General features: G+C 42.1%; 1 protein-coding gene across 10 annotated transcripts; it reads right to left on the reverse strand.

Moving 5' to 3' along the window:
* Positions 1–20,294: 20,294 nt before the first annotated feature.
* LOC115094350 (zinc finger protein 436-like) lies at positions 20,295–121,162 on the reverse strand. 10 transcript variants are annotated; one of them, XR_003857534.1, is made up of 11 exons: positions 120,970–121,141; positions 120,582–120,711; positions 120,151–120,277; positions 117,292–117,399; positions 116,040–116,147; positions 86,692–86,856; positions 69,502–69,621; positions 39,584–40,306; positions 28,276–28,440; positions 27,961–28,149; positions 20,295–20,742 (listed from the first exon to the last, which is right to left on the reverse strand). XR_003857534.1 is itself a non-coding variant. In XM_029607318.1 (9 exons), the coding sequence occupies exons 2-9, from the start codon at positions 120,603–120,605 to the stop codon at positions 20,739–20,741; spliced, it is 747 nt and encodes a 248-aa protein (XP_029463178.1). In that variant the 5' UTR covers positions 120,606–120,711; positions 120,970–121,141; the 3' UTR covers positions 20,295–20,738. The 10 variants fall into 10 exon arrangements, 3 of the variants coding, with proteins under 3 accessions (XP_029463178.1, XP_029463177.1, XP_029463175.1); XR_003857535.1 differs by lacking the exon at positions 20,295–20,742 and adding an exon at positions 25,034–26,869; XR_003857536.1 differs by lacking the exon at positions 27,961–28,149.
* Between the last annotated feature and the right edge of the window lie 734 nt (positions 121,163–121,896).

The raw sequence follows: 121,896 nt of genomic DNA on the forward strand, positions 1-121,896 counted from the left end.
GGGTCCAGGACAGCAATGAATGGTGCTGTCCTGGCCCACCCACGGAACCGCCCCTTGGAAGAGGCCCTGGCTCTTGTGCACGTAATGGGGGTACCCCGCACATGGCAGGGCCTCTTCTAAAATGCGCATAACCCCCCATTTTTCCCTGTGCGCAGGGGATTAAAAATCAGGCCTATAGTGAGCACAACCAAATTTGCACTAATTCACACTGTACTTTACAGAAAGGATCAATCTAGCAATCAGGAACACAACTATAAATCAATGCCAGAATAATTGACTTTTGTATATAGAAAAACGTAAGAGATGTGCATCGTTTTTGTGTTCGTGTCGTTCTTTGTTTTTTCGGCCGCCATGGAAAATGTCGTTTTTTTTTCGGTTCGGGTCTTTTTTTTTCGCAAAAATCGATTTTTTTTGTTAGTGCAACGCTTAACTCCCCGTTAGCGCGCACTAACAAAAACCGTTAGATTTTGTTACTTTTTGTTAGTTTTTGTTAGTGCGCACTAATCGGAAAAACGAATTTTTGCGAAAAAATGGGAAAAATCCTGATTTTTTCGGGCTCTCCCTGAAACATGCCGAATTGGACCATTTTGTTGCAATTTTCCAATTCGGCAAAAACGAATGCACATCTCTAGAAAACAGTGGCATACGATGGAGACCACATGTATTAAATAGTAAAGAGCATCTGCTGGATTTACACACATAACCTTTTGAAAATCCGCCCATTATATGTACAGATGAACACATTTTTTAAAAAAGATCAGTAGAGATGAAAACTTGTTTTTTTTTAGATAGACATTATCCAGAAACTTATATAGACAGTGGTTTTAAAATATGCATTAGAACATAAAAGAAGAGACTTGCTAACACCGAGGATTAAATCTCAAAGCGACAAATTGTCTGTCCCATAACATTCACTAACATGTCTACTCATATACAAAAATAAAAAAGTCATACAAACTCTACTTGCATTCAAAAACAAAGAAATCATGATTGCCCACAAATGTGACAAAAATTTAAAAGACTTACTTTCAACATCTGCGTTTCTGTTAAAGACAGCAAAATATATTAGACCTGTAGGACATAGACAGTGTGGCAATTATACTATGTGCAATGTTTAATATTAAAACTGATAATATATTTATTACCGAAACTAACAAAAACCTTTTTGCTGAAGAACTTTACAAATTGCAAAAGTGAGGGAGTTATATATGCAGCCATTTGTCCATGTAAGAAGATGTATATTGGGAAAACTATTAGACTCCTTAACAAAAGAATCATCGAACATAAAAGTGCTGTAAATAAAAAGATAGAAAGTAAATTAGTTGAACATTCAATTGCAGCCAATCATAAATTTGAAGAATATAGATTTTGTGTAATACACAAACCTACATTGACTTGGAGAGGTGGCAACTTAGATAATCTATTATTAAGGCTGGAACAAACATATTTACGATTATAATACTAATCACACCGCACAGTATAAATCAAGATATTGATTATTCAGTTTTTTAATGATTTTATATGGAAGCACTTGAGCTTAAGTGAGATTACAGGGTATTTTTTATAAATATCAATGGAAACAAACATATATCTAGATGGTTATTTACATGTTACAGACCTTTTTCTATAAAATGATAGTATTCACTATATATAACTTTTTGAGGCTTATTAATTTAGGTATGTGGTGTGTAATGTTTACTGATAGCCCATGGGTTAGCAAAACAATAATATTATGGTGGCAGTGGCTATATTTTAGAGTAGGCTTGACCTAGAACAGCAATGTTGAACTATTTTTATGAACTATCATTCATATTTGTATGGAATGTAGAAATTGATGGATACTCGTGTTGGTTTTTTTTTTGACTATTTATAAGTAGGAGATATGGTTATATAGCTACATATTGTTATAGTGTAATTTTTCTTGTACATTTACTATTCGGTGTTTTCACACTACTTTCAAGCTGTGTTTTGTTTTTAAAATAATATTTATTAATATTAATTTTTAACAATTAATAAGGCTCACTTCCCTTTTCACATATAATTAATTTTAAAACATTTTATTTTTAAATAATTAAGTTTGCCACACCGGCTGTGGCACAGAGACATTCTTTGAGCCTAAGTAAGTTCTAAGTGTTTCTTAATTGGAGAAATTACTTACCTGATAATTTTGTTTTCCTTAGTGTAGACAGATGGACTCAGGACCAATGTGTATAGTGTACGCCTGATAGCAGATGGAGACGGAGTCAGACTTCAAAGTTGACGTCAGCCTACATATACCTGTGCAGGAAGCTTAGCTCTTCAGTATTCTCCTCGAAAAGCAATTGTGGATATATGTGTTCTCTAATAACTTCATTAACTTGATTAACTAGATTGGTTCACACTGATTTCCAAATTGTCAGACCGCCAGTGCACTCAACAAATAATGCCGACACCACTGCAACTAGGTGTCTGAACTAGGGGTAATACTCAGGCTTAATCCGTGCTTGTCTTGTTCTCGGTGTTTGTTTACCCAAGTTTTCTGATTCCCGGGCAGCCGTGGGGGCAAGATGCTGAGTCCATCTGTCTACACTAAGGAAAACGAAATTACAGGTAAGTAATTTCTCCATTTCCTAGCATGTAGCCAGATGGACTCAGGACCAATGGGATGTACAAAAACTACTCCCGAACAGGGCAGGAGGCTGCCCATGGCCCACTCAGTACTGCCCTTGCAAAGATTGTGTCCTCCCGGGCCTGGACATCCGGCGGTAGAACCTGGAGAAGGTGTTTATTGGAGGACCATGTCGCCACCCAAGACACTGACACTGCCTGGGCCCTTGTTGAATGGGCCTTGACTCGCAGAGATGGAGGCTTCCCTGCCTCTATGTAGGCCAGCCTTGATTACTTCTTTGATCCAGCGGGCTATGGTTGCCCGCGAGGCCGCTTCCCCCCTTTTTCGTCCCGCTATGAAGGACAAATAGGTGTTCCGACTTTCGCACAGATTCCGATCTTTCCAGGTATCGGGCTAGGAGCCGGTCGATGTTAAGATGGCGAAGAAGGCATGAGTCTTCCACGTCCTTATGTTCATTTGGAGATGTAGTGAGATGGTTTGGGTTTAGATGAAATTGAGAAACCAATTTCGGTAGGAAGTGTATGGCTCCCGGTTTGAACCTGAGAAATGGTTCCCGACAGGATCACGCTGTATTGCCACTAGGAATGCAGTCTTCAAGGTCAGGAGCCTTGGTCTGAAGGAAGATCCCACGAGGAAGTCTAGTACAAATTGATATTCCATAGGGATACCAGCCACTTTAGGGTGGTCGGATTTGTTTGACCCCTCTCAGGAAACGGGAAACATCTGGATGGGTTGACTAAAGCAGGCCAGCGCGGCCACCTGAACTTGAGGGAGTTGAGAGGCAATCCCTTCTTCAAGCCATCCTGCAGTTCCAGGATCAAGGGGATTTTGACTGTCCACGGGAGGATCTCGCGGTCCTCACACCAGGCTTGAATACTCCTCCATATTCATATGTAAGCTAGTGATGTGGAGAACTTGCGTGCTCGAAGCAAGGGTGTCAATCACTGCCTTAGAGTATCCGCTTTTCTTCAAGTGAGTCCTCTCAAGGGCCAGACCGTAAGAGAAAATCGAGTCGGGTCTTCGTGGAGGATCGGTCCTTGCCGGAGAAGGTCCCTGTGTGGAGGTAGGCACAGAGGGTTCCCCGCAAGAAGTCTTCGCATGTCCTGCGTACCATGGCCTTCTTAGCCAGTCCGGGGCCACTAGAAGTACTAGTCCCCTGTGGTGTTCTATCTTGCGGATGATCCTACCCAGTAGTGGCCATGGGGGAAAGGCATACAGCAGGTCTTCCTGTGGCCAGATCTGCTCAAGGGCATTGATTCCCCGGGATTGCAGCTCTTGTCTGCGGCTGAAGAAATTGGGAACTTGGGCATTGGACCGGGTTGCCAGGAAATCCATGGCTGGGGTTCCCAGCGGTTTTACTATCAACTGGAAGGCTGTGGACAACAGCGTCCATTCCCCTGGGTCTAGATTCTCTCTGCTGAGGTAGACCGCAGAGACACTGTCATTTCCCGCGATGTGGGAGGCTGAGATCCCTTGCAGGTTTGTTTCTCTACCCATGCCATGAGGGGGTCTATCTCCTGGGCACCTGTTTGGCTTCTGGTTCCTCCCTGGCGATTGATGTAGGCAAACTGTTTGTAGTGTTGTCCGACATGTCTCTGACAGACTCGCCCCAGAGTCTGTGGACAAATTGTAGGCAGACTAATCTGACTGCTCAGGCTTCCAGTCGATTTATGTTCCATCCCGCCTCTTCCTTGTTCCATTGTCCCTGGGCCATCAGTTCCTGACAGTGTGCTCCCCACCCTCGCAGGCTCACATCCGTGGTGAGCAAGATCCAGTCCGGTGGAGATAGTTTTACTCCCTTGCTCAGATGGTCTTCCTGTATCCACCATTGGAGCTGGGTCCGAACCTCTGCTGGTAGCTGGAGTTGAATGGAGTAGTTCTGGGACATCGGTCTCCATCATGACAGTAGGGAACGTTGTAGTGGGCGCATGTGAACCCTTGCCCATGGAACGACTTCCAGAGTTGATGTTATGAGACCGAAGAATTGGAGGTAGTCCCATACTTGGGGCAAGCATAGTTCAACAGTTTTTGCAGCTGACCTATCAGTTTCCTTCTCCTTGGAGGAGGAAGGACAACCTTGTCTTGCTTGGTGTCGAACCAGACTCCCAGGTACTCTAGCGATTGGGAGGGTTGCAGGCAGCTCTTGGCTGTGTTGACGACCCACCCGAGATTCTGCAGCAGATTCTTGACTGGTGGTCGCCTGGTGACTTCCTCTGGAGATTTTGCCCTGATTAGCCAATCGTCCAGGTAAGGAGGTAAGAGGATTCCTTCTTCCTAGGTGTTTGCCGCCACTACCACCAAGATTTTGGTGAAGGTCCGAGGGGCGGTGGCTAGTCTGAATGGTAGCATCCGGAATTGGTAATGGTGGTCCAGTATCGCAAAGCGTAGAAAGCGCTGATGGTCTTGATGGACCAGTATGTGGAGATAGGCTTCGGATAGATCCAGTGAGGTCAGGAATTCTCCTGGCTGTACTGCCCTTATGACTGAGCGCAGGGCTTCCATGTGGAAGTGTAGTAATGATTGACAGACCTGAGATCCAGGATTGGCCGGAACATTCCTTCCTTCTTGGAAACGATAAAATAGATGGAATAATGACCAGTATTTTGTTGGTGCATTGGCACCGGAGTATTGCCTTTGGGCTGAGTAGTTTCATCAGTGTGGTTTCCACTGCCATCCTTTTGGAGAGGGCGTGGCATGTGATCTCACAAATTTGTCTGGAGGGATGCTGTGGAAGTCCAGATAGTATCCCTCTCAAATGATGGTTAGGACCCACTTGTCCGACGTTATCTCGACCCATCTTTGGTAGAAGAGGGTAAGTCTGCCCCCTATGACTTCCTTCCAGTGGATGGGTCTGTTGATTCTCATTGTGGGGTGCAGCCGGGGCCTGACCCTGAGCCTGCTTCCCTCTTGTGTCTGTTCCGAAAGGACTGAGTGTTGTATATCTGCTAAGGAGTTAGCAAACTGTTGTGGATCTGCTCCCCCAGAGGGGTGGAGCTAGCAATCTGATATCGATTAGCTCCTCCCGAGGGGAGGAGTAGCAATCTGTTATGGATCTGCTTCCCCAGAGGGGAGGAGTTAGCAACCTGATGTAGATCTGTTCCTCCAGAGAGGAGGAGTAGCCAGCAGTCCGATGTACTCCATAGATGGAGCTAGTGATCTGCTGTGAGTAGGCTCCCCACAGAGTGGCAGTCTGTTATGATACCGCTCTAGTAGTGTAAGGAATGAACATTTAATATAAATTGGTGAATCCTTGGGCCGGTGTAACTTGCGCGCACCAGCTGGCTGCCGGCGCACCATGTTGCGGTCCAGGGGCTGGTCCGGATGCCGCAGCCACGTCCCTGAAAACGCCCCTGGGCCAGAACCACGCCTGCAGCCCCGCCCCTGGAACACCCCCGATGACACGCCCCCGACATGCACCCCCAGGACTTACGCGGGGCTTAGGCTCGGTGTGTGCAGGGGGTGGAAGGGGCAGTTTTTCGGGGGTTACGCGAGTAACCCTTTGAAAATCCGCCCCTTTGTGAATTAGCGCAAATTTGGTTGTGCTCACTATATGAACACAGGTAATAACACAATTTGCATGGTTTTTTTTTATATATCTGAGTCTTTTTATCTGAATCTTGTCTTTTATGTACCAAATTTTTTTAATGTAAATATTCTTTATATATATGGTTTTATATGTCTTTATATGTGTATTTATGCTTTTATGTACTATTTGATTATTTGTATAATTTTTTGTGTAATTCTTTTACTTTGTCATCCAATTGATAGAATCACAATTATACATTTATTTTTGTAGCCCCCTGAAGAAGCCCAGATTGTGCGTGCGAAACCTGGCCAGAGTCAGATACTGGTGTTCCACATTTTGTATTAATAAAATATTTTACATCACCGATCTGCTTTTGTTTGGTTGCAAATTGCTGTTGATCAGATTCTTTACCCCGCCTAGTTCCTGTAGCAAGGAAACCACCCTGCTGGAAGTGCAAAGACTCTCTTTCACTGTCTTGGCTTGAATCAATCAGTCCGGATAGGGGTGAACTAGAATGCCCTCCTTGTAAAGAGCCACCGCTACCACCATCATCTCCTTGGAAAAGGTCCTGGGCACCATGGTTAGTCTGAAAGGCAAGGCCTGAAACTGGTAATGACAATCCAGGATAGCAAATTGGAGGAACCGCTGATGATCCTGCCAATATGCAGATTCGCCTCCATCAGAACCAGAGACGTGAAGTACTCCCTTGCTTGAGCAGCCATTATACAACCAAAAAATACCACAAATGTAGGTAATATCAAAACTATTCATAAAGAACCCATATCGCTAAAATTATAATATAACAAACGTTGTTTTTTTAATATAGATATGAGTATTCAACCATTATGTGACAAACACCAGGTCCGCCACGTTGAAGGAAGCTGAACGCAACGTTTTGTGAGAGAGCAGAGATTCGAAGAAGCTAAATCCAGGAAGCTTAACATAGTGCTCCGTGAGATAATAGAGACGTTGAGGTTATTTGGTGAGCTGTTACCCCTGATGAAGGATCCAATCCAAAACCTGGCCATATTGGGAAATGGTGCTACCAAGTAATTTTAACAGCGCCCACAGACGAATTTCTCTGCACAGCTAAGTATCATTTTAGAGATTTTATGCATATAACTGCGGGATAACGTTTGGGAAATGGTACTATCCAACAATTCTAACAGCATTCATTGATGACATCTTTGCATGGTCAAGCATTACTTAAGATAATTCACATGCAACATTGCGGGACAATTTCCTTTGAATTTTTCACGGTTTAAATTTAGTGGGGTAGATTTTAAAAGGTGCGCGTGGGCATACATGTGCGTGCGATTTTATAATATGCGTGCGCAAGCGGTGCACAATTGTGCACCTTGTATGCGCCAAGCTGCGCTGTCTTCCCCTGTTCCCTCCCAGGCCGCTCCAAAATCGCGGCCTGTGAGGGGACTTCCATTCCCCCTAACCTAATCTTCCCACCCCTTCCCCTAACCTTCCCCCCCCGCCCTACTCTAACCCCCCCCCCCCCAAATTCTTATTGTACCTTTTGCGCCTGCCTGGAGGCAGGCGCAGGTTGTGCGCGCCAGCAGCCTGCCGGCACACGATCCTCCAACACAGCGGCATATAGCTGCTGTGTCAGAGGCCTATGGCCCTGCCACCTGGACTGCCCCTTTAGTAAAGCCCCGGGACTTATACAGTGTCCCGGGACTTTAGGCCCGGCGCACGTAACCTTTTTAAAATCCGGCCCAGTATGTTTCATATTTTTTTTTACCTGAATTTTGATAACATTTAAAAAAAAAGGGGGGGATGGTGATATGTTTATGATTATAAACAGAATGCGGGTAACCTGGATGGTACCCTTTGCTTCATTTTATGAAACTACCACAGTTCTCATTTTAAAAATGTTTTCAAAAATTTTTGGAACCCGGTGTTTGTCACATAATGGGTGAACAGCCATTATGACAGACGCACCATTTCCATCCTGAAATGTGTGACTCATAGATGTCGACTGACACCCTCGAACAAACCCTTCCTTTCTTGGGCATGACAAAAGAAATGGAATAACGGCCTGTATTTTGTTTTGATTCGAGAACGGGAATCACCGCTTTCAGATTCAACAGCCATTGAAATGTCGCTTCCATGTCTATTTATTTATTTTATTTATTTTTTTTTAGATTTTTATATACCGGTGTTCCTATATGAAATAAAGATCACATCGGTTTACATTGAAACAGAACATGAAAATTGCCAAAAGGCATTACATAGAACAAGGTTATGTCTACCCTTTTCAGAGGGGAGTTATATGGAGAGATCCTGAAGGCAGCCAGAGGAATGCGAAGGAATTCTAGAGCATACCCATCCCATACCCATAGAGAGAGGAATATCAAGTAAGAAAAGGGAAGTGAATTCTAGAGCATTCTAGAGTGAATTCTAGAGCATACCCATCCCATACCCATAGAGAGAGGAATATCAAGTAAGAAAAGGGAAGTGATTATTCCCTTGTACAGGTCCTTGGTGAGGCCTCACCTGGAGTACTGTGTTCAGTTCTGGAGACCGTATCTACAAAAAGACAAAGACAAGATGGAAGCGGTACAGAGAAGGGCGACCAGGAAGGTGGAGGATCTTCATAGGATGACGTACGAAGAGAGATTGAAGAATCTAAATATGTACACCCTGGAGGAGAGGAGGAGCAGAGGTGATATGATACAGACTTTCAGATACTTGAAAGGTTTTAATGATCCAAAAACAACGACAAACCTCTTCCGTAGGAAAATAATCAGCAGAACCAGGGGTCATGATTTGAGGCTCCAGGGAGGAAGATTCAGAACCAATGTCAGGAAGTATTTCTTCACGGAGAGGGTGGTGGATGCCTGGAATGCCCTTCCGGAGGAAGTGGTGAAGACCAGAACTGTGAAAGACTTCAAAGGGGCGTGGGATAAACACTGCGGATCCATAAAGTCAAGAGGCCGCCAATGAAGAGTGGGTGACTCGCCAGAATGATGGCTATTGACACAATACCCTTATTAAATAAACATACACATGCTTACTGTGACTCCTACATCGCTCTAAGCTTCAACAGCAAGAGGTAATGGAAAAAAGGATTTGCACTCACAAAGAGGGGAGTAGCTGGCTTGTTACGGCGGTTACTACCCCAAACCAAATATGCCTGATACTTCACTTTCAATGCATATACAGTATAGCTCTCTGCTTCAATGACAGGGGAGAAGAATAACTGATACTTCACACATCCAGCAGAGCTCTCTGCTACAACAGCAAGGGAGAAGAAAAAGGGTTCGCACTCAAAACGCGGGGAGTAGCTGGCTTGTTACGGCGGTTACTACCCCAAACCAAATGTGCCTGATACTTCACTTTCCATGCATATCCAGCATGGTTCTCTGCTGCATCGGCATGGGAGAAAGACTGATACATCACGCATTTCCAGCATAGCTCTCTGCTTCAACGGCAGGGGAAAAAAAAAATTAACAAACAAACAACCAACAAACAACGGCAGGGGGAAAAAAAAAACAAAAACAAAAAACTGATGCTTCACGCATATCCTGCATAGCTTCAACGACAGGGGTGAAGAAAAAAAGGATTCGCAATCACAAAGCGAGGAGTAGCTGGCTTGTTACGGCGGTTACTACCCCAAACCAAATGTGCCTGATACTTCACTTTCAATGCATATCCAGCATGGCTCTCTGCTTCTACAGCAGGGGAGAAGTAAAAAAAAAACCAACAAGAGCTGTACAACATAGTCTAGGTATAACAAATAAGCATGGGTGTAGCTTGCTTATCGCGGCGGTTACTGCCCCTACTACCCCTAACTAATCAAGCTAGATATTTCACTTGCATGCAGCTCCATCACTGCTCTCTACATTAATGGTGGGGGTGGAAGGGGAATAGAACAAGGAGCTAAGAGTAACAGATAAGAATGAGAGAAAAAATGTGTGAGGCTTGCTGGGCAGACTGGATGGGCCATTCGGTCTTCTTCTGCCGTCATTTCTATGTTTCTATGTTTCTATAAACCACTTTGAGAACCCATTGATCTAAAGTATATGGACCCACCTGTGATAAAAACAGGATAGGCAACCACCTATCTCCTGCACCACCAAGTGAGCTTATAAACCTTCATTGGGAAGACTGAAGGGCTCCACCGCTGGAGTCTGCATTCTTTCGAGGTCCCTCAGGGGTGAAAGGACTGAGGCCTGCGGAAGAGACAGGATCTCTGGGAAGAACCTCTCCTAGAAGCCGAAAATGCCGGTAGTCTTGAGAGTGGCAAATCACCCAAAAAGACTGGGCAACGGGTTTCTTGTCCTTTGGCAATCAAGGGATCTGTGTGTCTCCCCATTTGCTTGAATTTTTGGAATTCACTTCCAAACAAAAGCGAGCCTTTGAAGGGCAGCTTAGTCAGATTGGACTTTGAAATATTATCTGTGGACCAGTTGTGCAGCCACAGCTGCCGCCTGGCCGCAATAACTGAAGCAGCTCCTCTGGTGGCTGTGCGTATCAAGTCACAGCCCACAACAGCCAAGAAGGCAGCCCCCGGTTCTACCATAGGTCCAAGATCGGACGCAGCACCATCAGATTCTTGACAAAGACGCAAGGTAGCCCAAGCTACCAAGGCACAAGAAGCAATTTGCAAGTTAATTTCACTGTCTCAAAGGCTTTCTTTAGGATAGCCTCAATTCTCGTATCCTGAGCAGGGACAGATTGGCCTATCGAGGAATTGGGCGTGCGCCAGTGTGCCAGTTACGTTGGTCATGTGTCATTTCCTCTCAGACTCCTCTGTTTCTTTGTGGCTCAACTGCACTAGCAGTTAGCTCCTTGTCTTTGTGTGCAAATGGGCTGGGCTTCAATTTCAGAGGCAGAAAAGGCAGACTGGTGCTTTTTGCAGATAATCCAGCACCTTGATGACCCCTGCCTGCTGCATATATTACAAAAAAAAATAAGCACTGCTCTGTTTTCCAGCCAGAGTACTGCCTGCCTTTGGCCTGCCTCTTTTTGATGCTCCAGTCAGAGCTGCAGTGTCCTGGCCCCAGCCTGCCTTCCTGTCTCTACCACCTCCTTTTTTTTTTTTTTTTTTTTACTAACTGGATGAGCTATTGCCAGTCCCACAGTAATAGAGCTCTGTTTCCATCCGGTGAAACTGTCTTGTAGCCTCAGAGATGTAAGAAGGGAAATTGGGGCTGTGCAGGCACTGGCAGGCAGCACTGTGTCTGAAAACAGCACTGCCCTGAGACAAGAAACTGAGGTTTATTTTGGCCTCAGTGAATCCAGTAAAGTTTAAAAATAAAGCTGTGAAGGAGAGAGGGACTGGCTGGGACCATCACATTGCAGCTCTCCCAGGACAATAAAGTGCTGCAGAACCCAGCAGCTGAATGTACCGATTGTAGCCTGTGGGTAAGTTAAGGTGACCTGCAAAAAAAAAAAAAAAGGCTGGGTTGGGGGATTAAAGCAGGAGTTTGAAGATTGTGTGAAGGTAAATGTGAAACTGGGAAAGGGACGAGCAGCCCTGGTGTTGGAGATGTTTTGGCTCAAGTCTGACAGTAGAGGCGTAACGTGTTCCAGGTCACATAATGTATCTCTCTAGGGTCAGCTTGGTGTGCTTTTAGGAGTCATTGAATCACATGGGCCTGTTTATAAAAAATCCCCTACGCTGATATTTTCCTACAATTAGCCCGGGATGCTGAGCATCCTTCAGTGCTACACCTCTTTACTGGGATGGTGGTTTATTTCGTGACAGAACAAATCAAGGCATTCACCCTAGGGAAACGCAACTGCTCTCTGGCCTTCACATCCAAAAGGTATAAACCCACCAAGAAGTGTCCCCCTTTAAAAGACGCCTCTGGCGCACTGCATTCCAGATCAATCAACTCCTGGATTGCATCCATGAGGGGATAAAAACAAGAAGGCTTGCACCAGATGACCAAAATAGGATCCTCCTCCTGCATCCCTAAGGAGTCAGGCCCAGCCACTCAAACGGTCTTCAAGGTCCAAGAGATTAAACCCAGCAACTCATATGAACATAAGAAATTGCCATACTGGGTCAGACCAAGGGTCCATCAAGCCCAGCATCCTGTTTCCAAAAGTGGCCAATCCAAGCTACAAGTACCCAAAAACTAAGTATATCCCACGCTACTGATGCTAATAATAGCAATGGCTATTTTCTAAGTCAACTTGAATAATAGCAGGTAATGGACTTCTCCTCCAAGAACTTATCCAATCCTTTTTTAAACACAGCTATACTAACTGCACTAACCACATCTCCTGGCAACAAATTCCAGAGTTTAATTGTGCATTGAGTAAAAACGAACTTTCTCCATTTAGTTTTAAATGTGCCCCATGCTAACTTCATGGAGTGCCCCCTAGTCTTTCTACTATCCGAAATAGTAAATAACCGATTCACATCTATCCGTTCTAGACCTCTCATAATTTTAAACATCTCTATCATATCCCCCCTCAGCCGTCTCTTCTCCAAGCTGAACAGCCCTAACCTCTTTAGCCTTTCCTCATAGGGGAGCTGTTCCATTCCCCTTATTTTGGTTGCCCTTCTCTGTACCTTCTCCATTGCAACTATATCTTTTTTGAGATGCAGCGACCAGAATTGTACACAGTATTCAAGGTGTGATCTCACCATGGAGCAATACAGAGGCATTATGGCATTTTCTGTTTTATTCACCATTCCCTTCCTAATAATTCCTAAAATTCTGTTTGCTTTTTTGACTGCTGCAGCACAATGAGACGACGATTTCAATGTATTATCCACTATGACATCTAGATCTCTTTTCTGGGTGGTAGCTCCTAATGTGGAACCTAAACTTCATGTAACTTCAGCATGGGTTATTTTTCCATATATGCATCACCTTGCACTTGTCCACATTAAATTTTATCTGCCATTAGGATGCCTAATTTTCCAGTCTCACAAGGTCCTTCTGCAATTTATCACAATCTGCTTGAGATATAATTACTCTGAATAATTTTGTATTATCTGCAAATTTGATTACCTCACTCGTCATATTCCTTTATAGATCATTTATAAATATATTGAAAAGCACGGGTCCTAGTACAGATCCTTGAGGCACTCCACTGTTTATCCTTATCCACTGAGAAAATTGTCCATTTAATTCTACTTCTGTTTCCTGTCTTTTAACCAGTTTGTAATCCACGAAAGGACATCACCACCTATCCCATGACTTTTTACTTTTCTTAGAAGCCTCCCATGAGGAACTTTGTTAAATGCCTTCTGAAAATCCAAATACACTACATCTTCCAGTTCACTTTTATTTACATGTCTATTAACCCCTTCAAAAAAAGTGAAGCACATTTGTGAGGCAAGACTTGCCTTGGGTAAAGTCATGCTGACTTTGTTCCATTAAACCATGTCTTTCTATATGTTCTGGGATTTTGATCTTTAGAACACTTTCCACTATTTTTCCTTGCACTGAAGGCAGGCTAACTGGTCTGTAGTTTCCTCGATTGCCCCTGGAGTCCTTTTTAAATAGTGGGGTTATATTAGCCACTCTCCAGTCTTCAGGTACAATGAATGATTTAATGATAGGTTACACATTTTAACTAATAGACCTGAAATTTCATTTTTTAGTTCCTTCAGAACCCTGGGGTGTATACCATCCAGTCCAGGTGATTTACTACTCTTCAGTTTGTCAATCAGGCCTACCACATATTCTAGATTCACCATGATTTGGATCCGTTCAACTGAATCATTACCCATGAAAACCTTCTCTGGAATGGGTATCTCCCCAACAGCCTCTTCAGCAAACACCGAAGCAAAGAAATTGTTTAATTTTTCCATGAGAAAAGAATAAGAAGCAGCATTCTATATGGTCCCAAAGAAGAACATAAGAACATGCCATACTGGGTCAGACCAAGGGTCCATCAAGCCCAGCATCCTGCTTCCAACAGTGGCTAATCCAGGCCACAAGAACCTGGCAAGTACCCAAAAACTAAATCTATTCCATGTTACCATTGCTAATGGCAGTGGCTATTCTCTAGGTGAACTTAATAGCAGGTGAACTTAATAGCAGGTAATGGACTTCTCCTCCATTACCTGCTATAGTCTTTCTACTATCCGAAAGAGTAAATAACCGATTCACATCTACCCGTTCTAGACCTCTCATGATTTTAAACACCTCTATCATATCCCCACTCAGTCATCTCTTCTCCAAGCTGAAAAGTCCTAACCTCTTTAGTCTTTCCTCAAAGGGGAGTTGTTCCATTCCCCTTATCATTTTGGTAGCCCTTCTCTGTACCTTCTCCATCGCAATTATATCTTTTTTGAGATGCGGCGACCAGAATTGTACACAGTATTCAAGGTGCGATCTCACCATGGAGCGATACAGAGGCATTATGACATTTTACGTTTTATTCACCATTCCCTTTCTAATAATTCCCAACATTCTGTTTGCTTTTTTGACTGCCGCAGCACACTGAACCGACGATTTCAATGTGTTATCCACTATGACACCTAGATCTCTTTCTTGGGTTGTAGCACCTAATATGGAACCCAACATTGTGTAATTATAGCATGGGTTATTTTTCCCTATATGCATCACCTTGCACTTATCCACATTAAATTTCATCTGCCATTTGGATGCCCAATTTTCCAGTCTCACAAGGTCTTCCTGCAATTTATCACAATCTGCTTGTGATTTAACTACTCTGAACAATTTTGTGTCATCTGCAAATTTGATTATCTCACTCGTCGTATTTCTTTCCAGATCATTTATAAATATATTGAAAAGTAAGGGTCCCAATACAGATCCCTGAGGCACTCCACTGTAGTGTCCACTCCCTTCCACTGAGAAAATTGTCCATTTAATCATACTCTCTGTTTCTATATGGTCCCAAATATGGGGGAATGTCCCCTTCCTCAACAGGAAAGCCACCCTAATCATCATGATCCACCTGCATTCGAGCTCTGTCAGACTGCACTGCGCCACAGTGCTTGACTGTGAAGACAGCCAGAGGAGCACTTGGAGTGCACGGAATTGCCTTAGTAAGTACTACAGAGTCAAAAGACCAGCCCTGTAGAAATGTCTGCAATCTCTGGAAGAATTCTACCCAGGAAAAGGAGAATGGGTCCATTCCAGACCCCATAGGCCCAAACCTGACATCCTGAGAGCTAATGTCCCCTGAGGACTTGACCCATGGATCAATGAACCGAATGCTGAGGAAATAGACCCTTCTACTTTTCCCTTTTTTTTTTTTTTTAAGTAAAAAACTTTTACTTGCACTCAGCCCTCTCTGGCTGAGAGCAGGAACGTGTCCTGACTACAGGGTGAGAGGGCTAAGGTCTTCACCACCGAGCCTCTTTCAGCCTGCAACTGCTAATTCGACTTTAGGTCCATGCCAGTCAAGGCTATCAGACTGAAGGCACTCTACTGAGGGAGGGACCGCACGGTGCTACATAGACATCTCATCTTTTCGATATCTCCTTTCCAATTTCTTTCGTCTTTTTTTTTTTTTTTTAAGTCACAGGGAAATGCAAGTCCACCATCTGCTGGAGATGGAGAATACTGGCAGGCTGAGTTGAGGCAGGACTATATAGCCAACATATCAACTTTTGCTCTGTCTCCATCTGCTGGCAGAGATGCATAACCCACTCATTGAAATTGACCTGCCTGAATTCTGAAGAACTTATGTTATGTCCTCTAACCCAGAAATCACTTTGTCATAGCCATATTCATCCCTGGTACCATTTTGGGTTACTTATCTTTAAAAAGCATGTTCACCACTATGAAATATTGTGGCATAAGCATAGATCTACTGAATATAAGTGCAAATGGATTACTGCCAATAAGCACTATCAATCTGAATTTTTTTCAGCAAAGAAAAAATACAAGTCTAATCAAATTAGGTCTGCAGATAATCAGCATCATCAACTACATCAACTATTTAAAACTGTTTCTCTTCTTTCTAATTAGCCAGATCTCACACCAGCTAATTCTTCATGTTCAGCAAATGATTTTGCTGCTTATTTTTTGGATAAAATTGATAACAACCACGAGGAATTTGGGCCTTTTAATTCTAACATCTCATCATCATGCCTATCTCTTGGGAGCATTCTCTTTGCTTTTAACCCAACAGCTAGCTGTCAATTTCTGCACTGGATCCTCTACCATCTAAATTTTTAAAGAATCCATCTTTAGGTTTATTTACACCTCTTTCCCTCATTGTAAACTCATCATCTGCTGGGATTCTTCCATAATTTAAAGTTGCAAGAATTCATCCTCTGCTAAAGATACTGAGCTTAGACCTCTCCAACCTCCCTATGCTCTCTAAGATAATTGAAAATGTCATCTGGGACCAATTGTATGACTTTGTGTCTAAAACTGTTTTACATCCCTGCCAGTAAGATTTTTGAACAGGACATAGCAAGGAATCCGCACTGTTAGCCCTAGTTAATGACATTAGAGACCAAGTTGACGGTGGTAAAGATGTGCTCATTGTCCTCTTGGACATGAGCATGGCCTTTGATACAGTTCATCATCTTTCATGCCTTGAAGAGATTGATTTGTTAGATTTAGCACTGGCATGGTTTCGCTCTTATAAGCATTCTGCCCTTAAATCCTTGCTTTCTGGTGTTCCTCTTCTTTTTAGTATTTTTCTCTCTGTCCTTACTACTCTCATCCAAGTTTATGGATTCAGACTATATTTCTATGCAGATGATATTCAAATCACTGCATTTGTTGATACTAGAATTTCTTTTCTCTTATTGCTCTCAATAACTGTCTGGATCAGGCTGTGAATTGGCTTGCCTCCCATAAGCTTAAAGCTAATCCTTCTAAATCAGAAACCTTGTAGGTTTCTCATCGGGGCCATGTTCAATCTGTCTTTCTTAATATGCTTGGTACTCCGACCCCACTCAAGGATGCTGTCACTACATTGAGAGTTCAAATCGCTGCATAGCCTTAGAGGTGCAAGATAGTATTAATTATGCAAAGAGCAATATACATACATTAAAAAAAACTTTAAATTTTAATTAGATGTGTGGGTAACAATTACCTGCTTAAAGCCTACTCACTTACCCACATAAACATGTGCACATTATGTGCATTTGCATGGATAAAAGTAATGAGCCAGTAGCTTCTCTTTCCATCGCAACCATGTCACAGAGGAGAGCAGCACAGATTAGAAAGTCTAACTTACTAACCAGGGTGGTGAAACTTCTGGTCAAAGAAGTCATGAGAGTCCAGAAGATGCAGTCAGAGTGAGGTCCTACCGCAAAGAATAGGTCTGGGAGAAGATCTGTGGCAAGATCAATTTGGTCTTCAAAAATAACTGCAGTGTGGGTGAGTTGAGCCATAAGTTGCGGGACCTGTGCCGCCTCGTGATGAGGAAACAAGCCAGGAGACATGCCGAGGGACTAGACAGCCAGGTTACCTTTACATCTGCAGCATATCTGGTGCTCAGCACCATATAAGATGTGACAGGGGTGGTCAATTTGGACACCTCCCAACCAGGACAACAGCAAGGAAAACACTGTCTATAGAAAACCTTGTCTCAGGGTACGTAGAGATTACTTTATATAGTAGGAATGGGAAGGAGAAAAATTATTTGTTTTTCATTTAATTTCAGCGGTTTTATTTTCCATGAATTTTGTTTTGTCAAATGTTTATTTCATTTGTTTAGTTAAAAAAATGTTTTTTAACCAATCCCCCCCCCCAAAAAACCCCCAAAAACCACAAACCCAGGGCCTCCCAACCCCCCCCCCCCCAAAACAAAATGCTGGGGGCAGGATCTTCTCCATCGCCAGCTATCTAGTCTGGGAGGGATCAGAGGCCTAGGCCCAAGCCAAAGTCCGGGTCTTACGTACAACTTAGGCCAAGATCGCAGAGACCTACTGCAGCCTAGGCTTACACAAGAGCAAGGCTTCAGCCTAGGCCTAAACGTTGAGATGGTCCTGACGCCTAGGCCCAAAGTGAAGCCTCAGCCTTGCATAGGCCTAGGCTGTGGTAGGTTGCCAAATCTTGATCTACACCCTATGCAAGGCCTAGGCATTAAGGCCAGGACCCAGGCCCAATGCTGCAACCTGGTCCAGCTGCTGGGACCTTAGCCCAGATCCAGGCCCTACATCGGGATCTGATCCAGATGCATGACCTTGATGCCTAGGCTTCAGCCTAGGCTGGAGTCTGTGCCCAAGCTCAAAGCTGCGACCCAGTCCAAAGGCTGCTTTGGCCCAGGCTTCAGAGCGCTCCTTTTCTGTCTTCTTTTCTTTGGCTCAAAGCCAATTGACGCCTTCCTCTGGGATTGTGCTGGAATTAACTCCAGCACAATCCCAGCAGATGGTGTCATTTGGCTTCCAAGCGCCGAAGAAAGAAGATGAAGAAGAGGAGCGCCCAGGCCTGACCCTGGGCCGAGGACCCAGCCTCCGGATCAGGTTAAGGCATCGGACCTGGGTCTGGGCCACAACACTGTGTTCCTGGAGTAGGTAAGTTTTTACATTTTTGGGGTCTCTGTCAAAGCCCAGGCGTCATGCTCCGGCCTACGTTACGGTTTGTGCATCAGGTCACGACCTATAACTAGGTGATAGTGTTGTGCTGTGGCCTAGGCAGAGGCCCTTACTTTGGGTCTCAGCCTATTCCATAGGTAAGTCTGCAGTTTTGGGCCTGGGCCCAATGGCTCAAATTTGTTTTCAAAACAAAATGTGAAAACCATGGGATTTTCAATAGTTTCGCTTTGATAACAAAATTAAAGAAAATAAATGTTGTCTAATTTCCTATTTCGTTTTGCCCAAATGCCCGTCCCTATTACATATGTCTTGTACTCTGGGGCTGTTCCAGGCCCTCCTATACACATTGAGAAAACAAAGAACCACCCCTACTCTCCAATGTGCTAGGTTTGATGTGTAGGGCACTTAACTATAAGATCGGTGGAGCGGTTTGCCACATCTATCATGATAGTAGCACCAATGGTACACATGATGCTTTCTTTATAGATGGCTTGGAATACATGTTCTAGTAAGGCACATAAAATTTATATTGTTGCTTCCATATCTATATGCAGACATTATCAACAGCAGCTCACTTTCCTCTCACCTCCTGACCCACCTAAATGGACTTTATAGGGACATTACAAATTCCACCCTCTGACTAGATTCAGAGACCTGAGCTTTCAGGTCGCCACAACTAAAGTCAGTAAGCAACCCATTTAAAAAAAATCAATAGTTTGTCTCCTCTGCAGCTTGCCATGCTGAGCAGCAGCATATGATTCCAAGGAATATATCTATCAAACAGGTACACTTTCAAGACTTTCTGTGAAGTAGCAGGAGGTGCTCAACGAGGGACTGGGGAATTATACAGTTTGGAAACAAGAAGGTCAAGTGATACATATACATCTATTATAGAAACTTAAAACATGTACAACTTTAACTGTTGCAGGGGAGCTGCATGCTGAGCTGCCAAGGCTGAATGGCCAAAGAAGGGCACGATAGCACCTACAACAGTTGGCTGACAGCTCTGAGGAGAAGACAGAGGTTGAGGGACCCACAGGGAAGCAGAATCAGCAGTCTGTCATGGAAGGGGAGGAGGAACACCAGTAGGAAGAGCAGTCAGCTGATCCACTTTAACCTACAGGCGAGATGGCTCATGGGCAGCTGGAGAACAGCTCGGCTGCAGCGGAGCAAGTCCCTTCTGAAGAAGAGCACACACAGGACGGCCAAGTGGAGCGCCTATTAATTGACCTCAACATCAGCGTGTTGGAAGAGGTGTGAGCACTTTGACCTGAGATCCATGGTCTCCAGGTTGTTGTGAGGAAGGAAGGTCAGGCCCTGAGGGTGGAGATACAGGGAGTCCAAGATAAGATATAGAGCCTTCGCCAGGCCATTGATGTCCAGACAGCAGTCTCAAGAGATGCCACCTTGGCAGCTTCAGCCACCGCCAGCTCAATACTCCCATCATCCTTTCCAGCACCAGGTGGATGTCTACTTCCACAGCCTGAAGCGCCTCCTGCACCATTGCCTGGCCATCCTTTGGCTCCACCTCACCTGCCCATCAAGTTACCAAGTCTGATAATGCCACCACCATAGCCACCCATACAGCCTTCTGCATCAGCTCCTGTGCGCTCTGAGGGCACTGTCAGCAGCAAGAGGACTCCGCTTATGTATTGGGCAGACTAAGACTTAAATACTTCCCCCACCCCAGAAAAAAAAAAACCAGAGGCCCAAAAAAAGCATTCTTTCTGTATTGCAATTTATATATAACACATACTGTAAATAAATTAACCTTCACAATCAAAAAGATCTTTGTATCAGTGTTCCTTTTCTGCAAAGTCTGTCTTTGACTCAGGCAATGTATCTCTTTCAATTACTCCTGACACAGCTCTAGTTCCTCCTCCTCTTCCAGTCCCTCTGGAGAAGGCATGCCTCTGGTTTTGGCCAAGTTATGTAACGTGCAGCAGGTTAGAAAGATCTCAAAGATTTTAGGTAAGTTGTAGAGGTGGTATCCCCCAGATTTGTCCAGAATGCAGAAGCATGTTTTGAGAAGGCCAAAGGTTCTCTCAGTGACTGCACTGGTCTGCTGGCATGTCCTGTTGTATTGCACTTTTACAGCACTTTGTAGGGTTGCCATTGGGATCAGAAGCCAGATTATGAGTGGCTAGCCTCTGTTACCTGAGGAGAGAAGCCAGAGAACATTTAGATAGGCTTTCAGGTTGGACAGAACATTAGTTCATTAGGCTAGGTCAGAGCTGTCTTCCTGGGTAGGCAGGCCACCTCGATATGAGGGAGACACAGAAGAGGTTAGTTGGTATGTGGAGTTAGTAATAGATGTATTCCAACCTAGAAGCCAGCCCCTGGTGATGTGGCTTTCCTCATGAATTCCTAAAGGTAACAGAATGTAGGCAACATGAAAATCCAGGACAATATCCAGGATGAAGCCTTAGTATCACAGACCACCTGCAGATTGAAGGAGTGGAAGCCCTTGAGGTTGTGGTAGGTGGCCTCATCTCCCTCTGGTGCCCTTATAAGGTGTGCAATCAATAGTCCCCAAGTCCAAGGGAAAGCATGCAACTTGATTGAAATTGTCATGATTAAGGATATATATTGGCCTGTTCTCCTTAGCAAGGCAGCCAGGTCCCAATCCATGTGCACACAGGTGGCAGACTAGCTGATTCCAGCCATGACTCCAAGAGGAGTTTGAAAGGTGCCATTTACAAAAAAAGGCATGGGTAGTGGTGGGCTTGACATATGCTGACAAAGCATGGCCCCTCGAGCTGGTAGGCCGTAGGTCCTGCTTTAACTGCTGGCATAGATACAATATAGTTTTCTTAGTAAACCTGAACCTGTGCATGACTTGCTCCTCTGACAGATCTAAAAACCATGCCATTGTCCTGTAGACCTTGTGTGTGGGGTACCTCCTCCTGTGCTCGCTCGCGCTCTCTCTCTTCAGCATTATAGACCTGAGTACCCCATATGGTGATTAGGGTCATATTGAAAAGAAAGTCTCACCCACCCCAATATGTTCCAGAAACCCCCCTCCAATCCCCTCCTTTATGTCTCTGTTTCCTCCAGTATGTTCCTGTAACCCTGCAGTTAGGTGCATGAGGTTGACTATAGCAACCAGATTGCCCTTGTCTATCTCTGGTACTCTCACTACATTCCCCCATGTGACCCTGTCTATCCCTGTTCTCACAATGTACCGGCAAGGTTTTCCCACTCTGTTGGTCCCAATCCACACCCCGTGCACTCCCATCCACTGGGCAATTCTTGCTTTTACTTGGCAGAAGGCAGACCCACAGACAGTCACCATTCAAGAGTCTCTATCACAGCAGTGTAACCGAGCTATATTAAATCTACATGGGTATATGGGCACATGCATCACTTTTAAAATATGTCCTTACGCCTGTAGGTATAGACACGCCCCCCCTTTTTTATGCACATTCTGTTGCAAGTACTTTGCCACTTTTAAAATTCAAGTTCTGCACGATTGGCTCATAACTCACATATATGGGCCTTTTTATACTAACAACTTTTTAAAAATCCTTCTTTCTTTTATGATTTCACCTTTTGGTCTCTAAATCCTAGAGATGCAGCTTATGCCAGTCAGGAAGTTGTCTATCATCGACTGGTCCAGCCTCTTTAGGACAAAGTCTTTGAAGGCTATAATGTTTGTCTTTTTGCTTAAGGCCATACTGGATCCAGAAAGTCATACATGTAAGGAAATAAATACAAAAGTCCTTATAAAGATAAAACATAGGTACAGATTTTTATTCAGTGACTTATTCCACTGCATGAAATTTCATATGGTATCTGTCTACACAAGCTGCTGGCATACTGAGAATATTTATTTAAGCAAAATACCATGCCTGAAGATGCATGCTTTGTGTTACTGGGCTTACACATTACTTTAGAGCAATAGCATCATAAATGCCCAAGGTCTTGATTTGTAGAATTTAGCAAACTAGATTAAGAGCATTTTCACAAATTGGCCCGGTCCTGTGAAATAGTATAGGATTCAGTAGTGATGCTTCAGGAGGACTTTTATAAAATATCAAATATTTTTGCATTTATTTGCCTTAATTTTGTGATTGTATTCCTTGGCATTTATTTTATTATTACAGATAGTTATTTGTTTTTATGCTTCTGCTTTTATTTTTTATTATAATTGCACACTTTATTGTACATTTGTTTCTGTATTTGTTTAATGTGATTAGGTTCATTACCTTTTTATCTGTGCTGATCAAATCTATTGGATATAGCAGAATACAAATACACTAAATAAATACCCCAAATATGTCCCAAAGAGACCCTTTTATAACAATTGCTATTCAGGAAAATCCAAATATTTGGCTATATTTGCCAAAGGAAGGCCCAAAATAGTAAGAATGAATTGACTCCAAAGAGTATAGCATCTGCCTAATCAAGCAGGAAACAAGTAGACTTGCCTCTGGAAATTTCAGTAAGTTACACATGGTTAAGTGATGGACAGGAGGAGCATGGAGAGAAAGAACATTCTCACATTGTTTTCAGGCAAAAAGGGATTTACTTTTCATGTTACAGAACAAGGTGAATGATTAATCTTAGTCATGCAATTCTAGCACCACAATCACACAAGTCAGTCATCAGAAGCCTAACATTTCCTTAATATCAGCTTCTTCCACCATGGAACACAGCTGTTAAAAGAAGCACCTCATGGTCACAAGCCCATTTCAACAATTTGGCGAATACATTTTTATTAAAACAAGATTAACATGGATAGATGTATTCAATCCCACTGCTGTCATGGACAGTGAGTGTTTATTTTGCTCTTCTCACAAATGGAGAAATTCTATCCACTAATTTGTCTCACAGCAGGCTGCTCTCCGCCTTCCAGTCAGAGACCTCAAGTCTTGCAATGCAGATACCTTGTATCTCAAGTTTATGAGGGAAATTATTCTCTTTTAAATTTGTTTTAGATTAGGCACCCCACACACACAAATAGGGCTACCCAAAAAGAACTAAAAAAAATCCAAGGAAGGAGGTTTTGCAAGCTCCAGAACAAAATAATTTAACAGGTTAAAGCACCAGGCCAGAAAACATAAAAATAAGAAAACTCTAGTGCACCAACCAGATCTGTATTTTTGAAGCCCAAACTGGGGGACTTTTTGTAACTTCAGTTACAATTTTAATACTAGACAACTGCTAAAGGATTTTAATATCAAACAATTTATATCAACACTAATGATCATAAACAAGATTTATACAGAATTTTCTACAGTAAAACACTACATAAACTAAACTTAATATAATCAAATTATAACCAATTGCTCTGTTTATGGCATAAAACATTGAACTAGCATATTACAAAAAGATCTGGAGGTAAAGCTGCAAGAACCACCACAAAAAATTTGAATTTGAGATTGAACAAATTGTCATTAGTTTGTCTCTACTAAGTCCATTTTTCCCCACAGTCCAGTATGTACAGTTATAGTTCCAATTCTCTTCTGTGTCTCCTACATCTGGATTCCAAGATTGTACTGCCTCAGTTACACCATATGGTTTCTATAATTTTAGCACTACAAGCAGACTACCCTCCTTCCCCAAATATAACCTCTTTCACAGGAATTAAAGTTACAAGAAACAAACAGGAAGACGTTCTGTCGAAGCTAGATGACACAATGAAAACAAGACAGACCTGTCGCCTTAGTGTGAGAATATTTTTATTCACACAAAACGGCAGTAATTAAGAGAGCCTAACTCTGGCCGAGTTTCGCACATTGTAAAGAAATGGAGGACTTCACTTGCTGACTGAAGCTGATGTGTGCTGATGCTGAATCGTTGGTTTTGAATGATTACAAGACAACTTTGTTTATTGACCAGATGCCATTTTCAAACATTTCTAAAAAAAAAAAAAAAAAAGAACCAATAGAAGCTCCTTATTCTTTACAAGCCCAACGCAGCCAATGTGTGAAACTCGGCCAGAGTTGGGCTCTTTTAATTACTGCCATTTTGTGCGAATAAAAATATACTCACACTAAGGTGACAGGTCTGTCTTGGAATTAAAGTTAGGCAGACTTAAAATCAAGTCATCTGTCTAGTAGGGACCAGGCATATCATGAAGGAAATGTCTTTGATCATCTAAAGCAGTGGTTCTCAACCCTGTCCTGGGGACCCCCCCCAGCCAGTTGGGTTTTCAGGAAATCCACAATGAATATGCATGAGAGAAAATTTGCATACACTGCCTCCATAACATGCAAATTTTCTCTCATGCATATTCATTGTGGATATCCTGAAAACCCGACTGGCTGGGGGGGTCCCCAGGACAGGGTTGAGAACCACTGATCTAAAGGAAAATCATTGCTAAGATATGCCATACTGAGTCAGACCAAGGGTCCATCAAGCCCAGTATCCTGTGTCCAACAGTGGCCAACCAAGTCGCAAGTACCTGGCAGGTACCCAAACATTAAATGAAAAGATCCCAAGCTATTAATCCTTATTGATTAATAGCAGTTTATGGAATTCTGTTCTAGGAACTTATCCAAAACGTTTTTAAACCCAGGTACTCTAACTAGTACTGGAGCAACTTCTTACTGGCAGAGGAGCAGCACAAAGGAATTCAATCTCAGAAGGAACTTCCTCTTCCCCTCCCTTCAACAAGTCAGGGAACATGTGGTTAACTGGGAATGGGGGTTTAAAAAGAGAATAAAGGGAATAAAGGCTTCGTGTCATTGAAATGGTTAAAAAGAGCACTTTAATAAGAACAGCACATCTAAAGACTGAAAGCACACCCTGAACCAACTCCAATTCGTCATGGACTCTGAGCCCATTCTGTTTTTTCAGTATTCATTCCTTAGCATTTTTGAGAATGCTCAGAACTTGGGGAAAAAAAAGGAACCAGTTCCAAGTTTCTTTGATGAATAGGAATTAGAGGAGAGAACGTTTCAGAATATAGAAAAGAAATGGTAAAAATGTTTATAGTGCAGGTTCATTTTATCATTGTAATAAGACACTGGATGGTGTGTATTACTGCCCTACAGTTCCACATCTGATAGTTAAAATCACTTGATTTGCAACACAATATACAGTATTAAGTGTATGGCAACATGCCCCATTCATGCTGTGATACAATCTTTTTTTAAAATATACAATTCTCTGCAAACAGGCTCATCTCAACATGCAATATATTTACTGTACATTACAGTAATTATCTTTTCTGTGATCAAATGCACAAGTTTGATTCCAGTCAGCATTCATAAATGCATTATAGATTATATTCTCTTTTAAGCTACCCCTCCATCCAACTAAAGATATGGGACAGAACATCTCAAAATAGATTATTTTAACACAGTTCAACCAGGATTTCCATCTTGATGAATTTCACTAAAATACAGAAATACAAAGCAGACTACCCATTCCTGAAATGTACTGCTTTGGTATGAAACAGAGTATGATAGCAAATAAAGGCTACAAGGATCATCTGGCCTGCCCATTCTTTTTTCTTGTTGCACATCCTGCTTGATCTCCAATGAAGGATTATCTATGATATGTTTATAGTAACTGTAATTTTAACAAACCAGCATCTTCAGTATTCACGTGAGGTGACATCCTTTAAATGCACACTTTCAGTTATCACTAACATGACAAAAATAATCTGTTATATTTTCTGTAGCCTGCAGTGAAGTATTAAAGCTTATTTTATGTAAAAACTTGCTGAAAATCAAGTTGACAGCTTTTTTACACTTATGATGTTTCTTTACAGAATCTTCTTCAGCAAGTCTTTGGTTTGTAGGAGTATTTGTTTCTCTTTGACAAGATTCCTTTCTTCAGCTCATCACAAAGCAACTTATGCAGCCTCAGGTATTTTCCCTTGTATGCTACCATTCTAGTCCTGGTCTAAATTTGCAGGGAACATAGGTTACAAGTCCTTGTCATGGAAAGTCAGGAGTAAGAAGCTATTCAGTTTAGGCAATGCTTGCTGGTTGAGTCTCTCAGGAGGCAGAAAGCGGAACCACAGTTAGAGGTGGGCTCAGCTGACAAACATCTGTGCCAACCAATAGGATCTCAAAGTATTGAAGGATTCCATATGCAGATGATGCAAAATGACTAGTGTAAAAAAAAAAAAAAATTTCCCACTGGATTCTCTTCCTAGCGATCAGGAACAAGCCCTCTAGGGTCAAGAAGGAAATTCACAAGCCCAGGGCTGGAATGTTAATAGCTGCAGCACTTCCAGCAAGAGTGGCAGTAATCAGCGACATCCTTCTTAGTGGTTTGAAGGCATCCAACTGCCAAAGTCATGATGTCCAGAGAGTGCTGCCGCCTGCTGAATGATAGAATTAAAGAAATTATGGAGAGGCTGCTTAGGCTCATCAGTTTGCCTTCTCATGCTGGCAGTGACGAAGCTACCCGATATGAACCTAAGCAGATGTGAACACGGGCACATTTGCTACTTTCGTTGTTCCCCCTAATCAAGAGTAAAGGCCCAAGTGGGAACAGGTAAATCCTGTAAACAGATGGCTATGCAAGCACTGTAACTAGGAGTGCTTTGATTTTCTTGACTATAGAATAGTTTCCAAGACAGGGCTGCTTAATCTTCCTGACAAAGAAAGGAAAGAAGATCTTTGGGAAAGGACTTGCGACCAGGTGTATTAAGCATTTTTTCCTCAACAGACATAAAATGAGAAACATTCTGGCCCTTTAGTAAGGAAATCTCAATAGGAGAAGGTAAGAAACTCAACTGTATGAGCAAGCAAATCTGAATAAAAAAATACTAGAGGCTGAGGAAGACACGGATAATCATAAAAAGGGAAAATGTACAAGATGAAATTAGTTGGGCTCTCTGAAAAGAAATGCAAGAAGTATTGGGAATAATCAGGAAGAATGGAAAGTCCTAGTTCACACTGAAAATTATGACTAACAGCATAATAGACTTGGGACAGTTTGTCTGACTGAAATATTGGTCCAATAGAAGAGATCATTTATGAACACACGAAGAACAGGGATAGAGTGTTGCTTTATAAGTTAAAGACTATGTACTTGCTCCAGGATCCAGAACAATATGAGAATATAACCTGTGAAAAGTGCACTACGCAGATCATCTGGGTTCTATTTATAAAAACAGTTTCTGTACCTCAAGCTGGCATGGCTGTATGTCTCTATCTCACAACAGCAACACCTAATGGCTACACACATGGTGCACATGTTTTGGGTTCCAGAGGGAGTCATAATCTGTGGCCATGACTAGGCTAGACAGAAAGACAGATGGGATGCTACAAAAAAAAAAAAAAGAAAAAAAAGGGGAAATTCATAGAAACTAAGAATATGTTGGCAGATAACAGACCATAATGCCCATTTAGTCTACCCAATTTACTTCCTGTTGCAATACCAGAGGCTCTAGTTGATTTTTGCTCTTACCATTATTTCCTCTGTGGTTATTTTCATGCCTTTGTGAATTATGTTACTGTTTTAACTTCCATCACCTCCATTGGGAGATAGTTCAGTGCATCCATCATAGAACCTCATGTAGTTGCAAATGCATATGGTGCCGTAGACCAATAGAGGCCAGTTCCAAACTAGCTGGAATCCCAAAGGAGCAGGAGAAAACTATGGAGCGAAAAATACTCATAGTTGGAAAAATATCTGAGTGAAGGTAAAAGGAGAAAAGTACAAGGGAAATATCATATGAAGGGACTACCATAGCAATAATCCAAGTCACATCATGATACTTACGAGATTTTCAATTATCTGCACAGAAAACAATTTGGTAAGTCACAATCTCTCAAACAAGTTCTTGAAAGATGTTCGTGACAACGTTTGGCACAGAAATTGGAAATTTAAATCACGCAAAGCTCTTCAAGTCTTGATCCTAATCAATTGGGAGGAATTTTTCAGAACCTAAAAGGTGAAATACAGAAACATAAAATATGACAGCAGATAAGATCCTACCCAGTTTTCTTCTTACTATAGGTAAAAGTGATCACGAGTTAAAAAAAAAAAAGTTAAAATAAATTTCGAGAATTGCTTGGCATAATCTTCTGGAAAGCAAATAGGAGAAGAGTGCAGGAGTGCTTGCTTTTCCTAAAAGACAGCATGAAGAACACCAACCATTACATAAGATATGAAGTATATCAAAATATGAAACAGACTAAATCAGAAATTTTATAAAGATCTGAAACAATCAGAAATCTCACAAAAAATAGAGAATGGGCCAAATTACTAAAAACGTGTATAGAAAAAATAGGAAGGAGGAGAAAATTTTAAACAATTAAGGCACACAATTATATATAGAGAATATATAGAGGGCGAGAAAATATAGTTTTACAATTTTATCTTTTATTACAATTTATTATATCAATTTTTAAACAAACTTTTGCAAAAGACAAAAGAATAAAAAATAGCCAAGGAAAATGCAGATTCACATTTTCATTAAAAACCTCTCTTCCACAAATCACAACATATCCAGCACTCAAACACATTACATATTTAACGCACACCCACATACATACATTCTACATTTTAACAGAGAAAAATAGAAAAATGTGTAGATACCCAGAAAATTCCCAACAGAGGCCCCTGTTTCGCTGTAAGGTAGCTTCTTCAGGGGGATTTCTCAAAATAAATTTAAAAAAATCCCAAGTGCTATTTTCTTAAATTCATTATTCAGATGCAATCCTCAGAAGGAGGAGATATAAACCCTTCAACAAATTTCAGCAAGACCATGTAAAATTTCACCTCATATGAAACCACAATAAAGTTGCCAATTCTAATAGCAAATTTTATAGGTACAAGATTAATGCATGTGCACCAACCTGTTCAATATTCAATCCTGTTGAAACAACTATAAATTCGAAGATTGCACAGCAAGCCCTGCTTGTCTTGCTCTGTCAAAAACAATTCAATATTCAACTGCCGTTAGTAATAAGTTAGAGATTCTAACCTCTGGAAGTGCCAAAGTCTCCTCAAACATAGCCCAATGAAGTTTCACCAGACACAGCCGGTCAGTTTAGTAAAACGTGATCAATATACAATATATCTCAAAAGAACAAAACAATGAGGCTGGTCTCTGTTGATGTTTTTCTGGGTATCTACTCATTTTTCTCTGTTCTACTGTAGAATGCATACATAAGAACATAAGAACATGCCATACTGGGTCAGACCAAGGGTCCATCAAGCCCAGCATCCTGTTTCCAACAGTGGCTAATCCAAGTCACAAGTACCCGGCAAGTACCTAAACATTAAATAGATATCAAGCTACTATTCCTTATTGATTAATAGCAGTTTATGGACTTTTTCCTCAAGGAACTTATCCAAACATTTTAAAACCCAGTTACTCTTAACTGCAGTAACCACAGCCTTTGGCAATGAATTCCAGAGCTTAACTATGCGCTAAGTGAAAAAGAATTTTCTTTGACCCGTCCCAAATGAGCTATTTGCTAACCTCATGGAGCGCTCCCCAGTCCCTCCACTCTCCGAGAACGCAAACAACGGATTCACATTAACCTGTGCAAGCCCTTTCATGATTTTGTAGACCTCTATCATATCCTTCCCTCAGTCATCTCCTCTCCAAACTGAATAGCCCTAACCTCTTTAGCCTTTCCTCATAAGGGAGCCACTACATGCCTCCCCACTTTGGTCAGCCTTCTCTGCACCCTCTACAGTGCAACCACATGCCCCCTGAGATATGAATGTGGGTGTGCATTAAGTAAGCAATTGGGTAGATTTTAAAAGCCCTGCGTGCATAAATCCTGCTGGATTTACGCGCGTGCCGGCACGCCTATTTTGCATAGGCCGCCGGCGCGCGCAAAGCCCTGGGATGCGCGTAAATCCCGGGGCTTCGTAAAATGGGCGGGAGGGGGAATGTCCAGGGTCAGTGGGCAGTCCAAGGGCGTGGCGATGGTTCGGGGGTAGGCCAGGAGGGCGGTCCTGAGTCCCCGGCACTGCGGCCTGTGCCAGAGGATGGCAAGGTGGCGCGCGGGGGATTTAGTTAGGGCTGAGGGGTGGGTTAGATAGGGGAAGGGAGTGGAAGGTGGGAGGACGCGGAGGGAACGGAGGCAGGCTGTGCGGTTCAGCATGCGCAGGCTGCCGATTTTGCGCAGCCTTGCGCGCGCCAACCCGATTTTATAAGATACGCGTGTATCTTATAAAATCCGGCGTACTTTTGCTTGTGCCGGTTGCGTGAACAAACGTACGCGAGGTTTTCAGTGAAAATGTGAATCTGTGTTTCCCTTGGCTATTTTTTGTTCTGTCTTTTGCAAAAAAAAATGTTTATTTAAAAATTGATGTAAAAATTGCAATAAAAGTTAACATTGTAAAACTATATTTTCTCCCTCTCTATATATTCTTTATGTATTCTTAGCTTTATGGGGAATGTATCCATTATACCTTCTTTCTTTTACACAACTATATGTACCTAGTAAGGAACATTATGGGCAACAGAATAAAATGTAATAAATGCTTTAAAAGTAAGAACACAGCCAAGAAAAGTGAAAGGGGTAGGAAGATAATATTGAAATGCAAAGTTGCTTAACTGTAACAGGTGTCCTCAGAAGACAAATGATGTCATCTGATGTAGCACCGTGTTAGAGATTACTTAAAAGCTTCTAGAAACTTTTAACTTGGTCAATGGAGCATATGTATCCTGATCTATGCCAGCTTATCACACGGATCCTCCTCAGTCTGTATGATAGATAAAAGACTCACTACTAGAATCACAGACCTTGAATCACTTATACTTTGGGATGGACCGTTGGTAAATACTGACTCACAATCACAAAGAATACCAATGTGCCCAAAACATTTACTCCATTCACCAAGAACCTATGGAATAAGTGATCTTTTTACTAGGCTTCATTGACCATCATAATAGGCTTCATCGTATAGCATGGTTAAAAGGAGCACAACACATATGGCAGTAAATGGGATACTTTGCATATTGAAAAATACAAAAAAATGTACCTGTATTGACCAATGATTAAATATAAGGCGGAGTGGGAAAGTGAAACCATGCTATACGATGAAGCCTATTATGATGGTCAATGAAGCCTAGTAAAAAGATCACTTATTCCATAGGTTCTTGGTGAATGGAGTAAATGTTTTGGGCACATTGGTATTCTTTGCGATTGTGATAGATAAAAGAAACATGGAGAATCAGCTCCGGAGGTTTCATAAGGACTTGCATCCTGCTGTTCTTGGAGACAGTTGAATTCTGCAACTCAAAAGAGATTCCGCAGGACAGACTTAGCAAAATCTACTGTCATGTCAGGAGTTTCTGTCCAAGTAGTAGTTAGCTGAGAATGTGTGTAGAGAGCTCCATGTTGCAGATCTCCATAGAGGCCAATCTTAAGTAGGCTATCAACACTACCATGACCCTAACACTTTGAGCTTTGACATACCCTACCAGATTTAGCCCTGCATAAGCATAAAAGAAAGAGATGCAATCTGCTAGCCAGTTAGAAAGGGGGTGCTTGGCAACTGTAGTTGCAGGTTTGTTCGGAGTTAAAGGTAACAAAAAGCTGGGTGGACTTTCTAAGGGCTTCAGTCTGCTTCAGAAAGAAGGCCAAGGCTCTCTTGCAATCCAAATTGTGCAATGCTTGTTCTCCCTTGTGGACATGTGTTCTGTGAAAAATAGAGGGAGGACTATTGACTAATTAAGGTAGAAGTCCATTACCTTAGGCAGGAACTTAGGATGTATGTGCAGAACCACCCTGTAGTCAAAAAGCTTAGTATAAGGTGGATAAGTCACTAAGTCTTGGAGCTCACCGATTCTGCCTCAAAGTGGCTGCAGCCAGAAATATGATATTCCAAAGTTACAAACTTCATCTCACAGGAGTCTAGTGGCTCAAAGCAGCTTTCATCAGCTGGGTCAATACCAAACTCTCATGAAATAGCTGAAGGCTTCAACTTAAGCAAGCCCTGCATAAACCAAATAACTAACGATTGTTCAGAGATGGGTTTACCTTCTACATGGTGGTAAGTGCTATTTGCAGTGAGATGAACCCTAACTGGGTGAGGCTTCAGACTAAATTCCAACAGATGTAGAAGATAATCAAGCAGTTTTGTGTAGAGCAGGAGACAAGGTCTATGGCCTTTCCCTTACATTAAAAAGCAAACCTCCACTTCAAACCATAGGATTTCCTCATAAATCCTTCCTTGAGACAGAACAATTGGGCCGATGCAATACAGTGCGCTCAGCCGAGCGTCCTGTATAACCAGCAGTCGGATGCGGGTTAAATAGGCACTAATCCACTCCCTAATGCAATAGGGGGATTAGCACCTATTTAATGTGCGTTCAACGTGGAGTGAATGAGATAGTGCTCATCACATGCAAATGCATGTGAATGAGGCTATTACTCATTCACTCCATATGCAAAAAAATAAATGTGTGTCCTTAACGCCTCCTTGCTAGCGCGACCCCCTAATTTGCCTATTGCATGGCGCCCACCTTGCAGGCATGTTGTGTTCGTTAAGAAAGCGGGCTTGAAAAGTCAGCGCCTGCTTTCTGCGAAAATTATTACATCAGCCCCAATATGAGACATCTTCAGAGAGAATCAGGGGTTGAGTAGCTACCCTCAACATCTAGGCTGATAGAGCTTGGGAGACAATATTGGAATGATGCAATGATGAAAATTCCCCAATCTGATTGGATTCCTGACTGACAACTCCTGTAAGAGGAAAACAAATCTTTTTTGGCTAATAGGGGCTATGAGGATCATAGCTCCATGATTTCTTCTGAATTTCATTAAAGTCTTTGTCACCAGAGGAATTGGAGGCCAAGCACACAGAAGACCCTATCTACAATCTAGGGAGAATGCATTAGAGGCTAGTTAGCCTTGTGTCCCTCTTCTGGAGCAGAAGTTCAGGACCTTTCTGTTCAGAGAAGATGCAAACAGATCTACCACAGGTATCACCCACTCGCAAAATATCGTTTGCTACTCCCCTATCCAGGGACCATTTGTGAGGTTCCAGGACCTGACTCATCTGTCTGCCAGGACAGTCTCCTCACTCACTAGAAGGGAGGCCCTGAGGACATTCTTTGAGAAATGACCCAGTCACACATCCAGACAGCTTCCTGACACAGGAGGTACATCCATTTCTTCCCCACTCCCCTGCTTGTTGATGCATATCACTACCCAAATGTCTGTTTTTAATGAGGTCAATTTTATTGGAGAATCAATCCCTTAAAGCTCTTAGAGCATATTTTATCACCCTTATCTCTAGGAAATGTATCCAATGACATTTCTCATTATAGATCCTAGTTGTGGAATGACTCTAGATGAGCTCTTAATCTCAGATTAAATGCATCTGTGGTTAGGACAATTTGCAATGTAGGAATCTAGAATATGCCTTTTGCCAGACTGGAACAAGTCAGCTACTAGGACATGGAGTCTCTGAGAAGCTGGTTGACATGGATGCTGTGCCAGACAGCCTGAGTGGCCCAAGTCCAATGTGATGATAAATTCACTAAGGCTCTTTTCATAAGATGACATGTTAAAACATGTACTGTTATTGGCATGAGGCCCAACAATCTCATCATGTCCTATGCTGTCGTCCCCTGACTCATTATCCCTTTCACTGTGGACTTCAGTATGATGATCCTTTTCTGTGGGAGGAAGGTTTTAAGCTGAGTCATGGCTAGCAGAACTCCTATAAATTTCAACTGAGATGACAGGTTCAAATTGGATTTGAGATAGTCGACTAAATCTAGCAATTCCAACATCCAAATAGCTTTGCTCATTGATTCTGCAGGACCTCCTTGTTATGTGTTTGACCAGCCAATTGTCCAGGTAGGGGAATACATACAGCCACAATCTGAATAGATGCACAGCCACCAATGCATGCCACTTTGTAAACACCCATGATCCTGACATGAAGCTGAAAAGCAACATACTATATTGGAGATGGTGTTTCCCTACTACAAATTCCTACTGAGATACTTCCTGTGATCTGGAAAAAAAAATCTGTGTGGGTGAAAGCATCGTTTAGATCCAGTGAGCAGTCAGTCCCCTTTTTCTAGACACACGTCTCCTTGAAGAACTCAAAATCTTTCCCAGGTTTTAGCTGGGATGCTGGCTGTGGCTTTTATGCCCTTTGTTGTCTGGATGTCCCTCCTGTTAATGGGGACAAGGTGGGGTGGGGGGTAGTGGAAGATAACATCTCTTTGGTGTATAGAAAGACCTACTCAGCACCCCTCTGGTACATTAAGGGTGTGGATTGGGACTGGATCTGGTTAGCAGACAAGGTCTCAGAGACGGCAGCAATTGGTTATTGGGATCTAGACCCCAATAAACTTCTGCACCTCAGTGAAGTTTTCTCCTCCAATGTGCTGTAAGTTACGTCAATGCACCTACAGGAATCAGCTTCTGTTGCCCTCTGCCAGATACTTCATTAGCCTCCAGCAAAGGTTAGATGTCTGTCTGCACGAACACCAATGCTTGTCATCTTATGATCCAAAATCTCTTGGATCCTTCTATCCTGCTCCTCCTTGAAAACCACTGATGCCAATATGGCCTGGGATGCAGGAGGAGAGATTACATCTTCCAGGGACACCAGAGGTGGATCAATAACTAACATCTGAATCCCTGGCAGCTGTTTGTGATACCCAAGATTGTTGTGAAGATGAGCTCTCCTCCCTATGGGAATGCTTCAAGAGATTCAAGGCAGCTGCCAAAATGTCCCCCCTCCCAGCACTGTACATTGATGGAGACCAATGTTGATACTTCTTGGCCTGCACCTGATGCAGGTCATTAGAGCTCTGTGATGCCAGCACAAAAAAAAACAAAAAGAAAAAAAAAAAACAGAACCCTGCACTTTCTTCAGTTGTGAGGAATTAGACAATAGCATATCTCCCAGATCCTTCCTGGTACTTGATGTTGAGAAGGATTGATGTCTTCCTTATGTCAATGCACTGCCAGCATTCAGTGTAGTTTTTGAGTTCCATGAGATTGATGCTTCTGATGCCAATGTGCCAGACTTAATTCTCACGAAGAGCTTTTTCATTAGCTCCAGCTGGGAACATAATCTTCTAGGGGTCATTCCCAGGCAAAGCACACATCTATCATGGGAATCATGACAGACATGATACATTTGCACCATGGGGCACTTATTGAAGCTGCTGGTCTTCTTTTTCTGGGGCATCAGACAAAAAATTAACAAGATAAAATCAAATGGCTAGATGTTAAAGGGAAAACTGCAACTGATGCCACTTGATGCACTTATATCGATGCACAATGTGGCTGGCAAAAAAATTAAGGAAACTTTGAAAACAGCCGAAAAACCTACCTCAAGAGGCTGGAAGGGTGAGAAAACAATCAGCCACAAGGCTCTGCAAAAAAATAGCTCCTGACTTCAGGACAGCTTTCCAGGAAAAAACAGAAAGAGTACTGCGATTAAAGAGTTCCATGGTAAAACTGAAGCTAAGGGCCCCCCTGCAATGTAATGATGTGGGTTGGGCCACACATTCTCCGCTGAGCATTCTAAAAGCTTCTAGAAGCTTTTAAGTAATCTTCCCGCACTGGGCTTCATCACATGACATCACCCGTATGTGAGGATTTGGCATCCTGTCTGTCCTCTGAAATGCATTTGTTTTTACTTTAGTCTTTACAAAACAAAAAAATTCACAAGTGACCAGATAATTAAAATATTTAGCATCAATAAAGAGGTACAGCAACTCATGTTAAAACAAAGAAAGAAAATATAAAATAAACATCTTCAGATTTTCAGTTTCTGATAACTTCAGCCAAATCTTCAAAATCCTAGAATGCATGGTTTTTCCATCACTGGAATTATCTCACAGACATACAAGGTAGCAGATAACTGGAATGGGCAATTGTGTAAAAAGAATAAGGGGAAATTTAAGGGAAATATAGACCAGTCAGCTTCACTTTTATCCTGAAACATTACTGCAGGAAAATCAATTTGTAAGCACCCAGATAACAAGATGCTACAAAACACTTAATTTTTTTTTTTAATGTTCTCACAATTTCCTCCTGCTCCTTTGGGCTTCAAGCTCAATCAGAACCAGGAAAACAATGCCATGAGACTTAATTTGCAATTATCTGGGGAGGGGTCCCAATCTTTTTTTTTATTATTCCCATCTTACCTCCCCATCTAGCCCAACCACATGAATTTGGATCTGGCCAGGTATCGCCATGCTGGGGCTGTAAATGTTACCTCCATCCCATCCCTAGCCCCAGTCAGCCTGAACAGCAGAAGCCACTAATCAAACCCAGGTCTCCTGCATGGCTTCTGCACCACCAGGTAGCTCAATGCACATTTAAAAACAAATCTTGTCCAATTTTCTTCTAAAACAAAGCAATCAAGTCTCTGTGATGTTATATACCTTGTCTTTGGTATACATTAGGTGCTCAAGATCTTTAGGGGCAGATTTTAAAATGTATGCATGCGGCCTACATTTGTGCGCGCTACCCAACAGCCGCACGCATGTTATAAAATCAGGGGTCGGTGCGTGCAAGGGGGTGCACACTGGTTTGCATGCGCCGAGCCCTCGGGGAGACCAGCTGACTTTCCCCGTTCCCTCCAAGGCCGTTCCCCCCCCCCCCCCAAAGAACCCCCTTCCCGTTCCTATGTCGTGGAAGTTACGCCTGCACAGCGGCCCTGCAGAGGCCTTTGGCCATGCCCCTATCCCGCCCCTGGACCGCCCCACCCATTGTTTCAAGCCCTGGGACTTACACGCGTCCTGGGGCTTTACGCGCGCTGCTGGGCCTTTTGAAAATAAGCCAACGCGCATAAGTCTTTTAAAATCTGCCCCTTAGTTTTTAGCAATACTGGGTCTGCAAAATGTGCTTTCTTCTGAAGAATCTGCTTTCTGCTACAAGTCTCATTCAAGTACTCATTAAAACATTTTTGCATGAGGCTCAGCATTTTTTGGAAACTGTTTCAGAGAGGTTTGACATGGATATAAAGACAATGAGCAAAGACCAATCATTACCACTTTAATGAAATGCAAAAATCATGGTCTCTCTGAAAAAGCTATGTCCCCGAAAGAAAGTAAAGAATTTTAAAAACTATTTTTCTTTTGAGTGTTTAATATGTATATATGATTTGAGTATTGGAATTCTGAAGAACAAATGTGGACTGTTCATTTCAACAGAAGCAACCTCCCCTCAACCACCATTTTATCTCGGACAGTATAGAGGTAATTTTCAAAGGAGTTAGCATGTGTAAGTGTAACATTATCACAGGAATTTTCAAAAGCCATTTAAGCGCATAAAGTGTACTAACACACGTATAATCTATGGACAATGTAATGGCATATATTGTAGCAATTTTCAAAAGCCCATTTACACAGGTAACGTGCATTTACATGTGTAAACCCCAGTTTTATGCGAGTAAGTCCTTTTGAAAGTTACCCGTTTTATGAGAGAGATCCAATGAAATTTCTCACAGTTACATAAAAAGTTGATTAGAACATGTTTTAAAATGCCTAATTAGTAAAAGAAACATTTGTTTCTAATGCACGAGTTTTCACTTTGTAAACAATGTAAGTATGCTGTAGAACTTTTACATTTAAGCCAAACAATTCCATGTGCTTTGCCACAGAATCTACCCTCAGACTGCCCCAGAAAAGCAGCCTTGGATATACTCAGACTAGGGAAATAATATAACAAATTGGAGGAATGGTTAAATTCAAAGAGGAGAAATACAAAGTACTACATTTAGAAAAGCACAAACAAATGTATATACCAGATGGGGAGTGCCTGGTTAGGGAGTAGTAGTACTGCTGAAAATTCTGGGGATTTTAGTAGAGCACAAACTAAATAGGAGTCAGCAGTGCACTACAATTACTTTAAAAACAAAACACTAGAATGGGAAAATTGGACAGCACAAACTAGATAATTCCATTCTACTTGATATTGCTTAATGACTTTGTTAAAGTACAAGGTACTGTTCTGGGACCCCATACTTCAAGAATAGGGAAATTATGGAGAACATCCAGAAGAGAGAAACAAAAATGACAGATCTAGGTAATATGGCCTGTAGGGAAAGGTGGAAAGAGTTTTGTTTATTTAGCCTTGAAGAATGAATGACTTGATAATCTTTATGCAAGACAACAAGAACAGTGCTTTATTATTCTCCAGTTAGGAAAGGACAAATTGAACTGGGCTTATACTGCAGCAGGGAAGATTTAGGTTAGATGTTAGGAAGAACTTTCTAACTGTAGCAGTAGTCAAGTACTAGAACAAGATATCTAGGGAAGTGGTGGAATCTCCATCACTGAAGGCTTATAAACATAAATTAGAAAAACATTTGCCCAGAATGATAATAGGTACACTGGATCCTTGCCTCAAGGCATGCAGATGGACTAAAAGGCTTAAGTCCTTTCCAGCCCTAACTTTACATGATTCTATAACATTGGTCAATCTTCCCCTAGGGACTGGGAATTCTACTATAGCACCACTCAAAGACCCCATTAACCTGAACAAGAATCAAGCTCAGCTGGTAGTGCAGGCAGATGTACATTTTATGCAGACCAGGAATAAGTCACGCAGCAGCATATCACACCAAGGAGTGATGAGGTATTCCTCTCAGCTCTAACAAAGCTGGCTCAGGCTTCAAGAGTAAGTTAGCATGTGTAGACTGGCACACAGAGGCGATATCCCATCCTCTCAGCCACAGGATGACATAATGGAGCCTGAGTTCTAAAAGGAGGCTATGAGAAAGGAATTGCATGGAAAAAAAAAAAAAAAGGGATCCATATAGCCAACTGCATATGGTATCAAAAGGGGTCTACTATCAGATCCCCAAATATGATAAATGCTGTATGCTGGACTCCTTGTGGAGAATAAAACACAGGGTTGCTGACTCAGCACAAGGCAGGAGACCTGAATAGCTTGGACTGAGGTAGGCAGTGGCTGGCATAATGCAAAAAAAAAAAGGAAACTAGGAATATAGGGCTACTTAAACTACAGTTGCAGCAATCCAGCAGAGCCCCACTGCCCTCGCTTTCTTCTGGTGTTTATAGAGGGCTGGACTCTTCCCTGTATGGGCTTCCTGTGTACAACTTGGCATCATTTGGTACCTGTGTAAGGAACCTGGATATTGTGAGTGGCTCGATGTTTGGTGAGATTATGTTTTTGACTGTAGGTTTCTCCACATTCAGTGCAAGTGTAAGGCCTGAGCCCTGCGTGTGTCCCTTGGTGGCGAATGAGCCCCGAGTAGGCGCTGAAGTTTTTCTCACACTGGGAGCACTGATAAGGTCTCTCTCCGGTGTGGATTCTCTGGTGCTTGATCAAGACTGAATTGTACATGAAGCTTTTCTCGCACTCGCTACATTTGTATGGCCGCTCTCCAGTGTGAGTTCTCTGATGCTGGATTAAATTCCATTTCTGCGTGAAGCTTTTCTCACACTCCGTGCACTTGTAGGACCTCCCACCCGTGTGGGTTCTCCTGTGCTTCATGAGCCCTGCCCTGTCACGGAAGCCCTTGCCACACACTGCACAGAGACACGGCCTGTCCCCTTTCCGATTTTTCTCCTGTTGAAGCAAGTAAGCCATGGCACTGGTCCTCTGCTCATACTCGTTGCAGGGGTAGGGTCTTTCTCCTATATAGGGTCCTTGCTGGACAATGAGACTCTGCAGTATGCTGAAACCTCTTTCCTGCCCAGATTTATCCACCCTGTAACCGAAAGGCTTCCCCCGATGCCATGCAGACCTCTTTTTCTGGGATGACACCTCTGGCAATTTTGAATTTCCAAGACATTCTTCCAGCTGTGACTTTCTAGTGTTCTTGGCTATTTCATCCTCTGTTGAAGGAAAATGAGAATATAGTTTATTTCACTTTGGTTAAATGACAATTGTTTGACCCATAGCTAAATTTTGAGATGGTTGCGTCCATCAACAATAAAGTCATTTAAAAGGCAAAGACAGCTTTTTAAGGGTACACACAATAGTGCTATTAATTCTCTGATGCCTAAAAAAGCAATCAGCACAATACAGATAAATTCAAACAAAGTATGATAAATCCTCTAGGAAATATAAGAGCAATTAATATAGGAGTCTGTGAATACAGCAAGTGTGATGAATCAACCAATTTTGGGTAAAAAGAAAAAAAAAAAAAAGAACTGGCTTTCAAAATCAGAATGGATTTTTACACAGAAGAGATTTCTCAGCCAAGAGGGAATCTCTCAGCTATCCTATCCCAGTCATTCATATATTAAAGACTAGCCGTTAAGCCCATAACACGGGCTACATTAACATTTTTTTTCAGTCCATTTCCTTACCCCTCATTCTTCCCTCCCTCCCCCCTCATTCTCCCTCCCCCTCTAGTCTCCTTCCCCCATCCTCTCTCATTCTCCCCTCCCCCCTCATTTTCCCTCACCCTCTCCTCCCTCCCCCCTCCCCTCAGTCACTCTCTCCTCCTTCCCCTCAATCACTCCCCCTCTCTCGATCCCCTCCCCTCATTCACAACCCTTTTGGATGGCGCAGACGGAAGATCTCTGGGGGAGGTCCGTCCCTCCCTCCCTCCCTCGCGCGCGCCGCCGCTACTGCTCCTTGCCGCGCCATTTTTGTTACAGGCAAGCTCTGACCGAAGTGCTGCTCGCGCATGTGCGATAGAGTTGCTCTCTACTGCGCATTTGCGGCACGTCTGTCAAGCTTCATTTATCTAGTAGATGATTCCTCAGGTCTTAAAAGGAGCTATTCTGAAAGAATTAATCAGATTGTACACAGGAACAATTAAGGTTACGGCACATACTTGCATGCAATTCGACTACTATAAATTTTTAAGTATACAAAGAGCCCATGCAACTATAATTCAGACAAATAAAATGCTGTTTGTTGACTAAGTGTACATGCATACAAAAGACAGAGCATACTGAAAAAGCAGCATATGTATTTCACATTTTCAGAATGTAGCATGTAGTATGCGTGTGGGCATATGAGCCAATGATTAAGTAGATAAGAGTAAGCTCACTTTTTTCTTCTTTGACTTGGTGGATAGTTGTGTAGAGTTTAGTGTTTTGTATGTTCTTACAATTTCTTCTCATGTGTATGGGGAGGAGGCAGATGCATCAGAGAAACAGTTTACAGTAGCAGGATCAGCTACCACCCAGGAAAAAGATCTAGGCATCATAGTAGATAATACTTTAAAATCGTCGGCTCAGTGTGCTGCAGCAGTCAAAAAAGCAAGTAGAATGTTAGGAATTATTAAGAAGGGAATGGTTAATAGAATGGAAAATGTCATAATGCCTCTATATCGCTCCATGGTGAGACCACACCTTGAATACAGTGTACAATTCTGGTCACCGCATCTCAAAAAAGATATAGTTGCGATGGAGAAGGTACAGAGAAGGGCAACCAAAATGATAAAGGGGATGGAACAGCTTCCCTATGAGGAAAGGCTGAAGAGGTTAGGGCTGTTCAGCTTGGAGAAGAGATGGCTGAGGGGGGATATGATAGAGGTCTTTAAGATCATGAGAGGTCTCGAACGAGTAGATGTGACTCGGTTATTTTCACTTTCGAATAATAGAAGGACTAGGGGGCATTCCATGAAGTTAGCAAGTAGCACATTTAGGATTAATCGGAGAAAATTCTTTTTCACTCAACGCACAATAAAGCTCTGGAATTTGTTGCCAGAGGATGTGGTTAGTGCAGTTAGTGTAGCTGGGTTCAAAAAAGGTTTGGATAAGTTCTTGGAGGAGAAGTCCATTAATGGCTATTAATCAATTTTACTTAGGGAATAGCCACTGCTATTAATTGCATCAGTAGCATGGGATCTTCTTAGTGTTTGGGTAATTGCCAGGTTCTTGTGGCCTGGTTTTGGCCTCTGTTGGAAACAGGATGCTGGGCTTGATGGACCCCTTGGTCTGACCCAGCATGGCAATTTCTAATGTTCTTATGTTTTTGGATTTATCTGATGAACACGCATTTGGCAAACTATTTTACATCTCTGGCAAGAGTTAAAGGGAAATTTAGAGAAGCCATGCAAGAGTAAATCCTTTTGGATTTATTATCAGCTTCTGACAAAACTGACCATATCATCTTTGCAAGTCATTTAGCACCTTTTGTTGTCGAAAGACTAGTCTTCTCCTAGCATAAGTCCTTTTTAGAGCGTGGGACCCATCAAAGTTTTTTTTGGAGACTGTGCTGCTTTCCCTCATATATTATTGTATGGGCTCACTTAGGGATCCTTATTTTCTACCTTACTTAACCTGTATTTAAGATCACTAACAGATGTGATACCATCTATAGGGCTTCAATTTCATGCTTTCACAGATGATGTACAGTTATTTTACACTGGGGAACAATTTTTAACATAATTCCTGTTGATTCGATTTTTCAGCTGTTTTAGACTTAATAGGCACGCTGATTTCAAAACTGCAGTTAGTTTTTTTCTATCACGTCAAGTTTTTTCTCTACAGCCTATCTTCGGCCTGGATTTATCAAAATGCACTAAATTTGTTAAAGCTTTGCCAACTGAAGGAGACTGTTTCAAGTATCTCATTTTGGCATTTCCTACCCTATCATTTGAAAAGATAAAGGCCGCTGTGTTTGACGGTCCACAGATTCGGCAGCTCATTAAAGATGAACATTTCATTGGGACAATGTCAGAACTCCAAAAGAATGCTTGGTTGTCATTCAAAAACCTTTTCAAGGACTTTCTTGGAAATACATGAGTACAGAATTACACCGCAATTGTCCAGAAACTCTTGGAGAGCTTCAAGATGCTTCGTTGCAACATGAGCATCAAGGTGCATTTTCTGCATAGCTATCTTGCTGACTTCCCGAAAAACCTTGGTGCAGTCAGTGATGAGCAAGGTGAACAATTCCACCAAGATCTGAAGGTCATGGAGGCACGGTATCAGGGTAGATGGGATATACATATGATGGCTGACTATTGTTGGAGCATCAGGCGAGATTGTCCACAGATTGAACACTGCCGGAAAAGCCATAAGCGTAAATTTTTACCTTAATATGTATGTTTGGCAGCAGAACTTTACTACTTGTACACAATTTGACTTACAGTAACAATATATAGCCTGTGTATGAATCAAATAACTAAATAAACAGTATTTTCAGGTAATTTTTTCTTTTATTTCCTTTGTATGTACATTCTGTATGATTTAGGGTCAAAGGGAGGGGTATCCTGTATCTTAAAAAGTTGATGTGAGAGAAAAACTGGGGTCATTTTTGGATTTAGATGTCAAAAGTTAGTCAAAAACAAATGTCAGATCTAACAACGAAAATTGTGTTCCTCTGTGTTATATGCTAAATCCAAATAGAAACTCTAACCTTAGACGTTTGGAAGGTTGTTTAGATACTACTAAGATGGGAAACAACAAGCTCCTGATGAATCTCTCTAAAGCGGAGATCTTGTATGTTGATAAATACTTTTTCCTTACCCTGTTCTCACATTGGATAATGAAATTCTGCCAGTGAAAGACAGGATAAGGAGTTTAGGGGTTTGTTAGATGCCAGATGAACCCTCACCTCAAAGAACACTTTTGTTTGTTTGCCTGCTATTCATTTGCTGAGTCGCATTTTGGATCAGTCAATTTTGGCAGTTTTGATTTAGGCCTTAGATTCCAGATTTGATTATTCTAACATCTTATACCTGAACCATCCAAAGAAAGAGATCAAAAAACCTCCAATTAGTCCAACATTAGCTTCTTACAGGCATGAAATATAGGAATCGTATAATGTCTGTAATAAAGTGGCTTCACTGATTATCAATAAATATGTGGATTAGGTTGTGCTGGTAGATATAATTTATCTGGATTTTCAGAAGGCGTTTGACAAAATCTCCCATGAGAGGCTTCTAAGAAAATTAAAAAGCCATGACATAGGAGGTAATCTACATTTGTGGATTACAAAAGACAGGAAACAGAGAGTAGGATTAAATGGTCAGTTTTCTTAGTAGACAGAAGTAAACAGTGGAGTGCCTCAGGGATCTGTACTTGGATCAATGCTTTAATATATTTACAAATGATCTGGAAAGGGAAAGGATGAGTGAGGTGATCAAATTTGCTAGATGACACAAAATTATTCAGAGTAGTTAAATCACAAGCAAATAGTGATAAATTGCAGGAGGACCTTGGAGACTGGAAGATTAGGCATCCAAATGGCAGATGAAATTTTATATGGACAAATGCAAGGTGATGTATATAGGGAAAATAACCCTTGCTGTAGTTACATGTTAGATTTCATGTTAGGAATTACCACCCAGGAAAAAGATTTTGGCATCATAGCAGGCAATGCATTGAAATTGTCTGCTCGGTATGCTGTAGCAGTAAAAAAAAAAAACAACAACAAAAAAACCAAATAATATTAGGAATTATTAGGAAGGGAATGGTGAAAAGCAAGTTTACTTACCGTAAACTGTGTTTTCCATAGATAGCTGATGAATTAGCCATGCTTTCTGGGTATGTCTTCTGTGCCACTAGGTGGCGGAGCTCTCTAAGTCTAGTAAAGTCTTTCAGCTAGGTGCTCCCTCTTGTATCTTCCCAGGTTTGCCTGAGGCTCCTCAGTCAGTATCAAAGCAAGTAGTGTGCTATGCCTGAACTGTCCGGGGAGGCGGGCGGGTCTGCATGGCTAATTCATCTGCTATCTACTGAAAACACCGTCTACGGTAAGCAAACTTGCTTTTTTCACAGAGATAAGCAGCTGAATTAGCCATGCTGTCTGGGAGTCCCCAGCTGATGTATTGAGCAGTTGATGTGAGTGTAGTTTATTTTGCTCAATATGGACAGTTCCTACGAAGACATTTTATGTAAGGAACATGTGCTCTTCTGTAGGATAGTCCGTCCCATGAGTGCATCATCCGCAGTTTGTTTGTCCAAACAGTAATGGGATGTGAAAGTATGTAACGATGAGCATCTTGCCGCTTTACAGATGTCGACGAGAGGTACTTCATGGAGGTGGGCAACTGAAGCCGCCATTGCACGCACTTGATTTGCCTTTGGAGTCGCAGATAGCATTTGCGAACGCTTGTGAAAGCAGAACTGTTTACAGTTGGATATCCAAGTAGATAAAGTTCACTTTGTCACTGGTCATCCTTGCGCGTTCGGGTTGAACGAAAGGAATATTTGTGAGGGTGGGTGCGCTGTTTGTAATAGGCAAGCACATGCTTACAGTCTAGTGTGGAGTTCTCTCTCATTGTCGTTCGCATGAGGTTTTGGGTGGAAGGTGGGTAAGGTGATGGTTTGGTTAATATGAAAACTGGAAATCACCTTTGGCAGAAAACTGGGATGAGTACGTACGGTCACTTTGTCATGGTGAAAGTGGAGATAAGGCGGGTAGTGAACTAAAGCTTGAAGCTCAGTAATCCGTCTTGCTGATGTTAAAGCAGTCAGGAAAAGTACCTTCCATGAAAGGTATCACAGAGGACATGTATTTAATGGTTCAAATGGTGGTAGCATCAATTGTTCAAGGATTATATTAATATCCCACGGAACTGGTGGTTTCTTTATTGGTGGACGTAGGTGTAACACTCCTTTCATAAACCTGGATATGAGAGAATGACATGAAATGGGTTCTCCATTCAAGGGATTCTGGTAAGCTGCTATAGAACTCAGGTGTACTTTGAGTGAGTACATCTGAGTGCTATAGCAGGCCTTCACTGTAGAGCAGGCCTTCACTGTAGAGAAGATGGAGGTAAGAGAGAAGGCTTTCTGTTGGACAGGAAAGAGGGTCCATACCGGTTGTTGAGCACCAGGAAGCTTAATCGGGACCATTTTATTTGGTAATTGAGTCTGGTCGAAGGTTTCCTCGGGACAGTAGTAGTCTTGTAGAGAAGGAGATATGTTTAAGTTCCAGTACACAAGCCTTTCAATCTCCATGCCGTGAGGTGTAGGGAGGAGTGAAGAGGATGCAGTAGCGATCCACTGTCCTGGGTAAGAAGTTGAGGGCTGTTGCCCAGGGGAATTGGGCCCGTGTATTGACAGTTGTATAAGGTAGCTGTACCACGGTTGTCTTGGCCATGCTGGCGCGATTAGGATCAGATTTGCGCCATCTTCGATGCATCTCTGGATTGTTCGAGAGATGAGCAGTATTGGAGGGAATGCATATAGTAGATTGTGAGACCAACTTATCAGGAAGGTTTGAGTGGGTACTAGATTTGACTTTTCGTAGTTGATTAAGAGACCTAGATTGTCCAGGCAAGATATAGTTCGAAGCAGATTCTCTCGTAAGAGAGCCTGATTTGGTGCTACTAGAAGCCAGTCGTCCAGATAAGGAAATATTTGCACCCCCTGACGAAGGAGGTGTGCCACCGCTACTGCTAGACATTTGGTGAAGACTCTGGGGGCAGAGGAAAGGCCGAATGGAAGAACCTTGTATTGGAAATGTTGGGTCGTCCGTCTGGAAACAGAGGTAACACCAGGAGTTGGGATGTATTGGTATGTGAGCATATGCATCCTTCAAATCCAGTGAACACATCCAATCCATGGGTCGTAGAAATGGAAGAATGGAATTGAGAGAAGTCATTTTGAACTTGTCGTTGTGGAGGTGTTTGTTGAGTGAACGTAGGTCCAAGATGGGGTGAAGTCCTCCCGACTTCTTGGGAATAAGGAAGTATTGTGAGTAGAACCCTTGATGAAATTGTGGGTGAGGCAATTTCTGAATGCACTTTTTCTGAAGAAGAATTTGGAGTTCCTGTAGGATAGGTTCTTGTGCACTGTTTGCCGTTTCTGAGGAACTAAGTGCGGGAGGGTTGGGAGGGATGAGAAATGGAGAGAGTAACCTTGTTCTATTATTGTGAGGACCCCTCGATCTAAAGTAATGTGTTTCCAGGCTGGAAGAAAATTGGATAATCTGCCCCCTACTGGAGGTGTCTGTGATGGTGGCAGCATGATTCCTAAAAACCTGGTTGGGTTTTCGCAGGTTGAGGGTCATCCTGTTGACGTGGCTGACGAGGGGCTCTAGCACGTTGGTGTGATGGTTGGTGCTGATAAGGATGTTGCCTTGATGGTTGATATGATTGAGGCTTGTAGTATGGGTAAGGTTTATAGCTTTTAAAAGTGGTTCTTCTGTATGGAGTAGAAGAGGAATATTGACACCGAGATGTGGATGGTTGGTGAGGGGATGTGAGCGAAAGAACTGCCGTCTTCTGTTCATTAAGCTTTGTCACCGTGTCAGTGAACTTATCCCCAAATAAGTTATCCGGGTGGCATGGTAGATTTGCTAATTTATCGTGAACATCGTCCCTTATTGCATTGGAACAGAGCCATGCCAGACGCCTTGCTGCTATGGCGTTAGCTGAAGTTTTGGAAGAGACATCAAACCTTTCGTAAACAGATCATTGCAGGTGTCTTAAACCTTCTTTGAGGTTATGGTACTGTACAGGCAAACTTGTGTCCTGAGTGCCCTGTTGGAGATGTGGCTTCAGCGCTTGTAAATTTTCAATAAGAAATTGCACTATATAGAATAGGTGGTTTTGTATACTGGCGTTCAGCATCCCAGATTGAAATTACTTTTTTGCAAAGTCATCAAGCGTTTTATTATCTTTGTTTGGCGGTGTATTCGAATGGAGTCTCGATTTATGAGCCCTCTGCATTGCCGACTCTACCACTACTGTGATGTGGGAGCTAGACTGTTGAATGGAAGGGGGGAGTCCTTCATTCTATATTTCAGGTCTATCTTGCGTGATGTTGGAGGAATGGATAGCGGGGTATCCCATGACTTCTCCATCAGCGCGGTCAATACCGAATGTTGCGGTAGCGCCACTGGTTCATTAGGAGTATCAAAAATCTTGAGAATTTGTAACATCTTTTGTGGTGGATCAGGGACTCTCCTTGTCTCCATATTGAGCATGTGACCCACCTTTTCTATAAACTGAGAATACGTAAGATCCTCTGGTGGAGAGGAGGCTCGGGGGGAACTTCCGCTGGATCAGATGGATAACCTGTTGATGAATTTGATGAAGAATCCGAGTGCGGAATATCTTCAACTGGCGGTCTTTAGGTGCTGGACCAGGGAGTGCGGAGTTCCCTGGAACAGTCAGTGATAGAGGAGAAGAGTGCTGAGGTGGCAGGCGAGATTGTTCCACAGACTAAGAATTTAAAGTTTTTTTATACCGGTATTCATCGAAACATCATATTGGTTTACATGTAACGTGTAACAGCAGGGAAATACATTAAACAGGGTGAATGCTGAACTTATTTACAATTAGTTAGCTAACGAGTAGTTACCAAAATTTTATTAGAGTAAAACATTGCATATCATAAATAAGGAATAAGCCATGACATTGGAGTTAGTATTTACCATTAGATTGGGCAGATAAGATTGATGGGTGGTGGGGGGCGGGGAGGGAAAGGGTAGAGGGTTGAATAAAGGGTTAATCCCGGAAGGCTTTTCTAAAAAGCCAAGTTTTAAGCTTTTTTTTTTTTTAATTTTTGCGTGCTTGTTTCCAGTCGAAGGTCTGATGGCATGGAGTTCCAGAGTGTGGGCCCTGCTATAGAGAAGGCACACATTTTCGTGGAAGTTAGACAATAGGTCTTGTGAGGTGGGATGCGGAGGGTGCCTTTGTGGATTGCTCTGGTGGGTCGTTCAGAGGCATATAGGTGAATGTGGTTGCTAGTCCAGTTAATGTTGTTGTGAATGGATTTGTGTATAATAAGTAAGTTCTTGTAGAGGATGCGAGCGGAAACTGGCAGCCAATGCAGATCTTTAAGGATTGGAGTTATGTGGTCAGTTCTACACGTGTTAGTTAGTATTCTGGCTGCAGCATTTTGGAGTATTTGTAGGGGTTTAATGTAAGAAGCAGGGAGTCCTAGGAGGATTGCATTGCAGTAGTCAATTTTCGTAAGGATGCTAGTTTGTAGGACGGTGCGAAAATCATTGAGGTGTGGGAGGGGTTTAAGCTTCTTAAGGGTGTGGAGTTTGAAGAATGAATCTTTTATCGTGACGTTGATGAATTTTTTGAAATTGAGTTGGCTGTCAATGGTGACTCCGAGGCTACGAGCTTGTGGTTGGAGGGAAATTGTGGGTGCATGCCGATTCCTGTCAAGTAATTGGTGGTGTTATGCTGCGAAATGAGGATGAGTTCTGTTTTAGCAGTGTTCAGAGCAAGGTGTAGGTCGGTAAGGAGGTGGTTTATTGAGCTGAGGCAGTTCTCCCATGTTTTGATGGCTTTGTCTAGTGATTCTTGGACAGGAATGAGAATTTGGACATCGTCCACGTAGAGGAAATGTGGGAGCCCTAGGTTGGTAAGTAGTTGGCAGAGGGGGAGGAGGTAGATGTTAAACAGTGTGGATGAGAGTGCAGAGTCTTGAGGGACCCCTTGGGTGAGTAGGGTGGGTGTGGATTTGGAGTTTTAAATTTTGACCACATAGCACCTATCTTTAAGATAGGAGGTAAACCAAAGGAGGGCTGAGCCAGTGATACCGATTTCAGAAAGGCGTCTTATGAGGGTGTCGTGGTTGACGGTATCAAAGGCAACAGAGATGTCAAGTAGGACTAGGATGTAAGCATGGCCACAGTCCATTCCTTTTAGCAAAGTACAGAGAAATGGACATTTAAACAAACAAGAATTTTGGCGCAAATTTACTAACCAAAGAGCAGGAATGGGTAGCCAATCAAATCCCAGGCGGTACAACTTAGGTGAAAAGGTTCCACTCTAAATCGCAATTCAGACCATTCGGTACCATAGAATCTAAGAGAAAAATCTATTTTTGTTCTTTTTTGAGGAGAAACTCATGATAATTACCCCCCCGTGCAGACAAGCGAACCACATCGATCACAAAAAATTTTAGATCAGATAATGTGTGGGAAAACTGAACCCAAATGCTCCACTAATGGAGCATTTTCTCTACAGTTTTTAATATTCAACCGATATTCTATAATCCGGGTCTTAACCATTTGTGAAGTTTTCCCCACATATAATTTAGAACAGGGACAAATAACATACACAACCCCAGAGGACGAGCAGTCAGAACGACTGTCGGGTGTACAAAGTTTAACATAGGCATGGTTAAAGAACATATAGTGCAATGGCCACAAGGACTGTGACCACTTACAGCATCAAGTGACCTAGTCGTATCATAACCGGTGTGAACAAGCATATCTCTTAAGTTCTTACCCCTCCGATATGTAAAACGGAGGGAAGTATTCAAAATTGTGCTCATTGCTAAAACTGACCAATGTTTGCGAATGATGTTGGAAATAGCATTACTTTTAATTGAAAAAGGAAAGATGCAGTATACAGCATTCTCCTCTACTGGGTTTTTTGGTAAAAACAATAAATCCCGATTAATATAGAGGGCACGTTTGTAAGCGTTTCGTATAACCGTCCGAGGATACCCTCTTGCACTAAACCTAGCTGACATCTGCTTAGCTTGTACCATAAATTCAGCTTTCGTGGAACATAGCCGGCGGAGCCTTAGGAACTGGCCGGACGGAATATTAGTTTTAAGTATCCAAGGATGACAACTATCAAAATTTAGCAAAGTATTTCTATCAGTTTCTTTACGGTAAATTGTAGTGGAAATGTTTTGATTACTAATAGAAAATAAAATATCGAGAAATGGAATCTGAGAGCGCTGGATGTTATAATTAAACTGTAGATTAAGATCACAATTAACTAGTCTAGAAAAACAAAAAATTGTATGTCAGTGCCCAACCAAATTACAAAAACGTCATCTATATATCTCAATCACAAATGTAAAAATGGGGACCAATGTGATGGATAAATAAAAGTATCTTCAAAAGAAGCTACATTTGGCTCAAAATATTGGTTATCTGTGACATAGCATGGTTGGCCAGTCCCAATGTAGACAGCGTACGCAGTGGTTCTAAATTGGATGGTAGAGCGGACCTGAGTATGTCGACCTACATATGTTTTCTGCCGGGACCCTTCTCCGTAGGGGTAACTGGTGGCATTGTTTGAGGACGATCAGGGCAAGAGTGCCCATGGAGGTTAGAGAAATACCTGATACGCACCAGGTGAAGAAGTAGTGGTGTGACAGACGAGGTGGAGAGATGTCTGGTTCAGACTCAATAACTAGAAGAGGTGATACCTCTCTGGGTCTTTTATGCTATGCCCTGTGTGGTGTTTTTTAGGCTTGATTTGCGTCTGACGCATCAGTGAGGCAATATCTGCACCGATGTGCGCAGACTGCGTCGGTGGTGCATCAGTAGGGCAAGGATGCAACGCACCCCTGTCGATGTGTTGAATGGGTGTGGATTTGATACACCGCCCTCCTTGTGTTGATGAGTTGGTGCTTTGCTTTTTAGATGATGCGTCGATGCCTCGGATCAGAGCCTGCGCAGCATGCGGCCGCGATGCCACCAATGCATGCCCCGCAACGTGTGGCGATTTTTGTCGGGCCAGCAACGGCGCATGCTGTGACCAGGGAGGGTCGACTGAAGAAGCCCTTCTCGAAGAAGGAGACTTCTTTCTCCTTTTGGGTCTGGGGAGGACCTGATGGAAGCCTCCGAAGGGGCATAGGAGCCCAATGGTCTTGACTTCAAGACTTGAAGTTTGGCAGCCCGTTGACGCTGCGCTCATGGGGACATGAGTCCGCAGTCTGCACAATTTGCCTAGTCATGGAGTGGACCCAAGCATATATAACAAGAAATGTGGCCATCGGTGGCTGACATTATCTTACTGAGGCACAAAACTTGAATCCTGGACGAGGCATGTCACTGGATGTTGTCCTAACGATTTTAAACCTTTTTTTTTTTTTTTTTTTAAACTTTTTTTCCTCACAGAAACTGTTTTTCTCAGGAGAGAAGAGTTCCGCGTGTCTAATCGTTGCGTGGAAAAAAAAATGACTGAGGAGCCTCAGGCAAACCCAGGAAGATACAAGAGGGAGCACCTAGCTGAATGACTTTACTAGACTTGGAGAGCTCTGCCACCTAATGTCACGGAAGATGTACCCAGACAGCATGGCTAATTCAGCTGCTTATCTACGTGAAAATAAAAGAGAATGTTATAATACCTCTGTATTGCTCCATGGCGAGACCACACCTTGAGTACTGTGTTCAATTCTGGTTGCCACATCTCAAAAAAGATATTGATGCACTGAAGAAGGTACAGAGAATGGTGACCAAAATGATAAAGTGGAGTGAACAGCTTCCCTATGAGGAAAGGCTAAAAAAGTTAGGGCTGTTTAGCTTGGAGAAGATACAGTTGAGGGGAGATATGATGGAGGTCTACAAAGTCATAAGAGGACTAGAACAGGTAAATGTGAATCAATTGTTTACTCTTTCAGATAACAGAAGGACTGGGGGGGGCATTCCATGAAGTTAGCAAGCAGCACATTTAAAACAATCAGAGAAAATTCTCTTTTACACAATGCACAGTTAAGTTCTGGAATTTGTTGCTAGAGAATGTGATTAAGGCAGTTAACTTAACTGGGTTTAAAAAAAGGTTTGGACAAATTCCTGAAAAAATCCATAAAACTGCTATTAGTTAAGTTGACTTCAGGAATAGACACTGCTTATTACTGTCATTAGTAGCATGGGTTCTATTTAATGATTGGGTACTTGCCAGGTTCTTATGGCCTGGATTGGCCACTGTTGGAAACAAGATGCTGGGCTTGATGGACCCTCGGTCTGACCCATTATGGCAATTTCTTTTGTTCTTCTTTAGAATATTTGTTGTATCTTATATACCGCTTAACCAAAAAACAACTCTAGGCAGTTATAAAATAGCAACTGGAAAATACAATATCTAATCATAATACAAAAAATGGAATCATCAACAATAAACAATAATTTAACACTTCATGGAACATATTAGAACATAAAAAATGCCATGTTAGTCAGACCAAGCATCCTGTGTCCTACAGTGGCCAATCCAGGGCAGAAGTACCTGGCAGATCCCATAAAATAGATTTCCTGTTACTCATACCAAGGAATGATAAAAGCTTTCTTTAAACTACCTGGCTAATAGTGTGTTATAACTTTTCCTCCAGGAACTTGTGCAAATCTCTTTTAAACCCTGCTCTATGTACCATGACCATGTCCTCTAGCAACAGATTCCACAGTTTGATAGTGCACTAACTGATAACGTACTTTCTACTATTTCTTTCAAATCTGCTGGCTGTTAGTTATAGAGTGTCCCTTTGCTTTAGTATTTGTTGAAAGGGTAAATAACCATCCTTTATTTACTCATTCCATCTTACTCATGATTTTATACACTTCTATCCTATCCCCTTCTCAGCCTTCTCTTTTCCAAGTTGAAGAGCCCTAGCCTGTATACCTGTAGTTCCTGAATGCAATCAACTCTTATATTCTGCTTTTCAGCCCTTCAATCAAATAACTAAAAATTAATAAATAAAAATCAATGCACAGCCATTCCATCCCCTTTATCATTTCTGTCAGCCTCCTTGCACCTTTTCTAGTTCCGCTATGTCTTTTTTGAGATGGGGTGACTAGAGCTGCACATAATACTCCAGGTACAGTCACATCCTGCCTCAATACCGAGGCAATATGATATTCTACGTTTTGTTCTCCATTTCTTTTCCGATCACTTAACATTCTATTTGCTTTTTTGGCTGCTGCCATACACTGGTATAAGGATTTCAATGTATTGGCCACAAAGATAGCAAAGTTGTTTTTTGGGTGGTGACTCCCAATGCAGAACCCAGCATTGTATACCTGGAGTTGGGATTTTTTCTTCCTATGTGCACCACTTAGCATTTTTCCACATTAAATTCCATCTGCCATTCATTTGCCTAGTCTTCTAGTTTCACAAGGTCTCTCTGCAGTACCTCACAATCCACTGCTGTTTTAACAATTTTGAATAATTGTGTGCCATCTGCAGATCTGATCACCTCCCTTGTTTCCTTTTCTACATCATTTATGAATATGTTAAACAGCACAGTCCCAGAACTGATCTCTATGGCAGTCTACTAATAACCTTTCTTCATTTGGAAAATGGATAATTTAGTCCTACCCTCTGTTTCTTGTCTTTTAATCAGTTACCAATCCACATTAGGACACTGCCTTCTGTTCCTTGACTTTGTAATTTCCTGGGGATTCTCTCATGAGGGACTTTGTCAAATGCCTTCTGAAAATCCAAACACACTATATCAGCTGGCTCACCTTTAACCATATGTTTATTTATACCTTATTTATTTTATTTATTTAGATTTATATTCCGCTTTTTGCACTTTTTTCAGTGCTTCAAAGTGGATTACATTCAGGTACTGTAGGTATTTCCCTATCCCCAGAGTATTTCTACAGATAGGGTATTTCCCTATCCCCAGAGGGCTTACAATCTTCAAGACTTCCCTTTTGTATAAGTTGAGCATTCATTTTAACTTGGAAGGAGGTTATTTTTATACTGCTTCCTTCCCCATTAAGCCATGTCCACCTAAACAACTAAAATCCAGATCCTAAAAATTGTATAAATAAATAACTATTAAATATCTTAAAACCAAACACAGCTAATACTTGTATTTCACAGGGCCATCACAATAGGTAAGTAACCCATAAACCCTTCTAGGATAAAAACAAAGGCCCTCCAGCCCAAAAACATCCAGGTCAGTTAAAACGAGAGAAATAGAGGCTGTATTGGCCTATAAAACTACAGACCAACATATACAGCTGAGACTATCCAATTGTGTTTAAGGCTAGGTCTTGGGCCTTGACATCCTCACACAACCTGTATCTCTGTCTTTTGGAATCAGTTTTCAAGAAAGCTGTGTCCGTTACCAGATTATTTGATGTTTCATTGGGCCCCGAAGACCTGGTTGTTTTTCTCAGGCATTTGATGGTTCTGTATGATGCTTTTAGGTCTGGATTTATGCAAGATTAAATGGAAGGTTTCTTTTTATTGAGTGTGTCCAGATAGCCTTATTATTTTGTGTATGGTTTCCAGACCACTGTGAATGATATCAAAAGAACTAAACAGATAGCTACTCCTAACTGTATTTAACAGTTTATTGATGCTCTTCTCAGAATAACTCTTCAATATATTTCCTTTCTTCAAGAACCACAGTACTAATGGCAAACCATAAAAGACTTTTAAGGCATAGGTAATTTCAGTCTGGGGGGGGAGCAACTGATTGCACATACATTAAAATCAGGCCACCAGCTGCTACAGCAAGAACTACAGGAACAGGAAATCCTTCTAGCTCCTCACCATTCGTGTGGTGTGCAATGCTGATGTGACAGATTATTCTTTTATTCTCTCAGAGGCCAATGTAATAAAGCGCACTCAGAGGGCACAGTTTCACTTGGAGTTGCGCACATTTTTTGTGTGCAAACTTTATTATTGATGCAGCAAATTGTTTTGCATACAAAAATTATGCACATAAAACTGTGCATTTTTAGTTTGTACCCTTGTGTGTAAATCCTAAACTAATGAAGACATTAGCTATTACCACCCCACTCTCCCCATCTCCCATGCACAGAGAGGTGCCTAGGTTGAGTGTTTTCTTAGGACGGGAAACTTAACACCTTGTCAGAGGTGGACTAAAGTTTCCAGGGCTAATGTTAGTCTGTGGGCAGCAGCTGGAGTTCTGGTGCTAGGATATGCACAGATAACATTCTGTGTGCTCTCAAAGCATGTTTTCTGCAGATAAAACAGGGAGAGGAAGGAAGCTCTTCCTCTGTCCCCATGCTTTCTTTTCCAATAGTGCCAGCTAATCCCCTCTCGCACCTCTTGATGATTTCTTCTCTTACTCGCAACTCACCCTAAGATGCCCATCTCTTATGTCCTCCAGCCTTTTTTGCATCTCCTGTGTTGATCCCTGTGGTTATTCCCCAAGCCCCTATTACAACCATCAATGGATCCTGAACCATCCCTTCTCCCTCTTGTTCATCCCTCCCAGACTATTCTTCTCACCCTTGATGAGAAGCTTGGGTGTGAGCACCAAAGGGGTGGAGTGGATTACCAACTGGTTGACTGACAGGAAACAATGTGGAATGGTAAATGGAACCTGCTCTGAAGAGAGAATAGGGTTAAGTGGAGTGCCTCAAGGGTCAGTTTTGGGACTGGCTCTATTTAATATCTTTGTGAGTGACATTGTGGAGGGGACAGAAGGAAAAGTTTACCTTTTCGCGGATGATATTAAGATTTGCAACAGAGTGGAAGCGCCTGAAGGAGCAGAGAGCATGAAAAGTAATTTAAGAAAACTTGAAGTGTGTTTGAAGATTTGGCAGCTATGATTCAATATCAAGAAGTACAGTGCAGAGTCATGCACCTGAGTTGCAGTAATCCAAAAGAGCTGTACAAGATGTTTGGGTGTGTGTGTGTGTGTGAAAAATTAGTGTGCACAGTCTAGGAGAAAGACCTTGGGGTGATTATGTCTGGCAATTTCAAGGTAGCGAAGCAATGTGACAGAAAGATGCTGGGATGAATAGTGAGAGAAATAACCAGCAGGAAAAGGGACGTGATAATGCCTTTGTGATAATACCCCAGGCCTCACCTGGAGTACTGTCTTCAGTTCTGGAGATCGTATCTCAAACAGGATGGAAACGGTTTTTGAGGAAGGCAACCAAATTGGTGTGGATTCTGTTTCAGAAGACCTACCAGGAGAGGCTGAAGGATCTCAATATGTATATCCTGGAGGAGAGGAGGTGCAGGGGAGATATGATAGAGACCTTCACATACCTAACAGGTGTTAATGATGCACAAACGTTTTCTGTTGGAAAGGAAACAAAAGAACTAGGGGTCACGATATGAAACTCCGGGGGAAACGACTCAGAACCAATATTAGGAAACATTTTTCCCACAGAACAGTAAATTAATTCAAGAGAGCATGGGGAAAACACCGTGAATCCCTAAAGGCTTGAAGTTGAAAAAGAAGAAAGGGGCGGTGTAACATTTCTGAATGGTGGTAATCTGCATGGAGCAGCAATTACTACCCTTAACGCATAGCGCAGATGTTACTACCCTTAACAAAACTCATGGGGATAACCTGCATGGAGCAGCAGTTATGACCATAAGAAACTTGTTGGGCAGACAAATCTTTTCTGTCAGAAAAGTAAATAAAAAGAAAATGAAACCGATGCGGTTATCCAAGGTGGTGGCTGAAAGGCTAAGAGATCAGCATTCAAAAAGTATAAACATTCCAAAAAAGTGGAAAACAGTGAAGAATATCTGGAGAAGCTGAGAGACAAAGAAAAAAAACTCAGTATAGCAACATTTCAACTGGAAGAGAAGTAAAGAAAAGTGAGAACATTATTCAGATATCGCAGAGAAAAGAGAAAGGCCAGATCATGCATTATCCATCGCTGGTCCAGTTTTTTGAAACTCTACCTCTCACAATCAAGAACATCAGTAAACCGAAAATGTTCAAGTGGGCTCTAAAAACGTTTTTATTCAATCAAGCATTTGAGATCGTATGTTTTCCATCCATATATCATTTATTGTCTGATATGGTTTTGTTTTTATAATTTTTGTTTTACTAGTACTATTGTGTATGTGAACTTGTAACCCGCTCTGAACACTTTGGAGGGTGAGGGACATAAATCATTTAAAATAAATAAATAAATATTGTAATAGTTAAATTAGCTATGGAGCAATGGATGAAGAAAGTTGAAGAAATAGCAAAAATATTTAAAAAAAATTTCAGCCCAGTGTTCACTAAAGATGACCCTGGAGGAGGACCATTGCTGATTGGCAAGAGTATCGATGGGGGTGGGGGGTAGATAACACCCCATTTACAGAAGAGAGTACTTAGGAGGAACTAGCAAAACTAAAAATAGACAAGGCCATTGAACTAGATGAGTTGCATCTTAGGATACCAAGGCAGCTCAGCGATATCCTGGTGTGACTACTGAAGGACCTGTTCAATAGATCATTGAAGACAGGAGTGGTCCCACAAGATCTAAGATGGGCAGTTGTGGTCCTGTTTCATAAAAGTGATAGCAGGAAGGAGGCTCCAACTATAGGCTTATTAGTTTTACAATGGTGGTGAGAAAATTAATGGACTCTGTCAAAGGAAAGAATAGTCAACTATCTACAATCTACAGGGTTGCTGGATCTACGGCAATATGGTTTTACCAAAGGATGGTCCTGCCAAACGAATCAGATTGATTTTTTTTGTGATTAGGTGACTAAAGAATTAGATAAAAGATGAGCACAATGGTTTACCTGGATTTCAGCAAAACTTTAGAAAAGTCTAGGAGTGGATCCCAAGGGGCTGGAATGGATTCCAAATTGGTTGATGGACTGATGATAGTGAATAGTGGTAAATGGAACCTACTCTGAAGAGAGAAGAGTCATAAATGGAGTGCATTAAAGATCGGTTCTAGAGCCAGTTCTGTTCAATATCTTTGTGAGCGATATTGCGGAAAGATTAGAAGGACAAGTTTGCCTTTTTACAGATGAAATTAAGATCTGCCACAGAGTAGATACACCTGAAGAAGCAGAGAGAATGAGAAGCAATCTAAGAAAACTCGGAGTGGTCAAAGGTTTGCAGTTGAGATTCAATGCCAAGAAGTGCACAACGGGTCATGCATTTGGGGGACAGAATTCCAAAGGAGCTGTATATGATGGGGGAGGGGAGGGGAGGGGGTAAAAGATTAATATGCACGGACAAGGAAAGAGACCTCGGGATGATAATGTCTGATGATCTGAAAGCAACAGAGCAATGTGCTAAGGCCAGAGAGATGAGGTACATACAGAAAGGCACAAAAAGCAGGAAAAACGAAGTGATAATACCCTTATACAGGTCTTTGGTGAGGCCGCACCTGTAGTAATGTGTTCAGTTCTGGAGACTGTATCTCAAAAAGGAGAGAGAGACAGGATCAAAAAGGAGAGAGAGACAGGAAGGACTCCGCCTACCCGACTAAGCGCCCCGCCAAATTTAGGCGTTATATGTATTCCTCTGTTTCTTTGTTTCATTGCACTATTTAGTTTATTCTGTCATGCTGTCCTTTGCCTCCGGCTAATCTAGCCCCCAAGTTAATACCTCCTTATTATATGTAACTTTCGTCTCTGGTTAAATGGTTGATTAAGTTATACCCCTTGTTACATGTAAACCAATCTGATATAAATTTTATTACATAAGAACATAAGAAAATGCCATACTGGGTCAGACCAAGGGTCCATCAAGCCCAGCATCCTGTTTCCAACAGTGGCCAATCCAGGCCATAAGAACCTGGCAAGTACCCAAAAACTAAGTCTATTCCATGTTACCATTGCTAATGACAGTGGCTATTCTCTAAGTGAACTTAATAGCAGGTAATGGATTTCTCCTCCAAGAACTTATCCAATCCTTTTTTAAACACAGCTATACTAACTGCACTAACCACATCCTCTGGCAACAAATTCCAGAGTTTAATTGTGCGTTGAGTAAAAAAGAACTTTCTCCGATTAGTTTTAAATGTGCCCCATGCTAACTTCATGGAGTGCCCCCTTGTCTTTCTACTATCCAAAAGAGTAAATAACCAATTTACATCTACCCGTTCTAGACCTCTCATGATTTTAAAACACCTCTATCATATCCCCCCTCAGCCGTCTCTTCTCTAAGCTGAACAGCCCTAACCTCTTTAGTCTTTCTTCATAGGGGAGCTGTTCCATTCTATTTATCATTTTGGTAGCCCTTCTCTGTACCTTCTCCATCGTCTTTTTTGAGATGCGGCGACCAGAATTGTACACAGTATTCAAGGTGCGGTCTCACCATGGAGCGATACAGAGGCATGATGACATTTTCCATTTTATTCACCATTCCCTTTCTAATAATTCCCAACATTCTGTTTGCTTTTTTGACTGCCGCAGCACACTGAACTGACGATTTCAATGTGTTATCCACTATGACGCCTAGATCTCTTTCTTGGGTTGTAGCACCTAATATGGAACCCAACATTGTGTAATTATAGCATGGGTTATTTTTCCCTATATGCATTACCTTGCAATTATCCACATTAAATTTCATCTGCCATTTGGATGCCCAATTTTCCAGTCTCACAAAGTCTTCCTGCAATTTATCACAATCTGCTCGTGATTTAACTACTCTGAACAATTTTGTGTCATCTGCAAATCTGATTATCTCACTCGTCGTATTTCTTTCCAGATCATTTATAAATATATTGAAAATAAGGGTCCAAATACAGCTCCCTGAGGCACTCCACTGTCCACTCTCTTCCACTGAGAAAATTGTCCATTTAATCCTGTTTCCTGTCTTTTAGCCAGTTTGCAATCCACGAAAAGACATCGCCACCTATCCCATGACTTTTTACTTTTCCTAGAAGCCTCTCATGAGGAACTTTGTCAAACGCCTTCTGAAAATCCAAGAATACTACATCTGCCGGTTCACCTTTATCCACATGTTTATTAACTCCTTCAAAAAAGTGAAGCAGATTTGTGAGGCAAGACTTGCCCTGGGTAAAGCCATGCTGACTTTGTTCCATTAAACCATGTCTTTCTATATGTTCTGTGATTTTGATGTTTAGAACACTTTCGACTATTTTTCCTGGCACTGAAGTCAGGCTAACTGGTCAGTAGTTTCCCGGATCACCCCTGGAGCCCTTTTTAAATATTGGGGTTACATTTGCTATCCTCCAGTCTTCAGGTACAATGGATGATTTTAATGATAGGTTACAAATTTTTACTAATAGGTCTGAAATTTCATTTTTTAGTTCCTTCAGAACTCTGGGGTGTATACCATCCGGTCCAGGTGATTTACTACTTTTCAGTTTGTCAATCAGGCCTACCACATCTTCTAGGTTCACCATGATTTGATTCAGTCCTCTGAATCATTACCCATGAAAATCTTCTCCATTATGGGTACCTCCCCAACATCCTCTTCAGTAAACACTGAAGCAAAGAAATAATTTAATCTTTCCGCGATGGCCTTATCTTCTCTAAGTGCCCCTTTAACCCCTCGATCATCTAACGGTCCAACTGACTCCCTCACAGGCTTTCTGCTTCGGATATATTTAAAAAAGTTTTTACTGTGAGTTTTTACCTCTACAGCCAACTTCTTTTCAAATTCTCTCTTAGCCTGTCTTATCAATGTCTTACATTTAACTTGCCAACGTTTATGCTTTATCCTATTTTCTTCTGTTGGATCCTTCTTCCAATTTTTGAATGAAGATCTTTTGGCTAAAATAGCTTCTTTCACCTCCCCTTTTAACCATGCTGGTAATCGTTTTGTCTTCTTTCCACCTTTCTTAATGTGTGGAATACATCTAGACTGTGCTTCTAGAATGGTATTTTTTAACAATGACCATGCCTCTTGGACATTTTTTTTTTACTTTTGTAGCTGCTCCTTTCAGTTTTTTTATAACAATTTTTCTCATTTTACCAAAGTTTCCCTTTTGAAAGTTTAGCATGAGAGCCTTGGATTTGCACACTGTTCCTCTTCCAGTCATTAAATCAAATTTGATCATATTATGATCACTATTGCCAAGTGGCCCCACCACTGTTACCTCTCTCACCAAGTCCTGTGCTCCACTGAGAATTAGATCTAAAATTGCTCCCTCTCTAGTCGATTCCTGAACCAATTGCTCCATAAAGCTATCATTTATTCCATCCACGAACGTTATCTCTCTAGCATGTCCCGATGATACATTTACCCAGTCAATATTGGGGTAATTGAAGTCTACAACACCACACGGGCTGGAACTGCACTCTCAATCAATAATCCAAACACGAAAAGTGCAGAATAACTTATTGGATCCAAATATTTTATTTGATGGACATTTCAAATGGCAACTCCACTGTCAAGATTATAGTATAATTCCAAAAGCAGGTAGGGGTCCCACAACACGGACCCCGTGTTTTGCCCACTGTCTGCGTCGGGAGGGACAGCACCGTATAATCACAAAATCTAAAAATAAAATTTCAACATTTAACATGGATCCTAATACATTAGGGTATACAACCGGCAACATCTTCAATAATTCTAAACATGAAACATACCTTGAGACAATTCAGCAACAGGTGAACAGGGAGTGCAAATGCAATATCTTTGGGCCGGCATTTTAACGCCGAACCATATTTTGGCGTGAGTGTTATCAGCCAATCAGAATCCAAGGACGGAAGAGCCAATCAGATCACGGCAGGTAAGTTAGGTAAGGCTAGGTAAGTTAGGTGAAGAAACTCCACTCTAAATCACTGTTCAGACCACTAGGGGTCACTGTGTCAAGAATATAAATCCATTCCTGTTCTCTTTGGATTAATAACTCAGAGTAATTACCACCCCGCAACGGGGGAAGGACCACATCCAGAACAAAAAATTTCAAATCTGATATTTGATGCTGGTGTTGAATCCAATGTTCAACTAAAGGTTCATTTACCCTGCAATTCTTTATATTTGATCTATGTTCTATTATACGAGTCTTAATCATCCGTTTCGTTTTGCCTACATACAGTTTCTTGCATGGACAATAAATCACATACACAACACCAATGGTAGTACAGTCAGATGAACCTCGAAATGTAAAAATCCTAGAAGTAGTGGGATGAATAAACTCAGACATAGTGGATGTCAAAGGGCATACTGTACAGTGGCCACACGGCTTGTGGCCACGTGTATCAGATACGATTACAGGGTTTGATACTGTGTGAACCAACATGTCTTTTAAATTTCTACCTCCAGTATGTAAACCGGAGGGATGAGTGAAAAAAGCGGTCCAGAGATAATGCAAACCAATGCTTTCGTATAAGATTTGAAATGGTTTTGCTCTGTATTGAGAATGGTAAAATACAGTTTACAGATAAGATATTGCATTTGCACTCCCTGTTCACCTATTGCTGAATTGTCTCAAGGTATGTTTCATGTTTAGAATTATTGAAGATGTTGCCGGTTGTATACCCTAATGTATTAGGATCCATGTTAAATGTTGAAATTTTATTTTTAGATTTTGTGATTATACGGTGCTGTCCCTCCCGACGCAGCCAGTGGGCGAAACACGGGGTCCGTGTTGGGGGACCCCTAACTGCTTTTGGAATTATACTACAATCTTGACAGTGGAGTTGCCATTTGAAATGTCCATCAAATAAAATATTTGGATCCAATAAGTTATTCTGCACTTTTCGTGTTTGGGTAATTGAAGTCTCCCATTATTACCGCACTACCAATTTGGTTAGCTTCCCTAATTTCTCTTAGCATTTCACTGTCCGTCTCACCATCCTGACAAGGTGGACGGTAGTATACTCCTATCACTATAGACTTCCCCGACACACAAGGGATTTCTACCCATAAAGATTCAATTTTGTATTTAGTCTCATGCAGGATGTTTATCCTGTTGGACTCTATGCCATCCCGGACATAAAGTGCCACACCTGCTCCCAGGTGCTCCTCTCTGTCATTGCGATATAATTTGTACCCCGGTATAGCACTGTCCCATTGGTTATCCTCTTTCCACCATGTCTCTGCCAATTAAGTCTGTGTCATCATTCACTGCTCTACATTCTAATTCTCCCATCTTACTTCTTAGACTTCTGGCATTAGCATACAAACATTTCAAAGTTTGTTTTTTGTTTGTATTTTCATTCTGCTTTTTAATTGATAGGGATAAGTTAGAATGTTTTAGCTCAGGTGAGTTTTTAGTTACAGGCACTTGGACTACTTTTCTAATTATTGGAACCTCACTGTCGGGATTCATGAAGGTCGGTATATAAAAGTGTTAAATAAAATAAAAAAATGGAAACCGTTTATGGAAAAGCAACCACAACGGTATGGAGTATACATCAAAAGCCATAAGAGACCGAATAACCTGAATATGCATACCCTGGAGGAGATGGGGGAGATATGATATAGACTTTTAAATACCTGAAATGAATTAATGGTGCACAGGAATCAAACTTTTCCAATGGAAAGAAACCCGTAGACTAGGAATCATTATATGAAACTTTGAGTGGGTAGACTCAGAAACAATCCGGAAATATTTCTTAAGAACATAAGAAATTGCCATGCTGGGTCAGATCAAGCATCCATCAAGCACAGCATCCTGTTTCCAACAGAGGCCAAACCAGGCCACAAGGACCTGGCAATTACCCAAACACTAAGAAGATCCCATGCTACTGATGCAATTAATAGCAATGGCTATCTCTAACTAAACTTGATTAATAGCCATTAATGGACTTCTCCTCCAAGAACTTATCTAACCCTTTTTTGAACCCAGCTACACTAACTACACTAACCACATCCTCTGGCAACAAATTCCAGAGCTTAATTGTGTGCTGAGTGAAAAAGAATTTTCTCCGATTAGTTTTAAATGTGCTACTTACTAACTTCATGGAGTGCCCCTAGTCCTTGTATTATCCAAAAGAGTAAATAATCAATTCAATCTAACCGTTCTACAACTCTCATGATTTTAAAGTCCTCTATCATATCTCCCCTTAGCCGTCTCTTCTCCAAGTTGAACAGCCTAACCTCTTTAGCCTTCCTCATAGCGGAGCTGTTCCATCCCATTTATCATTTTGGTCGCCCTTCTTTGTACCTTCCCCAGTGCAACTATATCTTTTTCGAGATGCGGTGACCAGAATTGTACATAGTACTTAAGGTGTGGTCTCACCATGGAGCGATACAGAGGCATTATGACATTTTCCATTTTATTCACCATTCCTTTCCTAATAATTCCTAATATTCTGGTTTTATTTGACTGCTGCAGCACACTGAGCCAACAATTTCAATGTATTATCCACTATGATGCCTAGATCTTTTTCTTGGGTGGTAACTCTTAATATGGAACCTAACATCGTGTAACTACAGCATGGGTTATTTTTCCCTATATGCATCTCCTTGCACTTGTCCACATTAAATTTCATTTGTCATTTGGATGCCCAATCTTCTGCAATTTATCATAATCCGCTTGTGATTTACCTATTCTGAACAATTTTGTTTCATCTGAAAATTTGATTACCTCACTCGAATTCCTTTACAGATCATTTATAAATTTATTGAAAAGCACCAGTCCAAGTACAGATCCCTGAGGCACTCCACCTTTTACCCTTTTCCACTGAGAAAATTGACTATTTAATCCTACTCTCCATTTCCTGTCTTTTAACCTCCTATTCCATGGCCTTTTAATTTTCTTAGAAGTCTCTCATGAGAGACTTTGTCAAATGCCTTCCAAAAATCCAAACTCACTACATCTACTGGGTCACCTTTATCCACGTTTAGTAACCCTTTCAAAAAAAATGAAGCCAATTTCTGAGGCAAGACTTCCCTTGGATAAATCCATGCTGTGTTCCTTTAAAGCATGTCTTTCTATATGCTCTGGGATTTTGATCTTTAGAATAGTTTCCACTATTTTTCCTGGCACTGAAGTCAGGCTCACTGGTCTACAGTTTCCTGGATCGCCCTTTTAGATAATCTAATGACTAACTCACATGGAGCACACATATGGAGGGGCAAGATATAATTATAACTAAATAAATACTAGGTTTGGAGGAGGAAGAGATAGGGAAATGCTGGGAATAGGGAGAGAAAAAAAAAAAAAAAAAACCAGAAAAGCAGGGAGTGGGCTACCTTAGTCATCTGCTCTCCACTATTTATTTATTTTTATTTTAAGTCTTTTCTATACCGTCGTTTGGTGGGGACCATCACAACGGTTTACATTAAGGCATATACAAGTAGTGATACTACCATTTGTACATTTACATAGGTGCCATAAGGTCCTGTAACATAGTTTGTTATCAAAGTTAGTTGTAAATATAATTAATCATGTCCATGTCTTTCATTCTCAGTTTTAATTACAGAGCTGATTTTACAAATGTAACTTATCCATTAATAATGGTGTGCTATATCTTAAAAAACTACACACTTAGTGAATTTCTGCAGTGTGTATGGTTGTTTAATTGTTCGTGCTTTGCCCATCCCTGGCTTCTATTCTCCCTTCTCTTGCTGGAAGGCTTGTTTAAATAGCCAGGTTTTCAAGCTTTTTCTAAAGGTTTTGCTGTCTTTTTGTAGTCTTAAATCCAAGGGCATGGAGTTCCATATTATGGGTCGTGCCAATGATATGCCCTCTCTCTTACTTGTGTTAGTCTTGCTGTTTTGACTGATGGTATTGTCAGGAGGGCTTTGTTTGCTGACCTTAGGTTTCTGTTAGGGACATGTACTCGGAGGGCTGTATTTAACCAGTCTGCGTTTTCATTATGTATTAATTTATGTATGGTGCACAATGTTTTGTAATGGATTCTTTGTTCGATCGGAAGCCAGTGTAGTTCAATCAGTGTTTCCGTGATATGTTCTCTTTTGTTTTTGCCGGTTAAAACTCTTGCTGCTGTGTTTTGCAAAACTTGCAGTGGTCTTAGTGAGGTGTATGGTAGGCCTAGTAGAAGTGCATTACAATAATCAGTGCTTGCAGATATCAACGCTTGTAGCACTGATCGAAAGTTAGCAGTTGTTAGGAGTGGTTTTAGTCTTCTGAGGACCAGGAGTTTGGCGTATCCTTCCTTTACTTTCAGAGATATGTGTTGTTTTAAGCTTAGTTCAGTGTCAATTATTACTCCTAGGTTCTGTACTTTTTCTGCAAGTAGTATTTGTTGGTTGTTTTTGAGTGTGATTGGGCTTTGTTTAATTTCCGTATTTTTTCATTCTAAGTGTAGGAATTCTGTTTTCTCTATATTGATTATTAATTCCATTTGGTTTAGCAGCTGTTTGATGATATCTAGATACATGTTGGCAATGCTTAAAGTTTTCTCAATTGTGTCGACAATGGGTAGAATTAATTGTATATCGTCAGCGTATATATAGTGTGTGATTCCTAGACCAGCTAGTAGGTGGCATAGTGGTAGCAGGTATATGTTGAAAAGTGTGGCTGAAAGGGCAGATCCTTGTGGTACTCCTGTTTGAAGGTTTATTCTTTTTGATGTTGTGTCTTTAATTTGTACTTGATAATATCTGTTACTGAGATATGATCTAAACCAGTTGATTGTTTTGTTGTTTAGACCTACCGGTATTTCTTCTAGTCTATTTAAAAGTATGTCATGATTTACTGTGTCAAAGGCTGCTGACAGGTCGAGCATCACTAGAATGTTATGTTTGCCGTTATCGAAACCTCTCATAATGTTATCTGTCAGTGCCAGCAGAAGTGTGTCTGTGCTATAGTGTTTTCGAAACCCATGTTGTGAAGGATATAGTATGTTGTTGTTCTCTAGTTGCTTTTGTATGGCTTTTTCTATTAGTTTTGCAATTAAGGGTAGGTTTGATACTGGTCTGTAGTTACTCAGGTCCATTGGGTCACTGTTTTTCTTTTTTTTAAATTGGCTAGCACTAGCACAGGAACTAGAAATTGAGGGTGCACAAAGAACAATTTTGATCTGGCAGTTTCCTCCTACTCCCAGCAGGAACTGATCTTTGTGCGCGCTATGTTATCATAGACCTTTACTCCAGGGCTTCCCAAAAATTTAGCTAATGTGATCCCATTTCAGTACTTGAAAGTTACAACAGATCCGAGTGTAGCACAATTACGTACAAGGATCCTTAAACTTCAAAGTGACAGGTGCCAAGCAACGCAATTGTTTGATAGGCAGTCGTGTAGAAGTGGAAAAAACGTCAGTCCCCTGCCACTCCAGCTGCGTCGGGAGGGATAAGAGCTGAAAGCTAATAAAACTATATAACAAAAAATTGGCACAGATTGGCATCTCTGGATAACCTGTGCATGAGTAAAACAGTTCAGAATACTACACATCCAAGCTTCTATTTATCTTCCCTGCAGACTTTCCTGATTTTTTGAAGCTTTTAATTAATATTCGTTAGATCCTGGTGACATCGTGTAGTATTCTGAGCTTTTTTTTTTTCACTCTTGCACGTTATCCAGAGATGCCGAGTTTTGCCAACTTTTTTGTTATATGGTTTTATTAGCTTTCGGCTCTTGTCCTTCCCGACGTAGCTGGAGTGACGAAACACAGTCTGTGTTGAGGGACTGTTGTCGGTTCCACTTCTGCACACTGCCTAAATTGTGTTGCTTGGCACCTATCACATTGACTGAAGCCTCATTTAAAGTTTAAAAGGATCCTTATAAGTAATGCGCTACACTCGGATCTATTGTGATGGCTCCAGTATGTGTACCGCTTCTCTTCTCCACTTTTAATTTTGCTGAGTACTTGAAAATTCACATGACTCCAGATGGCGACCAAAACAAATTAGCAGGGGGAGCATTCCCACTCCAACAATCATTGCTCTCACTGTCCCTGCACTCCAGCTAATCCCCTCTCACCCCCAAACCGTTCTTATAACCCTCTCAGGTGATCCTATTATCTTCTCCTCACACCCCCATTGATTTCCTCCTTGCTCTCATCCCATTCTCCATTCTCTCACCCTCCTTCCCTCAAATCCCCAAGCTGATCCCCCTAACCCACCAGCTCCTCAAACATCCCCCAGTCAGTCTTCTGCAATTCTCCCTCCAGAGACAATCCCCTCCCCAACACCCTTTCCAGCTGATCCCCCTCCTAAAGCCCCTGCCAGCTAATCAAACTCCTCCTGCTTCTGATCCCTCCATTCTAACAGCCCCTTGGCCAGGGGCAGCAGCAACATTTTCCTTTGGGCTCTGGACAAAGGTGAAGGATAACTGGTTGGAAAAGAGGGCAGGCTGATGACAGGGGCAACATTTCTTTTCTTGGGTAGGTTCAGTGGCGAGTGAGGAGAGAAGAAGTGCCAATCTCTACCAACCCGTGCACATTCAACTCTCCCCTATTTTATGGCTGGTTTCGAGCCTGATTGTGATCTGTAAGCATTATAATAAAAGTCATTACAGAGCTTCTGAACCATTATTGTAAGCTCATAAATCCTGCAGGGGCCTCCAACCTTTCCTCATGCAAAGGTTCTCGTTGCCACAGAAACTCATATAAGGGTGGGGCCATTGACCCCATACAGACTTTCATTACTAATGCTGCTGCTGGTGCCTAAAGAATGCTATCATCTGAGCCACTTGTGACTCCATTTGTGGTCACGCCCCACAGTTTGGGAAGCCTTGCTTTATTTACAACCATTCAGGGCTTTTCCCATTTTCAACACACACCATGAGTCTGGCCACTAGATGGAATCATTGTGTGATCATGGAGACTGCATTATCTCCAGCCCCAGTTTATACATATTTTTACATACTCCCAAAAGAGGAGGAACTGGGTCCCTGTTCATCTGCACATCACCTGTGGTGGGGCTGTGAATACTTTCCCTTCCATCCAAATCATGGTCATCGCTATCGCTGGAGTCTGGTGCATCCACTTCCTTAATCCATAATGACATGTCAGGATTGAAAACAGACCCACCTGAAAAGAGTAAAACAGTTTTCAAATATTGAGTCCACACTATGATAAGGCACTTGACAAAGCACTTGAAAACTTACTGTCACTGTTACAGGAAACATGTTTTGAATTTCTGGAGGCATTTAAAAATATTTCACTACTTGCCATTCTACAAAAGTGTCCAAAGTGAGGTACAGGGTTAAAATAATCCAACAATACATTGACCAAGAAACCACTCTTCTTAGATGGGGCAGGATTTGTTTTTTGCAAAAACCAAAACTTTCTCCTTATGCTTTCTTCCTTTTTAAAATCTCTTTAGTTTTAAAAAGAACACAAACTTCTTTGCTTAACATCTGCGTAACCACAGCTGATAACTTACTCGAGCTGTTCTGCAACCATATTTATCCTCAGCTATAGAGCACTGCAGTGATACAGTTTAAAGAGTGAGGAATCCCAATCTGTCATCTAACCACCGCTGGAAATCTTTGCAGTGAAGTGAAAACAATACAAATCTGCCCAGTACCTGGCTGCCTCCCTGTGTGTTATATTGGTATTCGTTAGTGATCTCTCAACACAACTACATACTGTATTACTATGCCAAGAGGCAAATGTTTTAACAGTCCAAAACCATTTCTTGAGCTACATGACCTGTGGCTTTTTTTTTTTTTTTTTTTAAACAGACTAACGTATTTCCTGACCCTCCCCCAACATACCCTATTATGAAATCACACTTTTCAACTAGCCCTCACAAAAAAAGGCAGTCATCTCCAAAAAAGGCAGTCATCACCAGCCACCAAGCTATCTACATTCCTAATAATCGAATCACCAACTATGACGGCCAACCTAACCCTTCCCTCCGGGGCAATAGGCCTTGGGGAGATATCCTCAGTGCGAAAGGACAATGCATCACCTGGAGAGCAGGTCCTTGCTACAGGATCCTTTCCTGCTGCACCTGGTTGGTGCTCTCCCATCATGAGACCTTCTTCCTCCAAGGCAGCACCAGGGCTGCCAGTCTGAAGTTGGGGCTTGACTACTATGTCCCTGAAGGTCTCATCTATATACCTTTCTGTCTGCCTCAGCTCCTCCAGGTCTGCCACTCTAGCCTCCAGAGATCGGACTCGTTCTCTGAGAGCCAGGAGCTCTTTGCATCGCATGCACATGTACAACTTCCTCACCGGTGGGTAAAAAATCATACATGTGACACTATGCAAAAGACTGGGAAGCCCCCCTCTTGCTGCTGGACTGCTGTCTTCATCTCAATTTTGATCAGTTCCTAGTTAAGTTTTAGGTTGCTATGGGAGTAGGAATGTGTCTAACGTCCTTTAAATGTATTAGTGAATTTACTATGTGTTGGGGAGGTACCCATAATGGAGAAGGTTTTCATGGGTAAGGATTCAGATCGACTGAATCAAATCACGGTGAACCTAGAAGATGTGGTAGGCTTGATTGACAAACTGAAGAGTAGTAAATCACCTGGACCGGATGTTCTGGTCCAGGTGATTTACAGAACCCCAGAGTTCTGAAGGAACTAAAAAATGAAATTTCAGACCTATTAGTAAAAATTTGTAACCTGTCATTAAAATCATCCATTGTACCTGAAGACTGGAGGATAGCAAATGTAACCCCAATATTTAAAAAGGGCTCCAGGGGTGATCCGGGAAACTACAGACCGGTTAGCCTGACGTCAGTGCCAGGAAAAATAGTGGAAAGTGTTCTAAACATCAAAATCACAGAACATATAGAAAGACATGGTTTAATGGAACAAAGTCAGCATGGCTTTACCCAGGGCAAGTCTTGCCTCACAAATCTGCTTCACTTTTTTGAAGGAGTTAATAAACACGTGGATAAAGGTGAACCGGTAGATGTAGTATACTTGGATTTTCAGAAGGCGTTTGACAAAGTTCCTCGTGAGAGGCTTCTAGGAAAAGTAAAAAGTCATGGGATAGGTGGTGATGTCCTTTCGTGGATTGCAAACTGGCTAAAAGACAGGAAACAGAGAGTAGGATTAAATGGACAATTTTCTCAGTGGAAGAGAGTGGACAGTGGAGTGCCTCAGGGATCTGTATTGGGACCCTTACTTTTCAATATATTTATAAATGATCTGGAAAGAAATACGACGAGTGAGATAATCAAATTTACAGATGAGACAAAATTGTTCACAGTAGTTAAATCAAAAGCAGATTGTGATAAATTGCAGGAAGACCTTGTGAGACTGGAAAATTGGGCATCCAAATGGCAGATGAAATTTAATGTGGATAAGTGCAAGGTGATGCATATAGGGAAAAATAACCCATGTTATAATTACACAATGTTGGGTTCCATATTAGGTGCTACAACCCAAGAAAGAGATCTAGGCGTCATAGTGGATAACACATTGAAATAGTCAGTTCAGTGTGCTGCGGCAGTCAAAAAAGCAAACAGAATGTTGGGAATTATTAGAAAGGGAATGGTGAATAAAACGGAAAATGTCATAATGCCTCTGTATCGCTCCATGGTGAGACCGCACCTTGAATACTGTGTACAATTCTGGTCGCTGCATCTCAAAAAAGATATAATTGCGATGGAGAAGGTAGAGAGAAGGGCTACCAAAATGATAAGGGGAATGGAACAGCTCCCCTATGAGGAAAGACTAAAGAGGTTAAGACTTTTCAGCTTGGAGAAGAGATGGCTGAGGGGGGATATGATAGAGATGTTTAAAATTATGAGAGGTCTAGAACGGGTAGATGTAAATCGGTTATTTACTCTTTTGGATAGTAGAAAGACTAGGGGGCACTCCATGAAGTTAGCATGGGGCACATTTAAAACTAATCAGAGAAAGTTCTTTTTTACTCAACGCACAATTAAACTCTGGAATTTATTGCCAGAGGATGTGGTTAGTGCAGTTAGTATAGCGGTGTTTAAAAAAGGATTGATAAGTTCTTGGAGGAGAAGTCCATTACCTGCTATTAAGTTCACTTAGAGAATAGCCACTGCCATTAGCAATGGTTACATGGAAGAGACAGTTTTTGGGTACTTGCTAGGTTCTTATGACCTGGATTGGTCACTGTTGGAAACAGGATGCTGGGCTTGATGGACCCTTGGTCTGACCCAGTATGGCATTTTCTTATGTTCTTAAATATCGACAATTATCTTTATAAGTATCAACCTATTAAATATCGATGCATGAAGTCTTAGTTCAGTTTTATTCACACAACACTCCAGCGCCCTTTCACATACACCATTATAAATTCTCATCTCTTCCTTAGAGATCTCCTGTATTTATCCTATGCTTTCTTGAATTCAGATACTGTTTTTGTCTTTACCACCGCCACTGGGAGGCCATTCCATGCATCTACCACCCTCTCTGTAATTAATTATTTCTTAAGATTAGTCCTGAGTATAATACCCCCCCCTTTCAACCTCATCGTTTGACCCATTGTTCTAGAGTCTCCTTTCCATTGAAAGAGGGTCACACCTCCTTTGCATAGAAACCTTTGAGACATTTGAATGTCTCTACCATATTTCCCCTCTCTCGCCTTCTCTCTAGTGTATGCATATTTAGATCTTTAAATTTATCCCCATATGCTTTAGAATGAAGACCACTGACCATTTTAGCAGCCTCCCTCTGGCTTGACTCCATCCTGTCTCTATCCTTTTGAAGGTACGGTCTCCAGAACTGTACACAGTATTCCAAGCAAGGTCTCACCAGGGACCTATACAGGGGCAATATCGCCTCCTTTTTTCTGCTGGGTATTCTTTTCTCTATGCAGCTAAGCATCTTTCTGGCTTTTATAGTCAATTTATCCACCTATTTGGCCAACTTAAGATCATGAGATACAATTACCCCCAGATCCCGCTCTTCCTTTGTGCTTAGAAGATTTTCACTTCCAATACTGGACCTTTCCCTTGGGTTTTTGCATCCTAAATGCATTACTCTGTGACATGAAGGAAATTAAATTCTTATTTTTAATGATTTCTCGGCAAAAGTTGCTACAAAGATGACAGACATGGCACCAATATGTGTGGTACTCACCTAGAAAAAGAGTGCAATTAGCTTTCACGTACCCAGCAAACTGCTCAATGGCCAGAATGACACTTTTGAAAAAACTTCTCATGGTTAAACATTCGTGAAAGAACATATTGGTTGACATACTAATTTTTACATTTATGCACCAATTTGAAGGTGCAAAGGAGGAAACATTTGTTGTACAATTGTTCTTGGCTTCTTATGTGTTCAGTTTTAGAGTCTAAAGAAGTTTCACACAATGTTTGCATTTGAAACAGTTGAACTCATTAGAAAAGGACTAGCAAATTTTATAAAGTACATTATACAACAGTGAAGGAAGGCGGGATTCGTCACTGTACTTCCAGTTTGTAGAAACCAATCCTTATAAATGCTATCTTGTACAGCAGTTTCTTGTTGATATAAGGAGGACTGATTAACACATGTGTGGCGACATGGTTGTTTTTTCTTAAAGAGATTTTACAGAAACAATGCTTAAAAGATATTTGGCAAAACATTAGTTTTACATATGAAAACAAAGGAAGACTGAGCCAAGCTTCAGGATATTGTGCTGTGGTCTAAAACACAGCTAGACTTTTACTATCACTGGTACCAGAAAGTTCCATGGTGCTTTGATGCAGATTTTTGATTTTTATTTTGGAATGGGACATACTTTGGTTGACTTTGAGACTTCTGGTAATATTTCATTTAAAAATTCTTGTGGGATATTTTGTAAATGTAACATGTAGTGCTGTACAGTCTGTTTGGAGAGCGTGGGGTGATCTGTATACTTGTCATCTAAAATAGGTGATGGTATATGAAGTTATGAGTATTTTTTTTATTTGAATAGTTAAGGAAAAATTTGGTGTACATTTGGAAAAAGTGATGGAACCTGGTTGTAAGGTTCTGAAAGAATGGAGTAAGTGAAGCTTGATGTGGCAGGCTCTGAATGCAGATTAAAAGTCTAGCTTGAGGGTGAAAAGCTGATGAAGTGAAAGTGATTTCCAGACAGCTGTAGGGGGCTTGGAAAAAAGAGGGATATGGGGAGAGAAAGAGGTTGGTGGGTAGGGTAGCTTGAAGGGAGGAGGGAGATGAGATTCTTTTCTACTGGCTGGCATGTTTGGTTGGACACATTTATGCTGAGTTGGTGCCTAAGCTGGGGGGGGGTGCTGACCTTGGAAAACATACAAATGATATAATGATTATGGGATTTCTAGATGCAGGTTAATAAAATAATTACTTGGAATGTTTCTGGTATAGGACCTCCTAATAAACGTACACAGATTCCAGCATCCTTGAAAAGACATAAGGCAAGTATTTTTTATTACAAGAAATCCAACTCTGTGACAAAGAACCCAACTTATGCAGAGAATGGGTAGGTAAGTGTTATTTTGCATCAACTCCAAGACAAGGTGGAGTTGCAATTCTTGCACACAAATCAGTTTCTGTAGAGAAGAAAATTATTAAGGATATGAAGGGTAGGTATGTTATAGCTATTGGTGAAATTTATGGGGAATCTGTGGTCCTGTGTTCAGTTTTGCCCAAATTTTCAAAGGCCTACATGCATAAAATACGGGGTTTTTGTGTGTGGCCAGGCCTTGTGCGCGCCGAGGCATTTTAAAACGGGCCCAGTCATGCGCATAAACCACGCTACATGCACAAGTGCTGGGCCTCTCCAAGGGGGCGGGCAGGCCGTGAAAGCATCGTTGTATGCTGTCCTGGGGTAACTTGCTTCTATTCCGGAGGAGCAGTAAATAGAAAATTTAAAAAACATTGGGGTAGCTAGATAGGTGTTAGGGGACAGTGTGCACATGGATGTGCGCGTGTTCCTTTTAGAATAAACTCCTTAATGGGCAAAATGATTATGACCATGCATTTCTTTTGTCCCTTGTGGAAAAATTGGGAGTTTGAATCTTGTTATTTCTAGTGGAAGGAGACACACACTGTGCAGTGAACCCTGTGGAAGACAGATCATCTTCAGCAGGAGTAATTAGGTCTGGCATGTAACAGAGGACAACTTTTTATGTGGGTGTGTCTCACTTTTGGATGCCTGGAGAATTTTTCACCCTGGTGAAAGAGTTCATACATATTTCAAGGTCTCATGTATCATGGAATAGGTTAGAATACATTTTAGTTTCAGAACAAATTTTTTCAAGGATACAAGCAATGGTTATTGGACTCTTGACTACATCTAATCTTGAACCTGCGAGTATGAATCTTAAGGTTGGATGGCTGGAACAAAACAACTTATGGAGAATGCCAGTGGAATTAGCTTCTAATCTAAAATATAAAAGGTGCTAAATGAGAAGAGTATGTATCTTTTGAGAGACACATGGATAACCCCAAATTATTTTGGGAAATAGCCAAAAATGTGGGGAAATTATATTTAGATTTTTATATTCCGCATTTCAGCACTTCAAGTTGTACATCAAAGCGGATTACATTCAGGTACTATTAGGTATCTCCCTATCCCCACAGGGCTCACAATCTAATTTTGTACCTGAGGCAACGGAGGGTAAAGTGACTTGCCAAGGTCACAAGGAGCAACAGCCTGATTTGAACCCTGGTTTCCCTGGGTCGTAGCCCGCTGCTCTAACCACTAGGTTACTCCAACAAAGAAAAGAGGTTGAATCAGACTATTATTTTGTTAAGTTATAGGTTAAGGGAGGCCAAGTTAGATGTGACAAAATGACGACTGAAAATAAGGAATACTTCTTTGAAAATCAAACCAAGTTGAATTCTCTATTACATCAAATTGTCACTGAATATTTTATTATATAGGAAACATAGGTTATTTAAGTATGGGAATAAAGCCGGAAAAGGTTTGGCCAGATTAGTTCAGACGGCTGAAGGACTGTAATACAAAACATAATAGGATTAATAAAGTCATAAATGAAGTATTCAAACAATTTTATCAGGAATTATACTTGGAGAGTAGGGATGATGAAGGCAAAAGAGAAGGTTTTTTTTAAAAGCTGAATTTGCCAGAATGCCCTTAGAAATCACTGCCAGTTCTAAATTCTTGAGATAACTGCTCTGTGATTTTGATCTTTAGAATAGTTTCCACTATTTTTCCCGGCACTGAAGTCATGCTCACTGGTCTATAGTTTCCCAGATCACCCCTGGAGCCCTTTTTAAATAATGGGGTTACACTGGCCAGGTAAAATGGTTGATTTTAATGATAGGTTACAAATTTTAACTAATATATCTGAAATTTCATTTTTTAATTCCTTCAGAACTCTAGGATGCATACCATCCGGTCCAGGTGATTTGCTACTCTTTAGTTTGTCAACCTGGCCTATTACATCTTCCAAGTTCACAGTGATTTGGTTCAGTTCATCTGACTTATCACCCTTGAAAACCATCTCTGGAACTGGTATCTCCCCAACATCCTCATTAGTAAACACAGAAGCAAAGAATTCATTTAGTCTTTCTGCAATGGCCTCATCTTCCCTAAGAGCAACTTCAACCCCTCATCTAATAGTCCAGCCAACTCCTTTACAGGTTTCTTGCTTCGGATATATTTTAAAAAGTTTTTATTATGAGTTTTTGCCTCTACAGACAACTTCATTTCAAATTCCCTCTTCACTTGTCTTATCAATGTTTTACACTTAACTTGCTTATGCTTTTTCCTACTTTCTTCAGATGGATCCTTCTTCCAATTTATGAAGGATTTTTTTTTTTGGCTAAAATAGCCTCTTTCACCTCACCTTTTAACCATGCCAGTAATTGTTTTGTCATTTTTACACCTTTGCTAATGTGTGGAATTCATCTGGACCGCGCGTCTAGGATTATATTCTTAAACAACATCCATGCCTGTTGAACACTTTTAACCTTTGGAGCTCCACTTTTCAGTTATTTTCTATTTTCCTCATATTATCAAAATGTTTCCCTTTAGAAAATTTAGTGTTAGAGCTGTAGATTTACTTATTGTCCCCCTTCCAGTTATTAGTTTAAATGTGATCATGTTATGATCACTATTGCCAAGTGGCCCCACCACCGTTACCTCTCTCACCAAATCCTGCGTTCCACTAAGAATTAAATCTAAAATAGCTCCCTATCTCATTGGTTCCTGAAACAACTGCTCCATGAAGCAGTCGTCTCTAGTGTCTCTAGCATGACCTGCTACATTTACCCAGTCAATATTGGGGTAATTGAAATCTCCCATTATTATTGCACTGCCAAATTGGTTAGCTGATTTCTCCTAGTATTTAATCATCTGTCTGACCATTTTATCCAGGTGGACAGTAGTATACTTCTATCACTATTCTCTTACCCAACACACATGGGATTTCTACCCATATAGATTCTACTGAGCATTTAGTCTTTTGCATGATCTTTATCCTGTTGGACTCTATACCCTCCTGGACATAAAGTGCCAAACACCCACCAATTTGATCCTCCCTATCATTGCGGTACCCTGATATAGCACTGTCCCATTGGTTATCCTCCTTCCAATCTCATCATTTACTGCTATACACTCTGACTCTCCCATCTTACTTCTTAGACTTCTGGCATTGACATACAGACAGTTCAAAGTGTGTTTTTTGTTTGTATTAACAACCTGCTATTCAGTTGATAGGGATAATTTGGAAATCTTTAGCTCAGGTGATTTTTACATATAGGCACATGGACTACATTTGCTTTTATTGGAACCTCTCTGCTGGGATGCCTTAACTCTCCTGTTTCATTAGGATCCTTCAGGGATACATTCCTTCAAAACATGCACTGCTGAGTGACTGTCAGCTTTCCCCCTTGTTCTAGTTTAAAAGCTGCTCTATCTCCTTTTTAAAAATTAGTGCCAGGAGCTTGATTCCACTCTGGTTAAGGTGGAGCCCATCCTTTCAGAAAAGTCTCCCCTTCCCCAAAGGTTTCCCCAGTTCCTTACAAAACTGAATCCCTCTTCCCTGCTCCATCGTCTCATCCACGCATTGAAACTCTGGAGCTCTGCCTGCCTCTGGGGATCTGTATGTGGAACAAGAAGCATTTCAGAGAATGCCACCCTGGAGGTTCTGATTTCAGCTTTCTACCTAAAATCCTAAATTTGGCTTCCAGAACCTCTCTCCCACATTTTCCTATGTCGTTGGTGCCCACATGTACCACGACAGCTGGCTCCTCCCCAGCACTGTCTATAATCCTATCTAAGTGATGCGTGAGGTCTACCACCTTCTCACCAGGCAAGCAAGTTACCAGGCGATCCTCATGTCCACCAGCCACCCCGCTATCTACATTTCTAATAATTGAATCACCAACTATGATGGCCAGCCTAACCTTTCCCTCCTGGGCAGTAACCCTGGGAGACTTGTCCCGAGTGCGAGAGGACAATACATCACCTAGAGAGCAGGTCCTTGCTATGGGATCACTTTCCTGCTACACCAGGGTGATGTTCTCCAACTGGGAGACCTTTCTGATCCAAGGCAGCACTGGGGCTGCCAGACTGGATTTGGGACTTGGCTACTATATTCCTGAAAGTCTCATTAATGTACTTCTCTGTCTGCCTCAGCTCCTCCACGTCTGCCACTCTAGCCTCCAGAGATTGGAATCGTTCCCTGAGAGCCAGGAGCTCTTTGCATCGAGTGCACACATACAATCTCTCACTGGCGGGTAAAAAATCATACATGTGACACTCAGTGCAAAAGACTGGAAAGCCCCCCCCTCTTACTGCTGGACTGCTGTCTTCATCTTAATTTTGTTGCGTTACTATTTAAGTTTAGGATACTGAGGGAGTTGGAATTAGAGCACTTTAAATTTATAGGTGAATTTACTAATTAATCAGTTAGTGTCCTTCAAGGGGATGATTAAACTTTCAATAAGGGCTGGTGCAATAATATGATTTAGAAAAGTACCTGATTGTTTTTAATGAGAAAGTGTCTCCTGCCTAAAAATCAAGGGTTGAGTGGGTGGGAAAGACAGACTCTAGAATTAACTACCTCTGGCTTGCTTATTATCTCAGACACACACAAGCTGTAAAGAATATATCCCACTATTTCACCTTTCTCCAATAATAAGTCCAAAGATTTCCCAAAGATAGATTGTGAAGATTCCAAAGCTATTGAAGAAACGAAGTAGAAAAGGGCACAGCCTCCTGTTTCCAATAAGCAGCCACCTCCTGCTGTGCCGCACACAGTACATGATTGATTACACTGGGGAACAATTTTTAACATAATTCCTGTTGAGTTCGATTTTTCAGCTGATTTAGACTTAAATAGACATGCTGATTTCAAAACTGCAGTTAGTTTTCTTCTATCACATCAAGTTTTTTCTCTAAAGCCTATCTTAGGCCTGGATTTATCAAAAAAGCTTTGCTAACTGAAGGAGACTGTTTCAAGTATCTCATTTTGGCATTTCCTAGCCTGATGTTTGAAAAGATAAAGGCCGGTGTGTTTGACGGTCCACAGATTCGGCAGCTCATTAAAGATGAACATTTCATCAGGATAATGTCAGAACTCCAAAAGAAAGCTTGGTTGACATTCAAAAACCTTGTCAAGGACTTTCTTGGAAATACACGAGCACAGAATTACACCGCAATTGTCCAGAAACTCCTGGAGAGCTTCAAAATGCTTCGTTGCAACATGAGCATCAAGGTGCATTTTCTGCATAGCCATCTTGCTGACTTCCCGAAAAACCTTGGTGCAGTCAGTGATGAGCAAGGTGAACAATTCCACCAAGATTTGAAGGTCAAGGAGGCACGGTATCAGGGTAGATGGGATGTACATATGATGGCTGACTATTGTTGGAATATCAGGCGAGATTGTCCACAGATTAAACATTGCCGGAAAAGCTATAAGCATAAATTTTTACCTTAATATGTATGTTTGGTAGCAGAACTTTACTACTTGTACACAATTTGATTTACAGTAACAATATAAATATACAGCCTTTGTATGACTAAAATAACTAAAACAGTATATTCAGGTAATTTTTCTCTTTTCTTTGTATGTACATTTTGTATGATTTTTGGGACAAAGGGATGGTATCCTGTACCTTAAAAAGTTGACATGATAGAGAAAAACTGGGGTCATTTTTGGATTCAGATGTCAAAAGTTAATCAAAAACAAGTGTCAGATCTAACAACGAAAATTGTGTTCCCCAGTGTTATGCTCTTTTAAAAATAAGTCCAACTGGTTGAGTATTGTGAAAGAACAAATTTTAGAACCAAATATAATGTTCAAAGAGGTCAATGCACATAATGTTGATGCAAGCCATTTCCAGAAAGGAAGCAATTTGGGGCAACTCCACCAGATACGATAAAACAACTCTAGCCCACAAAATCTCCAGCACTTGTCAGGATAGTTAGGGAAGAATTTATGCAATCTTCGACAGGTGAAGTACCACAAAATTTTATAATTAGTTTCTATAACAGCAGCAGATACTGAACTCTTGGCTATGGCTATAACACACTTTTCCCATTGCTCAATGGACTAATGACTCCCCCAGTCAGATTTCCAACCAAGCACATGTTTGAATGTAGGAATGTTTGGGAAATAACAATTTTGAAATTAGCCCCTTGCTAGCACATTGTTGAAAGCATAACTCTTCAAAATCAGACAAGGCTCAAGCAACATGAGCCTTAATAAGTGGGATCGTGAAACAGTGTGTCAGCTGTATATAGCGATAATATTCAGAATCCATGAGATTAAAATGTAGTTTTAAATCAGCAAAGGACAACAGCTTAGTATCATTAAATAACTGTCCGCAGCACCATATCCCCTTCTGGATCCAATGGGAAAATGAAATTATAGAATCAGAAAAATAATAAAACCTCTTTATAGAAAGCCAAAAGGTAGCAATGGGGAATAATATTGATGACCTGTCAAGTATTTCCTCCAACACTGCCATTGCGGTATTATTATAATGCCTCCCCAATTCTGGCAATCCCCAAATTCTATAATAAGGTGAACTTTGTGGCACAGTAGCCTGCTCTATATAAACCCACTGCTTATGTGCAGACCAGGTGGACCACTCTTAAATAGCTCGCAAAAGGGTTGCAACATAATATTTTGTAAAATCAGGGACAGCCAGCCAACCCTTAAGGTTGGGAAGAAAAAGCACTCTCTTAGTTACCCAGGGTGGTCGTCTCTTCCAAATAAAATGAAAAACTTTCTTATGAAGCGAGAGCAGAAAAGCATGGAGGGGACTTCCATAGGTAGAGACTGAAAAAAATAAAGCCACCTGGGTAGGACGGTCATTTTTGATAACAGCTATACAACCTAACCAGGAGAAATTATAGGGAAACCAAATATCCAGGTCTTTAGAGGTCCTTTCTATTAGAAGGGAGTAGTTCATAGCAAATAGTTGCTTCCAATCCACCCCAACTGAATACCTAAACAGCAGATACCTCAGGTCGCCCATTTAAAAGAAAAATTCTTTTTAAGTGAATCCAATTGGATATCGAGAGAGACATTCAATAGTTCAGCCTTACTCATATTAACCTTAAAACCAGATACCTTACTAAATCTATGTAATTCCTGAATTAATACAGACAGAGACAGATGTGGTTGCGATAGTAAACAAGATATCATCCGCAAATAAAGATATCTTGAATTGAGCATGACCCACTGGGATACCTTTAATGCCCCCCCCCCCCCCCCATTTCTGCCTAATCATCCCTGCCAATGGTTCCATCACTAAGGCAAATAATAAAGGTGACAATGGGCACCCCTGCCTGGTACCCTGACCTAACTCAAAAATATCTGAGTAACATATATAGAAATGACGGCAGAAGACGACCAAACGGCCCATCCAGTCTGCCCAGTAAGGTTCGTACTTTTTTTTTTCCTCATACTTATCTGTTACTCTTGGCTCTTATTAACCTTTTGGTTCTATTTCCCTTCCAACCCCACCATTAAATGTAGAGAACAGTGTTGGAACTGCATCTAAGTGAAATATCTAGCTTAATTAGTCAGGGGTAGTAACCGCTGCAATAAGCAACCTACACCCATGCTTGTTTACCCAGCCTATGTTATTCACAGTCCTTGTTGGTTGTCTGTATTTAGATCCACTTTTCTTCATTCCCCTGCCGTTGAAGCAGAGAGCTATGCTGGATATGCGTGAAGTATTGGTCTTTCTCCCCTGCCATTGAAGCAGAGAGAGTATCAGGCTTATTTGGTTTGGGGTAGTAACCGCCGTTACAAGCAAGCTACTCCCCGCTTTTTTGTGAATGCAAATCCTTTTTTCCACATTTCCTCTTGCCGTTGAAGCTTAGAGCAATGTTGTTGTCGCATTAACCGTGTGTGTGATTATTGAATAACGGTATTATCTCCAGGTAGTAGCCGTCATTCCCACGAGCCACCCACTCTTCATGTATAAAGGTCAATGGAGTAAGATCCATTGACCTTTATACATGTTTTTGGGGAAGAATACATAGCTTGTAACCAGGTCAAAAAATTATGACCCATCCCAATCTTCCGTAAAACTTTGAACACAAAGGCCCAGTGTACACTGTCAAATGCCTTTTCCGCATCAATAGCCAAGAGAACTAATGGTATGTTTCCTTCTCTCGCATGCCAAATCAAGTTCACAATTTATTTATTTATTTAGGAACTTTTATATACCGGTATTAGTGGGGACATCATACCGGTTCACATTTTAACAAAAGGTTTGAAAATACATATCAACAGGGAAGGAGAACTGGGAGGAGGCGTTAACCAAGGGCAGAATGGAAAATAGCTTAAGAAACATAACAAGAATAATAAACAATTTACAATGTAATTAGCTCCTTAATATAAGGAGAGGGAGGCCGCTTGTCTACCCGGTTTGAAACCAGGTTGATTTACATGGACTAAGTCCAGCAAGGCATTATTCATTCTCCCAGCCTAAATCTTTGCCAAAATCTTTAAATCTAAATTCAATAATGAAATTGGCCTATAGGAACCACAAACGTTATTATCCTTATCGGGCTTGGGCAGAACCGTAACACCCGCTAATGCCATAGAAGAAGGCAAAACTGGATTAGTCAATAACTGATTAAAGAGATGCTGAAGTGGAGGGCTCAACAAATCCCTAAATGTTTTATTAAAAAAAATCCCATATAGCCATCCAAACTGGGAGCCTTATTGAGTTTAAGAGATGATATAGCCCCAAATATTTCCACCTAGGAAATTTCTCCATCTAATCTTTGAGAGACTTCCCTTGACATGACCGGTAAATGGACCCCAGCTAGCTAAGCATCAATATCTGACTCCAATATAGAATTCTCGCAGGTGTATAGCTCCTTGCAGAGCAAGCAAATCTATCTTGTATCAAATTATCATCATGGACAACAGCCCCTTGTCTATCTTTGATCTTCAATATTTGGCTGCAAGAAACTTGTCTTTTCAACTGCCAGGCCTGCAACTTGCTAGGTTTATTACCTTCTGCAAAAAAACAAACAAACAAAAAAAACAAACGTCGGGACCCATCTAGTCTATGTTGAATGTCACTGCACATAATTGTTTGTAGCCTATTCCATTGTGCATCCAGTTCCCTCAATGTTTTTGTACCCCCAAACTGTGTAGGATGCTGTTCCAAACATTTAATAGAAAGTAATAAATCCAATTTTTCTTTTATGACACTCTTTCTTACTGCCACAGCTTCAAAAATAAGCTTACTGCGTAGCACAGTTTAAAGCAATCCCAAAGGGTCTGGATACATCACCTAAATTATTAAACCGAAAATACTCTTTAATATCAACTCGTATTTCCTGACAAAGTTTCTTATCAGTCAGCAATGAGTCTTTTAGCCTCCAGAAGTTTTGTCCTTTATTGGTCTGCAGTAGACCTTGAAATCGAACCTATGCCACTCAAAATGCACCCTTGAACCCAGAATTTATCTCCAAGCAACATGTCTATCCTGGCGGGATTCGATACCAGCCAAATATCTTGGAGGCCCCATGATTCTTGAAAGAACTTCAATCTAGTTCTCTGCATTTTTAGACCATCCTTATGTATAGGTGAATTATCAATATTAGGGTTGGATGAGAGATTAAAATCCCCTCCCACCAATACGAGATCCTGAATAAAATCGCTCAAATCCTGTTCAAGTCTCATGAAAAATGTCCCTTGGGCACCATCGAGGTCAAACATTTATTAATGTTACTAGAATAGAATCTATCTTAACCAGTAGTGCTATGCATCTCCCCTCCCTATCTTTCCTACTATCCAAGACTTCAATTTTTAAATCTTTAGAAAACATGATACCTACACCCCCCACCCCCTTTTGCAAATCATTGGAGGCTAAGAAGATATTTGGAAAAAATTTATTTTTCAGTAAACAGTCATCTTTTTTAATAAAAATGAGACTCTTGAAGAAAAAAAAAACCCAGAAGCTTGTCTATACCTGGCCTCCTCAAATAATAATTGCCTTTTACGAGGAATATTAAGACCTTTCACATTTAAAAAAACAATTGTAATATCAATGATATTTTACAAAAAAGACCATAAACAATGCAGGCCAACCCACCTTTCGAAGTAAGTCGAATCTGGGACACTCAAAGCCCACTTAGCCCTCCCCCTACCCCCTCAACCCAGAGAAACCCCGCTCAGTAAGCAAAAAGATGTGTGATAGCAAAAGCATCACACAAAGCAAGAGGAATGATGCCTCCAGCAATGGCATATATTTCACATGCTTAAATGTTGGCTATAATAATACAATAATTATACAGATATCATATAAAAAGGAAAAAAGAGCATATCAAATACTGTGACAGGGATTATGCAAAGCAGTACTAGAACCAGAAACATGGAGGTGACATAAGTCAGGTTCCAACAGCGTGATGAGGGATATCCCCACTAGAATTTTTCTGTAGGCGCTTGCCCCCCTTTGCCAATATGCCGCCATCGGGTCGCATCCTTACAAGGGCCTGGGCGTTGATCCACAATAGCCTCTTTAATATCGATATCCTTCTGGAGTAAAAGGCCCTCCGCAGCCTCCGGTGTGCGGGCAGTAAATGATTGACCACTTATGGTAAGAGAGATGCCAAAAGGATATAACTACTTGTATGTGATGTTACCAGCGTGCAGAGAGTCTGTAATATACTTTATGTGCTGTCTTCGTTGCAAAGTAATGGCAGAAATATCATTAAAAATTTGTAGCTTCATTCCATGCCATGAAATCACTCCCATATTTCTTGCTTTTTGCATTATTTTGTCTTTTACTGGAAAATCTTGAGGCAGGCTATGATATCCCTAGCTCTATTGTCAAGTGCTTTCCTCAGGGATCTGTGAGCCCAATCAATCTTAACTTCTATTACATCTGGATCAGAGGATTCAAAATTCAAAATAACTGCAACAAGCAAACTGTAATCAGTAGAACCTTCTGCCTCTTTAACACCTCTGATCCTAATGTTGTTCCTGTGGGAACGATTCTCTAAATCTTTCATTTTATCTGCAAGTTCCTTCAACAACTACTTTAACTGTTGAATGTGTTTGGATTGCCGCATCACATCTTCTGAATGATCATCCAGCTTTTGTTCAAGATCCATCATACAAGGGACAATATCACAAAAAAAAAAAAAAAAAGGCTCAGAGTGCCGAATCAATTAGAAAAGCCACTTTTAATGCTGCACCATGGGGAGCATAAACTTCAAGCAGCCATACTGGATGGATGACGTCACTTTCTCCCACATCCTGAGATTTTGCAGATATCAACATTAAATTCATTAAACACTCCCCTAAACTCTTGCTTCACTGGCCTTCTCAAAAGTATTTCACATGAATTTATAGAACCAGTCTCCAAAATCATCAATTCATCCTTATCCTCTGGTTTTCTCTCACCAGTCTTATTGGACATCTGTGCGCCCCCTCCCTAAAAAAATCCACTGCTGATCCCACAGATTTCCATAACTTCTGTCCAATTTCATTCCTACCTTTTTGATCAAAAAATTGAACTGCTGTTCAGACAACTTTCACAGTTTATTGACAACCATTCAATTGTGTCCAATATCAATTTGGTTTCAGAAAGTTCAATAATAGAGAAACCCTATTACTCTCTAGCACAGATACCATACATAGGGATTTCGATTCTGGTACTTCTTACCTATTGATCTTACTGATCAGTACTGCTTTTGACACACTGAAGCACTGTATTCTCTCTTATCTCTCTGACACTGGGCACGGATAAGCAAGTTTGCTTACCGTAAACTGTGTTTCCATAGATAGCAGGATGAATTAGCCATGCTGACATGGGAACATCCTCCGGATGGCGAGAGGTGGAGCTTTCAAAGCTGTTACAGAGCTTGGCTCTGTACGTCTGCGCTGGTCTTCCCACACGATCAAGCGCCCTCTCCCTCAGTCTGAGTCCTAGCAGAAGAAAGAAAAGGTTGTTAATGGGCGCTCGTGAGGCTGTCCAGGGAGGTGGGGGGGGGGGGGGGACACACATGGCTAATTCATCCTGCTATCTACGGAAACACTTTTTATGGTAAGCAAACTTGCTTTTTCCCGTCAATAGCAGGGCTGAATTAGCCATGCTGTCATGGGAGTCCCCAGCACCTGGGGTGCGCAAGGCGGATATCGCCACCCCCTGTAGAATTTGACTTGCGCAACCCATCTTACCATGGACAGCCGGGCATGGATTCCTCATTGCGTGAAGTGTTGCAGGACTGCTCTGCCTGGAGTAGCAACTGTGGATGCTGCCTGATCTAGGCAATAGTGGGACATGAATGTGTGCAATGACGATCAGGTGGCGACTTTGAAAATGCCCAGGAGCGGTACCTGTTGTAAATGTGCCACAGAGGTGTTGACTGCTCTCAGCTGATGAGCTTTCGGCTTTCTTGGTAAAGTGGCCTTCCGCTTCGAATAGCAGAACTGTATACACTGAGAAATCCAGCTAGAGATCGTCCATTTAGCCGCTGGAAGCCCAGGGGCGGCAGGGTTGAAGGTCACAAACAGCTGTGATGCCCTGTTGTCCGCATGTGTCCACTGTTTATAAACTGCTAGGGCTCTTTTACAGTCCAGTATGTATAGAATTCATTCCCTTTCATTCTGATGAGGATCCAGGAAGAAGATAGGCAAGTCAATGGATTGATTCATATGGAAGGCAGAGATCACCTTTGGTAAAAAGGACAGGTGAGTTCTCAAGGAGACCTTATGGAGAAAGAATTGTAAGTATGGCGGGTAGTGCACCAACACTTGAAGTTCACTGACCCGTCTCGCAGAGGTGATAGCCACCAGGAAGACAACCTTCCAAGTTAGGTACTTCATATGTGAGGAATCCATTGGTTCAAATGGAGAAGGAATGAGTTGTTCCAGAGCAAGGTTGAGGATCCCATGCCACCAGCGGGTTTTAATGTCAGGGGTTGTAGATGCCACAGGCCCCTAATAAATCTAGCGATCAATGGGTGTATTGAGATGGGATGATCCTGGTGGGGCCTGTGATAGGTCACTATGCACTAAGTGGACTCTCACACCAAGGCTGTCGCTAACCCGGCTTGCTAAAGTGTATGCAAGTAGTCGAGTAGGTTTTCTGGCAGGCAGGCAAATGGGTCTAGGTTGTGATTCGGGCACCAGGCCAAATATCTTTTCCACTTGATGGAGTAGTTACGCCTCGTTGAAACCTTTTCGAGATGACGAGGATATCTTGTGCAGAGAGAGATATGCCCTGCTCTCTCAGTAATGCCCGCTCAATCTTCAGGCAGTGAGGTGCAGGGAGTCTTGCATGGGATGCAGGAGGGTTCCTCCCTCTTGTGATAGCAGGTCCTTCTGTTGACCCAATGGACTGGGCAGCTGGATTGACAGGCCAACTAGGTAAGTGTACCAAGGTTGTCTGGGCTAAGCCGGTGCAATGAGGATCAGCTTGGCAAGGTCTTGCATACACTTCTGAATGGTACATGAGAGTAGCAGAATTGGAGGATACACATATAGAAGTCTCTTCGATCAAGGGACCAGGAAGGCATCTTGCGCTGTCCTCAGCTCACTGGGGAATACTGAACAGAAATTTGGTACTTTCTGGTTCTGTTCTGTGGCGAAGAGATCCAGCATTGGTGTTCCCCACTGGGTGAAGACATCGCTGGCCATCCGCTGATTGAGCGACCAATCGTGAGGGTGGAACACCTGGCTTAGCCTGTCTGCTTGCATGTTTTGTACTCCGGTAGGTAGGTGGCCTGAAGAGTGATGAAGTAGCAGGATGCCCAATGCAGAATGAGTACCGCCTCCCTGCAGAGGATCCAGGAACTGGACCCTTCTTCCTTGTTTATGTAGTACATTGCCACTTGATTGTCCGTGTGCACCATGACTCTTTTGCCTGAGAGATGACTAGCAAAGGTTCGAAGAGGATTTCGTACTGCTCTCAGTTCTAGCAGATTTATTAGGTAGGACTACTCCAGTGGCCTTGCATTTGAAGATGGTCCACGTGCGCTCCCCATCCGTCATGGGAGGCATCCGTGGTGAGTTTGGCATTGTGGGGCAGGGGGCGGAACAGGGCTCCCCTGGTCAGAGTTTGCCGATTCAGCCACCAGACCGGATCTTTCCTCATATCTAGAGTGAGGGAGATGGCTCGAGATAAGGGATGGTGAAATTGGGACCATTGGCGCTTGAGTCCCCATTGTCCTCGCATGTGTAACCGGGTGTGGGTCACCGTATGAATTGCAGCCGCCATGTGACCCAGTACAATTAAGACTTGAAGGACAGAGGAGCACTGAGTATGCAATAGGTCAATCATCAGCCTGCGGAATTCCCACACTCTGGTAAGTATACCCTCCCTACTGAGGTATTGAGCACAGCCCCGGTGAACTGGAGTGTTCGCGAAGGCTGTAGGTTGGAGTTCTCATAGTTGATAATCAGGCCTAAGTCCTGGAAGCAACTGATTGTTATGGAGAGGTGCTACTGGAGGGTTTCCTCTGTCAAGGCCACTATTAGCCAGTCATCCAAGTAAGGGAATAACTGAATTCCCTTCTTTCTGAGGTGTGCATCACAACCACTAGGCACTTGGTGAATACCCTGGGAGCTGCCGACAGTCCAAAGGGGAGCACTTTGTATTGGTAGTGCTGGCCATTGGATTGGAAGCAGAGGTATCGCCAAGAACAGCAATGCATTGGGATGTGGGAGTAGGCATCCTTGAGGTCTAGGGAGCACATCCAGTCATTGGGCCGCAAAAGAGGAAGGATTGTCTTCAGGGAGACCATCTGTTGAGGCCTCGGATATCCAGGATAGGGCACAGGCCCCCCGATTTCTTGGGAATCAAGAAGTAGGAGGGAGTAGAATCCCATGTTCCAGACGGTCCTGTCCAACTTCCAAACCGCTTCTTGGGCCTGTAGAGCTGAGAGTTCAGCTTCCAACTGCTGAGGGTCGCCGTGGCTCGGGCGTGCAGTCTGGTGGCTGGGAAGAGGCAGTAGGGATTTGAACTTCAGTTGATAACCATTTTTGACAATTTCAGTACCCAATGGTCTGTTGTGATCTTCGACCAGGCATGGTAGAAGATGATCCTGCCTCCTATGGTGTACAGTGGCAAGGGTCCTGTAATGCTCAAAACTCTGCTGGGGCTTCGGGTTAGTTGGGAGCAGCTGCTTTTGTTGGCACTGGGTTCGAGGTCGCCCTCTCTGCTGTTGCTGTGATTGCAGCCGCGGCAGGGATGAGAGCCAGTATTGAGTATATCGGCAATATGGCCTTCGAAGATAGCTCTGTCTGCGGTAGTAAGATCGGCGGTTATAGGCGGACTGGTCCGATTGCGTGGTTAGGGATTGCATTGCAACATTCTGCTCTTTCAGCTGTGAAAGTCTCCTGCAGGCAGGTACCAAACAAATTATCGCCCTTACATGGAAGGTTTGCCAATTTCTCATGGATGACTTCCTGAATTGCACTGGCCCATAACCAGGCTAAGCGCCTAGCCACTATTGCCAATGCTGATGCTCGAGAGGAAGTTTTGAAGGCTTCTTACACTGTTCGGAGTAAGTGACAAAGACCTTCTTCCATGTCCTGTATAGGTTGCGGTGGAGGAGTTGAAGGGAGGGAGTCCGGAAGTAAACCTTTTAAGGTCTGCAGGGACTCATACAAATACTGCATTATGTAGAATTGGTGCAGGTGAATCCTCGTTCCCAACATCGCAGATTGGAAAGATGCTCTGGCGAACTCATCAAGGTATCAGTTATCCTTGCCAGGTGGAGTGTTGGAGTGAAGACGTGTTTTCTTTGCTAGTTTCATGGCATCCACCACCACTATGGACTCGTGTGGTAACTGCTGTGGAGTGTAGTAAGATGACTGTCACATTCGGAATTTGATGTCCATTTTCCTAGAAGTTGGGGGTAACTCGACAGGTGTCTCCCAGGACTTCTCCAGGAGAGTCTAACATTTGGTGGGGTGGGAGCGCCGCGGGCTCAGCAGGTACCTCGAAGATATTTAGAATGCCCAGGGACCCTTTCCTAGGGTCAGGACATTTCTGGATCTCAACATGTAATAAATTTTGGGTAGGATAGATCTTCCGGAGGTCAGTAAGGTTCCGGAGGATCCTCTGGGGGAGGGGGGCAGATGGGTAGCCAGTGGACGATGCTGGTGTGTCATGTGGCAGCGACAACTGTGGTGAGAAATTGGTGAAGGATATATCCCTTCGTCTGCCAGAAGGTCTGCCGAAAGGGGCGGCTCCTTGCCTGGGGAGCTGTGCCAGGTGTGTGGAGTCATGGGTAGATCCCCTTCTAAAGGTGGGGAAATCTGGGTCTCTGTGTGGGTTCTCAGACTGTAGGGAGGCAAATAACCCAGTGAGGGCTGCAGAGATTTGTGAGATGGCTTTTTCAGCTACATCTGTCATAAGGGCAGGTGTCACTGAAGGCTGGACCCACCATTTAGTGGTAGTGCGCTAAGATGATGTCCAAAATGGGTCCCCCTTGGTGTGCTGGGGTTGAGGGTGCTCATTTGTTACTGGCTGCGGTCTCTTTTGTAGGGGTTCCTGCAGGGACTGTTGCTTACTTTTCCTCTTAGACAATGAGGAAAGGTCAGAGTACACCCAGCAGAAGGAGAATGAGGAGGAGGAATCAGAGTCCGTGAGGTCAGAGTGAGAGGGAACATCTACCGACTTAAAGTCCCTTGATGCTATGCCGGAAGTCCCCCGGTTGTCTCTCTCGGCTGTGCAGCAATTTGTGAGTCTGAGGGTGCTATCCAAGGTGCTATCCAAGGTGCTATCCAAGGTCCTCCTGCACCTGTATACGAGCATCAACTGTGCAGCTGCGGGGAGGATTGCACGCAGTACGCCAATTATCATTGGCCTCCATGCGTCGGGTGCTTCTCCGGCCCACCGATGCAGGCAACGCTAGTCAGTAGATGCTTCAGTGAGAGCGCCGTCTTCAACAATGATTGACATGCGCCGGGATTGTTGAAAGGAGTGTCGGCACCGGACGCACCCGAGCAGTGTCTGTGAGGTCCTGCGGCGTTTTTGATGCCGGGACTGATCTGTCGGGCGGCTGCTCCAGGCAGTGCGATTTACGCCGGGCAGGGTCATGGTGACTATATGCTTGACTCACGACGTCGCATGTTGATCTGGCCCTGAAGGCCCCAGGGACATGCCCTCCTTCTGCTTGGGCGGGTGCATCGGGGCCGGCCCCAGCGATGAGTGAGCTTCAGGGGGGGGGGCATAGGACCCTGAGGCAGCCTGCTGTAGGCGCTCAATTTTTTGCGCTCGTTGTTGCTGGACCCCAGGCAACATACAGCCGCAGTGTTTGCAGGCCACCTGGTCGTGGTTCAGGCCCAGACAGTCATAACCGGCAGTGTCCATCAATGATGGACATTGTCTTGCTGCAGGAGCAGGGTTTAAGTCCTGACGGTCTAGGCATACCTGTGTGGATGTCGCCTCTTCTCTTTGGTTTTTTTTAGTTTACAATTTTCTTTTTTTCTGTGAGGGAGAGTGAAGCTCCGCGTGTGACTTGGCTCATGGAAGAAAGACTGAGGGAGAGGGCGCTCGATCACGCAGGAAGAGCAGCGCAGACGTACAGAGCCAAGCTCTGTAAGTTTTGAAAGGTCCGCTTCTCGCCGTCCGGAAGACGTTCCCATGACAGCATGGCTAATTCAGCCCTGCTATCGACAGGAAAACTGTCCTTTCCTGGTGCAGATCTTATCTCACTGACAGAACACAACAGCGGAGGATCTCTGATAACACTTCTTTCTGGTGTTCCATCACAACAGATGTTCCACATGGCTCCACACTCTCAGCAGCCCTGTTTTAACATTTATTTTGTACCTTTTTGCCACTTGCTTTCTACTCTTGGCCTATGATACAGCCATTACACAGATATCCAGTTTTTCTTCTCATCAAGGCATCATGATCAATTTCACGTTTTGTTTTCTTCTGTCTTTCCTCTATCAGAGCAAGGCTTAGCCATAACAGTTTGTTTCTTAACCTCAGAAAAACTGAATCATGACCCTAAGCCATTCCATCCCATACGACATTCCCTCAGTGTTGCAATCTGAATGATAGTCCATACCCATTGTCAAAACTGTTCGTAATCTTGGTATATTTATGGACCCCACCCTCTCCATACATTGCCACCTAAAGATTTGTCTGCTCTTCATTAAGTTACAACTCCTTCACCACTTCAAACCTCTGCTAGCCCCTTATAACTTCAGGACCATTATGCCATTATTAATAATCACTTCACTATACTACTGTAATGTTTTATACTGATCTTCCATATATTACCCTTGGACTATTACTGACAGTCCAAAATTCCACTGCACACCTGTTCATTGTCACCAGGAACTGGAAACACATTTCACCAATCTTACAATCCATACACTGGCTCCGTATTCAGTCACATATCTAATACAAACTTGCCTCCAAAACTCATAATTTCTTGCAACATGTTAAATTTCCATGGATTGGCAGAATATTCAGACTCTACATCCTGACCAGAACACTCCACTCAGCTCCCCAATCTCTTGTGGAAATTCCTTCTCCATGAAATGCAAATTGTTAATGATGCTCAAAAGAGCCTTCCGAACGATAGGGTCAGCTGTTGAGAACTCTCTCCTGTAGTATCTACATGCCTTGAATGACCTGAAAGAGTTCAAGATGGCTCTGAAAACCCATCTATTTGTGGCTGCTTTCCCCCTAAACTCACCTGCCAGCCAAACTGCTTTCTAATTTTGCCCTGTTGATTCTCCAACTTCTTGTGTCAATGTTCAGCCTGCACCTGGAAACCTGCAATCTTTTACTGTGTAGTTGTATTTGCTGCTGTTAGTTTATTGAACCTCTGACATTTTTGTTCATGTTGTGTTCCCCACCCTGAACAAATAATTTTAAATGAATAAATATTCTCTCTGCTCTAGGTTCCTGTGACTAAGATCTCATCTCTTCTTTAAATGAACTGATGAGATATTATTGAAGATCATAAGACCTTTCCACATAATTCTGGATTTGACAAGTATTTTTATGATGGCAAAGTCATGGAAACATAACAGAATGCTCCTAGCCACATTGCCTCTTGTGGATCAAGAGCTCTATGGGCCTGCTATATTTTAATAGTCCCATGGTCTCCCTGCTCCTCACTAGCCTGAAGGATTGCCTGGCAAATTTTCATTACTACAGCTTTGCATTCACTGTATTTAAGAAAATAAACTAAAAAAAAAGTATTCTAATTGCTTTTCTAGAACATAAGAACATGCCATACTGGGTCAGACCAAGGGTCCATCAAGCCCAGCATCCTGTTTCCAACAGTGGCCAATCCAGGCCATAAGAACCTGGCAAGCACCCAAAAACTAAGTCTATTCCATGTTACCATTGCTAGTAATAGCAGTGGCTATTTTCTAAGTCAACTCAATTAATAGCAGGTAATGGACTTCTCCTCCAAGAACTTATCCAATCCTTTTTTAAACACAGCTATACTAACTGCACTAACCACATCCTCTGGCAACAAATTCCAGAGTTTAATTGTGCGTTGAGTAAAAAAGAACTTTCTCCGATTAGTTTTAAATGTGCCACACGCTAACTTCATGGAGTGCCCCCTAGTCTTTTTATTATCTGAAAGAGTAAATAGCCGATTCACATCTACCAGTTCTAGACCTCTCATGATTTTAAACATCTCTATCATATCCCCTCTCAGCCGTCTCTTCTCCAAGCTGAAAAGTCCTAACCTCCTTAGTCTTTCCTCATAGGGGAGCTGTTCCATTCCCCTTATCATTTTGGTAGCCCTTCTCTGTACCTTCTCCATCGCAATGATATCTTTTTTGAGATGCGGCGACCAGAATTGTACACAGTATTCAAGATGCGGTCTCACTATGGAGCGAAACATTTTCCGTTTTATTCACCATTCCCTTTCTAATAATTCCCAACATTCTGTTTGCTTTTTTGACTGCCGCAGCACACTGAACTGACGATTTCAATGTGTTATCCACTATGACGCCTAGATCTCTTTCTTGGGTTGTAGCACCTAATATGGAACCTAACATTGTGTAATTATAGCTTGGGTTATTTTTCCCTATATGCATCACCTTGCACTTATCCACATTAAATTTCATCTGCCATTTTGATGCCCAATTTTCCAGTCTCACAAGGTCTTCCTGCAATTTATCACAATCTGCTTGTGATTTAACTACTCTGAACAATTTTGTATCATCTGCAAGTTTGATTATCTCACTCGTCGTATTTCTTTCCAGATCATTTATAAATATATTGAAAAGTAAGGGTCCCAATACAGATCCCCGAGGCACTCCACTGCCCACTCCCTTCCACTGAGAAAATTGTCCATTTAATCCTACTCTGTTTCCTGTCTTTTAGCCAGTTTGTAATCCACGAAAGGACATTGCCACCTATCCCACAACTTTTTACTTTCCTAGAAGCCTCTCATGAGGAACTTTGTCAAATGCCTTCTGAAAATCCAAGTACACTACATCTACCGGTTCACCTTTATCTACATGTTTATTAACTCCTTCAAAAAAGTGAAGCACATTTGTGAGGCAAGACTTGCCCTGGGTAAAGCCATGCTGACTTTGTTCCATTAAACCATGTCTTTCCATATGTTCTGTGATTTTGATGTTTAGAACACTTTCCACTATTTTTCCTGGCACTGATGTCAGGCTAACCGGTTTGTAGTTTCCCGGATCACCACTGGAGCCCTTTTTAAATATTGGGGTTACATTAGCTATCCTCCAGTCTTCAGGCACAATGGATGATTTTAATGATAGGTTACAAATTTTTACTAATAGGTCTGTAATTTCATTTTTTAGTTCCTTCAGAACTCTGGGGTGTATACCATCTGGTCCAGGTGATTTACTACTCTTCAGTTTGTCAATCAGGTCTACCACATCTTCTAGGTTCACAGTGATTTGGTTCAGTCCATCTGAATCATTACCCATGGAAACCTTCTCCAGTATGGGTACCTCCCCAACATCCTCTTTAGTAAACACCGAAGCAAAGAAATCATTTATTCTTTCCGCGATGGCCTTATCTTCTCTAAGTGCCCCTTTAACTCCTCGATCATCTAACGGTCCAACTGACTCCCTCACAGGCTTTCTGCTTCGGATATATTTTAAAAAGTTTTTACTGTGAGTTTTTGCCTCTACAGCCAACTTCTTTTCAAATTCTCTCTTAGCCTGTCTTATCAATGTCTTACATTTAACTTGCCAACGTTTATGCATTATCCTATTTTCTTCTGTTGGATCCTTCTTCCAATTTTTGAATGAAGATCTTTTGGCTAAAATAGCTTCTTTCACCTCTCCTTTTAACCATGCCGGTAATCGTTTTGCCTTCTTTCCACCTTTCTTAATGTGTGGAATACATCTGGACTGTGCTTCTAGGATGGTATTTTTTTTTTTTTAAACAATGACCATGCCTCTTGCACACTTTTTACTTTTGTAGCTGCTCCTTTCAGTTTTTTTCTAACAATTTTTCTCATTTTAATAAAGTTTCCCTTTTGAAAGTTTAGCACAGGAGCCGTGGATTTGCTTACTGTCCCCCTTCCCGTCATTAATTCAAATTTGATCATATTATGATCACTATTGCCAAGTGGCCCCACCACGTTACCTCTCTCACCAAATCCTGTGCTCCACTGAGAATTAGATCTAAAATTGCTCCCTCTCTCGTCGGTTCCTGAACCAATTGTTCCATAAAGCTATCATTTATTCCATCCAGGAACTTTATCTCTCTAGCGTGTCCCGATGATACATTTACCCAGTCAATATTGGGGTAATTGAAGTCTCCCATTATTACCGCATTACCAATTTGGTTAGCTTCCCTAATTTCTCTTAGCATTTCACCATCAGTCTCACCATCTTGACCAGGTTTATGGTAGTATACTCCTATCACTATAGTCTTCCCCAAAACACATGGGATTTCTACCCATAAAGATTCAACTGTGCATTTAGTCTCATCCAGGATGTTTATCCTGTTGGACGCTATGCCATCCCGGACATAAAGCGCCACAGCGCCTCCCGGGTGCTCCTCTCTGTCATTGCAATATAATTTGTACCCCAGTATAGCACTATCCCATTGGTTGTCCTCCTTCCACCATGTCTCTGAGATGCCAATTAAGTCTGTGTCATCATTCACTGCTATACATTCTAATTCTCCCATCTTACTTCTTAGACTTCTGGCATTAGCATACAAACATTTGAAAGTTTGTTTTTTGTTTGTATTTTCATTCTGCTTTTTAAATTGATAGGGATAAGTTAGAATGTTTTAGCTCAGGTGAGTTTTTAGTTACAGGCACTTTGAATACTTTTCTTATTATTGGAACCTCACTGTCGGGATGCCCTAATTCTAATGCATCATTAGTATCCTTTGAAGATACCTGTCTCCAAGACATGTGCTGTTGAGCGTCTGTTGGCTTTCCCCTTTGTTCTAGTTTAAAAGCTGCTCTATCTCCTTTTTAAAGGTTAGCGTCAGCAGTCTGGTTCCACCCTGGTTAAGGTGGAGCCCATCCCTTCGGAAGAGACTCCCCCTTCCCCAAAAGGTTCCCCAGTTCCTAACAAAACTGAATCCCTCTTCCTTGCACCATCGTCTCATCCACACATTGAGACTCTGGAGCTCTGCCTGCCTCTTGTGACCTGCACGTGGAACAGGGAGCATTTCAGAGAATGCTACCCTGGAGGTTCTGGATTTAAGCTTTCTACCTAAGAGCCTAAATTTGACTTCCAGAATCTCCCTCCCACATTTTCCTATGTCGTTGGTGCCCACATGTACTACGACAGCTGGCTCCTCCCCAGCAAGGTCTAAAATCCTATCTAGGTGACGCCTGAGGTCCGCCACCTTCGCACCAGGTAAGCATGTTACCAGGCGATCCTCACGCCCACCAGCCACCCAGCTATCTACATTCTTAATAATCGAATCACCAACTATGACGGCAGACCTAACCCTTCCCTCCTGGGCAGTAGGCCTTGGGGAGATATCCTCGGTGCAAAAGGACAATGCATCACCTGGAAGGCAGGTCCTTGCTACAGGATCCTTTCCTGCTGCACGATGTTGATGCTCTCCAATCATGAGACCTTCTTCTTCCAAGGCAGCACCAGGGCTGCCAGTCTGAAGTTGGGACTTGGCTACTATGTCCCTGAAGGTCTCATCTATATACCTTTCTGTCTGCCTCAGCTCCTCCAGGTCTGCCACTCTAGCCTCCAGAGATCGGACTCGTTCTCTGAGAGCCAGGAGCTCTTTCCATCGCATGATCATGTACAACTTCTCACCGGCGGGTAAAAAATTATACATGTGACTCTCGATGCAAAAGACTGGGAAGCCCCCCTCTTGCTGCTGCCTTCATCTCAATTCAGTTCCTAGTTAAGTTTTAGGTTGCTATGGGAGTGGGAATGTATCTAATTAACATCCTTTAAATGTATTAGTGAATTCACTATATGTCTGGTAGTGGCCTACAAGGGACTGATCAAACTCTCAATAAAGTTTATGTTTTGTTTTTTTGTGAAAGTGGCACCTGCCTATAAATTAAAGGATGAGCTAGGGGTGGGTTGGGAAATACAGTCTAACTTCAGTTAGTCAGCCAGAGTGACTCACTGCTCTCTTGATTAACAAATGTTGGTACCTAATCACACCAAATCACACTACCTTAATACCTTTCCAAGGTGAGTAACTGAACTTTTCAACCTTTTTACTTAGGTATACACTGTTCCTAGCTTATTTCTAGCTTCTGGCTACTTTTTTTTTTTTTTTTTTTTTTAATACAAACACTCAGTTCTGCTTACTAGCTGCCTTACTGACTATTTAAAAATGCAAACAGTCTAACTTGTTTATTTGCTGCCTTACTATTAAAAGGACAAACACACAAACACACTAAATAATATTCCCAAATAGTTAACTTTGCTCATTGCCTTTAAAAAAGACAATATCCCAAGCAAAAACTTACAGGGTCGAGTTCGCTGCAGAACCGCTGTAAGATAAATCAATTGCTGCCAGTCGTGCAGCCATCCTTCTCTAATATTCGGAGGGCTGTTTGAAGCAGCACTGAAGGGCAATTTCGCTAGATTTCCTCCGTAATTCCCCTAAGCTACACGGAGCTCAGGAGTTATGCTGCCAGTCGCTCAGGATGACATCACTTCCTCCATGATATATGTGACTTTTGAGTTTGTTCATTATCAACCCCAGCTCTTCTAGTTATTGTATGATTCCGTTGTGAGGGTTCCCTCCTTCTGGGTGTCTGCTTTTACTAGCCAGTCATCCAGATAGGGACAGACCCTGATCCCTTCCTTCATAAGGAGGCTATCACCACCAGCACTTTTATAAAGGTTCTTGGTACCATCACCAGACCAAAGGACAGTGCCTGGAACTGGTAATGCTGCCTCAGGACTGCAAAATGCATGAATTTCTGGAAGTTTTCCCACATTGGTATAAGCAGGTATGCTTCAATCAGGTCTAGAAAGGAAGGAAAGAAACTTGCCTTTTCTTACTGCCACTTTGACCTTCCCCAAAGATTCCATCCTTAAGCGTGGAATCATTAGGCTTGATTTACCTTTCTGAGGTCCAATACCAGGCGTATGACTTCGGGACCAAAGAGTATATAGAGTATGTCTCTCTTCCTGTCTCTTGGCTGGGAACTGGGACAATTGCTAGATGTCCAAGAACTTGGCCACCGAATCTTGAACTGCCTATCTTTTTGATTTGCTGCATGGTGACAGGAAAAAACTCTTCCTTTATGGAGTCCTTTAGTTCTGGGTAATAGCCCTCTCTTATGATACTGAGGACCTAGCAGTCTCTTATCACTCTCGCCCACTCATGATAAAAACCCTTCCTCCAACCCGTGGGAGCACTAAGTGGGCCCGCGTACTGTTATTGTGATCCCTTTCTAGGGGGCTGACTTCTGCTACAAGCATTGCCAAAGCTTTGTGTGGCTCCCCGCGCAGGTTGCCCTCAGGGTCCCAGTCTACCTACTTTGCTAGTCTGGGGCTTTGACCATCTATGATGTCTGCAATCTCTGGGCCACTGCTTCTCAGTGCCCCCTCTTTGCATCTTTCTGCTTCTGTCCTCCGACAGCCTCAAAGGTTTGGACTCTAGGTTCCTCAGTTTTTCCAGATCCTTTCCAAAGAGTAAATTTCCCCTTAAAAGGTAGCTTATTCAGCTTAGCCTTTGATGCAGAATTCACTGCCCAGCATTTTAGCCATAGCAACCAATTGTCCATTACCCCTGTGGAGGCCTGCTTGGCCGTAATTCAAATTAGGTCATACAGAGCATCTGCTATATAGGCTGCCACCAACTCCGATTGAGCCACTTCTATGCTACTGGTCTCGGACCTTTCCCCCTTGCCACTCTGTGGGACTTGCTACAAAATACAGAGCAAGGCCCTTGCTGCCTACCCATCTCTAATCGTTATACATAGTGTCAGACTGGATAATTCAAAATATTCCCTGAGCAGAGCCTCAGTCTTTCTAACCTGCAGGTCTTTAAGGGCCATGCGCCCCTCAACTGTGATGGTAGTCTTTTTTTTTTTTTTTAAAGACTGCGGCAACCACTGCATCTACTCTAGGCAGAGACAGTAGGCTCTCTCCTCCTCTTAGTCCACCACATACAACTTCTCCATTTTCTTTCTACTGTGCAGCCTAGTCTTTGAGGATGTCCACCCTGCTGCGATCATATCCTGAATTGCAGAGTGGATGGGGAAAGCCCTTATGGGCTTTTTAATTCCTGTGAGGATAGGGTTGCCTTTTGGCCTTGATTCTTTAAGCTGCTCCTCTGTCAACCTGAGGACATTGGAGTTAAGGGCTCCTGGCTTGTCTGCCCTGAATAATCTCACAGCCCAGTCATCCTACTATGTCCCCAAATCTTCCCTTTCCTCATCCTCCTCCAGGGAGTCCACTTGTAAGGAGTCCTCTGGCTTATCTGAGGCATGCTTCTATGAGTCTAGGCTCTTCAACCTCTCTGGGGTCAAGCTTCTGCTTCTTCCATTCCCTGACACATAAGATTTCGATGTGGGGTTGTTTGTTGAGTCAGCTTGCCCTTCATTTCACGGTAAGCTTTGTGCATCCTAAGCACAAATTCTGTTGAGACATTCTCCACCTCTTTCAGATGCCTCCTCCTCCAAATCAGCTGGTAAATGACCAGGAGCCTGACCCACAACAATTGGAAGGGGTAGGAGGAGTGGAAAGAAGCGGCCCTAGGTGGGACGTCATCCCAGGGAAGATCCCCTGACCCGTTCCCTGGCATCTCTCAGAGAATCGACCTCAGGAAGGCTGTCATACCTACCAATTCCTCCTGCTAAACCAGCTCCAACTACCATCTGCTGGAAGGAGAGAACTACTGACTCATTATCTGCTGAACTAGCCTCAGGAGGGAACCTCAGGCAAGAGGTCTGGAACTCAGCCGCCATCTGCTGGAATAGGGACAAAACCCACTGTGAAGACTAGTCTAGCATAACGAAAATTAATTTGAAAATAATCTTGTTGGAGAGGCAAAGACCCAAAATAAAAACGTTTTTAAGTACATATAAAACAAGAAGCCTGTGAGGGAGTAAATTGGTAAAAGAGGCACTCGGGGAAGAAAAGGCCATAGCAGACAAACTAAATTAATTCTCTGCTTTGGTCTTTACTCCAGAAGATGTTAGGGAGATACCTACGTTGGAAAAATTCTTTAAAAAAAGGTGAGGATTCAGAGGAACAGAATCAAAACAATAAACTAAAGAACAAATCATCAGGACTAGATGATATACATCCCAAAGTTCTGAAATTACTAATAATAAATCTGCAATTTCATTTTTGAGTACTCTAATTTCTTTCTAAAACAGCTACAGTACCTGAGGATTGGAGGGTAGCCAACATAACATTCATTTTTAAAAAGGGCTCTAGGAGAGATCTGGAAAACTACAGACCTGTGAGCCTGATGTCAATGCTGGGCAAAATATTAAACTATTCTGAAGAACAAAATTATTGGCCATCTGGAAAGACACGGACTAATAGAGCAGAGATAATATGGACAGAGCAGAGGAAAATTTCACCCTACGTGTTAGATTTTTTTTTTTTTTAAGGGTTAACGAATAAGTTGACAAGAGCGATTGGGTTGATATGGTGTATATGGATTTTCAGAAGGCATTTGACAAAGTTCCTCATGAAAGATGCAACAGAAAATTAGAGATATGAAAGAGGGTTCAATGTCCTATTGTGAAGTGCTATATCAGTCACCAAAGGAGATGCAAGAGAATTGAAAGGTCCAAGCTTAGAGATTGTGCATAGAAAAACAAATTTTTCTTTTATTTTAAATCGGCATCTCTATTGCTCGAGTGTCAAGCATAGTAGTTCTCTTTAGGGTCTCCCGACCCCGTGTTTCACCCGAAGGCTGCTTATACGTAAGTAAATTTGAAGAGGATTTCATTTATACTTCCACATGGTTTCCTTTTATTTTTTCATGGTATCGTTATATAGATAAATAATCAACAATAAAGAAGCAAAAACCCTCTCCAATTTATATTCAATAAAGAAAAAGAAGAGGAAAAAGGATATAAATCCAATATATAGCTTATGAAACAAAAAATAATGAATATTAACAACTTATAACAGTAGATGACAATATCATCAATGATTGCCTCAAGATCTCTCTCTGCAGCCTCTCGCCACTCAATGGGCTGCAAGCCGCAATCGGTCAGTGAAGCAGTTAGTTATTCATAATCATTTATTGTCATCATACTGCAAAGTTATAGCAACTTTTTATAAAGAAAATTATTTTAATGATATTTTATAATTAGAAATCTCAAACACTGTGATAATACACCACTAGAAAATCTAAAAATCTACTATGTTTCCCACATTACAAACTACCCCAAATACTAAAATGCCCAATGTCTAATACCCAAAAGTCGAAGAAACATATACTTAGCTTAATTTGACACGGGCCAAAGGGCTCATACAGTGTAAAACACAGTCATCACATTTAAAGCTGTCCTTTAAAACTGTCTCGACATGTTTCGATTGCACAAGCAATCTTCTTCAGGAGATCAAAGTGAAGATCTAAATGTCAAGCAAATGTTCTTCAACCCCGAGCAGAGAAACTGCCTCTTCCTACAAATTCCTACAAATTTCGAATTTGTAGGAAGAGGCAGTTTCTCTGCTCGGGGTTGAAGAACATTTGCTTGACATTTAGATCTTCACTTTGATCTCTTGAAGAAGATTGCTTGTGCAATCGAAACATGTCGAGACAGTTTTAAAGGACAGCTTTAAATGTGATGACTGTGTTTTACACTGTATGAGCCCTTTGGGCCGTGTCAAATTAAGCTAAGTATATGTTTCTTCGACTTTTGGGTATTAGACATTGGGCATTTTAGTATTTGGGGTAGTTTGTAATGTGGGAAACATAGTAGATTTTTAGATTTTCTAGTGGTGTATTATCACAGTGTTTGAGATTTCTAATTATAAAATATCATTAAAATAATTTTCTTTATAAAAAGTTGCTATAACTTTGCAGTATGATGACAATAAATGATTATGAATAACTAACTGCTTCAATGACCGATTGCGGCTTGCGGCCCATTGAGTGGCGAGAGGCTGCAGAGAGAGATCTTGAGGCAATCATTGATGATATTGTCATCTACTGTTATATAAGTTGTTAATATTCATTATTTTTTGTTTCATAAGCTATATATTGGATTTATATCCTTTTTCCTCTTCTTTTTCTTTATCGTTATATAGATGACATCTTTCTGATTTGGAAAGGGACTGACATCAAATTTTTCTTATTCCTTGATTGGTTTAATAATTGCAGTGAGCATTTGAAATTTAATCACTTGATTGATTCTTTCAAAATTTCTTTTTTGGATGTACAAGTCGTTCTTCAAGATGGAGCTTTTGCCACATCGATCTTTCGCAAATGTACGGATCCGTAACACCCTGTTAGCAAGTGGCACATTTAAAACTAATCGGAGAAAGTTTTTCTTTACTCAACGCACAATTAAACTCTGGAATTTGTTGCCAGAGGATGTGGTTAGTGCAGTTAGTATAGCTGTGTTTAAAAAAGGATTGGATAAATTCTTGGAGGAGAAGTCCATTACCTGCTATTAATTAAGATGACTTAGAAAATAGCCACTGCTATTACTAGCAACGGTAACATGAAATAGACTTAGTTTTTGGGTATTTGCCAGGTTCTTATGGCCTGGATTGGCCACTGTTGGAAACAGGATGCTGGGCTTGATGGACCTTTGGTCTGACCCAGTATGGCATGTTCTTATGTTCTTAAGATTTGACAGCCATCATCCATCAGCCTTAAGAATGAATATCCCGGCCGGTCAATTGCTAAGACTTCGACGTCTTTGCTCGTCATGGGCAGACTTTGTATCCCAAGCTAAGCAGATGCTTCTTAGGTTTAGGGAGAGAGGGTACCCTCATGTTCTCCGTAGAGCATTTAAGAAAGTTCTCTACGTGAATCGGGATTTTCTTTTTATACCTCAAGTTATACATCAGACACATGCATTAACTGTATCTTGCCTTTTTCAACTCATGTCAATAACATTACTGCAATTATAAAACGCCATTTGTCTATGCTTGCCCTACACGTTAGAAACCTTAGGGACATCTTAATTCATTTACATTTTCAAGATCGTTCGTTGTTAGGGCCACAAAATCCCTCCGGCCACCAACCACGTGGACACTGTTCTGTTTGTCCTCATGCTGTTCCCACAGTTATTTTTGAAGATCCCATTTCACACAGAAAATTCCATCTAAACTTTTCCACAACATGTCAGTCTAGGGGAGTAATTTACGTGATCCTTTGTCCATGCCCTAAACTTTACGTGGGGAAAACTACTCGGCCAGTCAGGACAAGAATTGTGGAACATTATTCAAATATTAGAACCGGTCGAGAAACGGCGCCCATAGTTACACATTGGCTTTCAGTAGGACATTCAGAAAATGATTTGAAATAATTTGTTATTGACGTGTTGCTTCCACCGACCCGGGGAGGTAACTTCTCCAAAATGTTGATCCGCAGGGAGCAAAAGTAGATCTTTAAACTTGACTTTCTCCATCCGAAGGGGTTAAACAATGAAACAGAATGGCAATATTTTATATAATGCTTGACTTGGTATACTATTTACTGATTGTATTATTGTGTTCTGTTTTCTTCTGATTGGCTAGGTTCACTACCTTCTCATTGGTTCAATTTTTCGCACCAAAATTGTTCCCTTTAAATGTAGAGCTCTGTCTTTTCCACCCGCTCTCCTTGCCAACTTTGTGAATGTTACCCTACATCTAAGGCAGTGGTTCTCAACCTTTTTCCCCATCGTGACACACCTGACAGACCACGCTCACTTGTGACACACTGCTCATTACAACTCAAGGCGGAAATAAAAAATAAAGGTCCAGTATTATTTTTGTTAAGAATAAAAGATACATATTCTGTCTGAACAGAAATTGCATAAATAGTAAACAGCCCACACCAAAACAGTACCAATTTCCAGCACTTAAACAGTAACCACCTTACCTAAGGAAAAGGCAACACTGAAAATATTACATCAGGCCTTAAGACACCAATACATCTCCTATTAGGAAAACGGACCAAGTCAGGCTGCTATAGAGCCCTACACAAACTACACGCCAGCAGAAAACCTCACCTGAATCACATGTGCTGACCCTCACCTAACAAAGAATAAAGAGACCAAAATGCATAACTAGAAGCATGCAGACAAAAACTGAATTGGAAACCGCAACAAGCCAGAGTCTCTGAATGCAGTGTAATAAAGGAAAAAAAGAAACATCACCAGACCTTATAAAACAAATCAAAAAATATAAAACCAAAAGCAGCAAAACCATACTAAGAAAAAGAACAGATTATTTCAAAACAGCTGATGAATGGAATATCCAATAATAAAAGCTCATATCAAAACTTTCTAGATACCAATAAAATATTTCTAAATAGCAGACTCAAAGACCCAGTAATGAAAAATAATAAGGATACAAAACATTTTTGGCTCTGCATACCTGGGAACGTTTGATATCCAGGTGTCCTGAGATTGTTTTGAATTAGGAGGAGGAGGGATGGTGTGCTTCCATCTTTCTCCTCTCTCTCTCTCACACTGGCTCTCAATCGCTCACATATACACATGCTTTTTCTCTCTCACTTATATAGGCTCTTAATTATACATTTACACACATGCTGTCTATCTTTTAGTGCTTTTCACAGGTTTTCAATCACACACATACATGCTGTCTTTTCCTCTCACACACAGACTATCTTTCACATGCTTACAAACATTCTCTCTCTCTCATTTACACACAGGCTCTCAATCACACTCACATGCTCTCTCACCTAAACCAGCTCTCAATCACACACAGACACACATGCTCTCTCTCTTACTTATACACACAGGCTCTTAATCATACATACACATGATCTCTCACACACAAAGGATCTCAATCACACACATATATACTTTTTCACATAAACAGGTTCTCAATCACAAACTTACATTCATGCTATCTCTCTCACACACACAGGATGTCAAACCACACATGCTTGCTTGCTCGTTCACTCACTCCACCCCCCCCCCCTCCCTGAACTAGCGGCAGCAGCAACCTCCTTCATTTTCAGCCCTCATGGAGAAAGGAGTGCCATTGGCCGCAAGGGTTGACGTTGTTCCTCATCTTACCCCAATCTGCGCTGCTCATTTTTCAGGCCGCACCTCTCTTCTTTTCTTCGGGCCAATGCTGCCTGCACAAGCATGGTCTCTAGTTCCCGCGCATGCACCTACTTCTCACCACCCTCTTCCGGGCCGCGGTGGGGGGGGGGGGGGGGGGTGGCACATGCCGGTGCCACTGCTAGCTGTTCTGCTGCGTTCCGCCCGGGCTGTATATCTCGCTTGGGTAGGGGGAGCAGCTGGGACAGCGGGGGACCTGGAAGTGTGGCGACACACTGGTGTGATGCGACACACCGGTTGAGAACCGCTGATCTAAGTTATGCTTTATCGGCTTAATTTTTTTACAACTTGTAACCTGTTTTTGGTCCTATTATAAACATTTATACATACTATGTTTTATGTTTCAGTTTAAAAAATAATTTACTTGTCCCTCCCGACGCAGCTTTCGGGCGAAACACGGGGTCTGTGTCGGGAAACCCTAAAGAGAACTGCTATGCTTGACACTTGAGCAATGGAGATGCCGATTTAAAATTAAAGAAAATTTTGTTTTTCTATTCACAATCTCTAAGTTTGGACCTTTCAATTCTCCTGCATCTCCTTTGGTGACTGATATGGAATATTTGGAGTGCATATTTTGGCTCCGAGTTTTTGTGATTTTCGATTTCTATTGTGAAGTGCTAACAGGCTAAAAAATAGGAAACAGAATAGGACTGAAGAGTCATTTTCTCAATGGAGAAAGGTAAATAATGGTGTGCCCCAGGGATCTGTACTGAGACTGGTGCTTTTTAATATATTTATAAATGAGCCAGAAAAGGGAGTGAAGAGTGATATGATCAAATTTGCAGATCATACAAAATTTGTTAGATCATGAGCCAACTGGTAGAAATTGCAAGAGGAACTTGTGAGTCTAGGGGACTAGGCTTCTATGTCTAAATGGCAGATGAAAGTTAAATTGGGCAAGTGCAAAGTAATGCATATAGAGAAGAAAAATCCAAAACATAGCTACATGATGCTGGGTTCTATATTAGGCAACACTACCCAGAAAAATCACCTTGGAGTCACTATGGACATACTTTGAAATCCTTGGCCCAGTGTGTGGTGGTGGTCAAAAAAGCAAACAGAATGTTAGGTATTAAGAACGGAATGACAAATAAAATAGAATATCAAAATGCTTCCATATTGATCCATGGTGTGACTGCACCTTGCGTATTGTGAGCAGTTCTGGTTGCCCCATCTTAAAAAAAAGAGAGGATATAACGGAACTAGAAATGGTATAAAGAAGGGCGATCAAAATGATACAGAGGTTGGAATGCCGCCACTATGAGGAAAGGATAAATAGGTTAGAGCTCTTCAGTCTGGAAAAGAGATGGGTCAGAAGAAATATGACAGATTTATAAAATCATGAGCAGGGTGAACGGGTAAACAGGGAACAGTTATTTACCCTTTCAAATAGTACTAGGGGACATTCCATGATGCTAATAAGTAGCACATTTAAAACAAACTGGAGAAAGTACTTTTTTCACTCAGTGCATAGTTGTACTGTGCAATTTGTTTCCAGCAGATATGTTTAGCATAGCTTGGTTTAAAAAAGATTAAGACAAACTGCTAGAGTGAAAGTCCATAATACATTATTAGCCATGTAGACTTGGCAAAGCCACTGCTTACCCCTGATTATACTATACTACACTTTGGGATCCTGCCAGGTACTTGTGACCCGGATAAGCCACTGTCAGATATACAAACTAGGCTTGATGGTTCTTTGGGCTAATCTAGTATGTAAATCCTTAGACCAATTGCAAATCTAATCTAATGACAGCCCCTGTGAACCCCTGTAAGTTCATTTTTTGGTAAAAAGTTTAAAGTTTAAATAACTGCAAAGCTGAAATCCACTCATGTTCATATCTTTGCATATGCTGCCCCTGTGTTATGAAACAGCTTACCTATAGAGATATGAGAAGTAAAGGATATTAAGGAATTTAGAAAAAGAATTACAACTTTATTCTTTAAAGAAGCCTTTCCCTGAAGTTTGATATTTATATTGTCTGTTTTATCTGTGTTTTTATTTAATAATATTGTTAAATGTTTTATTTGTGATGTATGCTTAAACTGTGAGTGTTTTAAATTCTAATCTGCCTTGACCAAATATTTGGAGAAGCAGAAAATAAATCTTGAATAAATAAAGAAAATAAATAAATCATAAAATTGCAACATCCCTTTCCTTTTCTGTTATCTTAGAAATATATCTACTTTTGAGGTAGGCATAGAGTTCTTTGGAGCTCAAGTTAAATTTATCTTTGAGAAATTCAAACAATCCTATCTTATTATTTATCACCTGTCTGATATTGCATGAATGCTCTTACTGGCTCACACTTTAAACAGATTATTTTCAATCCTGGGTTCATATAAGAAAATTATTCCATACCTGCTAATTTTCGTTCCTGTAGTACCATGGATCATTCCAGACTGTGGGTTATGTTCCCTGTCCAGCAGATGGAGTTAGAACCAAAAATTCCCAGGGGAGGACCTATATAGCCACGCCTCCCTTGCCTCAATCCTCAGTAACTGGACTAGCAAAGCCAAGACCAGAAGAGACAGAACCAGAGGGATCAATTAATCTCAAAAATATAGAGAAAAAAATAACAGCTGTAAGTGACAGCAACTAACTTGTACTCAAAAAACTGTAACTGAGAACTTGCAAACAGCACTGTGTTCAAAGACACAGCTCGCAATAACTAGAGATACAGAGTGAAAATATTGTGAAGACAGGAAAGCAGGGATGGCCCACAAAGAACCCCCAAAACCAGGGAGGGGTCTGGAATGATCCATGGTATTACAGGAACGAAAATTAGCAGGTAAGGAATAATTTTCTTTTCCCTGTACGTACCAGATCATTCCAGACTGTGGGATGTACCAAAGCTTCCCCATCATGGGTGGGTCGCGGACAGCCCTGCCCGTATGACTCTGTCTCCAAGCTGACCGTGAGATGGCGCGCGAATGTCTAGACAATAATGTCTTGCGAAAGTGTGGAGAGACTTCCATGTGGCCGCCCTACAGATTTCCTGAGAAGAAACTGCAGAACTTTCCGCCCACGACGTTGCTTGAGCGCGGAGAGAATGCGCCTTAACAGCTAAAGGTGGAGACTTACCCTCTCCGATGTATGCGGCTATAATCGCTCCTTTCAGCCAGCGAGCGATTGATTGTTTGGATGCCATGCAACCCTTCCTGGGTCCCGACCAAAGGACAAACAAATGATCGGAGAGTCGAAATTCATTAGTGACCTCCAAATAATGTATCAAAGAACGTCGGACATCCAACCGACGCAGGTCAGAAGAATCAGAGGATACAAATGACGGAAGCTCTATCGATTGGTTGAGATGGAAAGTCGAGACCACCTTCGGCAGAAAAGATGGAACTGTCCGCAGGGATACTCCCCCTGGCGTGAAACGAAGGTATGGCTCCCGACATGATAGAGCTTGTAATTCAGAGATCCGACGTGCTGAGCTGATCGCCACCAGGAAAATGGTCTTAAGGGTGACCGAACTCAGAGGCTCAAAAGGCGGTGCACATAGAGCCCGGAGTACCAAATTGAGATTCCATGAAGGACAAGGCGGTCTAATGGGAGGTTTCAAGTGTTTTACCCCCTTTAGAAAACGTAGAATATCCGGATGTGAGGCCAGGAGCTCCCTGTCATTACTCCGTAGGAAAGCTCCCAAAGCCGCTACCTGAACACGAAGAGAATTATAGGCCAGGCCCAAATCCAGACCCGCCTGAAGGAAGGAAAGCACATGTGCTACTGAGGCCTGCGTTGGCAGAATCGTCTTTGACTCACACCATTCCTCAAAAACCTACCATACTCTGACCTAGGTAACGGACGTGGAAGTCTTCCTAGCTTTCAGGAGCGTCGAGATGACAGACTCTGGATATCTGCGCCTTCTTAATTGGCGCCTCTCAATAGCCAGGCCGCAAGACAAAAGCGATCTGCCTTCTGAAAAATATTGGCCCTTGGCGAAGGAGACGTGATAGGTGACTGAGTCGAAGCGGGCCTTCCACTGCCAGATTGAGAAGATCTGCAAACCAAGGACGTCGAGGCCAGTCTGGCGCAACTAGGATCACCGGACCTTGATAAGTCTCTATCCGTCAGATGACCTTGCCCACTAGATGCCACGGAGAAAAGACATACAGAAGACACTGTCGAGGCCAGGGAGGAACTAGTGCGTTGACTCCTTCCGCGCCGTGCTCTCGCCTGCGGCTGAAGAAACGGGCGGCCTTTGCATTTGTCCTGGTAGCCATTAGATCCACATGGGGTATCCCCCAACGCTGTATTATCCTCAGCATTGTGTCTTCTGAGAGTTCCCACTCTCCTGGATTCAGGTGTTGCCGGCTGAGAAAATCTGCCTGCACGTTGTCTACGCCCGCTATGTGCGAAGCCGCTAGACGCTGCAAGTGTAGCTCCGCCCACACCATCAAGTCGGTCTCCAAGGAGACTAGATGGCTTCTGGTGTCCCCTTGGCGATTGATATACGCCACGGTGGTCGCATTGTCCGAGAAAATCCGAACCGCTCGACTGCGTACCAGTGGGTAGAACCCCTGCAGCGCTAGAAGGACTGCCCTGGTCTCCAGCCGATTGATGGGTCAAGTGGACTGATCTACCGTCCATCGGCCTTGGAGAGACCTCTCTTGACAAACCGCCCCCAGCCGGTGAGGCTGGCATCCGTGGTGACGACCACCCAATTCGGGTTCTGCAGAGACACTCCCTGAGCTAATCGTTGAGGGTCCAGCCACCACTGTAGACTGCTCAAGACAACACTCGGAATGGGCAGCACTGCCTGAAAATCTCTCGACACCGGGTTCCATCGCGAAAGTAGGGACCTCTGGAGAGGTCGGAGATGAGCGAAGGCCCACGGTACCAAATCGATGGTTGAAGCCATGGTTCCCAGTACCTGAAGATAGTCCCATGCCGTGGGAGTGACGAGAGCCATAAAACTGGTTACTTAAATGCGTAGAGCCCGAGCTCTGTCCGGGTGCAGAAACACCTTGGCCTGGTTGGTGTCGAAGTGTGCTCCCAGAAAATCCAGCGATTGGGACGGTATCAGTTTGCTCTTTGAGAAATTGACGATCCACCCCAGAGATTGAAGAAGCTGTACCACTCTGTCGACAGCACGGTAGCCCTGCGCCCTCGACTTCGCTTGAATGAGCCAGTCGTCTAGATAGGGATGTACTAGGATACCCTCCCTGCGGAGCGCCGCCGCTACCACCACCATGATTCTTGGTGAAGACTCGCGGAGCCGTCGCCAGGCCAAAGGGGAGAGCACGAAACTGAAAATGTTGTCCCAAAATCTTGAAGCGTAAGAAGCGCTGATGATGGTGATGGATCTGGATGTGAAGGTAGTTTCTGTAAGGTCCAACGAGGCCAAGAATTCTCCCGGATGCACAGCTGCTAACACTGACCGGAGCGTTTCCATATGAAAACGAGGAACCCTGAGACACTTGTTGACCGACTTGAGATCCAGGATAGGTCGAAACGTGCCCTCCTTTTTGGGAGCCACAAAGTAGACCGAATAATGTCCTCTTCCCAGTTCGGAGGCCGCTACCGGGACTATCGCCCTCAGCTGTAGCAGACAATTGAGAGTCTGTCGAACTGCTAATTGTTTGAGGCGGGAACCGCAAGGAGAAAACAGAAAACGGTCTCGGGGTTCGTGTACAAAATCTAATATGTAGCCTTGACTTAAGATGTCCAGCACCCATTGATCAGACGTAATTTGGACCCACTCTTTGTAGAAGAGAGTAAGGCGACCCCCCAGGTGGGGGATCCCCTCGTGGGACCCTCTGGCATCATTGTGAAGCTTTTGAGGAGACACCTGCCCCTTGAGTATCCTTACCGTGGCGGCGTCCACGAAAGGACCGGTTCCAGGTGTGTGATCGTGTAGAAGGCGCTCGAGGTGTTTGCTGTCTGGCAGGACGCGACCTCCGTTGATTCCGGTACCTATTTCTGGAGGAATAAAAAGATCTAGAAGAACGTGGACGATCTTCTGGTAGCTTGTGCACCGCATTCTCATTAAGAGATTTGATGATCTGATCCAAATCTTCCCCAAACAGGCATCTGCCCTTGAAAGGAAGAGAACTCAGGCGCGTCTTGGACGAAGCATCTGCCGCCCAGTTGCGAAGCCACAAAAGACGGCGAGCGGACACCGCCGCCACCATGGATTGAGCGAGAACCCTTAACAGATCATAAAAAGCATCAGCTCCATAGGCAACCACAGCTTCAAGTCTATCAGCCTGAATAGTCTCTGCCTGTGGCAAAGATTGGGATGTGAGAAGCTGCTGTACCCAACACAGAGCTGCTCGCTGTGCTAGGGAACTGCAGATAGCAGCCCTCATCCCCAACGCTGAGACCTCGAAGATATGCTTGAGGTATACCTCGAGCTTGCGATCCTGGACATCCTTCAACGCCGTCCCACCCGTGACCGGGATGGTGGTATGCTTCGTGACCGCGGATATCGCCAGTATCCCACTCCCTTGAAATCAATTGCAAGATATTGTGATGCGTGGGAAAAGCTTTCGCTAGGGGTCGCAAGCCCGCTAGCAGAGGGTCCCCTTTCTTAATCTTCGGATCCTGAGCCACAGGATCCGGAGGAGGGTCGATGTACATTTCCTGCAGGATGTGGGGAATGAGATCATCCAACTCCGCTGCTTGAAAAATGCGGAGAACCCTCGGGTCGACACCCTCTACCTGGGCCGCCAGGGAGGGATCATCCGCATCTGAGTCCTGCCATGAATCCCCCGACGGTTGCTGCAGCGGTGTAGGGACCACGGGAGAGGGCTGAGCGGACCCCGCACCCCCTGTGGGCAAAGAAACCTTCCCTAAGGGAGGGTCTGCCGTCGAAAGCTGGATCAAGCAAGTCAGTTTGGGAGGAGGGGGACCCCAATTTCCAAGATTCGGATCCCTGCTCTGTAAAAATGCCTTGTGCATTAAAACGACGAATTCTGGCGAAAAAGCAGAAAGTGCTGATGAAGGGCCCCCCGAGGTGTCGTCCCCTTGCCTGCCCTGGTCCGTTGCGCTCAGAAACCCCATACTGTGAGAGGAAACCTGGAGCGGAGCGTCGACGTCCTCCTCAGAGAGAGCTGCCTCCGAGTCAGCTAACAAAATGGCCGCCGTTCCCGCGCTGAGGGGAAACAGGGCATGCCGCTTCCTGCCGGCGCGGTCCGACTCTCCTCCAAGCTGCCCACCAGGTAAGCTATACTCCCCCTCAGGAAAAGCCGAAGAAAATCCCTCCGAGGGCTGCTGAACCCCTTGCCGAGCTCCGGAGCCGTTAGGCGATCTCTGCATCGCGGCGGGAGGGAGGGGGAGGGGTGGCTGCGGCGCGCGGCAACAACTGAAGCAGCGAAGCAATAGAGCTATCCGGCCTCCGGACCCCTCACCGTCCCCAAGAGACCGTCGGGGAAAGCGCCGTCTCGACGGTAAGCAGCTCCGGGGAATGTGTCGTCGCAGAGCTGCAGGGCGGGACTCCAATCACTCCCCGAAGGGGAGGAGGGGAAAAGTACAAACTCCAGGCTAGGGGGGAGCGGTCGGCACTACCAACTTCACCCCTCACAAATTCCTGTTCCTCCCAACGACTGTAAATAAAATAAAAACAACACTTACCACACTGTAGCCGGGCAAGGAAGAGGAAAAACAAAGAGAAAAATAAAGTGACAGGCAAAAAACACAGCCTGTCAGCAAGTTCCTGACTGGAAAACAGTGTCTCTCTTTGAACGGAGTGGTCCTGTCAGAACACTACAGAACCTATCCCTTAGAAGAAAACCTTTATCTAATATTATTTAATTGATCCCTCAAAGAGAAAATAAAACTAGAAAAGTGCTGGGGACCACCGTGTCCCCTGCTCAATCTGCTGGAGTTAGAACTATACTGAGGATTGAGGCAAGGGAGGCGTGGCTATATAGGTCCTCCCCTGGGAATTTTTGGTTCTAACTCCATCTGCTGGACAGGGAACATAACCCACAGTCTGGAATGATCCTGGTACGTACAGGGAATATGTATTGCCACAAAGGGTAAGAAAATAAAAAACTGGACTACACGTTTGTTAATTCCAGTTTCTAACCTTCCTTTCCACGTAAGTGCTAAAGGCAAGAACAAGCGACAAACAAAGTTCAACACAATCATCAAAACATTCCTTCTTCCATCCTTTTCTCCTCTCTTTCAGCCTCTCCCCAGCACTATCTTTACCTCTAGTGGACCTCAGCCAGAAGAGTCAGTGAGCTTCAGGCACTGATTCACTACTCTTCTTATATGCAATTCTACAATAATGTGGTGCTGCACACCCAGGACATTTCTGCCAAAAGTGGTGTCAGCTTTTCACATAAATCAAGCTATTGTATTACCCACATTCTTTCCAAGGCTACATGCATACGAAAGCTTCATTCCTTGCCAAGCCATGTTAAATCCTTCTCTGTGATGCAACTGGGCCACACCTGGCTGAGAGAGACAAATCCTCCTCCTTGCAATCTAGCCACTGCATCTTGTTTTCAGCATAGCTGGAGCCATGACACACTGCTAGATAGCTTCCAGTAATCAAATTACTGTTCCATCCCTGCAAATAAAGCTCTTAATTTGAGTGTTTTGGGCCTTCCAAAATACAGACTTGGTTTTATTCCTTTTGAGGACTGGTACTGGCTTGTCTTTATCCTAGAAATTACCAACTCTAGCAGACCACCGGTATTATAACGTTTTCCAATCTAAAAATCTCACAGGGCTAGATAAAGAATTTCCAGGAAACCGAGAAACCAGCACACACCAAATGCCTACAATGATTTCACATGCCAGTCTAATACACCCAATACCAATGTCCTCCAGTAGACAAGATTAAGTACATGAATTATTGTTGCCCATTTGAAGCACCTGAACAGATTTGTCTTTCCAAGCTTGTAGAGCTTTGAACTCTACTGAGCGTGTGTGGGAGTTCCCATGTGGGTTTCCTCAGTCAGTATCAGAGCTGAATCTAACTTTGTAGTCGACTCTCCAAGGAGATGGATAGATATTCCATGGCTACTTCGTCCTATCTATGGATAACACTGTTCACAGTAAGCAAACTTGCTTTTTCTGTTGATAAGATGGCTGAATTAGCCATTACATGTGGGGAGTTACAAGCTAAGGGTTGCAATGGAGCGATACTTACTAAGCAATCCAGATTCTACCATGGAGAGTGGACTACAGAAAAAATAGATTGTGAAAAACTGCTTGCCAAACTTGCTGTCTGTCCTCCAAAGGCTATCAAGGCAGTAATGGGACGTGAATGTATTAGCCAAAATAATTAACTCAAAAGGTTGATTTTAATTTGGAAATAGTACGAAAATGAAAACAATGGATCACCTGTGGAGCTCAGCAATGAGCAGCTGACTTCATTTGCACCCCCACCCACCACCACAAATTAATGATTTTCTGAAGAAAATCAATTACTATTATTTTAAATTAATATGAAAATGCTTTAAATTTAAAACCAGCCTGCAGCACTGCTGACTCACTTGTGGTAGCTTTACTATTTTCTTCTGTTCCCTTAGAGCAATGATCTGAGAAATGTGTCTCCTCATCCTTGAGCCTCAACAGAATGTCAGGTTTAGGAAGCGGGAAGCCTGTATTAAAAGCAAAATACAGGATTCATTAAGAAAGAAGGTCATAAATAAGATGAACAAACGCAAGAATGACCCAGAAACGTAGAATATAAATCAAATAAATAAGAACTCATGAGTTTATTAAAGTGTTTCCTCACTATTCAGCACTGTGATCTGGAAAGCTCCTGGTTTATGCTCCGTATACGTGTATTATTAATTACATATTTATTAAATAGTGTTTAACACAGTCAATTATAGAAATCTTTAACAAATAACCAGGAGGCAAGAAGCAAGTATGCAGCACATATAACTGGAAAGGGTGGGAGAGAGAAACTCACTCCTGGTCATAGAGAGTAACTAATGGGATTTAAACAAAGATCTCAACGCAGCACAGTTCTGTGTTACAACTAAACCTGGAACTACAGGACAAGCTCTTCTAAAAGATAAATATATGACCTATTAAAGTAAGGGTGCAAAGCACCATATTTCAGGAGCAGATGAAGGTGTTAGTAGAGATTAAGAGATCCTCTGTCCACCTCCGTCACAAGAATAATCAGGACCATTAGTACTTTCTTAACCAATAAATTTCTCTATATTGTAATCTTGCTACACTGAAGCCTGAGAAGCAAAGCTCAGCATTAATTATAGAAGCAAATCAGATAGCACTTAAAGATGATTCTTCAGAATAGCTCATATTTTAAATCTAACTGTATTTTACTAGTGACAGAATAATGCAATGCTGGTGGGCTTTGTGCTAAGCAGGAAGAACGTAAGGGTGGAAAATTAGGGTTATGTTGCAAGTGGTAGCAACAGGCTGAAGCTCACAGTGATGGAGCTAAAATTAGAAAAATGGGAGAGGTGCACCCAACACAAAAGATACAAAAATAAATTAAAAACTCAGTCCCTTTTAAGATGCATGTTCTGTAATTTCAATGATGCTCGCACACATTGCGAAATCAGACATGGTTAACTTTGATTTGAAATCAAAAGTCAGTATATGAAGTACTAACCAGCAGGAAGATAAATGGCATTAATGTAGTCGCATGAGTGTCACAACACAAAACTTGATTTTTCACTATCATTTCATGACAACAAAGCGGTAAGGTCATACTGCAGACTGACTTTTACTGTCCTGCCCTGGCATTGTTCGGTACTTCCTACTCACCTGTGTTATCCTTAGCAATAATGCCTTTCTTGTCTATATGATTTCTCATATATGGCTCTTCCTCTGGTTTAATCCTGAATAAAGTGTCAGGATTGACAATTCTGTAACCTGTTATTAAAAGATAGATGTGTTATGTTTTGGAATATTTAATGCAGAAATATTAGATATGAAAAGAACAGGCTCCGTCTCAGCGAATATCTGTCTCAGATATTGCTGGTGTGAACACCCTTTTCCAGCTGATAGTACACCATCTCACCTTTTCCTATATAGATGCTTTAAATCTCTTAAAACAGATTTTTCTAGAAGTACCCCTCTAATGACAGCAATCATTATGAAAGCATCAATCTTCAGCTTGCATACACAGTCTTTGCTGCTCAGTAACATCCAGGTCTGATCTGCTCAGTTTAGAGCTCACTTCAGCTGAGAACAGTATTTCCCAACCTTTTCAAATCCAAGGCATGCCTAAATTAGCAAAAATGTTCCTTATGGCAATGCAATACATTCCATGATGTCTATGGAGTCTATGGCAGTGCGTTCCTCATACCAAGCTAGACTTAAATTTCTAAATATTTTAGACTGCTCCACTCTGAATCATGTTATACATTATCAGTTTCTTTATAATACGCATGACCCTCCTTATTCTCTAGTCATCACCAGCATCTGGAACTAGAATGCCATGTCAACTTGAACCAAGAACAAGGGTCCAAAAACATTTTTTTGCATTTGAAGTGGTTTCCCCTCCAAGAAGAGGCGGTTTCTCTTTACATCTGGTCCAATGAGAACAAAAATGGATATACAGATTGCTTTGATTATCTCCCAGTGGCCTCAACAGGGAGATCGAATGGGCTCCCTTCCCATAAAATTCCCCCCCCCCCTTTTTAGTCATTGACTATTGCCTTCCACTGATTACTATGCCACTTTCTGAGACCTCATTGATTATTACATTTTGGTGCATCCATTTTCCCAGGGTTTGTTTTCAGTGGCCCTTTAAATCCTCTGGGATATCTCCAACTCTGTAAATGTTGGTTTCACTTTATGTGAGATATCACAATTAGTTTGTATGCTGTTTTCCTCCTCTGGATTTATTTGTTTTGATTTATACTTTGCTGTAGTTGCTCTTTTGTCCTAATACATCTAGAAGGAATAATACATTGTAAAACAGCAAAACATGGCCTGTATCAGGGGACTCACTGTCTGGTTAATGATATTCATGTGAACCCCTGAATAAATATCTTGCTGGTAAAATAACCACATTTATGATCCTCAAGCTTTGTGTGATATTATTCTCCTTTTACAACATATTGTTTGCATTGTACATATTGTTCACAGTTAACATTCTTATGCTTTCAAATTTTCATATTACTACAAAATGATCACATGGCATTCTCTGCCTCTTGGTCTACCCTCATTTAACTGTCTCATATGAACTGATGCAGCCTATTGTCATTTGTTTTGTTTTTTTTAAGGTAAGTACTAAAATCCTCAATGGAAAAAGTGGCTTTTTGTATGCAAAATTACAACCGGTGTTTAAAAACAAGCAGTACTTACTAAAATGATTTTTGAAATGTTATATGAGTAAAAAATGATGATCTGTTGCAACTAATTTGCCTGGTTTTTGTCCCAAAACATAAAAGTTTCTTCCTGACAAAACTGCTCCCACAGGAAGTAAGGAGAGCTATACAAGTGAAACAATGCTCCAGCCCAAACTCATGCCAGCTTCAAGTAGGAATAAATATATTTGAATCAGAGGGCTGATAGAGGCATTTGAAAATGTGTGTGTGATATATATATATATATATACACACACACACACTTGGGTAAACAGGAGTTCGTGGGAATATCTGTAGGCAAATATTTTTGTGTATTAATGTCTTATTACATGATTCAGCAAAACCTGAATATTTCCTATTTGGCCTCCAGAGACCAAAACAATTTTGGTTGAATCAAGCATTAAACTCACCCCCTTTCTCTTTTTATATACTAGTCACAAATCAACTCCAGATTCTCTTTAAGAAACTAAAGAAGTGTTTTTACCTAAACTAATTCCATCAGACACCTAGCCAATATCAATCAATAGCCAACTTGTTGTCTCTAGAAACAAAAGATATTCAACACTAATAGTAGTAGGGAATACAGGGCACAGGTTCACAGATTCTAGTACACATACATTTGATTTGCTAGTAATACTACTGAGAACCTACATATGGTTCAAACCTTCAAGCTTTTTTGTACAAAGAGGATGCCTGTGATATTTCAAGAATTATTCTGTGATGGGACCAAACTGCTGGGTAATACTTGTTAAAAAATGCTTCCTAATGCCAATACAAACTGGCTTCAACAACTGTCTTAGTTACTTCTTTGTAAAGCATAATCAGAGTAAAAGATGTATTCTAAAACAGGCCTCCCCAAACCTAGACAAGGTTAGAAATGCAACTGGAAGTTCAATAGGACTGCTCCAAGACAGTAAATAACACAGACTAGTTAACACAGGTGACTGAAAATATGTCCCTCTTATTTTCCAAGTAAGCAGGGTACAAAAGAAGTCACAAGGTTACAATATCCCTGCCTCAAACAGGTTATAAACTAATGACCTCAGTCTCCCCCCTCACCCAAACACAGAAATGAGGGAGGGGGGGGGGGGAATTTTAGTTACTTAAGCCCCAAGTTTGAGGAGAGAGAGGATAGGTAACATTCACAGCAGAACAGTGTGTAATGGATAGGGCCTGACAATTAACAGCTCAGTGCATTTATCACTAAGCTACACTGTGCAGGATAAATTAATCTGCCATATTACAAACCTCACAAGGCTGAAATTTTAAGTTATTATGGTTGGTGAAAAACAAAAGAACATTTTATTACCTAGTGAGATCAAGGCTCCATGAATCTCTTTCATTACATTCTGGTAAAGCTCCTTCTGCCATTCTTCTAACAGCTGCCACTCTCCCTCAGAAAAACAGATAGCGACATCACTGAATATAACTTTCATCTGAAAACAACAAGTGTTGTATATTTATACCCTTCTTATACTTTAGGATCTACAGTATAAAAGTAAGGGTCAACAAACGAGAAACATCTACAATGATAATTCACAGCAATAATTAGCAGATCAGTGCATACAGTATATATTCTGCTCATGCCCTATACAGACTATGCACGAGTCCCGCAGATATAGTAAACTAGATTCTGCTGAATTTAGAAAAATCAGTACACCCTGAAGAACTCAGCTAATCTATCATCATTACTTATAACCTTCAGGGGTAATTTATAATCAGAGAAGATTAATTCCTTACCCGACCAGACATACTTCGAGACATTCTTTTAGGGGTTTGGCTCCACTCAATCAAGAGAAGATTCTTTAGAGTAAGTGCTGCAACTTATTATCTGACAGAGTGATAAGCAACCTTCTGCCACCGCAGGCACCTGAAGAAAAAAGGAAAGTGGTACGATGTGGCAACATAGCAAAAACCCATCTAATGCTTGCTGGTGATTTGGCCATGTTCTCACGAAAACCGACGCTCAAGCCATTATAAAGTAACTGCTAAGCACCAGAAAGACCACTGCTACACTGCCAGCAAACATTACGAGGCAGGTAGACAGACACCGCCATACACACAAAGCCAGACAGCCCCGCGGCCTCTTATCAATGGAACCTTTGCAGACGCTGTATTCAACTCGCACCTGTGGGGGCAGAACAAGCCGCCTCTCCCCGTCCCCAACACAACCAGCACATGCAAATTTAAACGGCGTCAACAACCACTGTCCGTCTATCTACCGCAGTCAAATTGTGGCTCTGCAAAAACAACCCTACAACAGGGACGCCATGTCCCCTCTTCCCTCTGAGCATGCGCAGCCCCACAGCAGCCGGGCTTGGTCTCGCTGCGCAGGCGCACTATCTAGGGCCGTAGAGACTTGGCGTAGTACGCATGCTCGACTGGAAAACCAGCTGTGACTTCTTTGTTCCTCGCTGCATGCTATGTTTTACAACTTCCACCTAGCTCGTTATTTTCGGAAACTGTTTATAGGGAGGAGGAAAGCTCTACGGCGTGCTGAAGTTTATAAAAACTTGTAAATCGCTTGTCTGGACTTTCGTTTTCAGTTCTTATTTTATTTTTTTTTCTGGGAATTTTATCAGTTTATTAGAAGAAGAGCAAAAATTATATTTACTCATATAATGCTGACCTTTTTTCCCACTGATTATTTCTGTGATAAACACACATAAATGAAAATGAAGGCCCCTTATCGTTATGTTTCAACAGCCTTAATTATCATTATTCATTCTCAAACATCTGACAGTATATAAATGAGAAATAAGAGAATCATCCGCTACACAAAAGACAAAATTATAAAGAATGTAAAATAAAGAAAACCAAATATCCTGCTTTCAGTGAGCTAGATGTAATAAGACATGAATAAAAATGTGTCCAGAACTTCACTGCACATTTTCTTTACTCAGTGTTAAAAAAGAGTTAACTCCCAATCCATTATGCTAATGCATTGGGAGTTAAAAGTATGCTAACACAAAAATAGGCTTAGCAAGCATAAAATATGATGTATATGCATAAACCATGTTTTCTGCACAAATCATATTTTATGAGCTGAAAACAA

This window comes from Rhinatrema bivittatum, chromosome 6 (assembly GCF_901001135.1).
Source record: "Rhinatrema bivittatum chromosome 6, aRhiBiv1.1, whole genome shotgun sequence".
Lineage (NCBI taxonomy): Eukaryota > Metazoa > Chordata > Amphibia > Gymnophiona > Rhinatrematidae > Rhinatrema > Rhinatrema bivittatum.

Bases quoted from the DNA above. Each gene is read 5' to 3' on its own strand.
- LOC115094350 (XM_029607315.1), bottom strand. From the start codon at position 120,605: ATGTCTCGAAGTATGTCTGGTCGG. The intron at 86,857-116,039 runs GTGAGTCAGCAG...TTCTTCTGCTAG, and splicing joins AAATAGTAAAGCTACCACAA to GACTCAGACTGAGGGAGAGG. The intron at 40,307-69,501 runs GTGATGTGCAGA...TTCCTTCAACAG, and splicing joins TATTCACAGCCCCACCACAG to AGGATGAAATAGCCAAGAAC.